Genomic DNA, 144,179 nt, shown 5'->3' on the forward strand with positions numbered 1-144,179 from the left:
TGTCAGCAGTCAACGTCATTATCAGAGAAATGTTTGGGCTTTCAACATCATGAAACAACTGGAATGGCTTTTAAAAGGTTGAATTTGTTGCCTGAGGATTTGGTTTTAGGAAAAAAAAGAATTTTTAGACAGAAATGTACATTATATAATATTTTTGGCTACTTTTTAGTCAACAAACAACAACAAAACATTTGAGTCTGGTTGTCATCAGATATATATATATTTTTTTGGAGGGAAATTTGCATTTATTTAACATATTGAAACATGTAGAGAAAGAATGGAATGACATACAACAAATGTCACCTCTCCGGGAATCAAACCGTCGACTTTGTTGTCTGCATCTTGACCGTTGACTGTCATGCATTAGTAGTTTTATGTCTGCTAAGCACTTTGAGGCCACAGCTGGCGCCATGAATGTTGTAAAGCTGCACCATTAATCTAAATTTTATGGAAATTGCCGTCACACGTGGAGGATACTGTTTTATTAAACATGTGTTATTCTGCAAATGCATGCAGGTCGCTGAATAAGACTTAGTTTTGAAACAGTAATACGTTTATTTGTCAATTCATGCGTCTTTCAAGTTTTGCCTCTTTCTTTGTTTTCGTCGTGAAAAATCGGTACTTAATGAACATATTTTGTCATTTTTTTGTTGATGAAATTGACACTGCACAACACTGCAAACTGTATTTTTGGAATTTGAATTTAGTAATAAACTGAACATAAAAAAATAAGGCCACATGCGCAGTTTTCCATAAATACCATGTGTAAAATATGGATTTAAGTATCTCTGTAATGATTGAAGAAGGTTAAACCTTCGTAGACATTTTTGAGAGGAGATCATAACAAATCTCGTTAAAGCTTCCACATTTTGTTTCACTGGATAATATTCTATTCTGGGATTGCGTCAGACTTCCTCATTTACCCATCTGTCAGAAGCCTGTTGGATTAAGCTGCCTGCTGACGGATCAGTCCATCTGCCAAACTGAATGACTGAGAGACGCACAACGAAATCTAGCTGGGATTAATGTGGGATTGGCTGACTTCTTAAATAACTAACTTTCCATTTCGCTAATTTACTTACCGACTGACTTGATGGATTCTCGTGTGAGCGGTTGCTCGGTTTCATTCAAGGACATCCAGCTGATACAAAACACACATTCCCCGTGCATATAACCGACTCACTGGCAAACTGGATGAATAACTACATTACTGACTGGCTGCCTGACTGGTTAATTAACTTACTGTCTGTCTGTCTGTTTGTAGCGCACCCAAGGACATCCATCCAGCTTGTACACAAACTATTTCACATGCACACACATCTCCCCTCTCTGGAGTGACGGGGAGAATATTTCCCTGTTTACTCAAGTGCCACTTCATGATTAAAAACTAATCAGGCTTCAGCCAGCCTGGGATCCCCCTACACACTGACACTGAATGAACTGTAATTATCTATACAGAGGAGTGAGGAGAGAGAGGCAGAGAGACACATACACACAGAGAGAGAGAGAGAGAGAAGAGGGAGGGAAGGAAGGTGAGGAGTCAGGTGGAAAATGGAAAATAAACAGAGATAAAGCAGGAGAGGTGTCAGATCCAGAGAGGACATAAAATGAGATAGAGGGAGGTAGAGATGGAGGAAATAGTCTGCTGTTAAAAGCCTGTTGGCCTTGGAGATTGTGTCGCAGTAATATAACATTAGCACAGGTGAGATGGCAGCTTTCTGTTTGGTTAAGCTTCAAATTGTGACTCATCATATACACCAAACAAGTTTCCGCGTTACTTTTTCCCTGCTGAAGTTAAATCTGCTCCTGCAGGAGAGAAAGTTTACAAGTACAAAGTGCATGGAAGTAAAAGTACCACTTCAAATGACTTTCCTCCACTCTGTATTCTCTCAAAGCTGCTGAGTCATGCTCTCTCTCTCTCTCTCTCTCTCTCTCTCTCTTGTTCCCCCACAATGCTCAGGGTGAACAAAGGCTGCTGCATGAAAATAAAAAAAGGAACAACAAAACACAATTATTCCTCCCAGGGGAAGTGATTTGTCATATAGACGCTGTATTATGTTTTCATTACGCTAAGAATTGACAATTAAGCCAGAGCAAGTTATTTTTTTTGTGTGACAGTATTGTCAGATTGTCTAGGAACACAAGGGAGAGAGAGAACACCTAGTAAACATATTAATATCTTAATATACATTGATTTATTATTCAGAATGAAAAAACTGACTCCAATGGGACATTTTTTATTTTATAGTCAATACGTTTGAGGATTCTTTATATATGAACTGTCAGTCAAACATTGATGTTAACTAAATCAACGTATCCTCATTCAACGGTTTGTATGATATCTTATAAAACAGTTTCCCCTAATTTTTTGGTGAGTTTTCCTACAAAAGTCTGGCAATATGAGTCTATTTCAAAATAAACTTTCCTCTTCACAGGAAGCAACTTAGTTAAATAGTTAAGTTTAGGAAAAGATCCTGAAATACTTGGTTAGGTTGATTTCTTTGTCAGGTAAATTGCATAAAATAGTTACGGCACTTCTGTGCTTATTTTTAACCCAAACGACAATCTTTTCCTAAACCTAAGGAAGTAGATTTGTTGCCTGGACCTAACAAATTTCTCTTCTGTAAAGACAAGATTATTTTGAAATACCGTAGGCATGTAATGAGCAGAAGTTGAAAGGTGTTGCTGGACTTTTCATGGGAAAACACACGAAAAATGTGGAGTAACTTTTCACAAGATATCATACCAACCTTTGTATGAGGAGACATAACTTAAAATAGAAATAAGAACATTTAGAAAACTAGTATGAAAATAATATATCTACAAATCAGTTATATTATGTCTGTTTTTCAAGTGTACAGTTATGTAGGGATGTATAATGAGTCCCGGTCAGTGGGGGGTCCCGGCCTTGTTGATTAGGCCGACTGCAGTCCGACATTTTTTTAGTTAATACCCCACATTCAAGGATTATTAATCATACTCACTTCTGCTGTATTTTGGCATTTAGTATTGATGGCTCTACTGAAAACACTCAATGGAAAGCTTCCATCGTGGCCGTTTAAACCACGCTATACTTGAAATGACACATGCATTAGCTGCCTGCTGATCTCCTGATGACTGTTTAAACTGCAACAAGCTCTGATTACACGCTCTAATTACATCACATTTGGCCCATTAGCTATTGAAATATTTTGAACCAGCCAAACTTTATTGTCCTTGTCTTTGCATCCGCCTCTCTCTCTCTCTCGCCCTCCCTCTCTCCCAGCTGGAGATGCTAAGTTTGCATAAACAGGTGCAAAAGTTCACCTCCCCTCTTCTTCCTCCTTGCTGTGTCCTCTGCTCCTTTCTAATCCTCGCCTCCTCTCTCATTCATTCTTTCACTTCCCCCTCCCTTTCCCTCCCCTCTCTCACCTTTCTCTGGCACACACAACACTTGTCCTCCCCCCCCTTTTTTTTCTGATTGATTCTCCTTCGATTTCCTCCTGTCTCTCTCCCAGTGGGACGTAGAGAGAAAAGTTCAGTCAGGTGCAGGAGTTCACCTCTCCTCCACCCCTTCCTCCCTCCACCTCCCTCATTCCCAGTGGGGTCACAGTTAGTATGAGGCTCACATATTCACTCCTTCTTCCACCTTTCCTCTTTTATTCACACTCCCAATCTTTTTCATTTTTCATATTTCGATAATTCATAAGCAGTAGTATTTATCTGTGTTCTTCCCTTCTACTCCTCAGTTTGTTTAATGTGTAACTACGCTTTTGCTTTGGGAAAGTTAAGCTCCTTATGCCTCTAATTTTCTCTTTTCTCCCACACAAATGGATCTGTAACTCTATGACTAAAATGTGATTTATAAATACAAACTTTGGCGTCCCAAATTAACATACATTTCACTTTGCCTTCTCCAGTTCTGTGTCAGAAACAAGTTATTTCTATGTGTGGATGTTACATACACGGAAGATTATTTAAATATTTGCAGTTTCGGCTGAAGAACGCCACACAGCTGAAACATGTAGTTGATCAATAAAGAAATGTAAGTAAAAAAAAAATCAAATCATTTGCCATTTTCTCAGGTTGTAGCTTCTTTGCTGTCAACACTTTAATATAAAATGTAAAATCAACTTTTTTACACATTTTTAATTGAGAAAAGAATCTGCAGATTAATTGATCATGAAAATATTTGTTAGTTAAATCACTTTATTTAATGTTTCATTTTCTTTATTTAATGTTATATTATTGTTATATTATCTTTATTTAATGTTTCGTTTGTCACAGTAGCGGTGCAGTGACGTTACGTCATGATGTTTTCACGGATGTTTATCTGGACGGCTCATTCTCCTGTATACCGGTGTGCCGGATTACCGGTGTTTTTCACGGTACCGGTACCAGTGGTGCATTGATGCCGGCCGGCTCAACCTCCTATAGCTAGCATAGCTAGAGGAGGTTGAGCCGCCTGGGAGCTAGAGGAGGCGTCCCGGTAGAATCCCGGTGACCGGGAAATAGGTTCCGGCGATCACCGCGCATTGCATGCCGGGTAGTTTTTTTTTTTTTTTTTTTTTTTTTTTTATTTATTATTTTTTTTTTTTTTTTAAATTCAATAACTTTATTGAGACATTTGTTCATACATATAAAACACAATATATTTATATATATATATATATGTATGTTTCGCTTATTTTTTGTCACAGTAGCGGTGCAGTGACGTCATGTCATGATGTTTAAATGGTGGACCGAACGGCTCATCCTCCTGTATACCGGTGTGCCGGATTACCGGTGTTTTTCACGGTACCGGTACCGGTGGATTAATGCCGGCTCAACCTCCTATAGCTAGCATAGCTAGAGGAGGTTGAGCCGCCTGGGAGTTAGAGGAGGCGTCCCGGTAGAATCCCGGTGACCGGGAAATAGGTTCAATAACTTTGTTAGACATTTGGCGATCACCGCATTGCATGCCGGGTATCACGGCTCATCCTCCTGTTTTTTTTTTTTTTTTTTTATTTTATTTTTTTTTTAAATTCAATAACTTTATTGAGACATTTGTTCATACATATAAAACACAATATATTTTATATATATATATATGTATGTTTCGCGTTTGTCACAGTAGCGGTGCAGTGACGTCATGTCATGATGTTTAAATGGTGGACCGAACGGCTCATCCTCCTGTATACCGGTGTGCCGGATTACCGGTGTTTTTCACGGTACCGGTACCGGTGGACGGCCGGCTCAACCTCCTCTAGCTAGCATAGCTAGAGGAGGTTGAGCCGCCTGGGAGCTAGAGGAGGCGTCCCGGTAGAATCCCGGTGACCGGGAAATAGGTTCCGGCGATCACCGCGCATTGCATGCCGGGTAGTTTCAATAACTTTATTGAGACATTTTTCATTAAAAACAATATATTTATATTATTATTTTTTTTAAATTCAATAACTTTTTTGAGACATTTGTTCATACATATAAAACACTATTATCTTTATTTAATGTTTTATTCTATTTATTTAATGTTTCATTATCTTTATTAAATCTTATATTCTCTTTATTTAATGTTTCATTCTCTTTATTTAATGTTTTATTATCTTTATTTAATGTTTCGCGTTTGTCACAGTAGCGGTGCAGTGATTTGTCATGATGTTTAAATGGTGGACCGAACGGCTCATCCTCCTGTATACCGGTGTGCCGGATTAATGTGTTTTTGCCGGATTACCGGTGTTTTTCACGGTACCGGTACCGGTGGATGGCTCAACCTCCTCTAGCTAGCATAGCTAGAGGAGGTTGAGCCGCCTGGGAGCTAGAGGAGGCGTCCCGGTAGAATCCCGGTGACCGGGAAATAGGTTCCGGCGATCACCGCGCATTGCATGCCGGGTAGATTTTTTTTTTTTTTTTTTTTTTTTTTTTTTTTTTTTTTAAATTCAATAACTTTATTGAGACATTTGTTCATACATATAAAACACAATATATTTATATATATATATATGTATATATTTACATTTTCAAGTTCTTATTTTTAAGATCTTAAGTTGATGCCACGAAGGCTGAAACATCATCTATTATCTTTATTTAATGTTTTATTCTATTTATTTAATGTTTCATTATCTTTATTAAATGTTATATTCTCTTTATTTAATGTTTCATTCTCTTTATCAGATGTAGTTGATCAATAAAGAAATGTAAGTAAAAAAAAAAATCAAATCATTTGCCATTTTCTCAGGTTGTAGCTTCTTTGCTGTCAACACTTTAATATAAAATGTAAAATCAACTTTTTTACACATTTTTAATTGAGAAAAGAATCTGCAGATTAATTGATCATGAAAATATTTGTTAGTTGCAGCCAAAATTCATTGCATGTTTAAGGATCTGCCTTTAATTCCACACAATACTGCAATTCAAGCTAGGTCAGACAGATCAGATCATAAATGTATACAAGCACTTTTAAATAATAGAACCTTACTAATATAACTGCAAAATGGTTTTAGGTGCAACTTTTCTGCACCAGTCTCACTTCCTACCCACTTCGTTTCATTTCCCTTCGTTCCTTTCACTTCCTCCTTTGTCTTCTCGCCATCTCTCTTTTCTATATCACCTCTTTGTTGTGCATCTAAAGTGCAGCCTGACCTTTCTCAGTGTTGCTCCCCTCGGAGTGACTGAATGCAATCGGTTTGTGTGTGTGAATGCATCTGTTTGTATACTTTGTATTCATGCATTTGCACATGACATTTCTTTATGATGGGGAAGTGAATGGAAACGACAACGTCTTTCCAAAGGTGTATTTTGAGGAATCGTTTATGGCTTATTAAGCCATATTAAAGTGATTCCAGAAGAACTGTTTTCTGAATATTTTGCACTGGTATCTCTTGCTCTCACAAAGGCAAAATAGAAGTAGACTGCAAAACTTGAAAAGACAGTGTGTGACCTTGCAAGGTGAGGTAAAGAAAAAAACAGTTTGTAACCTGAGCTTCTCAAGGGGTTTCATTGGCTTCATGATGGCATTCTAATTTTTTTAACTTTAGTTTATGACCAAATACCTAAAAAGCAAATGTCACTCCCATCAGCTGCTCATTGTGTTTAGACCATTGACTGTATGTCTTGGATTACGGCCATCGCCATGTTGTTTTTTTCGCAACCAATGAACAAAAGTTACCATATTTGTAATGCGGAGAAGTGACGTAGAGGCCTTCTTTGGAAGCGTCAGAGACCTGTCAATCACAGTAAGCCCGCCCTAAAGCATACCCTGCTTTATGGTCTGTGTGACTCTAAATGGAGCATAATTTACTAAATGAACATCATGCTGTATTGAAGAAGACTTGAAACTAGAGATTGAGACCATAAACTCATGTTTACAATGTTTACTGAGGGAATAAATCAAGAGAGAAGTAGAGTCATTTTCTCATAGACTTCTATACAACCAGAGGAGTCGCCCCCTGCTGGACAGCAGAGAGAATGCAGCTTTAAGACACTTCCACATGGGCCTCACTCGGCTGAACTGTAGGTTGCTGCCTGGTCTGATCACGTTCCTCCCTTGACCTTTGTTCTCTACTATCTACATACTCTCTAATCACTGCATTAGCTTGCTGTATAAAGTTCTTCCATTCCATTTGTTCTGGATCAACTCACCGGTTCAGGTCCGCTCCGTATCTGTAAGTACATTCAGCTGACACAAAGTTTACCCCCACACATAATTCAATATCATTTTATAAAAAGAGCATTTATTTCAAAGTTTTTTGTTTTTTTTTCGCTTCGGAGATTGAAGCACATAGTAAAGCAACATTACAATGTTCAGAAAATATAAGTGTGATGCTGTAACATTTCTTTTAATCTCATCTTCTTAACATGTTTTTGTTGTAATACTGTAATATTCTGCATGTATACTAAAATAAGAACTTTTAAAATTGTACAAATCGGTACCATAAAACTTGACAGAGAATAAAAACGAGGCGTTCTCTCGCTGCAACAAACGGATTGCTAGTTTTCCTCTTGAACAGGGAGAAGGAACGAAAAAACGCCAAATAATGAAAAAAAAACAAAAAAAAGAACTGAAACCAAACCAAAGGAAATGAGAGAGGTTGTATTCACACAGGCATAAACCAAAGCTGATGTTTAACTTTTGGCTGTAGATTTCTTATAGCTGTCCAGAAAAGAAAATCAAATACTTTGTTTTACCTCCATGTTTAGACGACCGTAAGAACATCAAATTTGCCAAAAAGTTAAACATGAATTTGTTCCTGTGTAGCTGCAGCCAAAAAAAAGAACAATTACTGTCATAATAATGCTGATAATAATAATAATAATAATCATAATAAAAAAACAACAATAATAATCATAATAATATAATAACATTAAAAAAGAGATTGAACAAGAACCCACACGGTTAAAAAAGGATGTTCTGGTTTCTCTGTAAATGTGGTTTAGAAAACACGCCTTGTGTTATTCTCCAGCGTGCACGTTTTTATGTTCGAATAGCAACACGTGTTGATGCAACAGGTGTTGCTGCCGACATAGCCGGTGTCGAGGAGGAAAAAATACACAACGCAAGTTTTCCCCCGGTTCCACATGTAGCGGTCAGAAACTGCACATCCTGTTTCAAGAGTGCGGGAGGCGCAAGTTGGATCCTCAAAGTGAAACATCACACGTCTGCACGCTGCTCTGTACATACCTAACATGGAGAATAGTTTGCTTTCTGAATATACTTTTTCGAGTTACAAAAAGAAACGAAAGGAGAAAAGCAACAAAAAAAAAAAGAGAGAATGCACTGCGTTGCAAGAGTGTCCGTTAGGTTTAAGGCGATTTTTAGAGCTCACAGGTTTCATACTCATTGTGATTGATCATCATTGGTGGACTCTGGATGAGGAAGTGATCATTCGTCGGTGGACGCGGCGTGGGAAGTGATTGTTTATCGGGGAGGGGATGTGGGCGGGGGGGGAGGACACAGGGGCGTGGAGACGGGCAGCTTTTTTCTTTTCACGTCATTCTCCTCCGTGAAGAACGAAGACGAAGATTCATCCACAGTTTTTATTCCGTTGAATCCACGTTCAGTCCGTCTCGTTTCGGGAGCAGTAAAAAAAACAAAAAACCGAACGGTATTTGTGTGACGTGTTCACAGATATTCAGTCCTGTCTGTGTGTCGCTACTGAAGCCAGCGGTCTCTATCCTCACCTTTTTGTAATGTTCGCCCCCTGGAGTTGTTGTTTATTTATTATAAGGCCACCATACTGTGAAGATGCTGCGAGCGTCTTCAAAGTATCAACAACCCAGAGTCTGTCGCGCTATTTAAACCACAGTACCTGCTGAATTCTGCACACACAACAACGACATTTGATAAAAGCATTTACTTTCAACTGTTCGACCCCAACCGACACGTCTTCTTTACCATTTTGATTTCTCTTTCACAACATCAGGCCGTTGCTGGATCCCATACTAACCTTTTCTTTTCATTAGCTTGTATCTCCTTCTTCCTCTCTTTCTGTGTGTGTTTTACATACACAACAAAGAGAGCAGCTAAGGGGAAATATACCCCCGACTCAGGAACCTGTTCAGGGAATAAAATCTCTCCCAGGAGCCATTGAGGAAGTACGTGAATCCAGTCCACAAAAGTATATAGAACCTCAAAGAAACTAAACAGTTAGCTATAAGCAAGTCATTTTTGATCACACAGCAAACATTTTGTTCCCAACAATTTACTTTCAAACTGGCGACAAAAACGGATCTACCAGCCCTGCAATGCTTAAGTCCGTAGAAAGAGAAAGGGAAAGACATACTGTAGGCGGGAAAGCAGAGATTTGGGGGGAAAAACTGGAAGTCCAAGAGTTCGTTATGTGTTCATTAACAAATCGTCTTGGTAGGCGCCGCGGAAGGGAGAGCTGTTAACGTCCGTCGACACGTCGGCGTGAACGGATCAGTTGGTAACGATTGGGTACTGGGGAGTGTTAACCCTCAGTTAACAAATCCTCATGGAATCAATTCATCAGAAATCGGGGGTTTGGGGGGGCGTCCACTCTGGAAGACCACTGTTAAGAGTCTTCGCCATCGTCGCCATCGTTCATGAAGCAGTCTTTGGTCCCGTACAAATCGGCCAGCTTCTTAAACCTCGGCCCCCAGCTCTGCAGATAGTCATAATCCAAGTCGGACTCTGTCGTGACGGACTCGAGGGAACTCAGCGACCCGGCCAGCGATCCTCTGCCCTCGTATCCGTAGATCTGAATGGAGTCGTAAGGGGGCGCCGTCGGGTCGCTGTCGGCATCCGCGATTCGAGTCTTGATGAAGTCGTCGACGTCGACGCTGTTGGCGGCCGGGTGGCCAGCGCCGGGCCTGAGGGGAAACTGCAGCTCTGGTTTGATGTCCTTTCTCGGCAGGAAGCCGTTGGCGCCGTCTGGGTTCTGAACAATCGGAGAGGGAGAGAGAACCAGTCAGGTAAAGGATGCAAAGAGACTTTCAGAAGTTGTAGAGAATGAGCAAGCTGTTGGTGCGTCATGTTCAAATATCTGTAAATAACAAAGCTATTATTGTCTTCAACAAAAACAAACAAACAGAAGAAACGCTAGGATTCCACCTCGCTCCTCTTCGTACCTGTAGTGTGGCGATGTCGAAGGCCTCCGTGTCCTCCTCGCCACCTCCCTCGTCATCGTACGTGATGATGTTCTCCCTGATGTCCTCCTCCTCAAACACTATCAGGGGCTCCTTCTTCTGACGCCTCAGCGCAACAAACAACACCACTATTGCTGCCAGAGAGAAAAAAACACACAAATCAAATAAAATGTCTTGGTGTTACATAACAATCCTCACACGATCTCTGTGAGGAAAGAGGAGAAAAAGTGAGCATTGGGTAATTAGTATGCACTGTGGGAGATAGTGTAATTAGACCTTGGACAGTTTAATTAATATCATTACTGTATTGTGCTATACACACACACACGCGCCATTTTAATTGCAGTTGGTTATCAACATGTCAGATTTCTAAAGGGATCCCAGCTGTGTAGTACGATGGGTAGAATGGGAAACAATGTGGGAGTACGTTACAGTAAAAAAAAAAATGGATAACGGCTAATATGTGGGCCGAGGAAGAAAACTAAGGTTGGAGACACAATTGAAGACTTTTGCTGTTTTTGAAAGCACATTTTCACAAAATACCAAATATAAAAAACTAAAAGAAAGAGACCCCGAAGATTGGGTATGAGAGAAGAGTAGAAGTGACTCTAGTTCCCCACGTTTCACCTCTGTTTGAAGTAAATACCCAGCATGTTTGGTTTATCTAGGACATCAAATAAACAGACTCGGACCTTCTGAACCCTAAACAACCTGCCGGCAGGATTGAAAAGCTTGTTTTGTTTTTTTAACAATCGCCAAAACTACACCGTTTATCATGGGTAGAAGCTGTAAAAAACTGTCATTATCGTCAGTTTTTCATCTTTCAAATGGCCCTCGAACACCTCATGTGGTAGAACAGTTATTTCAGAAAAAGCAACCAAAACAAAGCTTAAAATTGTGATATTTCCTCAAGAAAATATCAAAATTTTATCAGAAAAGTACAATCAGTCTGCTTTAACCAAATGCTGTAAAAAATATTAAATTTGGTGCTCTTCAGTGCAACTAGGAAACAATGAATGATTCACCTGAGACCAACAGTCTACTGTATGTTGAGGTTGTAAAAATGTAAATAGTTCAATGTACATAGCACGTCAAGCCTTTTTTTACCAACATTGGCAACACTTGTGGGTTCTTGGAAAATGTCGGGTGTATATAGATTCCATTGTTTTCCAATTTTTGTCAAATAAATTATCAAAGAAATTCAACTTTATATGATTCATGGCATCGTAAAGAAAACATCCTTTCCAGTCCCGCCGGCAGGTTTTTGGGGGTTTCAGAAGATTAAAAGACTCATTCTGTAAACAAATCTCCAATGATCCGTTTTCGCTCCTCACCCAGCAGAATGACGATACAGGCCAGGATCGCTATCAGCGCCCCGGTGCTGAGGCCGGCGGGCAGCACGTAGGGCTCCACGTTACAGGACAGGATGGTGTCTCTGCTGTCACAGGAACACACTCTGATGGTCAGGGTGTTGGTGCTGGTCATCGAGGGGAAGCCGTTGTCGTTTATCTCGATGGGGAGGTAGTAGACGTCCTGGGTCAGACGGCTGAATCCTTTACGGAGCACATAGACGCCGGCCGTGCTGTCTGCGGGGAGAGATGTCGGTAAATAGACGTTTAAAAAAATATATTTTAAACTACCAAAGAACAGTAATGACTTTTATTATAGCTTGGATTCATCTCTGGAAGATATGATGTTCCTTCAGGAGCTTCATTACCAAGCAAAGAGTCTCTTATCATTTACATTAAAAGTACATTACCAAGCAATATAAGGGAAACGTATAAAAGCCACTGGACTGCACTGAATGAAAGTATTATATTAAATCTACCCAGAGTTACTGTTGGACAAACTTTGGAGACTCAAACTCACTGGTGTTACTGTACTTGTGAGGACCCCCGACTGGCTGCATTTATTTCTTTACCTCCAATCTTAACCTTTACTGAAGCCTCGTCCTTAAAACCTTAAAGCTGTTATCACTTATTCACAGCAGCAGCATGGTGCCACATGTTATCTCCTCCACCCCCTGCTTTCTATTGAACCAAAGATTTGGGGGTTTCTGGTGAAACTTTCTCACTTTTCCTCTCTTTTTCATTTACCCGTATTCTTGGCGTACAGGCCAGTACCAGCTGAATGGTTTTCTATTGAGGTCTATCACGATTTGACCTCCCTACCACACTTCTTTAATACAACAATCTCTCAGCCTGACTCTGTACAGTTTACTCTAAAATAGATACTAAAATGATTTTTATTAATAGTGAAATGCTTGAACAATACAAAGACTGTATCGCTCTGGTAAAATAAAGCACAGGTAAAAAAAAACAAAAAAAAAGGAAAGAAGGATGCGACACATACTAGTTGCAATAGGAAATTGAAACCTTTGTGATTTTAACAAAGTTGTACAACATTAACTTTGTGAGCACGGACTAAACTACAGCTCCCAGGAGACTTATGGTGCTTGCCTCTTTGTTGTTAGGTTTCATCCAAATCCATAAAACTCACTAAAGCTTCAAGTCCTTTCTTATAACTTTCTATTTGTAATCTCTGCTGTCTTAACACTTTTACAGCGTTCGCTCCTCTCTGACCTGCTGTTACTGGAAAACGTCTCTCAGAGAGCTACGATGTTTAACCTGTGAACATCTATGGCTTATGGGAAATGGTGTTTGTTAAAGGCTGCAAATATCGAATAAACCACAATATTGGATCTTTTCTTAAAAAGCTACCATCCTTATCTAGACGAATGAAGTGAGCCATGTGACATTCTGTTGAGGAAAAACTCTGCTCCAAAGCGAATTTTCTTGTTTTTTTTTATGCTCACAAGGTCCCTCAAACCCTCCCTGTTCATCATAATAAACCCACATTTCTACTTTTCTGTCGTTCTCTTCAGTCTATAGTCCACAGTCTTCTTCTCTCTCAGTCTCTGACTTTCTTTTCTTTGCGTCACGAAAACTTAATTCAATCAGCTGGCCCCCTAAGATATTTGTACAGACGGACAGAGACCCCACCGCAATTAATACTGCCCGCACAACATGTGTGCGTTCGCATGAGTGTGTGCGCGAGTGAGATTCAGAGCACCTGCTGCTCGCTACAAGGTAGTGTAAGCCTCCATCTGGTTATGCTTTGATCTAATCTGAGTGGAAGAGGGGAGGGAGGGAGGGAGGGAGAGAGAGAGAGAGACGGCAGATGAAGGAACTGTGCGATCGGCTGCTAGAAAAGGGTCAGAAGCAGAGAGAAAGGAATGAAAAGAAACGAGATAAAATAACATGACAAAGGTCTCCTACCTCTGTTGTCTTTGAGGGAGAAGTTGTGGTTGTGGGTGACTTCCGGAGCGAGGCTGAAGGTGAAGTGTTGTCTGTGAGCCATCTCGTCTTTGTCCACTGCACTCACTATTTCAATAACCTGACACACACACACACACACACACAGAGAAACACACAAATCAGAACAGAAAACACATCAGTGTAGAACGCTGTTGGTAGGTAAACACACACACTCAAACACACACACAACACACACACACACACACACACACACACACACACACACACACACACACACACACACACAGAAACACACACACACACACACAGACAGACAGACAGACAGACAGACAGACAGACAGACAGAAACACACACACACACACAGAAACACACACACACACAGAAATATAGACATAGACCTAGAACGCTGTTGGTAGGTAAACACACACACACGCACGCACACACACACACACACACACACACACACACACACACACACACACACACACACACACAGAAATATAGACATAGACCTACCCTCCCTGGCGCGACAGTTTCACACATGAGGACCTCGTTGTTGTTGGCAAACTCTGGAGAGTTGTCATTCACATCTTTCACTTTGATGTTAACACGCACTTTGGTGTCTTGATGGTGGCCTCCTGTACAAACACACACACACACACACACACACACACACACACACACACACACACACACACACACACACACACACATAGTATTAGTCATCAGTATTCTGCTGCATGCAACAATTCAAAGCAGTGTCAAAGTCATTAAAAGCAGACTGCCATTTGTGTGAGTGCTGGTGTGTCTGCATTGTAATCCATGTTTGGCATTGGTCGAACACAAAGCTAACAATCAATCTATGAATATTTTTCCAGCAAAGATTGCCCGTCAGCCACTCAGCCGGACATTTGTTGTTTTTGATTTGCAAAAATTAGAGGCACGAGATTGCGAGACATCAAAATATCCACTCAGTTATTATCCTGCTCTCACTTTCTCAGACTCCTGATTCGTGCTGGTTATTGGCTAAAAAACAATGTATTTTTCTATCTGTTCATCTTTAAAACAGATAAAAAACCAACCATCCGTTTCGACACTGTACTGCCTCGCATATTTGTAATTCTAGTCAGTATGATTTTCTCCTCTACCCTGTCATTACCAGGCATTTATTTAGCTTTCCATGGCCTGTTAGCGGTTTGCAAGGGTCCTAGTTTTGTGGGCGGCGAGCCCGTTTCCATCTGGCCGTCTGGCGTCTAGCACGCCACAGGGAAACCACGCGGCGCTCTGGTAGTTCGAGCCCGCGACCACAGAATACCAGGGTGGGGCCACTGTGGCCTGCTGGATGGAGAGGTTTGTTTTTATGTGGGGGTCGAAGCCTGGGAGAGAAAAGCGCCCGAGGGCCTGTGAGTCGACTGGCATTCCCCTCTTTTCAACCCCTCGCTCTCTCTGGATAGTTGATTTTTGTGGTGGGGATGGATACTTGAAAGTTTCAGTGGTGCCTGAACTTTAGTTTTTTTACTTTTCTTTCGCTGCGTCACAGTTTAGATAACAGCTTTCGTAAGCATCAACCTTTTTTGGTTGTCACCACCTCATTCACTCAGCAAAAAGTACAGGGAAAACAGCTGCACTATATATGCCTTCAGACTTTCTTTAATCGTCAGATTTTTGGCTTCTGTGTCTCTCGTGTATCCAAATCACAAAACTGTCAGAAGAAGTTTAAATCCAAATTACTATCCACATGTGGGACAACTTTCACATCTCTTAATATCCAACTAAACGCAGTAGATCCGTGTTTTTTCTTACTTCTGACTGAACTACATAAAAACAACATTCGATGCCATGCAGACAAACTGCCCACAATGCAACAGTTACATACACCGACCCGTGGCCACACTACCTGGGGTAACAGCTGGTAAAACTCAACAAAAATAATACCACCGAGGATCTGCATACAGCTAATCCCTCCTGGTTGTATCTGAATATATAATTAGCTCACCAAGGTTTTTAAGCAGTTCTTCACTGACATCCACACCAAAAAAAAAGAAGAAAAAAGCTAACTTTAGTCCCAGCCAGAGGGGGGGAAAAAATAAATAAAAAAATAAAGTCAGCAGCTTGAATCCACTTAAATTTTGTACATAAGATGTCATGCAGTGTACCAAGCACCTGCAGAATGACAGGTTGGGCTGAGGATGCCAGCAAATGTACAGCCTGGTGACTGTCTGGGATTCTTTTTCCATCTGTTTGTCCTTCTTTAACTTTGTCTTTACATCCTATACCAGTATATATACATATATATATATAATGTTTAGCATTTCAGTAGCACGGATCAGCCAAGATCTAACACATGCAGACTGTTTCTATTTCACTAACTGTTCTTCTGAAATGACTGAACATATCAGTAAATTAGCACCGACATTGTGTCACTTCACATTCAGACATAACAGGCAAACAGACAAAGCTAATACATACTTCAGATGTTTCTAGATGTGGATGTGTGTCTGTGCACACGTACCTATCTCTGTGGCCGACACAGATATGTTGTGCCAGGCCTGAGCTTCTCTGTCCAGCGGCCTCGTGGTCGTGATCATGCCGTCTTCTGAGTTCACGTTGAAGAACTGCTCTATATCTGTGTACAGAGGGATCATGTACCTGTACGGGGGATTAACACACAGACATAATAGTGTTAGGATGGAGGGATTTATTCTAGCTTGCATGTTAAGACACAGATACACTCAAATTCTTTGTGAAAACTGAAGTGATATTCATAAAAAAACAGAGAGCAGCTGTAAGATGCAGCAATCCTTGAAGAGGGGAACATTGAGTTTTCAGTTGGATTATGGTGGAGATAATTGGGTTACAAAAACTAAACAATTTTGCGAGCAGCTATTTGTATAGGTAATGTAAAATTACTGTTTATAGGAAGTAATAAAGAAAAAAAGTGAGGCATGCATATTGTTTTATAGCAACTAACTCAGTGTTTTCAGTTGATTTATATCAAATATGGCAGGCTGTGCTTTTGTAATCCTGTTTTGCGTCCCTATTCTGTTGTAAAATTCTTTATCTGCATAAAAATATTAGTGCCAGGCCAGATTTCTCAGAGTCATATTGTTTGTTCACCGAAGCTGAAGGAATTCTATTTAAATGGGTTTGGTTGTTCCAATTTACACTGGTTTGAAAATTGAAATTCTCACACCGCTGCTGCGAGCGTGACTCGGTGGATGTGTTTTGTGTGTGTTTGCACACACTGAGCGTGCCTCCTTGTTACCTGACGGGATTGTTGGCAACATCAGTGTCCTTGGCGTGGACGCGTCCCACCTGGGTGCCTTCGGGCGCGTTCTCCTCCACCTCAAAGGTGTAACTGGGAGCTACAAACACAGGAGGCTCATCTGCATCCTCCACTGATATCTGCAGACAAACAAACACACAGTAAAAAAAAAAGGCTCCACACGCACACACTCTCCTGCATGCAAACTGACAAATGCACTCATAAAAAAACAAACCTTTATCGTGGCTTCGTCCTTGTAAGGCCCCCAAGCGAGGTACTGGGGGTCAACGTGCGGGTTGGATCCCTCCACCTTCAAAGTGTACGACCTTTTAGTCTCAAAGTCCACTTGCTGAGAGAGAGGAAGAGAGACGGAGAGCAGACCGGTCACTTAATCAGTTCATCCCAAAAAGCAAAATGCATACATCTTTTATCAAAAATCATCTGTAAACACATTCGAACGGTATAGCATCTTTGTGCAGTGTAATGACGTCTGATTCAGCTCTGATCTATCCGAACTCCATTCAGAAAACAAGCATTTTAAAAGTTGTTTGTTTGTCGTCTCGCCTGCAGACCTGACAAAGCAATAAGTCAGACTTTTTACAAATCGGCATCATGATGTGGTTATTTCGGCATCATTTTTGCAAACGCAGACACTGGCTCTTTGAAATCCAGTGAGTGGTTGGTGCAGTACCACTGTTCTCTGCTAGGGGGAGCTGTTGCTGCATGAATGAAAACAAGTCATATTATCACATTATCACAATAACCATCTCAAGTATTACCACTACTGTTACAGCCCAACAAAACCCAGTGACCTGAATGCACAGTGGTTTGATATCGTTTTAATGTGATTAAAATATTTGGTTGTTTCTGTTAATGAAAACAATATAAGTCTGTTCTTTTAATGAGGCAGGATGAGGTTTGGGATTCTGGGAAATCACATGATTAAAAGTGAGTAGTAAGCGTCTGTGGTGGGGGATGAAATTCAAGTCCCAGGCCACAAGAACAACAGTTATTTGGCTTTTTTAACAAATTGTTTTTCATTTATTAAACCATTTGTAATCAAGGCAGGTCAATTATGAATATGTGAGCATTTAAAATCCCTGGCATGTTTTTTTCAATATCACAGGTATGCCAACGTAAAAAAAAACCTGAGATTCAATTCACTCATATTGAACTGAGCTCCAATTCACTTACTCTATAGTGGGAGAAAAACCCATTGACTTATAATGGCCTTGGTATTAAATTGACTCTGAGTGTGCGCTTTGACGTATGCAGCTCGATTGCCCGAAAAGAAAACATCACACATTTGCCTCGCGTCACCTTTCTCATTCAGTCAGAAAGAAATGATTAAAAAAAAGGTAGCGCAGCAATTACAACACGGTGACCCTCAGCCAAATGGTCGCGCGTCTATGAATCTTCCTCTTTCTCCTCACTTCTATTCTCAAGTGCCGAGTTCTTTCTGGGGGAAAAGTCAACAAATGTATAGGCCGTCATTGTATAAAAGCTATAATACCAAAAGGGACGCTCTCCGCCATGATTATGAGGACGTGTGCATTGCCAGCAGCACTTGGCTTGCGACTCGCCTTAATCACACACTCTTATGGGTATCATCGCCGTATTATGAACCCAGATAATAACTGCTTTGGTCCCCACCACCAGCCAGTATGACTGATGTTGAACTGGCAAAGTCCCAGGAGTGAGCTTGATCTTTTCATCTCCTGGCTACCATCACTTAATGAAATCCCAGTGGGAGGAGAGCGGGCTCATAAGCCCTGTGTGAAGTGTTGTGAAAGCAGAGTGACGCTGCTCTAGAGTTATGAGTTTAACACAGGCGACAACCTCCGGTTCACTGAGTGAAGACGATGCTGAAGTGTCTTAAACTTTCATTATTTTCTACTGTCCATCAGGGGGCGACTCCTCTGGTTGTATAGAAGTCTATGAGAAAATGACTCTACTTCTCTCTTGATTTATTCCCTCAGTAAACATTGTAAACATGAGTTTATGGTCTCAATCTCTAGTTTCAAGTCTTCTTCAATACAGCATGATGTTCATTTAGTAAATGATGCTCCATTTAGAGTCAAACAGACCATAAAGCAGGGTATGCTTTAGGGCGGGGCTTCGGTGATTGACAGGCTGCTACGAGAGACATATACAGTCTCTGTAGGTCATTTGTTCAAATTTGAAATATGATCACTTCCGTTCACCGGTTGCCAAAATCCAATATGGCGACGGCCAAAACGCCGAACTTGAGGCTTCAAAACGTCCACAAACAAATAGGGGACTTCACGACGACTATGTAAACTTCCTATATACAGTCTATAGTTTAAACACAAGTTTACTGGGTGGTACCAGTGATTAGGATGGTAACCAAGACAACCGATACCAAATATTATGGATGGAAGCTTCCAATTGCTAAGTTTTCACATTAAAAAATGTCTAATCTGTATATTGAGGCAACCCTGCTTCTAAGTGATACAAAGTCATGAGCCTAATCAAGCAGAGAGAAATAATTACCACCAAAAATATGATATCATTATTTCCCTTTGTGGTCCGTGATCAAACATGGTGGCCACAACAGCTTGCAGTAGCTCTTTAATGTGATCAGTCTCGGAGCCTGTTTTCATGTGACGTCGCTGCCAAACGCCTCGCCGCTGTGAGGGCCGTCTCCTCTCCATACATCGCTTCAACGCTCACTCAGTCGCAGCGGCGCCTTGACTCCGTGGCGTCGGCGTTTAGCGTGTTGATGACAGGTACAATGCTAGTAGGATAGATGTGACCCAGTTCTTTCATTTTCCCTTTTTTCCGTCACGCTCCCTTCTGTCTCATCTGCCCTCTCTCTCTCTCTCTCTCTCACTCTCCATCTCCCAGTCTATAGAGTCACTCTCTCTTCATTCTCTCTCACTCTTTTTGTAATCAGTGTGAGATAATAATATTCACAATAAGGCCTCCCCCCCTCCCTCTCCTCCCTCTCTCTCGACAACACACACACACACACACTCGGCTCCTTAATATTCTGTGGACTGCTTTCGTCAGGACACAGTTGAAAGAGAATAGCTGATTAAAGCTCATCCCCGTGTGTGTGGTGCGTGTGTGTGTGTGTGTGAGAGAGAATAGAGATTAGTAAAGGCTACTCCCGACACTGATTTGAAAGTGTGTGAGTCCGTACATGTGTTTTCGTGTGTGTGTGTGTGTGTGTGTGTGTGTGTGTAGCGTGTGAGTGAGTGTGCCTTTTCATCCCGTATGGTACTCTACCTTCAGGGGGCAAAAGGTGTTGATTTCCCCCGAGAGACATCATGACTCAATAAACAAACAAACACACACACACACACACACACACACACACACACACACACACACACACACACACACACACACACACACACACACACACACACACACACACACACAATTTCAAATCAGCATCAGCCTATTAAGCAATTGTTCCAAGAGACACGGCGATCCATGTGGGATTGTTGTGTGATAGCTTCTGCCGTCAGTCACGTAGACGTGAACAATGTTTCATCAACCACGGTCGAAATAACTAGCAATGCTTTGGACGTGATGTGGAAGTCCCCTGTCATGACATCATCACTCTGTGAATTCAACCGAGCTGTATTCAGTTGGATCATTTACTACAGCGGTGTGAACCCAAAACAGACAGATTTCGCTTTGATTTAATTGCAATAAACGCATCAAAATGATGCCAAAATAATAACATATCAAAATGTGGAATTGTAAAAAGTCTGACTCCGTGCTTTGTCAGGTTCGTCCGCAAGACAACAAGGAAAACAACTTTTAAAATGCTTGATTTCTGAATGGAGTTTGGATCAATCAGTGCTAACATCTTATAGCTGCTCCATCAACGACCAAAACAACGTCACCTAGCAACAACGTATTTGTAGACAGTCCATGGTTTACACACACACATTTATACACATAGTTCTGTCTAGTTTTTGTACAAATATGAAGTGTTTTCTCAAAGCGACTGTATTTTTCTCCCCTGCATTTCTGATTAAACTACGTCAGGACGATAGGAGGAGAATCTCAACACTGCTTTCCAGACAGACAGAAGTTGAGCTAAATGTCTGCATGTGTGTGTGTGTGTGTGTGTGTGTGTGTGTGTGTGTGTGTGTGTGTGTGTGTGTGTGTGTGTGTGTGTGTGTGTGTGTGTGTGTGTGTGTGTGTTAGTTTCACCAGACTGTTTTTTACATCACGGTCCTGTCTCGTTTTAGTTATACTGCGTTGAGCGTAAGATGTTTCCACAGGCATTTGATTCGAAGTTTTTTCCGCCTCTGGCTGGTTTACAGTCGACCACATGCACGCACACACATGGTGCCCCACTTCAGCCTAATCAGCTGCTCTCATTTCTTTGATTGGGCTGTCCTGCTTTGCTCATCAGTGCAGTTAGTCAGTGAGCTTCTTAAAGGAATCTTCCTTTTAAAAACTTCACATTTGAACGGTTCCTATACGCTTTTTCTTCCTACATTTTTATCTATATTCCAGTTCTTACTCAAATCCGGTCAAACTTACAAATTCCCACCACAACCTCATAGTTTGTACCCGGGTTAATGCCTTGCTCCAGGGCACAAACTTTGTAGTTGTTGAGAGAGGCCAGGGAGCGTTACTCATTATTATCGGTCCTGATGACACCGGTGGGATGAGATCCCCCCCGCCCCCTGTAAACCCCTGGCGGTCTTAATGCCACGCTCCGGCTCTGAGCTCCAGAAGGAATCGCCCATGCAGACGGTTGTTGAGAGAAAAAAGGCATGAAACAGACTTCTATCGATTGATTCCGGCAGAGATTTTCCCACAGCGTCGGTGGAAACGAGCTGCGGGGTTCAGGCCGCCTGCTCTTTTTTGAGCGACGTCATCGCTGTCTGGACAGGAAACGCAGCGTGCAATCAATGGACGCAATCGCGCTTTAATGCACATTCTGTAATTATATATTTTCATGCGAAGCCTTTTCTGTGTCTGGCAAACCTAAAATTGTCTTTTTAGGATAACAATTTAGCCTTTTTGGAGTCTGGTTTTGACGTATTTTCCTTCTCATGTTCTACACATTGATATGTTGACTATAAATGCTTTTATTTTGTAACTGAGCGGTCAAACGATAAAAGCAGATTGCCATAGCTCAGTGGATGATTCAGCTCACTGAACCTACACGTACGACTGTGTGTGTGTGTGTGTGTGTGTGTGTGTGTGTGTGTGTGTGTGTGTGTGTGTGTGTGTGTGTGTGTGTTTATAAGAGAGGGAGTTTCTGTGTATTTGACAGCACTGTATGTGTTTGAGAGAATAAGAGTCAGAAAAAGTAATTGTGTGTGCTGAGCTGGACCACTGACAGTGTTTGTGTTTTTGTGTGTGTGTTTGTGCGAGTGTGGGTTACATTCACAGAGCAGAAGATGAGAATCTCTGGCCGAGGGAAGCATGAAAGTTAGTGCACACTCAGTCGCACAAACAACAGTGGAAGTCAGTGTTCATATCAAAGACGATAGGAAACAATGAGGGTCATCAGAGAAGGAAAGGAAACCCTTTGCTTCCACCCATGTGTCTTTCCTGCTCCATATATAGATCTTTTTTAAACGCATTAATTAACTCACAAATAATGACTCAAACGAGGGCTTTGCAAATCACACACTGAACTGCTTTGTCTACAGAAAAAGTGCTGTGTCAAGTACATTTCAGTGCTGGCAAATTGAAAAAGTGGACGATGAAGTCTCTTTCAGCTAATAGTGCTTTTGTTTGACCTCTTCCTTAACAGAAGCGGCAGCAGCCACAGAATCCTAAAACCTTATCTTTCTTTAACATTAGATCTTTATGTTACATTTTTAACTTAACTTTGACTCTGACTATTCCGCCCTCTCAAGCTTTTTTTCATCTCTCCTTAAAATTGCTATTATCAATATTTGCTATGATAATAACAAGACATCACATTTGAAAACAATGCTTCAGTGATGAACCTACAGAGGATGCTCACCTGTATCTGCTGAACCTCAGGTTTACAGAGTTTTATAGTGAGTTTCAGTTCATCGTTTAGTTATCGTCAGGTGGCAACATGACTGTTTCGGTTCACTCACCGCTCTCATAGCGTCTTTTTCAGCGGACAGACACATTTATCGACTAGGTGGTGAACATTTAGCAGCTAAAGAAACAGATATTTCCCTCAAGGGTTGGTAGAGACCAAAAACAGAGCTAAAAGAGTGCTAATGTTGGACGTAAATTCACCAAATAGGCCGAAAGACGACCCCAAATTAATGATAATGTTGCAACGTAACTGCACAATATTTGCTGACAAGCTTGTCTCGTCAAGTTAAAAGTTGTGCTCACAAGAAACAGAATGATTTATAGCAGGTCGTACGTCTTGTTCACTCTTTCCTTACCTTCTTCAGTTTGATTACAGCCTCTCTGGTCTCTGAGTCGGTGCTCAGCTCAAACATGCCCAGTCCGTCTCCGTCTACCAAGCGGTAGCTCACCATCCCGTTGTCTCCCAGGTCGGGGTCTTTGGCCTTAAGACGGCCCACCTCCTCCCCGGGCACTTTATCCTCCATCACAGACATGGAATACACGCCTGAGAGGAACAAAATGGAAAAAAGCAGAAAATATACTTAGCTTTGGTCGGCCAGTTGGTGCCAATGTCTGGTTCCCGGCTTGTTTTTAGCATTCAGCACTCTTTAGAGTCTTTTGATAATTTCTTGGCCGGCTGCCACTGTGTTTACTATCTGAGGCTGGGGTCAGTTTTTGGAGGGCAGAGAGGCATTAACATGAACTATGCCATCTGTCTCGTGTTGCCCAGAGGATATTAAAACCCCCTCCAGTGTCAGGTGAGTGTGTGTCTGAGGGAGCAGACACCTGGCTTGCAGAATGAGAGCAGGAGGACCATATGTCTCCTCTTCCTTTATCCTTTTACCTGTCTCTCTCTCTCTCTCTCTCGTTTCTCTTGTATTCTTTCCCCCAAACCACCGTTCCTCTTTCTCATTGTATCTCTCGCCCTCCATCCATACCAATATTTCCCCTCCGTCTCCTCCTTCTCTATGATTCAGACAATCGAGCCCAGCGTGGACTCATCACTTTACACCATTAGCATGTTTCACCTGCTCGCCCAGGTGTCGCAACCCCGTGAATCATCAGATTAATTTTGGTCATGTGGCTTACGAAAGCGAATGCCAAAATGGGAGAAGAGCGGAGACTCACAGGACTCCCATTCTCCTTCAACCCTCTGCCCAAATCCGTTCCTCTCCATCTTTCTTTTTCGTCTTTAAACTCCTCTCCACACTGTTGGACTCTCTCTTGGTGACATCCTTCCCTCCCTCTCCATCCCTCACTTGCCTCTCCCTTTTTTTCCACACGTCACCCTTCCCAAATCCCTCCATTCATCCTCACCTCTCCTCCCCCTCTCCACCCTGTTTCTCTCATGTCTGTCCCATCCACCTCCTCCTCTTCCTCCTCCTCCTCTGCCTGCCTCTTCTGGCTAAAAGCTCATTTTCATCCCTGCCCTCCCTTCAGCCTTTTTTCCTCCCTCTCTCCTCCTGTCGTTCCATTCTTGCTTTTCCTAAGTAGCTTAACTTCAATGGCTCCTGGCAGCTGAGTTAAACGCTGGATGACAGGACACACAGGCCGGCGAAACCTGGCTGAGGGATAACACGAGGCACATCTCAGACAGGAAACGCACATTTACATTCAAGAGCTGGTACTTGTTTTCTTCTGTAAAACCAATGTTATTTTTCACCAGTTTCAGGAAGTAGATACGTAAACGATTGCTCTTACTTGTCTTCTAAACAGATGTACAATCTTGGAAGAAGAAGCTCCTAAAACCAGAAAAGTTTAGATACAAACACCAATAAAGAGCCTCGTAAATGTAACTGATGGATCACAATGCTCTAGGTCAGTCATTTTAATGTGATTACCAACGATAATGTCTTATATTACAGATTGATAATGTTGGAGATGCATTTTATATTAGTAATTTCAACTTGGCAGGCAGACTGGATAACAAAGCATTAAGAAGAACATCCATAAGTAGAGTTTAGGAAAACATATTGCCTCTGTCCCATAATCTTTTTTTCTTCTGAACCAACATTACAGCTATTTATGTAAATTTTTTAACTAACTATTTAACAATTAATGACTAGAGAGGAGTTTATTGATGCATATAAAGCGCTAATGTGTCTTCGTGGTGTGTTGTAATTACTCATGTGGGTGTGGACTTGCATTTAGCTCAGAGTAATAATAAACTAATTCTTATTTTTTTATCTTTGGACAGCATATATTTATCGAAGGTTGAAACGGTTTGTATAACATACTCCATATTGAGGATTTAAACACGACTCAAGGGTTTCTATATGCTTTAATATCCTTATTTATGATATGATGGTAGCCATGTATCACACTCAACATAGTGTTCTTTACGCTTAAAGGGCAAACAGCGTTTCTGTCAAGGAATGTTCTCATACGTGAAAGTCTCTTTAACCCAAAACGTAGCCTTGATAAAGTGCTAATCTTAACACATTTTTTCCTCTTACTCAAAGGACTCAAGGATATCACTCTTAAAGAGAACAAAAAAGTCACTCCTTGTTTTGAATGCATTTTCATACAAAAGTCCAGCAACACGTGTCCTTTACTGCTGGTTACATGAATATCGTCTTCATAGGGAACAACTTATTTAGGTTTAGGCAACAAAACTACTTGGTTAGGTTTAGAAAAAGATCGTGGTTTAGACTAAAATAACTACGGAAGTGGCGTAACTTAAGTACAAAAGTTACCTGACAAATAAATCAAAGGTGACATGATACGAACGGCAGTCTCCTGGGTGAAATGACAGTTTTTGTTTGACCCATCCTTCTCAGTTTTAACATATTTCACATATGATATTGTTTCCATTTCTGGCCAAACTTTTATTAGACGTTCCTCCCCCAGTTTAGAAGATGGATTTCCTGCAGGGCGACCTCATGGAATGGAAATCAATCCTCTCAACCATGTCAGCGTTTAATTTTTTATTTGATGGACTTTTGTTTGTTCTTTTGGTGATGAGAATAGACGGTTCTGTAAAATCAATCCTAAAACACACTGGAGGTAAATGATATGTGCAAACACACTCCTGCAGATGTATGAACCAAAAGATTATCTTTCCCAGCTTCTGATGTCTGTCACCGTCTGCTTTGTTCTGCTCATGTTTAAACAAGAATGAGAGAGAGAGAGAGAGAGAGAGAGAGAGAGAGAGAGAGAGAGAGAGAGAGAGAGAGAGAGAGAGAGAGAGAGAGAACGACGACATTCAACAAAACCATCCCTGTCATGTCGGCCTAATAAAGACTGAAGTCAGAGAGAGTTGAAGAACAATCGCTTGTTATTTGCCTTGGTTCCTCTGCTCCTCCTTCTGTCTGTGCTGTGATGGATTTTTTTCCCCCCCAATAATGAGGTGAAAGGGAGAGAATTACAAGGACAGAAAGTCTGTGAGAGACGGAGAGATCGAGCCTCGGAGGGAAAGGAAAAAAAAAACGGCTTGAATGGAAAGTGAAGAGCTGAGAGGGAGTCAAACTGTGCTGTACCTCTTTTTCTGCCTGTTTCTTTAATCTCTTCCGTTGTGTTTTTACACCTCTTGCTTTCCCTGATTTTTTTTTGTCTTGACTTGCTTATCTGATTTCCCTTTTTCTCTCTCTCTCTCTCTTTCTCGGCTCTCTCTCTCTCTCTCTCTGCCCATCTACTAAATAAGTAATCACTGTCCTCATTCACACCATCTGGGAGGCTTTTCTTGCAGGTGTTTGTACTTTTTTTATATAGCAAGGCTACTGACAACCACAACATATTACTATTTGATGTGTTGTCTTGTATCACAGATGTAAACTGCCAGCGATGCACAGCTGATATTTAGAAGTAATGCAAAGAGGCACTTTGTAAGTGCCTCTTTTGTTTGACTGTGAATCCTGCATTTTGTCCTTTTTGGCTTATTTTCTAAATGTTTTATGTCCACTTTGGATGTGGGGGAACATCAGGATGGCCTTAGAACCCATCGTTACCGCCTCCTCACAACACGCATGGTTCTCTCCGTCGTTCTATAAGCGTTTCTTTATTATTATACTGACTGTGAGGCTTCACTGCCATCTTCCAAAGCTTTGCCTCGCTGCTCCGCTGGGAGCCAAAACCGATGATGCCATTCTGGAGGCCCAGGCCGTATAGCTGGGCCCGCCAGAGGGAAGGAAGGAACGCCAAAACCAGAACCAGAACCAGTACTGACTGACTGAAAAATGTCTGTCGGACACTGTTGCCCTAAAATTAGAGGTTTTCTAAAGGGAATCTGGTGCCTCAGAAACAGTACCGCTTCTGTCCACAGGGACCGCCAAAATCAACACAAAACGAGAGCTCCATGTAGTAGCTTTAAATGTAAATATTTGATTAGAAAATTCCCATACTCTCTCTACTGACTCGTTACTTTAGGCCTCAGTTAACTTGGCTTTAACAACATTTCTGTGGCCAATTAACACCTGTCAAATCTAATGCAATCCAATCTCTACCTCTATCTAAATGTGGTACGTTTGACTTTGCAGAATCCGATTTTTAGCTTTGCGTCGTATGACTCTAGTTCACAGTCAGCTCCTTGGAAATACACGAGAACCTGAGTGATGGTTATGTCAGGTTCTTTCTTTCTCTCTTGTGTCTTTTCCCTCCCTCACTGCGTCTGCTCGTGTCTCTCTCTGTCCTCTCCTATTCAGCTTCTCCACAGGCTAAATCCTGAGCCCTCGTCTCTCCGTCTCCCCCCCCCTCCCCCAGCCTGCCCTTCGCTCCATCCATTTTTGCAGCTACTCTGTTGAACCTCTTCCAGGAGTTGTTCTGCTCAGAGCCACAGGAGGGGAGAAAAAAAAACAAAAAACTCCACAACAACAGAGGGAAACTCTAAGACGGGATGAAGGAGAAGATGGACGATAGAAAGAGGCAGCTGGACATAAAAGTAGTCCGTAGACTAGTTGTTAAAAAATACACTAAATATACTATGTACCATCCAAACTTACTGCATTTGTGAACTTTGGTAATACCAACGTACGAGAAGATGATTCATATTTGTTTTTATAGTCATAACATAAGTAAGAAAACCTTGGAGTAACACCTGCAGAAACAACATATTTGAAAACTATAAAAGTTCAGGATTCATATACAAATTCCCCAAAATATGAATTCAAAATGTTATGTTTCTTTTTTATTTTCTTTAAACATCATATTTGCAGCTCTTGACAAACCCAGGCCAAATATTTCACTCCTTTTTATTGCTCGGAAAATCAGTAATTCACAAATGTCCCGGGGAGAGGTTTACACACACACACACACACACACACACACACACACACACACACACACACACACACACACACACACACACACACACACACACACACACACACACACACACGCCTGAGGACATTGCAGGGGGCCAGTAGAGAACCTTTAATAATTGATTTCTTAAGTTATCTTGTGTGCCCCCCCCACAGAGTCTTCCCTCGCTCCTAGCTACCTAGCTATAGCGACATGTTTTCTGGGTTACACACATACACACGGAATGATTTACACTCACACACATACACGTTGGACTGATATAACCCACATTCACAGATGTGCAGCACTGAAAGGGATTAAAGGAGCAGCGGGATGGAAGTACAGGCGGACTGTAATGTGGCTGATGTGACAGTTTCACACCTCCTAAAGGAAAAGTCACAGCAGAGGAAGGCTACAGTTCAGGTTCTGGAGGGATAGGAGGCGTTGTACTCACTCTGGGGGAACTTTGGAGGGTTGTCGTTGACGTCTGTGAGGGTGATTTTGACCTGCGTGGTCCCCGACAGCCCACCCATGTGACCGCCCATGTCCTTGGCCTGGATGACGACATCGTACTCCTGGCGCGCCTCCCGGTCCATGTTTGGCAAGGCAGTACGGATTATACCTGGATGGACAGATTTCAAAACATCAACTTGATGATGTACCATAATATGAGTTTTCCTTGACTTTATTCAACATACTATACTCAGTTTTTGTTAATGTTTTTGTTCTACTATACTATGGCTGAAATAATACTTTTTTTCCATACTATACTTTGTATTTTTTAAGGAATTATTCGACAACCTAAACTGTGGCTTTTTTAAGACTTTTTGACATACTTTAGTATTTTTCATTACTTTCTGCGACGTTCTATACAAAGTCTTTTTCATTACTTGTTTCCACATACTATACTCCTTTAACGCCTTTTTCTACTTACTATATAATTACTTTTTCATGACTCTTTAAAATAAAATAATATATTAATTTATTATGAATACATAAAGACAGAATATATGTTTTTTTAAAACATTATTATGACATACTATGTTATGACTTATATATGAATATATCATCTAAATTATGTAATTCAAACATTTTTATTTTAATATTTCCAAAAAATCAAAACAGAAGAAATTAATTTACAGTGTGATTTACTTTCAAAAGATGTTTGAATTTTGCTCATCATTCAAACAAATGAGAACTCTAATTTTTTTTCATCTCATTTCCAAGTAATCTTTGCTTTCTGTTTAATTCATCAGCGACTGTTCACTTTCCATCTCTCTCTCTGTCTCTCTCTCTCTCTCTCTCTTTTTCTCTCCCGACATGCTTCGCTGCAGTGTCTGGGAGTTGAGGCTTTCTACTGTCATATTATGCCAAGTGTGTGTGTGTGTGTGTGAGACAGCATGCAAAGCTGATAATCTCCAAACCAATTAGAAATGTGAGCTATGGATTTGAGCCAGTCAAATACCCAACACTGGTTTGATTAGCCAGATTTACTCTGCCCAAATCTCTCTCTTCCTCTCTCTGCCTCAACCACTCTCTTTCCATGAACTCACTTTCTCCAAACCAATTTTCTCTCTATATCTCTACGCTAACCTCTCTCTCTTTTCTGTTCTTCTTCACCCACACCGTACTATTACAGCTCCATGTCTGCCCCAAACCTCTCTCCTTGCATCCAATTTCTTCTTTGAATGCAATATTGGGCCTGTGCTCTGCAGAGACCAGGCTGCATGTCCTCTGGGGAGCTTTCTTTACAGCAGATTCCAGTGGAGAGGACGAGCTGTTATGTGATCCCTGCAGCGGCTAGTTCTTAGCTTTTTATATTGAGAGTGGTGGATGTAAATGTTGCATGAAGGAAAATGTTAACTTTTTGGTTTTTGCCACATGCAGTTTCCACAAGGTGCCTCATAGATAGAGTTAAGGGGATACACACACTTTACAGCTTTGAAAACGCATGTGTTCCCTGTTAAATTTTAGCTGACAAATGATTAATAGCTGAATTTGCATTGCCTGGTTGAGTAACTAAATGTAGGTGAAGAAAAAATCCCCAAAAAGGTGCTTGCTTTCACCCGTAGAACTGGAGGTAGTCGTTGTGACGTCACTCATTATATAATGGACGAATAAGGCGAATTTTGAAGCTTTGAGTTTGGCATTTTGGCCGTTGCCAACTTGGGTTTTAGCTGTTGCCATCTTGTTTTTTGGAACCAATGAACAGATTTGGAGGGGTGACGTAATGGTAGGGACGCCGTATACGTCTCTGGTAGAGACCTGTCAATCACTGTGTAGCCCCGCCCTAAAGCATCCCCTGCTTTATGGTCTGTTTGACTCTAAATGGAGCATCATTTACTAAATGAACATCATGCTGTATTGAAGAAGACTTGAAACTAGAGATTGAGACCATAAACTCATGTTTACAATGTTTACTGAGGGAATAAATCAAGAGAGAAGTAGAGTCATTTTCTCATAGACTTCTATACAACCAGAGGAGTCGCCCCCTGAAGGACAGGAGAGAGAATGAAAGATCAGCATTTTGTAAACCTTTCTGTGTGTCGTCTCTCTCTTTGCATGATGCTATATTTGGTGGTTTGTCTGTTGACCCAGATCAGGGTTCTGTCGTCATCCTCACCTGTCTGAGGCTCCACAGAGAAATACGGCTGTCCTTGCAGGATGCTGTACACCAGCCTGGCACTGTTTCCGTAGGTGGGGTCGTCAGCATCTGTAGCTGTCACCTGCATCACCGACGTACCTACGGGACGGAGAAAACGGACATGACAGAACAGTCAGGAGATGACTCTATCTCAGTGATCTGTGTGTTTTGGAATCACCTGGATGAGGAGAGGGAATGGGAAACACTCTCCATCTCTCTCAGACATTGCAGCTGAACTGCTCCCGCGAGGGTGGACTCCACTCTTATTTCTCCATATTTCATCAGCTGGCGGAAACATCCACTCTCCAATTTTGGTGATTTTCATGATTTAAATAAAACATTAAACTCCCTCCGCACGTCAACGGAGTTCTACAACTGCTTGATTTATGAAACTCTTTTTTTAAAAACCCACTGGATAATCTGTGAAAAAAATGCATTGTTGTCAAGCTCCAAAACAAGGTGACGACAATTTACTTCATGTAAAGCTCTGTTTACTGACCTTTTGACACATTAAGCCTTTCTTTCAAATGTGGCGGAACTCATGAAAACTGACTAAAAATAAAGATAAAGGCAAAGGATGTAATGGCAGTTTGTAATTTGCGCCACCTGCAGAGCGAGCGTTACGTTTTTGTATCTGCATACGTTTTTGTGTACTATTATGAGGTTTCAAATGTTATTCTATACCAACATTTAATTAATAATAACAGAACACCATAGCAGATTTTGTAAATTCATTCATTCCTTAACTTTCTTTCTGAACACATATGACTAAGACTAATTTTCAAGCGATGAGTATACTACCATTCATATCCACACAACAAATGTGTTCATGAATAAATTGTTTGCTAAAGCACCCACTTATCTACAAGAACACCATTCTTTCTTCCTAGATCTAGCCCCATGTACAAGATTGATGCATTTATTCTTTAAATGTTTTCTTTGTAAATGCATGATGTTTCCAAGTAGTCGTGTTCAAAGACTCGATCTCAATATTGACCTAAATAATTGTCATAATGATATCTGCTATGATATCACACAGTGTGATGTCTCCAGTTGCAGCTATGTGAAAATCCGTTGGGCATATAAGTGTAATCAAGTTTGACTCTGGCCTCATTGGGCTACCTTAAGTGTCCAGGGTAAATTACCCAGAATGAGACTGCCTTCTCAATCTGTTCTAGTTCTGACAGCCATGAGGGAACACGGACCTAGTTAGTCAAATTACAGCTTTTCTTTTCTGTTCTACTTCCTCGGTTGAGGATGACAGCAACCAGCGGCCCCCCTCCCTAACCAGACTTTTGTATTCATGGTTCAGCTCAACAGAACTCATTGACAAGTTCCTTTCTTTGGATGTCCAGTCCATTCAGAGAAGGGATTTCTCTGCCTTTCAGAGAGAGTGCAGCACCACTGCCAGTGCGGTTCATTCCAGGTCAGCCCCGAGGGGGTTTGAAGGCTCTCCAAGACCACATAATCTTTGGAAGGAAAATCTATCAAGATCAGAAGCTCTCAGTAAGGAGACTCTAAGGAGATGGCCCATGCCAACCTAGTGCTAAATATTTCCTCGCTCCTGGTTGAGGCTATTCTTTTTTTGACAATGTAAGAAAAGAAAAGGTAAAAAAATGAACGGTCATTTGGGGTCTGAATGTGTCGGCTTACGGTACTGTCGTTTTTCACTCCTTTGTCACACTTCCTGTGGTCAGGTTTCACTGATGATTAATAATGTATGAAAAAAGCTCTTTAGCAGACAAACAACAGAAGATGAACTCCATTGGTGACTTCATTAAGAAACGCCACTCAACAAGCAATGGAGAGCTTTTCTATAGTACTGATTATCTGTTTTGAATTGCGTTTGTATTTAAGATTTTCCAAGGAAAATAATTCTGCTGGTCAGTTTCACAGATATATATACTTAAACTCAAATGCTGAATTTAAGAAGCATTTAATGTTCATTTTAAAAGACTTTCCTTAAATACTATGAGTTCTCAATTTAGATGTAAGCACAATGTACGCTAACAACTTGCTTGGCTAACACACAGATACCTTCCACACCATAGTATTTCATCTTTAAATATAAACTTAAACCTACCCCAGCACCAATCTTAACCTCCCCCCCTGTTCCTTCACCTTTTCCTTTTTACTACTCACCAACATTGGACATCTCAGGCACCCTGGCGTAGTACGGCCCGTGTAGAAACTCTGGAGGATTATCGTTGATGTCTTGAACTTTCACGATGAACTCCGACGGAGGCTCCAGAGGCTTGTTAGTGTCTCTGTCCACGGCCTGGGCTGTTAAAGTGTACTGGGCCTGCTCCTCGCGGTCCAGCGTCTTCGTGGCGTGGATGTTGCCCGTCTTGTCGTCAATAACAAAGATGGTCCCCGCACCTTCACCGGACAGGATGTACTTGATGTTGCCAACGCCTGAGTCGACGTCTGAGTGGAGCTGAAATGGGGGAGGGTGAGATACAAGAAGAATGTGAGACAAACCAGGAAAGAAGACATAGAAAGAGACATATGCAAAGGCAGTATGTGTGTGGCCCTGACAACATCTGGATTTCAGATGGCGTGGAACTTTAAAAGAGGAAGAGAGACAGGACTGCTGATTACAGAGCGAGACAGGTAGTCTGGTCGCCAGGCGAGGCTGGAGTACATATTGTGGCTCAGCTCCTTGGCAGATGTGAAATGAGGCGTCTCTTTCTCAAGCCTACGAATTAAAGGAGCGGAACGACTGAGACAGACAGGCTAGTGGATGTGCTGTGTGAGGCAGGCACTGATAAGTTAGACATTTAAAACGTTGTCACCCCCCTCCAAAAAATTGAGGAATCACACAGCATTCAATTAAAGTCTTGTTCTTCCTTTACAACCCTTTGACTATGAAATATGGCGCACTGTAAACACAATTTGTTGTTTGTTATGAAAGCCGCTGCTCGGTTTGAGTGATGCTGTTGTTGTGGAGGAGAACCACCAATCATCTTCACCTTGAATGTCTTTCTCCCCCCTGACGAATGGGAGAAGCACATTTAAATCCTATTGGACTTCGTGATTTGTTGTGGCCCCAACGTGATTGTATATGGAGGGCAGTTCGGCTATAAGTTAAACAGTAGTAGCTATTAATCCTGTTTGATTCAAGAGAAGAGAGGCTGATCCAAGGACGCTTTCTACATTTTTGCTTTATAATACTCACCCTGCCCACCAGAACTGGGTCAGGCCCAGTGTACTCCTCAATGACGAAGAACTGATTCCAGACCCATCCTCGTTTGGACCTGTGGAGTACCTGCCCCTCTTTCCCAGCCCTCTGTTTGTGTCTGTGCAGCGACAAGTGACCTACAAGAACCAAACACAACACCTTTCTGTAAACAAATGCTATATATTCCTGTCAACCAATTCAAGTCAACAACACATTTTCCTGAGGATATATTCAGTTGATTGAATCAAGAGTGGGAAGGAAGCCGCAAGCTCATGAATGCCCTCTTTTTTAGCTATGGGTCACCAGATCTGAAGAAATATGGGTGGATGGTGTGACATGCGCTTCAACAGGTAGTTTTTAGGTGTCTCTGAGCAAGGCACTAAACCTGTTTGTTGCAATGCAGCTGCTCGACGGTTTTACTGAGCAGCTGCCACGGGCGAACATCTGTAACTGACGAGTACCTCGATGGAACAAATGAATCGCTAAGTAAGTCTTTACTATGTAAGTGAAGATAAAACAAAATGAGATTCAAATTGTAAATAGCACACAAATGCAAACACACTCAAGATGCAGCGAAGACGTGATTATCCAAACCGCCTTGGGAGATGTTTAGAGTACGGGATGACAGGAAGATGTGAATGCAGTGCTTTTCCAGTTTGTTAATGTAAAGGGTAAGATGCATATGAATTCACTAGGGTAAATATTTACTTCACAGCTTGGATGGTAACATCTCTGTACATTAATTGTCACTCTGAAGTACGAAGAGACTCGTGGTCATGAGGGACGGATCATTGTCAGTCAAAAAGAAGTGGTGTTTGTGTGACCATCTGTGCATCACAGTTACAGTATCAGGCTGTGATGGCGATGCAGCCAATGTAGAACAGTTTCTATAGTGTGAGAGATGCGCATTAAAGCCAAATAATCAGGAGCCCTGGTTTTGTTCGTCCTACCTGGATGTCTGTGTCTGTGGCCCCTCTGATCCAAAGATTCGTTTCCTTTCCGGGTTCCCAATGCCACGCTACAGAGCGCAGAAATTCCCACCAGCACCAGGAAGACCCTCAGCGACCCAAGGCCTTGCCGCTTCATCGTCGGCATCGCCATCTGACCCGAGCAACCTCGCACTTCACTCCGCCCCCCCTACTTTCTGCTTCCTCTCAGTGGAGCGCCGCTCCCACTGAGGTGATATCCTGTTTCTGCTACCGAAATGTTGTTGATGAACTTCCTAGTTCATTAGCTGAGAAGGGGCCTGCTGGTGCGGATACTCATCACCAACTTTTCCCCTTATTGCCTTTCCTTCTCCTCACTTTTCTTCTTCTCCTCTCGCAGTTGGTTGGCTCCCTCTCTCCTCTGATCACAAGGCCTGAAAGAGAGAAAAAAGTACTGCTTAAAAACTGATTGAGCAAATGTACATTCAGTTTAATAAAACATTCCCCTTGCAAACACAATTAATCTTTATAAAAGTGATGAATTCAACACCGACAGCGAAAAACAACAAGCAGTTCAGCGATCATTCCCGTCTGTTACAGAGGCTAATGTTAATTGGCTGCAGTTGGAGATCTGACTTCTTAAATAGTTGTCGTGTTGATTAGGACATTGTGCTAATTAAGCAGACAATGCTGTCTGTAAACTCATTAGCTTTAATTCAATTAGACACAGACTGATTCGGTGTGGGAGGTAGAGCTCATGAGCAACACCAAGTCGCTGTTTTGCTCTATTTTACGGCGCTTTCAGATTAAGAAGAAATAACATAAAGCAAAGAGGAATGTATTAAAGTCAGCAAAGGCAGATTTTAGGATCCTGACTCGATCTGTTAGACAGCACAACTCCTGACCCCTGAAGATTAATGTCAGGGAAACACCTTTGACTAAATGTCTTGGTGTGTAAGCAGGTTTTAAAATAAATGTATAATTTAATTAATACATTAATTAATGACATGATCCGAAGATCCGCTGAATAGATAACTACATGTGATTGGGCGTATTTCTAGACCAAGGTATGCTTAGTTCCTTCTGTTCGGATCAGACCCTTTGTACCTTCATGGGTATGGTTAGGTTTGGGTGTTCAGATGACTAACACTACGTGGTTGAGAGGATTGAAAGTGTTGGATCTTGGTAGAAAAAGAAGCCAATGTTAGTTGTTGGTATAAGACGGGACATGAGCCCCAAAGTCAGACATTTGTGTGCCCAACAACCTCTCTCTAAAACTTTACGCAGCAGTATATCAATGTCACGCAGCTTTCACATTCGCCATCAACAACACATTCTGTCATTTTCCGGCTTAATAGTAGTCAATGTCTGAAAATATTGGGAATACTAATCCAGACATTCCTATTGGCTGTTTTGACTCATGTCAAGATAAAACTGATAATACAAGGTTAGATAAAAGACAATAAAGGCTATTATGGTATGCTGATACAATTATAGAAACAAGCGTACATAATTACACCTCATTGAGGCAATAAAGTCACCTAATTGACCCACACGTATCCGTCAGATATCTCATTTCCTGGCCCAGTGGTTCAAGTATATTGATCATCATTTTGCACACAGTTGCGTCTCCAATGAACCTCCGTTATGACACCCGATGTGGTTGACGGGAGATTTAGTAACCAGCTGCAAAACCTGCATGTTACATTCCACATGGACCCATAGACAGGCGTCTGAACAATGCCAATACAGCCAAAGTAGACTTCAAAACAATTGCACCAAAAACTGACAGGATTCCAAAACCATTGAACACATGCATGACGCAGACGCTGGCAGTAAGAGGTTGTGTGCACAAATTTCTAGCTGTAGCTGTGAGAATCTCTGAGCTTCCTCTTTTCCTCTTTCTGTACCCTGAATCTTTGCTGTTCTCTCTTTCTCACATAAATAAAGGTTGTGTGCGCAAATGGATGCGTTTTTTAATATTCAATAGCTCAGTAGATGAGAAAATTCCCTCAGGGCTCATTGGCTCCTGTTGGCCACATGAGCAGCCAACCAGGAAGTGTTGACAGTTAATCCAGCACAAGCTCAACATCTGGCTAATTATCCTTGAGTGCTGTGATTGATGTGCGTTTTTGTTTGTGTATCTGTACGTGTGTTTGTGCGTGTCTAATACACATGTCTGTATAAGTCTAAAAGCTGTTTTGTCTTTGCCATATTGAGGAAGCAATTTGGGACAAAATGCTGCAGGATTGAAGAGAAATGATAGACAAATACCAATGTTTTTTTTACTGTGTCAAATTTGAGTTGAGAAATTTAGAGTTCATTGGTAACAACAAAACAAAAGCAACACATCCGTCATATCTATTACTGGTAATTGTCACATGAGCAAAAGACAATCCTAAACCCCGGTGTGCACTGACACCTGCTACGCTGAATCTATTAACACTCAAAACTGTCATTCATGAGTCGGAATTAAGTGTCGGTTTTATTTAACAAGTAAAAAACAAATGCGAGTCCAAAATAAATTGCTTTCACCAATATCCTGAAACCCTGTCAGCAGTCATCAGTTATTCATCTAAAAAAACTGTCAAGTCAAACACATTAAAATAACAATAATGAAACAGATTGGTGGCAGAGTGACAGCTCAGGAATACTGAATATGATATTGTGTGACTTGTTTGATTAGAATGGAGTGACCCTGCTTGGAAATTACAACAAAGAAAACCTGTTAGAAACTTTTAACAAAAGTACTTTAATATCCCAACAATCCTGTGCCTTTTTATTAAACTCAAAGTAGGTTATTGCTAAAAACATCGCCAATATTTAAGGGATTACTGGAGAATCCTGCACATCATTTCTGCATCTAATATTCTTTTGTTGTTTTTCTGTTCTTTTCTGACATCCTTTAAGGCTGAGAGAGCTCCACACACACACACACACACACACACACAGAGAGAGAGAATATGCGACCCAGAAACAGACAGCGATAATGACTCCCCAGGGCGAGCATGCCTTTTGGCCAGACCACTTCCTCTGTCTGAACACATGACTCAAGAGTCACATTTAGAATAGTGAACAGCGTACGCGATGTCTGTGTGCGCTCCATTCCCCCTGGGCTCTTAGCGTATAGCTGCGAATACATGAGTCAAGTGTTGGACTGGACTACTGTGATTTATTGGCTAACATTAGAGGGAAGCTAGACCCACGATGCGTGTGTGCGTGTGTGTGTGTGTGACAAAGGTCAGAGCGGTAGTGTTGAAAAAACGCAGCGCAACAAGGCCCTCAGGCTGAAATATTCTCAATATTTCATTTCTTAATGAATAAATATGACATTTGAGAGCCTCCCACTGTGTGTATTACTTACATATGTGGTGTGTAAATGGAGTGTTACTACTAAACAAACACATGTAAATCACCACTTCTTCTACTCCCGTATTGAGTAAGGTGACAGGAAAGACGATTTGAAAGTTAAATAGCTTTATATATAGATTTTGTCCTCCGAATCGGTCATTTTCCGACATAGTTACGAAGTGGAATCAGCCCTATAATCTCCTCCATCCTTCTTATACTCCTTTACGTCGCACCAGAAAAGCATTAGGGACAAACACAATGGTTGGCAAACAGTCAGTCACATCGCGTTTAAACAGGGAATGTGTGTGTCTGCAGTGAAGGAGTGTTGGAGTGGGTGAATGCATTTCTTTTTTCTCCGGCTCTGCCTCACGCTGAGCCTCTTCAGTCGGAGTAGCTGTAATAGCGGCCCATCTGCAATCACAGTGATTATCTCCAGAACCGAAAACAAAGCACAGAGCGCCAGCACATAGGACTATCCCTCCAACTGTGAATGAATGGAGACATTTATTTCTCAAGTTTCTCTAGTTTGTTCTCTCATGGTGCCTTTTCCCATTTCATTTTTTTTATTTTAGATTATACCAGTCTGTTCCCTTCGGCTTCATTTGCACAATCGAGATGTGTTTGATCAAATGTTTAGATTTTTAACTTCCTCAGTTAAAGCTTAGATCTGAAACTTGAACACGTTGTCGGCAGTAAATTGGACTTTGATGCATTATAGTGGTTATTTTTATTGGTCAGGACATGTGTGATGCAGCCAGCTAATGAGCTTTTCTCAATGGCGTTGTCTCAAACCAAGACGACATGTGCTGTTTTTTGTGTGTTTAAAATCTTCATACTTATTGATATACAGTGATAGCGATTAACAATGCAGATACAAATGTAATGTTTGGTGCTAAACAAACATGGCTGTGGTGTCGTTGGATTCCAATGACTCTGCAACATTCATTTTTTGTTCACTTTTAGACACTGTTTTGACAATTTCACAAATAATTTCAAGGTCGAAAGGACACTTAAAACCTAGTGTTTTAATAAACATGATTTAGCATTGTTTTACCCACAATGATTTTGGACGATCCTTTCAACCACTTTGACGCCTCTCACTCATTCATAGACTCTATCTTAAGCTGTTTGCCTTCATGAAAACCAGACAATGTCCAGAAAATTGGGTTTGGACGTTGTTCGGAGTTGCCCTTATACTTCGTAGCAGATGCATTCTCACCTACTGGACATACTGTATCTGGTTCTGGAGAGGGTTGGCGCCTGGGTATAGCATGCAGGAAGCAGGGCGCGTTCCTAATTCGGTCATTAACAACCAAGTCTCTTGTCAGTTTCAGCGTTGGCCCTTACAGACCCCTTGGATGTTTGTATTTTTCCATTTTTTTGGGGCCAGCTGCATAACAGAAATGTCATCAACACAAGCCATTTGCTTGTCGTGAATTCTCCAGACAATGTTCAGCTCTATCCACTCATGGGCTAAACCGGACATTACACAGACTTTGTTATGGGGGGGGCTGGCAGGGTAAAGCCACTGGTTCAACTGATTCAGATGTTTGACTTCGCACATACAGCTCCTCAGGGAAATGTCTGGAATGATTTCAGGGTGGCAGTGCATGTGTTTGGTAGACTTTTGAAGCGTTACACAGCAATGAAAACTCTCACTTTCTATAATTTCCTCACCTCTTAGCCCTTTCTCTGTCGGTGTCTCCGTCTGGCCTTCACCTCACTCTCATTTCTCTCTCCTTTTGTGAACCAAACCTTCCAGCATCTGCGTTAAAATACCTGCAGGAAATGCCTCGAAACTATAGAAGGTAAACTTGACCCTACTTTTATTTCCCTCTGCCCTCCAACTTTGTCTTTCTCCTTCTCTCTCCAGGGGTAAGCGGTAATAAAGGTGATTCATTCGTGTACGGATGTGATCTATATCCCCGGTCCACCTTCACACTGTGTTTTACTGTGTATGTAGCTCACTATGTGCATCTTTTCATACTTCTTCTCCCCCCGGTCTCCACATATTGCCTGTGAAAGGGATGAGTAGTCAAACAAATGATCTTACTGTACCTTGTTTGGTCAATGTGTACAAAAGGAGGACAAATACATATGAGAGCGAACGGAGAAACAAGGACAGCAACGGTATATTTGTTGTGAATTTCCCTCGTGCAGCCTCTTTCCTTTTCATATAGGACAAGGTCTCACACACCTGGAGGCTGTCTGAAAATCATCCATGCATTAACTTAAAAGAAAGAACCTTTGAGTTTATATTATTTGATCAATGTTTGGACAGATTTGTATCCATAAAGCTGGTATGTTTCAAAGGCAGATTTTCAGGACCATCTGTTTTAAGATAATAGATGTGGATGTGGGAAAACATCATGGCTCCTATAACGTCCTTTTTTATGTTTTGAATTGACCACCATGAAAGGGTCGTCTCATCAAGCATTCAAATTATTACATACGAAAAATAATGCACTTTTTTGTAATTTTATTGATATCCCACAAATTTTTATCGTATATTATCAACATAAACTTGAGCAAGGAAGTATAAAGACCGCTAAATCTCACATTGACTGGTGGGAGATGGGTTGGAAGGCTCCAACAAACAGCGATCTTTCAGCCAGGACACGGAAGACACAAGAAGTCAATGATAATGTTTTTGTAACTAACTTGTGTACTTCCTTAGTGGTTTTGTTGCCTAAACCTAACTAATCATTTCACAATCTTTTCCTAAACCTAACCAAACAGTTTTATTGTGAAGACGGAAGTTTATTTTGAAAAGACTGTATGAATGCAACGGGCTGAAATTGACACGTGTTGCTGGCTTTTATAAGAAAACGCACAAAAAAGTGAGGAGTAACTTTTTGTAGGTTATCATAGGAACCGTTTCATGAGGAACATCGGCTCTTTCCAAGCCAGGAAACTAAAGTATTCTGTCTGAGTTTGACAAAGCGGCTGACATGAACAGGAATTGGACGTAGAACGTGTTGTTTGTTCCCACGGGGCGACATTTATCCCCCTCTGTGTTCTCACAGTGGCCGTATCATCGTTCGTTCCTGCAACTTTGGTGTCATCCAGCATGGTGGCCAGTCTGCTCTGACCCGAACAAAGATGGCGGCACAGCAGAGAATTGTGGTCTTGAAAGTTTTTCGAGGCAACCTAGAAGCAAATCTGTTTATTTTAGAATAAAGTGGATAAAAGCGTCTGCTAAATGACTGTAATGTAATGTAATGTAATGTAAGTGAAGTGTAGTTTTTACAGGTTTTACATTTGCAGTTCGGTATGATGGGTATGACAGACATTGTGACATTACCCTGCTTTAACACCAGGAGGTTAAAAGGTTATTTCGGTCCTGCTCCACTAAGCGAGAGCTGTTTACTGTAAACTGGCCAGTGTGGGTTTGAAATCTTTCCCTGAGGAGATGCAGTGAAGGACACCTCACAAACACACCATTGATTGGGCTGTTTTGCCAGGAATAAAGCTGTAACCATTCACTCGCTCAAGAGCTCCTCCAGCCACCGGACCCTTCCGTAACCCTAAACACTATTTGAACCAGATGTGTTCTGCCGGGATGAGAGAAGGGGGTCATGTGAGGTTTAAAGTGAGTTTTTTTTGTTGCTGTAGAAATCCACTCCTACTCTCCACAACAAATCCCACAGATACGCCGCTGTAGATGCTAAAGCTGTGAACCGGGAGGTCTTTTTTTTGTTAATAAGGAAAGATTTAAAAAGATAAAGGATGGATGAAATGAACCAACCAGAGAGCAAGATAAGAGAAGGACAACCAACAAAAATAATGACTAAGAGTGATCGTGTTTCTTTCCAGCAGATGTCAAGATAATTTTACACCAACCTTTGAAATGTTGGGAAGTTTAACCTCATTGTTTCCATTTGCTGGGTTGAAGCAAATACTTTAGATTCTTGAAAATTAGGAGGAGAAAAGTCTGGATAAGTAAATATCATGAGGTTACATTTCGTCTTTGGGATCATTCTTTGTGTGAAAACCAAGGACGGCAGAGTGCACACACACTGACAAGACAGAGAGTGACACAGCAAACGAAAAAAAAAAAAAAAAAAAAGAAGAAGACAGAGAGTGGGAGTATTAAAGCTCACTGTGGGTGTCTCGTTTCGGGCGGCTGGCTCTCTTGCGGTCTGTTAAAAGCTTAAAAACAGAGCGGTGCTGAAAACAGACACCCAGCGTTTAGCTCACACCGCGAAACCTGAGGCTTAATTGCCTTTCAATTAGAGGAACTAATAGGCCTCTGTGAGTGTGTGTGTGTGTGTGTGTGTGTGTGTGTGTGTGTGTGTGTGTGTGTGTGTGTGTGTGTGTGTGTGGGGTGAAGTGATTACAAAGAAAGAGCTACAAAGCTTTCTCAGCATTCATGGAAATAGGTATTAATGAGAGGCTAGCTACTCCGACACACACAAATACACGGAAACACACTTACTGCAATGTTGGTCTTCTTAGTGTATGTGTGCATGTATGTGTGTTATTAATTTGTTAGTGTGTGTGTGTGTGTGTGTCTGTCTGTGTGTGAGGTTGCTGATTCCTGTTCAGCCATTAGTGAAATCCAAGTGCTAATTACCACCAACAAGACCCCACGTCTGCTGTTTTCACAAACACACACACACACACACACACACACACACACACACACACACACACACACACACACACACACACACACACACACACACACACACACACACACACACACACACACACACACACACACACAAACTCTCTCATGCAGTTTCTTCATGTTCATATTATCTCTAATCAACTTCACTTTAACATCATTAGTATCTTTTTACATGGACGGGGAACAGAGGACTGAATTTTCCAGTGCTGTTTTCATGTCCAGAACATGTAAAGTTAAATGGTCTGGAATTGTATTATTATGTAATCTAATCAGTGCAGTGCAGTTTATGATTATGCCATTTATTGTCTCTTTTTTCATCATTACTTTATCATACAGTTGGCAAAAATGATCGTCCAGAGAGTGGAACACATAAATGAAGGGTCGGCAATTTGGATTTGATCTTTTGCTTTTCTTTTTTCATTGGCATGCAGGACCAAACCCAGTCAAAGGCAAATGGCATGCTGCACACACACCGGCTGTGTTCCAAATAGCACACTAACATACATTCTACATACTCAATCGTCATGGACTGCATACTGTCTACTAAATGAAAGATAAACTACGACACCTCCAGCGGCTCCGGGTTAGGGTTTAAGATTTAAACATTGGTAAAAGCACTGCAGCAAATTTCCAAACACAGGTTTTTCGGATGAACTGACCACGTATTGGTAATTTAAAGAAAAGAATAAGCACACTACGTACTCGATTTTGCATCATTCTTAGTATGAATAGTATGTTAGTATGCAATGCTGACTGATGATATAACAGTGTAGTACCGTTAAAAATCATTAACTGCCGTTTGTCACAACAAAACCTTTCCTCTGTTCTCCAGCTCTCTGAAGGTAACGTTCTTTGTGTCAAAGACCTTTCTGATCGATTTTTTTTTGACGGAGTCTGAAGAGGATTTTTTCCTCAGTGAGGCAAATCTGTTTCCTCTTTGGAAACACAAAAGCATCAACTGATGTGCTGGTGTTCAAGCAGCAGAATCCTTGAGAGCTGACACGGACTCACTTATCCTGGAAAGAGGAAACACTTTTGGTAAATAACGTCTCTGAACGGTGAGGAAACAGGCCGATGATTTCAGGAAAAGACCCGAATACAAGCTGTGCTTTCTTTGTTATAGCCTACGTTTTTCACAGGTCACTTCATTTTTTCTGTCCATCTGTGTACTTTGTGTTTTAATATACATCCATTTGTGGGATTCAAAAATAATAGGTAGCACAATTACTTATATCTGAGTAATAATTACAGTAACGCCATCACAACTCCGAGAAAGTAATCAGTAACAGGTAACTTCTCCAACATTGCTACAACAAAAGCATCCGTGCCATGTTGCGTTAATGTGAAGAATGCTAAATACACAAAGTCCATAATGAAGAGACACAAACAATATGCTGACAGCACACACAAACTTTCATTTGTTGCATTCAGATACGCCTAATTAACTCTGCCATTGTTGTGTTGGGGAAGTCTAATTCTGTTTAAAATACTTTATTTCATAAAAAAATAAACTCTGTTTACATGTGTGTTTTCCAGAACATTTTTTGTTTTGCTCATTATGATTAGCATCCTCAATTACTGAGAATCACACTAATTAGTGTGGAAATAATACTTGTATAATTGTGGGGAATTATGTGCAATCAGAACAATTCTTTCTGCTAATGAGGCAGAGATGTTTTAGTTGTTTTTTTTAAATAATTTGGCAAATATGTGTTGTGACTATTTAATATCGTTGGACCAGTATTTCTTTACTGTTTTATTTACTTTGACCAGAGTTCATCTATAAAGACGGCTGCCTCATAACTTCATATCATGCATTTTAACAGACTAGTTGCAACATAAAACTAGTATTTGAAGAAATGGCTTTTGTCTTTGCATGGTTCAACTATTTTAAAGTATACTTCATGTACACAGCTCTTTTTCACAGAACTTAAATATTGAAATTAATGTTTTTGGCAGCTGTACTCTGATAGAAAGTAGGGCTGCACAGTTAATGAATAATAAACGGATCCTGATTTGGGCTTCCAACAATTAAAGGAACAGGACCGACTGCAATATTGACGGTTTCAGAAAACTCGGCAACAAATCATATCAAGCGCTTCCTAAACTCACAGAAAAATTCTGTGAAAAACTTTTACTGAAGTATTCGTGGGATCTCAATATTGATCAAAATAATAGTACTTAAAGTTTTGCCCACAATCACGCAGCCTTTACAGAAAGACTTATTCTATTATTACCCCCAAAAAATGTAACTGTTGCTCCACGTTGTATATTAAATGGGAAATGTTGTTTTCATTGCAGTGAAACTTAATGGAAACATAAACAATGCCGTTAATGGGGGCGCATGTTTGTCCTCATTTGGCCTTTTAATTCAGAAGGAAATCCTCTGAGCTGAAAACAAGTTGATGACCAAACCAATCAGCTCTCTCCGTGTTCTTCATAACGAGCGGCCGAAGTAGACGGTAAAAACAACGGGCGGGCTGATGAGACGCCGTTAAGCTCCAGGCGAAAAACAATGAAGCTCCAATGAGACCGCGGACCACTGTTCATTGGCTACTGGCTCGTACGGGAATGCCATCTCCCTTGACTTCAACTCTGCGACTGTTGGGACCTTTCTTTCTCCCCTGATAATTGGAAAGACCAACTCGTTCGTTTTTTAATTATGACGAGCAATCTCCAAAAAATGGCCAACGCTAGAATTAAACGTGTGGAAATTGAAAAAAAGAAAAAAAAGAGGCAATGTTTTGTAAAAGCCTTGTGCTAACGACTTTGTTAGAATTCACTGGCTATTGACCTGAATGAGATCCTTAATAATGTGAAGGGTGTCCTTAATTAACTGGCTCTTTAATTATCCCTCCGTCCTTCCCTTCGTCCCTCTCTGTTATTTACATTGTCGGTTTTTCTCCCCCTCTTTTTCCATCTTCACTTCACAGTCCAGAAGGATCCATCCGAGCAATTATAGCTTTGCATTACAGCGTTGGAGTGACACTGTAATTACCGGCACAGACGTTTAGAATATACTTAGGAATGGAAAATAAATATGGATGTGGTTTATCTTTCCATTCTTGTTTATCCCACTGAGGAAAACCGCTCATGACCCTCTGAAGCTGCCAGACTTTATCTTTCGCCGCTTTGAAACACGTCCAGAGTCATTCATCACGGTTTTCCCCCCTACATGTGAGTACACATCCGCAACATGGGTAATGAATGAAGTACTTCAAAAACCAAACTCATGGGGGGGGGGGGACATCTGCCGGGGTTCAGAGTTCACAGTCGTTCTCGCCCTCTCCATCACCGGGGATTCACGACACTGCCACCGCACCTTTTTAATCTGAGAGGGAGGGAGATAAAAAGACGGATGGCGGCGACGACGGGACGGACGCTCGGAGAGAAACGCTCGGAGAGAAACGGTTGAAATCGTCGGGGGAAAGACGCCGCTCAATCAATCATAAGATTCCCGGAATAGAAAGGGGGGGGGGAGTTTGGAAAAGAAAGCAAAACCTGAGACTCTCTTTGCTGCTCACTCTGTCTTTTTCACTCAGTTTCTTTCTGTGTGTGTTTGAGTGTGGTTTTGGTCTATAGCCCCTAAGGGAGGGCGAGAAAGCGAGAGAGAAGTGGGGGGTGTTGGGGGGGGGGGGCAGGAAACGGTGGCGTCTGGAATTGATTTGAGGCTAAAGGAAAAATAAAATACTTTAGATTCTTAAAGGCTCGGGGACGGACGACCACAAAGAAATGAAGAAAAGGTAGGAGAGAGAGAGAGAGAAAGAGAGGCCACATAACCACAAAAAGAAAAATGTAAAGACGGATTTATGCTCCTGCAATAAAGTCTGTGAGGTCGCCATGAGCACACTGTGGCCGGATCTTATGTGCAAAGTACCTCTTAAAAAAAAAAAAGGTTATACAGGCTACGTGGACATGGCAAGAATTGTGATTCTTCTGCTCGGGCTGATCTGTATTCCTTGTTTCCGGTGATAAAGTGTAGATTGTTGTAGATTGAGAGAAAGCAACATTTAAACGACTTTACATACAAGTCATAAGAATCTCCAAAATATCAGCCCCGCCACCAATTTTTGCAATAAAATGAAGCCATATATGCAGGAATAAAGTATAACAAGAAGAAAAAAAAAATGACCACAAAATCACAAAGAGGAGGGATGAGAAAACAGATAAGAAGAAAGAGGAAACGGGAGAAAGTAGAGCAGCTGCTGTGGAGAACTGGAGTGAAGGGAAGACGAGGCAAAAAGGGGAGAGGAGAGTCGCTGCTGCAGTGAGATTCTCTTTAAAACCTGTTTCACGCCACAGCTGTGGAACTGTTTATTCTCTACGCAACTTCAACAGCAGCGTGGAAGCATACAAACTCTGCACTGTGATCCCCACGCATGTAGGAACAAAACCAAGCTGAACCACTGATGCTTCCAGGAAAAGCACATCTAGTTATGGCCATACTAAAACATCACTTTCTTTCTATCAGGTACTGAAAAGTCTTCTTAAAGGGCCAGCGTGCAGGATCTATAAGCAGAGATGGAATATAACTTTCCAAACTATGTTTTCATTGATGTAATATCACCTGAAACTAAAAATCGTTGTGTTTTTGTTAGCTTACAATAAGCCTTTCATATCTACATACAGAGCAGGTACTCTTCACGTAGTCAACCATGTTGCACCACCGCGTTTCTACGGTAGCCCAGAATGGACAAACCAAACACTGGCTCTAGAATGAGACTTTCGCTATTTTTTAGTTTACCTGAAGGCCACCGTAGTTCTCTACACGCATTTTGACACCGAGGTAACGTGAGCTGCAGAGTGTAAAACCGTGGTGCCTCCAGCCGCTGTGTGACTTCCGTTCCTCCTAAAGAAGAGTTATGATGGTGGCGATGACCTCTGAGCGAGGTGAGCGGCGTTACCACGACTTTACACTCGGAGCTCACGTTACCACGGTCTTAGAAAAAAGAAGTAGTGAGTGGAGGGATGTTCAGTTGGTTGCAATCTCACCTTTTAGATGCTAGCAAATCCTACCCACTGTCCCTTTAAAGTCTCTATCAGAAGCTAAAGTGGTAGATTTTAATTTGAATAACTTTATTGTAAAGAACGTTTCTGAACCATGGTTACAAGGTGATTAAAACATAATCAAACTATGCCAATAAGGAGGAGCTGCAGAGCGAGCACCTTCTAACTTTTTACAGTTAGAGGTCAGAGGTTAAAGAATGAATACAGCCAATGAAACGACCTTTAAAAACTAGTAAAAAGCGAATGTGTGTCTGAGGGTGATTTCATGGAAACACTTAATCATCTGCTGAATGTGTCTTCGTTGCTTTTCCACTATATTTCTTCTATAAAACCACTCAAATTTCATGACATTAGTAATTACATCCTCCAGTCCGGCGCTTTTTTCCACGTGCAAACTGTGAAAAACTGTGAATCTCCACACTGCTGAGGACCAGCGAATGCGCCATTAACCGATCAGCGGGGAAGCCCGTTCATCGTATTAGCAAAGCTCATTAAACCGACCACAACAATGATGAGCGCCGTTGTGTGTTTATTGGCCCCCCCGTGCAACAGTCGCACTGCTGCCAAAACCGACGCAGACGGAGAAGAAAGAGGCAGGTAAAAAAAAAAAAAAAAAAAAAAAAAAAAAGGGAATTCATGCAGCCTCTTTAAAAGTCCACCGCAAACAAGCTGAATTACGAGGAGACAAAGAACGGACGGCGTTGACTGTTGAAATGAAGAGATCAACGGGAAATTGCAAAGCAGCATGGGAGCCAGAGGAAGAAAGGGAGCAACAGAGAGGGATTTGTGTCCGGCTAGGTTAACCATGTGTGTTCATGCTTTAGCGAGCTCAGCGAGTCTGTTCCAACATGATGAATGGAGACTAAAGATATTAGAATATGGAAAAGAGAGAGAGAGAGAGAGAGATATCAAAGAGGGGCTGAGAGGATAGGAGGTGGAAATCCTCTTTTCTTTTTTTCCTCTCCCCCATTCTTTCCCTATAGAGAAATGAGAGAGTTAATCCTCCGGGGCTTACATTTGTTTCTTCTCCCTCTATCTCTCTGTATTTCACTATCACTGCTTTCTGACATTCTCTCACTGCTCCCTCCTGATCTTGGCTTTTTTCCTCCTTTTTTGCATGCTGTTTAACCCTCATCCATTTTTTCCCCCTTCTCTTCTTTCCATGTCCTCCTCTTGTTGAATTCCTTCTTTTTCCCCGTCTCTTCCCCCCTCCATCCCTCTGATTCCTCGCAGGCTTCATGGGTTTATGATGCATGGTAATCTCACTGCAAACACATTTATCTGCCCATTCTTTCTCCTCCATTCCCCTCTCTCTCTCTCTTTTTCTTCTTCTTCTTCTTGTTGCTCGGCAGGGCTGTGAGCTGTGTGATGATGCTTATAGGAAATTAACATCTGGTTAGTGCACACGGAGCAGAGCTAAATGTAAAGACAGAAGAGGGAAGGACGCCGCAAAACGGAGCATCGGAATGGAGAAGAGAGGAAGAAGAGTAAGAGCAGAGTCGAACGAGGCGGAGTAGAGAATATGAATTCAGAGCACAGCGTCTCGGATAAAGGCCAACGCAGAGTAGAGCAGAATTAAAATGAAATCCATCTAAGGTCGACACGCAGGAATAAGGGGGGGAAAAAAGTCTCATCTGATCTTTAAAAGTCTGTGAGAAAAAAGGAAAAGATCGATCCATCCATTACAGCTGCTCCATTTTGAAAAGAATATATCTAGTTGTGATTATTTTGGGAGATATTGCAACTGCGGTTTATTCTCATTTTGATTAAAAAAAACATATAAAGATCGCTATGGAGTGATTCTTGCAGGGATCTGTAGCAAGACAAGTATGTTTTGTTTGGTCTGCAGCAGAACAATATTTCATTTAAATAGTATTTTGGCAAACTTTTCAGCTCAGCGCCTCCTGCCAATAGAACATAGCAGGCCATACTGTGATTTCAATACCATTTAAATTACTTTTACAGACCCATCATCCATCCATCCATCCTGTTTGATCCATGTATAATTGTCTATGTTTTAAAAAGCAATTAAACAGAAGTGGGTCACAAACGTTTTGTGTCTCTGGTTCCAGTATAAATCCAGTGCAGGTGGCTCGGTGGCGGCCAAACCTGTAATCTCATCTTGGAGGATAACTCCTGCTGCGTCCCAAAAAAAAAAAAAGAAGCAATTTCCCTCCGTTCTGAAATGCCATTTCCTCCCGATAGTCGATCCCTTTAAGCTTTCAAATTAAACACAGTCACCTGATCTCATCACTCCGCGTTTCCTGAAGCTCTGCTGATAGGATCATCACCTGTGTTCCTGTTGTACGAGTTAACATCCAGGACGTTTTTTTTTTTTTTTTTACACAAAATCAGGCTGCAACATGGAAGAACTTCCCCAGGCCCCCCTTAAATACGACGTTGTATTTGCCAAAATAAACTCTGGAGTCTCTGGTATCTTCATTTCTCTGACCACAGGAAGTGAGAAAGTTTGAGGCAGCAGCTCATCACTCCTTCCAGGGGAAGCTGGATTTGCACATCAGGTGTTTTTTGCCTTTCTCTCCTTTTTTTTTTAATGACTTTAAAACCCCACAGGGTTGATAAACCGAAGTGTTTACTGGCATGACATTTCAACATTCCCGGGTATTGAAGTTTTCATTTTTTTAGCTGCCATTTGAATTCGCCAATCTCTGAAGATGCCCAGGGCACGAAAACAGCAACAAAAAACATAATCTGTCAGTGACATTCAATTGTAAGTTTTAATTTAATACTGGTGGTAGCTCTGTCAGAGGGAGGATTTTAAAAATTGCTAGATATTTAATGAAATGAGACTGCAATTATTCAATTTTTTCTACTGCGTCAATCCACACAATAGTTTCATTATTGCTCATACGGAGTACCGCGCCGTCCAGAAGAAAGAAGAAGAGAATACACTTATTGTGTGTGCAGTTGAACGTGCTCTAAAGCTGAAATAGTCTGCGTCTCAAACTTCTGCTTTAATGTCCTTCACTCCTCTTCTTTTTTTTACACTTTAAGCTGATGCTCTTATTCAGGACGGCGAAAAAGGCTGAGTGCAAGAGTAGTGTAAGCTTAAACCAGGACATTGCAAATATTACAAAAGACATGCAGAAAAGCATCAAAGCCACATTGTCCGGACGACATTTGTAGTTGTGTGTGTGTGTGTGTGTGTGTGTTTGTAGTGTGTGTGTGTGTGTGTGTGTGTGTGTGTGTGTGTGTGTGTGTGTGTGTGTTATCCTAGAAAAGTGATGGCGGCAGAAAGGCTCCATCAAAGGACCGATGTTTCAGAGATGCCTGATATGAAGCCTCTTGACATTTTTCATACCGTCTTTCTGGTGATTCATCTACCCGTCTACCATCCTGACCAACAGTTTAAAACCAGCACCCCTTTTTTTGTCATTCTTAAGTGGCCACACAATCGACAGGTAATAATGAAACACTGATTAATCACACTCCACCACTGCAGCCTCACAACCTCTACGCAATCGATAGCACGCGAACACAAAGTCCAGCCTCCGATATCCCAGAAAGACAGTGTCAGATGATGGATGGGGATGGGTGCAGCTAGGATATGGGAAAACAAGCTAAATCTGCAATTGAGTTATGAAGAGAGCAATCATAACAAAGTAAATGTTGGTTTTTTTCAAATGTTTTCATTTTTGTACTCCTGACATGAACATTTATTAACTTCCAGCTTCCAAGAGAAACAACCTTGAATCTACAAGCTCAGGAGGGTTTTTCGGGGGGGGGGGGTTACTACAGACTACTTCCTGGATATCCAAACCGTCTTTGGCCGTGGTAACACTTGTCTTTTCAATGTTTTTGGATCTCAGCTGTGTCCACGTATGTGTGCTCTTCAATGCAACATGCCTGACCTGATATTGCTGGGACATATTTTGTGGTCAAAGGAGCGTCTGTAAAACAGTTTATAAACACAATTTATATCCTATAATTCTTTAACAATAAAAGTCCCATGTTTTTTTGCTGATAACTCTTCTTCCCTGCAGTATTAGTAGACTAGTAGACTAGTTAACAGCAGCTAACAAAGCTCCGCCAATTTGCGGTTAAACACTTTTTCCCTGTAATTCTTCACAATAAACGTTCCCTGTTATTTTGTTGTTTAAATGCTTTTATTTTGAAGCAGCAAAATCAGGAACTGTTTGGTTTCCATCATCAGTACCAGTTTTCCTCCTCTCTACTCTTTGCTCTCCTCAGCTTCTCGGGAAGATGATGGAGATCTACGTTTGATTAATTGATCGGATTGTGTCCACATGCCGTCCTCACCTCCCTGACATCCAAACTTAAAGTGAACCCAGGCCACCTCGGCATGTGGCCGATCAGACCCCAATGCGATCAAGATCCGAATGTAGATTTGTCAGGTAATGCGTCCTGGCATGATCGGATGAAATAAGTTGCACTGCAAAGACAGATGTAACCACGACCAATGCTGCAGCTCAGTGGACCTCTGTGTTGGTGTTAGTAGGAAGTGGCCGTGTCTTTAAAAGTCTCTGCAGGTTCTCCACAGTATTTTATTGATGTGTTTCCTTTTTTTTTAATATATATCTAGCTCTCAATCAGTCAGACTGCTGGCTAATCAATACTGGTAGAGGGCATTAAAACTCACTCTGTGTGTGTGTTTGTGTAAATCTCTGGAAAAGGAATCTTCTCCTTCCTAATTCCTGCTCCTTATCTGTCCTCCCAGACACCCATCAGTGTCACATGTTTGAAGATATATGAGCCTGATAGTTAACGACTTTTAACGCCGTTCTCCGACTTGACGCTCTTGAGCAAGGCTTATCTAAAGGCTGTGCTGCACTCTCCACTGAGTTTTATGGGGTAATTCTCACTGCTGCACTTCACATTTTCTGCTTTTCCAAAATGTTCATGTTTTGCAAATGTCTGACATTTTTATGTGGGTTTAGGACATAATGTGCGACATTAAATGGAGCTTGGACTTTTAACTAGTTTATAAAGAGACAATATGTAAAGGCCTTTCATCCAAAGACAGCTGATATCCAGCTCCTTGATGATGGATCCATTCATCTGCCATCACAGCTCTGCGTGTTGAAATCACGTTTTTCCGACTCATTCTTCAGCTGCCACGCGATCAATGCATAATTATAAATTAATACCTTTTAATCACATCCGCTGCCAGATTCCAGTGTGCTCCAAACTTGGAACAAGCATCCCCCAAATCCACAAGCGATGTGTGTGTGTGTGTGTGTGAGCGTCTCACACACACACACACACACACACACACACACACACACACACACACACACACACACACATAGTAGATCAGATCATTAGCAGATCAGTAAACAGCATTTTTTTGATTCTATTTGATGTTTGTCGGTACAAACCTTTGGCAGAAGCACGCTGCAGTTTCAGGGGACTTCTCCCTTCCAAATCTCATTTTGGAATCGTTTCACTGCAGCTAAACTTAATCCGCAACGATGCTGATGTAAGCATTAACACTTGCTGTGTAGTTAATGCAGAACACAAGATGCATAAAATGTGCTGGATGCACGATCTGCATGCAAACAAAGCCAAAGCACGTAGCAGCGACGGGAATGGGAACTAATTCTTGACATTTTGACACAACTAGTGTGAAAACTGAACACTGAGCCCTGGAGTCGGTGTGTGGAGGATTGTGCAGCTAAAGTTTGCAGCTCTGCCGCCAGATAAGATTAATTAATAAACACAACGAGCAAAGGGAAAGAATGGATGCATGGTATATAAACAACTAAGAAATGCATGCACATACAGCCACATAAACACACAACAATGGATCTGTTGCTTTCTTTCTGCAGCAACGTGTGACGATCAGAAGCCACTAATCTGAGACTGATGAGCACTTTTGTTCCGTCTCTCCCTATCTCTTTTTATACAAATCAAAGAAACACACACACACACACACACACACACACACAGGAGCTGTCAGTTTGCATGCCGCCGAGTTGTCGCGCCGACAGAAGAGGTCATCTGAATGAATGCCTCCTATTATAGGATATGCTCTAAGATTGCCCATTCGGAGGTCAAAAAGGTTAAACATCCAATCAGCACGCCGCGTAGCCAACCCCCCTTTGAAACCAAGATTCACGGCAAGTTACAGGCGTAATCGATGGAAGTCAACGAGGACACATTTCAAAGAATAATCCTGGCATAAAAAAAACAGATGGAGCGGGAGCTTAAATCCTCGTTCATGTCCGACTGATGAGTTTTTAAAGGACAACATTTAAGCCTCTGATAACGTATACTTAATATCTTTAAGTGACTTTTATCGTCACTTAGTGCAGATGATTCTCTCAAAACAAATACATCGCTCTGGTAGACAGACATGGAATATACTGTATATGTATATATACATTTTTTTATTTTTTTATTATACCTTTACTGTGTTATTTTTCCTTGTTTTGATTTTTTTTTTTTGTACTTAAGTCTCTTGTTTGTTTGTACTATCCACTGTATTGCTGTAATCCTGCAAATCTCCCAGCTGTGGGACTAATACAGGATTATCTTATTTTATCTTATACATGCTGCTTTTGCAACTCACATTACAGTATGTTTGCATACACAGAATCAAGAGTCTTGCTATGATCCTTGGTATTTTAAATTGTTAATACAAATATACTAAATAATACTTTTCATTTTTACTTTTTCGTGCCTGAATTTATCCGTGTAATCTACTCTTCTGTTGTCTTCCACACCCGACACTTCTTTCAAATTTAGAATTTTCAAAGATTATCATTTTTTTCCTGTAGTTTCCTGTCTGACTTCCTGTCTCTGAGTCTCTCTACCTATTTGTCTTTCTCCAGTCTCTGCAGCTCGCAGTCGAAGGATTAGAATACGCTGTTCTGGAATCGGCTCGTCAGCCTGGCAGCCACCGATAAGCACACTCAGGATCGATTAGATCTGCCCTTAATCTATCCAACTTTTTCCAGGCGAATGAAAGAAAAAAGAAAAAAAAGAAAAATGCTTAGTATGGGAGATGTGAGGTGCGCGATACGGTGACTTTGGGAACACGCGCCCAGAGGGCAAATGCATTGTAAGCCGCATTTTCAGGCACGAGATCATATTAAATATGCATTTTTACAAGTCCTCTTTAACACGCTGCTGTAGGCAAATACAAGCTAAACAATTTTTCTATTAACCATGAAGGACGGAGATTGTTACTGAGAGAGAGAGAGAGAGAGAGAGAGAGAGAGAGAGGGGCAACAAAAGGGGAATAAAGAAAAGCGGATAAACAACACAGACAGAAATAATTATGTAATGAAAGAAAAGAAGGAATGAAAGAATTGGAGATAAAGCTCTCTGTGTGCTTTCACCCATCACTCTCAGTCACTCTCTGAAAGAGTTGAGCTGTTCAAACTGAATGCTAAACAGGAAACAGGGGCCTGATGTGTCAATGCCAATTCACAGGCCTTTTGTGGAAGATCGGCGGTTCGATCCCCGGCTCCTCCAGTCGGCAAGACACCGAACCTCAAATTGCACCTAAAGGCTGTGCCATCGGCGTGGATTTTAAGATCAGAAAACACACAAATCATAGGAAATATAAATGTCAGAACGCACCTTTAGCTCATTACTGGTGTCGGGTACGTTGAGGTTTTCTCCTCTGCAGGGCGACACAGGTCTGCAAAAGAGAGAGAGGAGGAATTTAGATTAATCACATGTAATAACGATCTATTAAAGAGCAAAGAGTTCAAAGACATTGTGATGATGATGTGATTAGATGTGTTAATTAAATGTACTGTGTATCTCATTATGTTGTGTGTGTAACGATGCAGGGGAGAGATTACGAGGAGGCTTGTTTGTGTCGGGATATTTATCAGAAAGGACACAAGTGAAAGAAAATAGAAATTGTTTGGCTTGTAAAAAGAGCATAAATACATATTGTATGCAAATTTAAACATTAGCAACTTAAACGAACCTCTTTTAACCTCTAAATGCATGTGAAGATATCAGATATTCTTTCTAATAAACTCTCCACAACGAGCTTCCAACTTTCCAAACCGTTAAATAACCACATCAACAGAACAGCAGCAGGCTCACAGCGTTCCAGCACAAATACCGAACAGATTTTTTTGGCATTTTCAAACAATATTCTTGTTGCCCACCCCAAATTTATTGCATCCCACTCTCTCATAACTGCACTGTAGTAAACCATGACTGGAGCGAGTAAAATATAAATACAAAATATATATAATTCATGTGTTGACTTCGCCAGTACTGCTCTAAATTCAGCGAGACGCTTCCTGGATGTACAGTACAGCCGCCCGCAGCTAGTTTGTGCTTGTTAAGACTTTCACCATGCAGCCATGATGTATGAGCAGCGAGTGGACGGACTGCAGTCTCAATGATACGTGCACAAGAAACAAGTCCCGATTCATTACGGTTTACATCACATCCCATCACAACAACAGCAAACCTCGAGAGGAGATGTTATGTCTGGAATAGAGGTGTCCAACCTCATTGGTTTTGACAAATCCGATGCACACGGCATGAATATAACATGTCACCATGAGGTATTGCTTTCAATATTAAACTAAATCAACACAAAAGTGATATTTATATTAAATAGGATTCATGCCTCTGTTCAGCCGTACTGCATTATTGTCCAGAAATGATTACAAACACAGAAAAAAAGTGTTGCATTGCCTGACATCATTTAATTGAGATAAACAGCCAGTGTTTTTTAGGTATTATTTTATGTACTTTATGGCAAGAATGATGTTACTGGTAAACTTTAGGGGCTCCAAGCAAACTTTCTTTTCTTTTATTGAGTGTACAACCACAATATTGCAGACCAAGAAACGTTGGACACAGCGAAAGGAAACCCCAAGACACAAATCAGAGTGGCATTTGTTCCTTGCTTTCACTTTGTCGATTGTTTTCATATATCTGGACATCTGACGTGATACTGCTGACATGGCAAGTGTGTTAAGCTGAGACCCTTTGTGTATTGGACTGTGTCTCTAACGGTTACGACCACCTGCAGAATCACAGCTTTGATTGAAGCGGTTACTGTAACATCGTGTTCGCTCCACCGCTACAATAACAACACGTTCTAGCTCCCAAATCGTCAAATACCTCAGCTTGGTCAGTTAACTATGATGGTCTGGATACCTCTCTAGCTTCAGTTTCCTACTCAGGGCTTATGTAGTGTATTTTCAAAATAAACTTCCATACTCACAGGAAAGTACAGTTTCCACTTGTCACATGCATACAGTCTCTTTTCAAAATAAACTTCCAACATAGGTTAACTTTCTTAGGATTACCTACACAAATAAAGTACTTGGTTAGGCTTAGGGAAACATTGTGGTTTGGATTTAAAGAAGTATTTAGTAGTAAGTAGTTATATAGAAATACTATGGTAAAATAAGCTACCTTTTGATATTCTGCCATATGGGACATTAACAGCGGTCTCCTGTGTGAAAGTCCTGTGTTTGTTTGTGCTGTTTATCCTCCACTCCCACAAGCATGGACTTCTTTGCTATTTAAACTACTTCACTTTCTCATGGCTATGATGGCGTAAAAATCCAATACATTTTTGTACCAAAATGTCACAAATGTGTGCAGCAGAACATCTCCGTGTTTAAGACTTCCGTTAAGTGTCTGCAGCAGCATCGATCGAAAGACGGAGAGTTATAGTTGGTCACTAATGGTTTTTGAGGACATTGGTAATGGGAGCCACTGCCTTTATGTTTCCACTGAATTCCCAGTTCACCTGAGGTGTTGTCTGGGCAGGGAAATGAACAGGACATGCTCCATCAGTAAATACCAGTGAGAAGCCCGAGAGCGAGCTACTTAACCCGGGCCCGTCCCAGTGGAGCGGCTCAGGGCCTGTGGTGGCGCTGAGTGGTTGTACAGAGCAGCTCCCCTGTGTCACTGTGAAGCAGGGCGCCACTGGAAATGAACATTTGTGATTTGTACGAGCATTCAACGGGTGAAGGGTGAAAGAGAAAACTGAAGAAAGCAGTCTGACATCATAGGATATAGCCTAAATATACAATTTTTACACTTTAACAACTAGAAATTCAAATATTGGATACCTTTTATACTGGAGACATCTATACATTACGTCAGTAATGCTGCTTTCAACTCCAACATAGCTCTATTATATTACTATCCACATGATGAATTGAAAACATATGTTGTGTTTAGTTTCACATTTTTCTTAGAAAGCAGAGGCACTTCACTCTTTTCTATGAAAACAAGTCGTCAAAAGACTAGAACAATGCTCAATATGTTGCTCAAAAAATCAAGAAGACTTTTTAAAAATGCAACAAAGCCTGTCTGTAAATCAAGAAGGATTTTGAGAACACAGAGTTTTCTCAGTTTCTTTCCCCCTAAAAAAAAAAAATCTAATTAACATGAAGGATGGATTAACTTGTTTGCAAAACAAGAAAAGTGTTCGCAGCAGTGCAATCAAATTTACAGCAGCATCAACATCATCTGCATAACTCTGAGTGCCTCAAACACCTTCATCATCTGCAAAACATTAAACCAAATCATTAATATTCATTCTTTGTGGTATCCCCTCCTGTATAACACCAGTCATCATCATCATCATCATCATGCTATCATTATTACCACACAGCTGATCGGCCTGCTCTGTATGCAGAGAGCACTAACTCATTTTCTCTTGTTAAAGAAGAAGAAATGGATTTTTTTTCCAAGTAGTTGCAGCAACAACGGAAACAACGTGTTGCTCCGTCCGTAGCCACGCTTCCGACGTCGTAACCTCACGCTAATCATTGTTGTGTGATAAAAGCAGTGGCGCTGTGGAATCGTACTCATCGCCAATTGTGCTATCGTTATTATCATTCTGCAGCCAACTCCTCCTGCTTAGTACGCGGAGATGATTGAGCTCGCTCCAACCAGAAAATGACAGCTCGAAATGGATTCCGCTGTGTTGCGGTGTTGCAAGGGGGACCCTGAGACAATACCGTCAATACCATAAAGCGCCGTCTGAATTGGCTCTGGTGTGAAATGTGCAGGGCATGAATAAAGGCCTATTGATCGGCGGACAAACAACTCTGTTGCGCACATGTTTCGCCGCATGCACGCAGGCTTCCAGAAGGTGATAACATTGCGTATTGATTTCAGTTTTGTGATGAATTGCATTCATATCTGAGGAGTGATGTTTTTTCCACACGGCGAGAAACCGACAGATCTGGTTCTCTGTTTTTGGAGATAAATGAGAATCAACATTTGAAAGCTGTTGATGATGTTTGACTACGCTGTGCAGATTGAAGTTGTGCGTGAGTCTGTTATCATGTGGCTCTCAGCACTGCTATCTTCTTCTCTTGCTCTATACAACAAGCAATATTTTACTCTATGCTGCTGTAAGCCTGCAAATTTCCCCGCTGCGGGACTAATAAAGGATTATCTTATCTTATCTATCTTATCTTATCTTATCTTATAGCTGTAAAACACCAGCACCTCTTAGCATAGCATTGCATTTCAGAAAATAATCAGAAATGTACCTTTTTTTTCATTTTTCAACCAGTCTGTAAATGTCAATCTCTCATACACACACACACATGCAATATTTGCACACACATCTCATGCAAAACAGACAGCTTGAAACGCAGCCATTACTTTTGCGTCTGTCATTAGCTAAAAGGCCCGAAGCTGGAGGGAGACCAGAATAATTATTCTGATTATAGTCCTCTAGCTGAGCTCTATCCAAACACATTACACTCCTCTCGGATTAAAAATCTGGTGTTTCATCTAGTTTCTAAATCAAGATGCTGGGATTTATTCCATGATAGCAGCCAATTGGAATCTGGGCATGGCAACTAAAGCTGGAGAGAAGCCTCGTTCTATGCTCGCCTGTAGAGGCAGACAGCAAATGCTACAAGTTTGTCCAGTTATGGCTGGAAGGGATTTGTCTCGTATAAACTTCTCGTGAGAGTTTTGTTTTCACTTGTCTATGTCAATCATTCAGCAATCCTGTATCTCTACCCTCTACACCTGTAAGAAGATTGCATTTGCAGTTCTTACATTTGAAAGCAGTGTGCAATTTGCTCTAGATTATGGTTTGGTTATGTAACAAAGTCCTGAATCATGTTCAAGTTTTTTTTGTTAAATTAACTTAAAATTCCAACAAGTTGAGCTTTGGCGGTCCCTGTGGACAGAATCGGTAGTGTCTCCGAGCACAAGAGTCCCTTCAGAAAACCTTCAATTTTACTGCAGCAGGGTCTAACAGTCTGCCCCTAGCGGTTCCAGTTCTGGTTCTGGTTCTCCCGTGCCTCCCTTCCCTCCAGCGGGTCCAGCAATACGGCCCGGAGTTGAGCTGAAGGCGTTTTCTGGTGAACCTGCATGATTTCATCTGATTTCACCAGAATCCGACACAGTGGCACCGGATAGTCAATCTTCTTGCTGATGGTCTAGACATTAAAAATAATCACCATACAACATTAATAGTAACTCACAAAGGGCCTCCCACCAACCTTTCCAGGTTTTTCTTTTTTCCTGAGATGCTCCGATTACAACAAGAATGTGACGTCATTTTTACAACAAGACGCATTCTTTCAAGCCAAAACCAGTTGTCTGTCGTAGAGATAAAGTTTGAAGCCTTTTTTACTCATCTCACAGCTACTTGTCACTGTCTTTATGGGGCTGTGTGACAGTCGACCTTTTCATGGGGGAAACTTGGCTGCATCCGAGGGCCCTGAAGTCAGTCTTGACCCACAGTCTAAAGAACTATTTTGACCTCTGCAGACATTCTTGAGAATAATGGATGGTTATTTGGAGACGCTTGTCATTCAGGGCTGTCCTCAAAAGTCCCTCTGCAGCACTAACTGACCACAGCGGTTTAAACATTCACCATTTGATTCAACATGACAAAACCTTTGGCGTTCTGTAGCTACTTTTAACAGAAGGGGCGACTGCAACTCGCCTAAAAAAAACATGCACTCCAGAAACTCAAATGTTTAATAGCAAACAGCTTAAAACACCCATGATATGTGATCATTATATCTGTGAATGGGTGTAAGAAAGTGATTATGCGCATGAATGTGAGAGTGAATATGGGTTTGTTACAGTGAGCATGTGTTCATGGGTTTGATGCTCTCAGTGCGACTGCGGTGAAATGATGCAAGCAGAATATGATAGCGGCTTTGAGGATCAGCACAGTGGGTGCAGCTGGCAGCCGCGCACACACACACACACACACACACACACACACACACACACACACACACACACACACACACACACACACACACACACACACACACATACATGTATTGGCTGGGGGGGGACTGGTGGATCCCAGCTGTGTCAGTATTATTCATGCGCCAGTATGCATTCACAGGTGCACAGGCACATGGACACACACACACACACACACACACACACACACACACACACACACACACACACACACACACACACACACACACACACACACACACACACAGGTACATTTTGTTGTGTGCTTGCTGAAATGCTATCATGTTACCGGTCCATGCCGTTGTGCACCTGCACTCAAACTTCCCTGCATGATGTCACATCGGCGAGCATCGTTGGAAAAAAATAATAAAGTAAAGTGGCGACTTCAGCAGGAGCAGAGCGACGGGTCAGCAATTTACAAGACCTGTCTAAATATGGCAGCAGTGTATTTACCGATGTGACTCTACTTTATCTCATTTTTACTTTACTTTATCTTATTTCTGGTGCACAGTTCCTTTCATATATTTTATCTTGAGGCAGTCATCCTCCCCCTCCTCCTCTTCCTCCTCCTCCTCCTCCTCTCACCTCCTTTCTGACTCATTGCTGAGTCTAAAATAAAATGCTGCACAGGAGATGCAGGTGCAAGTGGCGGGCAGTTATTTTACAGAGGATTGGCTGGTAACTATAGAACTATTCTTTACTTTTTTTATTTTCTTTATCTTTGAGCTCAGACTTCCTGCTCCCATAATAGTGCTACTCCTACAACACTTGCTCTAGACAGCTGAGTATGTTTCCACTTCCTCATCTGAAAATACAAGCCAAGCTTCTGTCGGAGGCTCTGAAATAGCTCTATGTGGTTAGATAATGCTGAAAGATGGAAGTAAAATTGATTTGTTTTCTCCATCTCATGCTGCTAGCAATAACTTCAGTCTTCAGTGTCTTTATTTAATATTGAAATATGTCTTCTTCAAGTGCATAAAGACAAATAACTTGAGATACACCTTAACGACGTGACTTTGAGCTTTTGGATGTATTCCAGTATTGTGCAAGCAGCTTTGTTTGATTGTTTTGGGCTGATTGTGCCCTTTACTCCACTTCCTTTTGTCTGACCAAATCAAAATTAGCCTTGAAAATGCTTCTTTTGACCGATCAACAATCTCATATGTGCAGAAATTCAATTTACAATGTCATAGGAATGGAGAAGGTGTGATACATGTCGTGTCTATTCCTTGATTTTCTGAATCTTCTGTCGACTAATCAACTAATCAATCCATAGACAAACATATTCAATTATATTTCCATAGAACACAAAAGCATTAGACCCCATAAGGTTAAATAGTTTAATTCAAATGCACTTTAAAGCTGCAGTCTCTTGAAAGCACTCAGAAGCACTAAATCTTCAGAATATGTGAACAGCAGACGTGGGTGTAAGGTCACCGGCAGACATGTTGCTACCTTTTTAAAGCAGAGTTTTGATCTGAAAGAGTTTCATTCTTCTATTACTCTTCAATACCGCCTAAAAGGCTGGACCAGGTATCAGCGAGTCCACGCATCGATCTGATATCACGTTATCGCCTCATTCATCAGCTCATTACCGCTGCACAGGAACCAGAATGTGCTACACGACACCTACGTCCTGCCCCATCGCTACTGTCGCTACACACCTGTGGTTAAACATTGTCATTCATCTATTTTTCCCCCCGATAATGCCACATTGTGAACATTAAATCTCTGTAATAATCAGCAGTAGGAGAGCTAGTTAACGTTAGCCTTCTAGGCTAAATAACGGAGCTAATGGCTAACGCTAACGGACGCATTGAGTTACATTACGATGCGTTCACAATCTGTTCTGTTGGACGAATGTTGGGCGAAGGTAGATTATAACGTTATGATCTGTTCATGGAGCACATTGATTTATGTTTTGTAGTGTTTCTTCAGTTCAAAGATGATGCACTTAAGTGTAAAAACAGTGTAATTTGTATTTCTGAATAGAGTATTACTGCACACTTCTATAATACTGATTCAAAAATGCATTTGTGTCCAAGATGAAATGCTTAATAGCAATCATAACAAATAGTAAAACGCCTTTTTATTATTTTTGAATGGTAAAAAATCTGTCTGTCTGGTAAATTTTCTCATCAAAAAAGTACATTTTGGACCCTGTCTAGCTTTCAACCTCTAATGTGACAAACAAGGAACTATTTTATTGCAACGTATTGTATAAAAGCATTTCAGCTCAAATCTGTGAGCCCTCAGTATTGTCCTTAGGTGAGGCCATTATATTTCCCACATTGATTTCTTCTTAGGTTGGTTCTATCCCGAGGGGAAGAAACCAAAAAAAAAGAAAAAGCTGCCCATGTTTTAAAAATCACTGAGGTAATATAAAACTCTCAGCGTTCTCACAGCCACAGACCTCTTCATTGCTTTAAGGTGGGAAGCTTTTATTTTAGCCCCTTGAGGTTCCAACAAACTGGTCATTTGTGTATTTATTTATTCATCAGTAATTTCTCTTTTTACTGTGCAAACTCAAAATCAACCTCCTCATTTTAGGATTAAAAAAAACCAAAAAACTAATAAGATTGATGGACCTCTGACTTTTGTTCACACTGCTGTATGTTAATGAAACCTGGTGTACGAGTATTAAAACAAGGAAATACAAGAGTGATATCTGGAGCTCTGAGGCAGTCACTTTACTACGCAGCCTTCTACACACAAACTGCAAACGTAATAAGAACCCACTATGCACACAAACTCATCATAAACCCAACATGGAAAAAAAACAAAACGCCACGCACAGAACTCATCGCATCGAGCGCTCACACAAACGGATAATGACGGAGTGCGTTACTCGACGACGTGACCGAGGGAACAGATACATTCTAGTTGACATGTTGACTCAGAGAGACGGAGAAAAACGAGCAGGAGTCATTTAAGTGACAGGGAGGGGGAGGGATAAAGAGCGAAGGGGGGGAGAGATGGATGATGGGTAGAGAGGAGGAGACGGGAGGAGAGAGGATAAAATATGCTTTTTACATATTCAGTTCTGCATGGCTGCTCCGCATATATATATATATATATATATATATATGTATATATGTACGCACACACTCCGTTATGACTCGCCTCACTTGTCGATGATTTTCATTTAGATAGCTTGTGATTATATGACACGCTCTCTTACTCATAAAGCAGTTCAGACGCACAGCCACATGAATAAATGATTAACTCCCACTACTGTATCTTGACACAAGCTCTGCGGCGTGATTTACTCTTTAAAGTCTGTTTAGAGCATCAAAACAAGAGCCAGCCGACCTCCAGGCTGAGCTGTGAATAAAACCCCTCAATCAGATCAGGATGTTTCTCCTATACTGACATCATGTCACGTAGAGATAAAGAGATAATGGCCTTTCATTACATATTTAGGGGGAAATACCACCATCTCTGGAATGTATTACCCTAGAAATGTTCTTTTATGTTCTCCCGTTACAAAGTCCTTCAGCTGGAGGACACGCTGGAGATCCGAACTCTGAAAACATCCTTCAGAAAGTCACTAAACATGGCTCAACACTTGCCAAAACTTAAAGTATGTTTGCCATTTTTAGTCACCTTGTATCGTGAGAGACGCTATATGTCATCTTAATAATGAAAATATGATAAACAAAGCTTTATTACAGTAACCAAACACAAATCTTCTTATACTTTACAGAATCTGACTCTTAAGTGTTAACAGTTATCTCAATTCCCGATAAACAAAATCATCTGTAAATCTCTGAAACAGATGCCATGTGCACACGCAAGTTAACGCATGGTTCCGGTTCTGACTCTAACAGATATTTGACATCATTAAAGCAACATATATTCAACATTTACGTACTCAGGGATGCTTGTTATGTTATTCTTGCTTTGTCTATTTGTTAAGTGTCAAAAGTGGCAACCAAAAGGCAAAGAAAAACAAAATAACGGTCTTTCACCCAGGAGATTTTCACACATAGTTCATTCTACGTTTGAAAACAGGAAGTCAACGTTGATTGGTCATCTTCCATACTTTAGTAACAACATTTCAACTCATCCCACGATCTATTCCTAAACCTAACTAAGTATGTCACAGGCTTTTCCTACACCTAAGTCGTTTTGTTACCTGAACCTAACTAAGTTGTTTCCTGTGAAGACGGAAGTTTATTTTGAAAAGACTGTATCGATTTTGCTCGACTTTAGAAGGAAAACGCACGCAAAATGAGTCACATCTGTTAATCTTTACCTTAAAACTTCCTCCCAAAGAATTCACGTGAGAATGTAAAGTTGTTTCCCTTCTGATGATCACTGATTGGAGATCTGTATTTACCCCCTCATCCTGCACTTCCCTGTAAACAAAGCCTATCACTGTCCTGCCTGCTAATTAATGAGTCCAGTCAGAGCGCTGGACGCTCTCTGCCTCCTCCTCGCAGGAACCGCTGGCAGTCCTATGAATCACCGCATTCAAGCGCTCTCGTTGGTAAAAGAGCAAAAAATGATTGAAAACCGCCAAAAAAAAAGAGGAGAAATTCATGAGGCTGGATGAGCGATGATACATGTATTAGCACCAGATGACATTTCCATCGCCACCTCATCGATCAGCTCGGGGACATTTCAAATGTTGGACCGTGTCTTTGTGTGTGTGTGTGTGTGTGTGTGTGTGTGTGTGTGTGTGTGTGTGTGTGTGTGTGTGTGTGTGTGTGTGTGTGTGTGTGTAATGTGCAGAATCATACAGAGGGAAACAGCTCCCCAACACACGCAAGAACAAAGAAAAAAAGTTAGGGTCACTTTAAACACTGAGATGTTGCGCACGCACACACACACACACACACACACACACACACACACACACACACACACACACACACACACACACACACACACACACACACACACTAAACTAAACTAAGACTATGAAGTTGCACTTTTTCATTTCTTAGTTTATTAAACAGTGAACTCTCCATCCTTTCTTCTAATATGAAATCTTAAGATATTGCATTGTGTATTATTGCTTTTCTATTTTCTTCCGATGGCACTGTTTTTTTTAATGATTTGGTTGTTGTTTTTTCAACTCATTGACAGTGCAGCTTCTTTGCATACTTGCTTGCAGTGCACCCACCACTGAACCATCGTTGAATCCAGCTGAAAGCAGTCTCCCTTCTCACATGTCCTCCTGATCCTAACCTCGCATGCTCAAAGAGGAGACGTGAAAGACGGTGATAAATAACAAGAACCTCTCCAGCCGCAGAGTCCGGAGTCTGAAAGAAGGTTTGCAAATGGCTCAGTGAATCTGGCCTCCACTCACTGCCCCCCCCCCCCCCTCTCTCTCTCTCTCTCTTTCGGTCCGTCTCTCTTGGTATTCAGCTGCTGCTCTCTCGCAGCTCAGACTCTCTTATCTAAATCTCCATTCAGACGGAGAAAGAGACAGAGAGAGAGAGAGAGAGAGAGTCAGAGATAATACAGGTCACTCTCCAATGACAACTCTAAAAGGCATCTGGGGAGAGGAGGGAAAAAAAAGAGAGCTGCTGCTAAACAGTGTATGGATTTCTGCTATAAGCTGAGAGAACATACAGACTTAATGAGACGCTTGATAAGTTCCAGTACATCTGGAGATTCTGAGCTTGCGGCTCCTCAGCCGTTTATTTTAAGATCCGCAAAAAAAAAGCCAGTGGCGAAGATGAATCAGCAAAAAAAATACCCACCATATGCCTGAGTCATGGAAAGCTAAGCTGAGAGCCGTCAACTCTAACTCATTATCAATTTCGAGACACAATCTGTACCTTTTGCACCACTTTTTGTCATTTTGATGCCAAATAAAAAGTATTCTTTTGTGTTTTTTCATCCTCAGGCTGCAGAATAAAAAACCTTTTAAGGCTTTTAATGTTTGATTCTACCATGACGTTTGTTTGAAAGATTAAAGCAAACACTTTGATCCTTACTGAGAATAAAAAAAAGCTCCCTGATGTCAGCTGACCATCCACCTAAGGATAAAGAGAATCAAACTGTCTCAAATGGATGATTGTCACTCTGTAAACGTCCATAGATAGAAACATTATGTAGCATGAAAGGAGGAGAAATGGTGGGTGGGTGACTGGATTCGTGCCAATTTCAAACCAGTTCCTGCTGGAAATATGAGTGGAAACAAAAAAGGCATTAATGGTGATTATGAGATTATGAGAAATGTTTGTAAATCAAACGTACACAAATCATGCTGCACTGTTTTCTAAACGTATAACAAACTGGCTTGCATTATGCTATAACACACACACACACACACACACACACACACACACACACACACATAAATGGAATAGATTCTATGCAAAGCAGTTTAATATTCAGAGTTTGTAACACTCGCTGCCACCGCCCACTTTAATCTCCTCTCTTCTGATTTTCTACTTGAAGGCAGGCTGATATAGATTGGGACTGATACCCAAAGCTACACACACATACACACACACACACACACACACACACACACACACACACACACACACACACACACACACACACACACACACACACACACACACACACACACACTGCTATTTTTGAGTTATGTTCAGCCCTAATCTGGTGCAGGAGTAGAAACGAGAGCCCATTAAACATGCGGATGTTTGTTTTATCATCCAGCCCGGCTGAGTCGGTGGAGAGATGTTCATTTATCTCCCTTGATTACTCTCAATCGCCTCTCTACCTTCACCTGTCTCCCTCTTCCCTCTCTCCCCCCCTCCAGACAGTAAACTGTACGACTTAATTGAATTTGGCACGTTCTCAAACTGCTGTCGAAAAACGCACAGCGCTGCGAGCGGCGTTCCCGTCGTGATTGAGCCAAAAAACAACCAACTGCAGAAGATATGAAGACGGTAAAAGCATCTGTTTTCGCAAAAAGCCGAAAAACAAGACAGTTTACTGGTTTCCAATACTATAAATCTGGAAACAAATGTACCTCGTCGGACCAGTTACTGTTTACTTTTATTGGCACTATGAGTGTGTGTTGAATTGATCCACACCCCCAACACAACTCTCTGTTTTCAGGGTCTCTGAACCTGTTTTATATTTAGCCGTTTCTCCCTCTTCAGCCATACTTTTTCATGCATTCTCTCTCTCTGTCTCTCTGCCCACCTCCACCTCTCTCTCAACCCTCCTCTCAGCACTCTCTTTCCCCTCCCGTTGGTGGTGTAAACTCAGCCTCCATCCATCTCCCTTGCCTCTCTCTGGCTCTCCCGCTACGTACGTGCTATCAGATAGTTGCTATAGCTTCAGTCAGCCCTGCTGTCCGGGGCTAAATGAATGTTAAAAGCCTATTGAGTTTCTTTGCCCAGGCTTGCTATAGCTCATATAGGTAATACAATGTGGTGCGTGTGTGTGTGTGTGCGTGTGTAATGTGATGCAGTCTTTTAATTTGGGAAAGGAGACACAGTCAGCAGGTAGAGGTTACGACCTCTGCTTGAGGACACGCTGTAACCGAACATGAAATTGATTTCAAGGTAAAGTAGCAGAACATGTGAGGCCGCCCGGCTGGTGGAGTTTGTGGCTGCTGGCGCTGCTGTTGTACGTTTGTATATTGTAAGAAAGTGGGAAACAAAAATAGTTTTCCATTATAGTATGGCAGACAAAAGCTATCTCAGAAAATCAATGTTATTCAGCTTCTGGGGCGCTATATTTTTGACCTTTTTTTTTAATTGGTTCTTCAGGTCAAAGTCTCTCAAAAATAGGAACAAAATGTCGTCAATCTATTAATACCAAGAGCTATGAAAACAAATATATATTTTGTTGTGAAATAGGGTCAAAATCAACAGTCGGTTAACTGTTAAACTGGTTAAATTGCCACTTTAAATCCACACATTGAGACCAGCCACAGGTCTTATAACCTGATTGACTCGTTCTTTGAATTTACCGAGGAGCTGACTGACTGTCGTTTAAGTCGTGTTTTTTGGAGGCCGCAGACAGAAGTGGTCCTCCTCTTGGCAGTAATGACTGAGAATCACTCGGAGAGAGCTGAGCAGCGGCAGCAGTAACTGGATCAATGGAGAGTCTGCAGTTAGAAAATAAGGGTCGCCGTAATCAATTCGACTCCTAACTGCTGCTGGAATGGTAAAACAACCACACAGTCACTTTCCTACCTGGTTTCTGATTCTGTTTTTCTTGTTTTTTTCTGGCATACATTCTACCACTGGCCACTTTCTTTCCCTTTTTTTTGTATCTATTCCGCACATCTGTTTTGCCTTCACAAGTTTAACTTTGAATTATTCCAATTTTAAAGTGTACTTTTATTGCTCAATTACCCAAACTGACATGTTTTTGTGTCGTTAAAATGTAAACAGCAGCAAGCGGATTCAAAGTTTAAACGTTTCAACGCCCAAGGGTGTGACAGATTGAGGCTTTGCGAGCAGAGTTGAATCCATTTCCCTTCAAACTGTTTGTGCCCCGCTTCTTTGTTTTCTCTTACTTGCCATCATCACACAGATACAAGCGGGGTCTAAACACGCTGTAAGTGTCCGATATTTTAATTGGCTGCATATTATGTCGCCTCTACACATAGCAACTCATCCTAACTTTTCTTTGTCTCAGCTTCCTCTCCTGCCTGGATGCTTAACTACCTGTCAAACAATGCGTAACGTTCGACAGAAACCCGACGCCGTCCACATGTGGCGACCCAGCAGGATTCCGACCCCCTCTATGTGTAAATCAGTGGGCACGTTTTAAATTTAAAGCTGCATGTCTTGTCGCAGATTCAGCTCATTAGCTGCTTGAGTGTGCAAAATGCACAGTGGTTGTTTTTGTCATTAAGTGTTGTCACTGATGGGTAATGCTGTTTTCCCCTTTTCTTTTCTTTTTTTACATTAATTGAGGATTTAATGCAAAACTTGCACAAGGGACTCTTTAACTGAACAGAGCAAAAGTGGAAATAGGAAGTAACAATTTCCCCTCCTTTTTCCTCTCTTCCTTTATTTTTCTCATCATTGTATGTGCCAAACTAGCCTGGACCGAGTAGAATGTCAACACACACACAAACACACACACATGAGCCTGCACACAAACACTATAAATGGTTTATGTCACAATCTTCGTCAAGCACTCCCACCACCCATCGCTGTATCACACACACACACACACACACACACACACACACACACACACACACACACACAAACAAACAAACTCACACAAACGCACACACTCCCTCAAGCATCAGCCACGGAATTGAAAAGCCACTTCAGAAATAAAATAATAATAATGGAGCTGTGGCAGCCCTGCAGCATGTATGTGCATGTGTGTGTTTGTGTACGTGTAGGGGAGTGTATGTGTGTGTGTGTGTGTATTTCTAAAAGTGTTTTTGTATGTGTGTGTGTGTTAGAGAAAGCGTGCATTGCTGTAGTTTTCGAGGCGGGAATGCGTAAATTGAGTCTCTGAATGGTTGTAGTCGAAGGGATTTGACCTATTTGCAAAGACGTGTGTGTGTGTGTGTGTGTGTGTGTGTGTGTGTGTGTGTGTGTGTGTGTGTGTGTGTGTGTGGTGTGTGTGCATGGTGGTGTGTGTGTGATACAGCGATGGGTGGTGGGAGTGCTTGACAAAGATTGTGACATAAACCATTTATAGTGTGTGTGTGTGTGTGTGTGTGTTGAACAGAGGGTGTGCACTGAGATTTGCATCTTCACACGAGCAAACCGTGAGACCATAATTGGTTTTAATGTCTTCCCATATGGATTTCACATATGGACTAATTAATTAACTTTTTTTTAATTTTTTTATTAACATCCAAGTAAAAGTGTTATTCACATTGACTCGTAATGAGAACAACAGCAGACAAGGTGTTTAATTCATTGATCGTCAACCATTCAAGCAACACTCCGTGGCCAAAGCTGCTGTTGTGCACTCGCCGACGATAAACCTGTGAGAGCAGGAAGTCACCAAAGACGGAGGATGACAAAAAGCTTGAGCTTACGGGTGAAGTAGCTTAGGATTTTCTTTTATCTGCCATTATTCAGATGCATCATTTAGCCCAGATTTAAAGATAAATAGGAGAGAGGGAGAGAGAGAGAGAGAGGGTGTGTGGCCGTGTGATGAATAACCCATCTGCTTGTCATTACTACTACAGCTACCACAGCTACACCCACACACACACACACACACACACACACACACACACACACACACACAGCCGACTCTGTCACAGATCCCCTCTAAACGGCCTCAGGGGGATCCGGGGTGAGATTAAGAGAGGAGAGGGAGCCGAGACGCTGGGTGAGTCCCGGGCTGAAGACGAGCATAGCGAGGACAAAATCCTCTGGGAGCATAAACACCTGTTCCCTCAACCCCTCCACCCCTCCACCCCCACCCCACTAGCACATTAATGGGGAAAACCTATTTTAAGTGTGCCGTTAAACTGGACCTCAAAGGCTCTTCTGTGCTTTTTGATAGTTGCGACATAAGACGGCTACAGTCAGAAAATTCTGAAGGAAAAATGAAAGCCAGCAGGGTTTAAGAGATAGCGACGGCCTTCTCCATCTCCTGATGGCTTAAATGAAGCCCTTCCAGAGATCGATTGAGTGTAAAGTGTTGGAGGTTGATTAGAAACACGACCAGAGGTCAAACCAATCTAACGGGAGGGCTCAGAGCTCGTTGGCCGTAATACGTGTTCAGGAATTTTATCAAGGTGTACAGCGAGATTAAAGCTTTGATTTATCTGTGTCAGTCTTGCTAATTCGTATCTGTTAGGCAGTGGGGACTTTAAGATGCTCGACAAGCAACTTCTACATTAATGGTCAAAGAATCTAATGCTTAAAAAATGACTTTTATCTGATGATCTGATATGTTGAAACCTCGTAGGCATTATGGATCCAAAACAAAACATAATTAAAACATTATGAAGCTCCTTCAATCCCAAACTGTAATTGTGAAGATAAGGCAACTACATCATTTAGTTTGGGTAAGTTTAAGCTTCCTGTCGGCAAGTCTTTTTTCATTTAGAGTCAGCATAATGTTTGGTCATGGTTTAATAAGCCAAACCCAGAGAAATGCCTGAAAAACTCTGTAAATCCCGATGAGATAAATGTTGGTCTGAGGGGATGAAATAGTTTCAGCACTCAACACAATGTATGTGAGCGGGTAGAGGGAGATTTGATTCACTGGGACTTGCAGTATTTCTCGAGGAGACGAGTTTTCAGTTATTATTGAGCGCTCCATCTTCTACCGATCCCACACACTATTTCCCTGGGAAACCAAACCATTGTTTTTTGTTGTTTTTCTTTTTTATCCCCCCCAAACTATTTCAGTGTTAGTAGCAACTTGCAGTAATTTAGATTCCTCAAGCTGTTCTTTTGCTTTTTACTCTGAAAACCAGAGCCGAGGGGCAGTTCTGTTCCGGTTTAATCAATCTGCCAAGTGGACGGCTTGTGGGCTGTATAATGGCGAACAACTGGAGGTCATGTGTTTTACGGATAGACAGGGAGGCAGAGTGAGGCAAATAAACAGGTGAAATGAGTTTTAAAAAGTCAATTTATCAACCTCACAGAAACGAGTTTACTTTAGTTTTAGTTTTCTTGGTGACCTACGTTTATTAAGGGGGAACTACTTTTTCTGTTTTAGTTCCAACTTCAGTTTTTGGCCCCATAATTAAAAATATCTGGACTTCATATAGTGAGTTAAGAGCAGGTTTCCCACAGCTTTTCCAAGGACAAAGTAATGGCAGACTTTAACTTCTCAATGTGACTTGAATCTCCAACTTTCTATCTGTGCCACCCATACACCCACACACACCCGCTGCTTTCCCCAATCCCTTTGTGGTTGGGTGTGTACCGGCGCTGTTTGATTCGCTTTGTGTGTGTGTGTGTGTGTGTGTGTGTGTGTGTGTGTGTGTGTGTGTGTAGAACAAGGCTACTTTGTCTGCCTCTGCCGTACTTTCCTGACACACACAGACAGAGATGAAGGCAGAGGCATCATTACCTGTGAGCACAAGAGGGGTATGATGACATCCATATGCAATAGAAGACATTCACAATCCTGTCAGTGATCTCTAAATCCACACACAATGATATTTTATATATTTATGTGAAACTCTCTTTTGGAAGACAAAGCTTTGGCAACTGCAAAACCAAGTGGTTTCTGCAAGTATCAATAATGAAATAGTCTCCAACTGAAGTTATGAATTGATAATGCAACGAGGTGATTAGTCGTTTGAGTTTAGATGGAGCTACGCAAGAACATAAACTGTACAACCCTGACTCCTAAAATATTACATCCCTATACGACTAAACTACACTCTCAATTACATTTTAAGGGGAACGTATATTCACCTGTATTAAGGTCGCAGTTTTAAACGGTTTGACATTAACGTTGTAAATTCGAACAGAACAAGACAAAAACACAATTAAGTACTTGGTAAGGGTTAGGCAATAAAAGTAGTAAGTTAGGTTTAGGCAAAGAAAACCCACAAAGTTAGGTTTCGGGAAACAAAGTACTTAGGTTAAGGTAACAAAAGTATTTAGTTAAGTTTCGGAAAGAAAAGTACTTAGGTGTAGGCAAACGAAGTACTGAGTTAGGTTTAGGAAACAAAAGTACTTAGGTTAAGGTACAGAAGTACTTAGGTTAAGTACTTAGGTTAAGGTACAGAAGTACTTAGGTTAAGGTACAGAAGTACTTAGGTTTGGGTAACAGAAGTACATAGTCAGGTTTAGGTGACAAAGTACTTAGGTCTATGCAACACAAAACTTAATTAGGTTTAAGCAACAAAACTACTTAAGGGAGGCAAACAAAGTACTAAGTTCAGTTTGGCAACAAAAGTACTTGGTTAGGTTAAGTAAAACACATCATGGTTTGGCTTTAAATGATGACAACATTAAAACAAAACCAAAATGTCTCTTCCTTACTTGGACTTCCGGGAACTCATCTGAAACTCATTTCTGATGCATCAAAAGCAAACGCAATCCTTCAGAATGTAATTCCCAATGCAGTTTCACTGTATAAAAGCATCATTTTTAGAAGTCAGGTCTGCCTGTTTAAGTTAATATAGTGAGTCATCCACTCTCTAGCATTTTACAGATATGGAAATATATATCAGAACAAGTCTTTCTTGTTGAATTCATTATCTCGTCTCCTGTAGGGTAGATTGTCTTTTCCTGTATCTATAAACACAGACTGAGTGGAATAAGCCCTCCGCCTCCAGCGTCTCTGCGTATTGTGATGCACCAGGAAGTGTCCTCTCCTGGCCAGGTAAACAAACACAGAATTTAAATAGACAGAAAGGACCCTATGTGTTTGGACACACATTCCCGTGCATCAGGAAAAAAAGCAGCCTGTCTGGCTTCCTCTCCGACATCTGGGAGGTTAAAGTTCAGGGTGAAAAGGTTGAGCCGTGTTCAACAGGAACAAACAACAGATAAATAAAAAAAAGACCATAAAACCATTTACATCACACTCAACTCGTTTGTCAGCCGTTTACTCTGTGTGTGTGTGTGTGTGTGTGTGTGTGTGTGTGTGTGGTGTATTCTCCGACCTCCTACTGGGTCTCCCTGTGGGTCCAACACACACACACCAATACAAAAAAAGTCTCCCTTTTACTGCCGTTGACTGTAGTGTTATGTAAATGAGTGGCGTTACAGGGCCTCTCTCTCTCTTCCTCTCTGTCTTTCTCACACAGAAAACTACTTCCCATTGTCTCCACCCGCCTCCAATTAAACTGTAATAGTTAGAAGTTATTACCAACCACTGTTTACAGGACCACCCACACTCATCTGTCACTGACTGATTAGTGGAATTTGATCTTAACTGTTACATGATGAACACATAGATACAAAAACACCTGTCCCCACAGCCCGGTCTCATTCCCAGTGCAACCCTGTCTCCTACAAAATAAAGTTCCCGTACAATTAAACAGCCTTCTCAATTACGTTCTGACGGAAACATATTGTCTCCTGTGGTTGCAGCTCCAAACCATTTGAAACAGCCGGTTAACATATTGCAAACTGACACAAAACCAAACAAAAAAGCATACATTTAAGCTACAAAAGTACTCGGTTCACAGAGGACACACACAGCAATATGTTTCCCTCGAGACGAAATTTCACAGCGCAGGAATGTTATATTTTAGGAGACACACAAAGCAACTTTTTTACATTTTTGTGAGACGCATCGGGCTTTTAAGTAACCGCAACGTAAAGAAACATCTGCGGCATTGTTAGACACTCAGAGAAAATGCTCCGGGAGTGTGGTGATATATATATAGACTTAAAAAACAATGGGACAATCAAACACAGGACTTTCACCCAGGAAACCACTGTTCTTTACAAACATAGTCTTTTTTTTTTTTTTTTTTTAACCCTAACCACTATCTCTTCCCAAACCTAACTAAGTGGTTTTGTTGCCTAAATCTGTATTTTTTGTTGACAATGTTAACTACGTGTTAACTGCAACTGTAGTGGAGCGCCATAGTTTGATGTTAAAAAATGACGCCAAGGGGTCCTCATCATGTAAAACACTTGAGACAAGCATTCAGTTTGCTGAACTTTAAGAGTATCCAAAGTCAGTTCTACTAAATTAAAGTTTCATCAAATCACATCGACACTCCGTGGACTATTATAAGAAGTGAACCGAGTGGGGTTACATTCTAAATGAATGCATGGATGATGAACTTAATGGTCAACTAACTTTCCAATGAGTTACATTGAGGAAGTTGATTCTCTCATGAAGTTCACCACAAGGTCATCCACTCATAAAGTTCCTGTGTTACTTTCTGACCTGTTGGAGAAGCAAATGTCCTGCTGAGGTTAGAAATCTAATTTGAACCCATTAGTTCAGATGAAATCAGCGTTGGCCTCGATAGCAACCAGACATTTCTACATTAGCTCGCCTACGCATTTGGAAAAGCTCCGGTAAATTCCTGCACTGTTACTCTGCATCGGGGTCAACCTCTGTTTTGCTCTAAATCTGAAATATATGTAAACTGTGCTCTGACTGCTGTAGTACACGTGGTTCTTTGTGACCTTTACACTGATAATGCAATGGAAATGAGGACAGTGCTAAAGAGGGGTTTAGCACTGTTTGATAAACAGGTGAGCACTTGAGATGGGAAGGTGAATGCAAATGTCACACTGTCAACATGACTGAGTACATGCAGTACAAATGAGGAAAAAGTGCTCTTAATCCATGAAAGTTGTAATGATTTTTATAATCTATAATTTCTAATTAAGAGCCATGGTTTCTTCTTCTTTGTAAATTCAGTTATTCCACTATGTTAAACTTCTTGTTTTGTGCAAGCTTTAACCGAGGTCCTCAGATTTATTTTGTCATTTAAAAGCACATCAATCAGTTAACAAAAATGTCGCACCAATTCCTTTTTCACACACGCTGCTTTTTGCAAGTGTACAGGCGGTTTAGTAAGACGTGAAGAAAGAGAAAAGGAGTGGAGGGAGAGAGAGTGGAAGGATAGAAGCATGGAAAGAAAAAAATAAAAGCAAGGGAATAAGTGTAATTCTAGAAACAGTGGGGGAATCAAACCCAGACTCTGCTTAACATGTCCAACCAATCAAGGACGCCAGAAATAGCTCCGCTTTTTTTGCCAAACCCACACACACGGAGGAACTTGGGGCCACGGCCATGAAAAAAAAAAAGTTAGGAGTCTGAGAAAGGCCAAACAACATGTCTGCAGAGAAAGAAAGAAAGAAAGAAAGAAGTGGAAATGGCTTCCCTCGCCCCAAAGAAGCAGGTAGTGTGTGATTACTGTCAGACGGGGTTTGTCAAACAGAAATATTCACAGCTGGGAAACTGACATCACACACACACACACACACACACACACACACACACACACACACACACACACACACACACACACAAACACAAACACAAAGATGCCTGCACCGCTAGAATTTCCATTCCTTGTTCTCCTTTTTGCCTCATTTCTTCTTTCTATTCTTCGTCTTCCTCATCTGCCATTTTTGTACCTTTCCTTCCTCATTCGTCTCCATTTTTTTTTTCTCTCCTCCTCCTCTTCCTTTTTTTTTTTTTTTTTTTTACCATATCCAGTGAACTAAAAAGCCTGCACAATGCTGACTACTATTAAACAAGAAGCTCTGACCAAAGCTACAATATCCCTTTACATTGTTTTATAATCTCAGGTGGAAACAGCCTTCCCAATCACAATTCCAGTCTTCACTTGTTCTCGTCCTATCAAGAACTAATAAAACCTTTCAGGTACGTACCCCCCCCCCCCCACACACACACACACACACACACCTCCCCCTCAGCGCCTGTCTTTCCCGACCACTACTCGCCCTAATATGCTCTTATCTTGCAGCTAAAAAGCTTTTCTACTTCACTGCTTTGCTCTCATTTCTCTCCCGCGGCTCCGACTCTCACACTTCTTCCCACCGCGCACTGCTGATGTTTGTAATTTAGGAATTTCAACCGTATTCTGCTATTGCTGTGACAGTGTCAGTGGTAAGCACACACACACACACACACACACACACACACACACACACAAACACACGGTTTTGGACAAGATATCGTTTTCAGAGCACTCAGGAGGACGGAGAGTCCGTGTGTGTGTGTGTGTGTGTGTGTGTGTGTGTGTGTGTGTGTGTGTGTGTGTGTGTGAGGCCACGCCAGTGACCCGAATTAAACAGCTCTGTCTGTCTGCGTCGGTTTCTGTCTGTCTGCTTATCTTCCTGCCGTCGGTCCGTTTGTGCCTCCAGGCCTCCATCTTTTATTGTTCTGGGCAGATAAAGAGATTGGGTCGCATAGAAAAGAGGCCTACAAAATCACTCACACACACACACACACACACACACACACACACACACACACACACACACACACACACACACACACACACACGGAGGCATGAACGACCACGCACACACACACAATCAGATGGTTCTTCGGATGAAAGGGTCATTGTGGTGGCACAGCTACAAATCCTGGCAGCACTCAGCACTCGACGGATAAAACACACACACACACACACACACACACACACACACACACACACACAACCCAAAATTCTTGTCAGACAAAACGGTCCTTGTCTTAAAACCTGAGAGTCTGACCCGTCTAAACACACACACACACACACACACACACACACACACACACACACACACACACACACACACACACACACACACACAAGCACTGGGACTCATAAAGGTGGATTACCCTCATTTACAAATGTATGGCTTTGTGACTGAACCATTAGCAAAACTAGTGGGAGCACAACCCGATGAATTATTCAGGGCCTCCTTAAGGGTTAAAACAGGCGGAAAATATGCTTGTTAGGATCTCAAAGAGCAGACGGAAAACACTCTTTAAGAGGAAATAAAAAAGCGACTAAATGCAAAGAGAAAAAGAGGAGAGAAAGTTGATAGAAGTTTCAATTATTCAAGTATTAAACATTAAAGAATTCTTCATCAATCAAAGTTTAAAGTATTCATTTAAAAAATAAGCGGCGGTAGATGCACACATTTTGAATTTCAAAGAGAAAGCGACAAAAGAAGATTATTTGTTTCCTCAAAGTTTGAACAATCTGTTACTGACTGAACGCCATGAATAATTCAGAGCCTCCTGAAGAGTGGAAACAGGCGGAAAATACACTTAAGAGTTTTTACAATAATAATAAAAGGACAAAACACTTTTTTTGTTTTGGAGATTCAGAAAGCAAAAAAAAAAAAATCCCTTATTCTCAGAGGTTATGAAAAATAGAAAAAAACACCCCAACACATTTAAAAAAAGAAAACAATAAATAAGCCAGCGCCTCATTGAGCGACTATTTACATGTCGGAGAGGGAGAAAATATACTTCATGCTCCGTCGCCTCCGACTGCGCTGAAGGAAAACGCCACATGTCCTCCATAAAGAGAGCAGATCAAAAAATCCTCACCGTGATTACATGACTGGCTGGCCTTGGACAGCGAGGTAAATCAATCTCTCCCCCCAACCCCTCCCCCTCCATCTGTCCTCCTCCTCCTGCCTCTTTTCATCCACCTCTCCCCATTTAGCTTCTCCTTTCTTTTTATATATTTATATATATATATATATATAATCTCCATCCCTTCTCTTCTTCAAACCTTCGATCTTTTCTTTCTGGACCCACCCAGCCGTGTATAAGTGAGTGTGGCAGGCCTGGGTTGGTGTGTCTTTGTGCATCACTGCTTTAGACTAACAAACCCCCACCCAGTACACTCCTTTCACACACACACACACACACACACACACACACACTTAAACCCACAAATTGGAAAGGCCAAATAACTTTTTTGAGAGTCATGCCAGATGTTCCGAGTGTTACATTCATGCGACAACATCCTCTCGTCATTTTCCTTCCCTGTCTTCTTTCTTGTCCCGCTTCCTCCTTTTCCTCACTCATCTGGCCTTTTATTCATTTTCCATTGGTTCTTGAAAAACCTCATTATTTACTCCCTTTCCATTCGGTCTCCATTGTGACACTTGCATCCTTCCCCTTTTCTCCCCCACGTCCTTAATTTGTTTGGATGTCTTTACACCATCTTCTCTTCCTCTCCTTTCCCTTCTCTCCTCAGTTTCCTCTCCTCTCTTTCTCCCTTTCTCCCCGTCCCTTTTACTGTCAATGCTCTTCTATATTCACTGTCAGCTCATTACAGTAGCTTTTTTTTTTTTTTGCCATTGAAGGCATATTCACATTCAATTATTTGCTAATAGTTCTTGATATGACAGATGTTTCAATGTTTCTTTAAGATCTTCATCCTTCCTGTTCCACTTCTCCCTGTTAATACTATTCTATAAATCCGTCATTCATCCTCATTCTTTGCCTCTTTCTGGATCTAAATGACTTGACACATCTTTCTTACATCATTTCTTTCTTTGCTTGAATTTGATGTGTTTCTTTATTAACCATCTGCATCCCTATTCCCCTCCTTTTTTATCTCATTTCCTTTCCTTCTTTTGCGTCGTTTCTTGCTTTCCTTTCCTTCACAAGTACCCCCACATCCTCCTCCTCCTCCACCTCCTCCCTCCCTCCCTCCCTCCCTGTCATTCTCTCTAGGAGTCCTATTGATTCTCCGCTGGGGCCTCTCTGAGCTGTCAGGAGGAGATGGGATCCTCAGATGTCCCCCAACCACGATAAACAACTTATACGTCTCACACAAAACTCTTTGTGATACAGAGCACATGCACACAGATATTTTAATGGAAAACAGATGTGAAACGGAGAGAGATGATCAGGAAAGAGAGATGGAGGGAGAGAGGAGGGGGGCTGATTTGCACATCTATTCATTTTGAACGTCTCTTGGGATTGCAAGCTGAGGCCATACGCTTACTATACGCTTTATAATGGCATCAGTCTCTCTTTAGATATCCTTCTTTCTCCTTTTTTTTTGTCTTTTCCTGCAAATAATATCTACATTTTTTATACTACTCAAATAATGTACAGTACTTTAACACAGTTTTCAGAAGAAGAAATATCTTACATCGTCTCTCAGCATCTCTTATTTATTCGTTTGCTTTAACGCATCAGTTCAAGCTGCAAAAGAAAAAAGTCAGCAGTAGTTTTGGCGTCGTTATATTTCCCTTTTTGTCCATCCGTCCGCCTCAAAAACTCATCTGAGCTCTACTCGCTTGTGTTTCCTTCTTTTTTCAATCCAACCATCACTCCAATCTCCAATGTCTGCATCCACCACACTTCCTTTCTCCATCCTTTCATCCCTCCATCCAGCCAAACTTGCTCCCAGTTCCCTGCCAGCCTCCAAAGTATCGATCTAGCTGTCCATGATATGCCACGGTGATTGACAGCTACTAATTGGCTTAATCCCACCCCGGGGGCTTGTGGCTCCCTGGCTGATCTGGATACAGCTGTCCTATTGTCCAACAGCTGACACCGTGACCCTCGGGGAGACGGTGAGGGGAGACGGGAAGAAGAGATAGTGAGATGGAGAGAGAAGGATGCATTCATTTACGAGACATATACTTTATTATCATTGGAATAATATGTCCCCCAATCTGATGGTCACATAAGGTAGACAATTATCAAGTTAAGTTGACGGAAAAGCACAGATTGTTTGTTTTTCTTCACCGTTAGCGCTCCATGCTAACACTTGAGTTCATGATTCAGCATCAAGCGCTGGAGAAAATGTTTTTTTTCAACATGTTTCGCCGGCTGTGGCGCAGTGGAGAGCAGGGTTGTTCTCCATTCAGAGGATCGGCGGTTCAATACCCGGCCTCGGCAGTCGATGTGTCCTTGAGCAAGACACTTAACCCCAAGTTGCTCCTGAAGGCTTGCCATCGGTGTGGACTGGATGTTGCATGAATGTTAGTTAGAGTCTGCATGGTAGCCTGTCATCAGTGTGTGAATGATATGTAATATAAGCTTTGAGCTACTGATTGTAAGTGGCTTTGGATAAAAGCGTCTGCTAAATGACTGTAATGTAATGTTTCTCTCCTGTACTGTATTTAAAATCATTTACTGTTAAGTAGAATGGAATCAAAGCACGGTCTGTGTTTTCCTCACACGTGGCATCCAGCTGCACAGAGAGGCAGACATATGTCAGAGTCAAGCAGGCCGAGCTTGACGGAGACCTCTCCACCACTGGCGGTGGGTTTTCATCAAGTGCTTTGACGGACGCATCTGGCTCAAAGGTCAGCGCTTCTTTTTCTCCACGATATATATATATATATATATATATATATATATATATATATATATATATATGTGTGTGTGTGCATCAGCAACCGGGGCGTCCAGTCAAAGTGTCCTTGAGCGAGACAGCGAGTCGCTTAGGTCGAGATAAAAAAAAAAAAAAAGGGGAGGACAAGAGAGACGGGTGGGGGAGAGAGACGGGAGACAGGAGACGGTCACCCTAGAGACGACAGAAGCAGCCCTAAGCAGACCCGGATTAGCTTTGCTCTATTGAGGAGGCAAGGGGCAGAACACAAGGTCTTAGTGGACGCCGCTAAGCCTTTAAAGGCCCCCCTTCAGTTCAGCCTGGGATGTACACCACCCCTCCACCCCCACACACCCCATCCCATTTATCCAGTAAGTGACACACACCGTTTACATGCACATTAGCCCAGGGAGACCTTACTGGCCGAACATTAAGGCAGGCCATGATCTGTTCACCTAGAAGTCATTAGCGGCTTTACAGCTTCAGGTTTTATTTATTTTATTATTCATAACGATAAAGTGCAATGATGGGTTTGATTTCAAGGCAGCATGTGCATCATCAAACGCTTCATTCCTTTCCTAAGTTAAGACCACAGGACAGCTCATAAATATTGAATAGTTCTTCTCTCATGGCCGCTGTTCAGTGTTGGACATCTTAACGAGGATTAAATATACAATTAGGAAATGAATACACTGGTTAACTATAAAGACAAATGCTTTGTGTGTGTGTGTGTGTGGTTGCACAATGAGCGAGGATATGTTTGTGCAGTGTGGTTGGATTCTGGATTGATTTGACCTTTGATCCAATACACCAACACACAACACTAGTTAATGCTTGAAGGGCTTCATTGCAGCGCGGTATTGATCTGTATGTGCCACTTGCCGGGGTTTTGATTGAAAATATATTGACAATTTTAAGCAAATGTTGTCCCAAACTTTTGACTCAAACAATGAATCGTATTGAGCTGCATCACAAACCGCTCTCTTCTTGCTTTTTTTTTTTTTTTGGTCAAACGGTTAATTACTTATTTTTGGAACAAACTGATGAACGAGTCGTGGGGGAGTCGACGGGAACAGTGGGGGAGGAATTGATCAGCAATGTTGCGGATCATTACACCTACCATGCATGTGTAATGATCCTAGTTATCGCTCAACCCCCCCCTCAACAAGAACCATTTGACTCAATGACAAGCTGGAGGACACTGGGGTCATTGTGCCAAAAACATCCTCCCCTGTGAAACGATACCCCCCCCACCCCAGACTCTCTCCATCCATTCTCCATTTTCCCTCCCCGCTGTCGGCTCGCTCCAAACCAATGCACTGACGAGCTGGATACTTGATAATAACCACCACCCCCCTGCTCTCTGTCAGCCCCACATGGTTGATGAAGCCAGACCCCCCCCCCCTCCCTCCTCCCTCCCTTCTTCCTCCAGGTTGACAGAGAGCCCTTTGTTGTCCTGAGCAGCAATCACATACCTCAATAAGCCCGCACTGTTGCTTCCCAAACTTCCCTCCAACCAAAGACCTGCATATGAATCCCATTTCTCAACTTAGGTCCCCACACACTGATGCATGTTTGTCCACAGTCATGCACCTAGAAAACATATGTGTTCCCTTTTTTTAGACTATTTGATATATCATCCAGAGAAATATTTGTTTTTAATGAAATTTGGAGGTCCAAAAACCTATTTTTGAAAACCTGCAACACCAAAAATAACGGCATTCAATCTAAGTTTCCGGTTGAGGTTTAATATATCTGAACCTGGCCCTCCACACTTAGCAAGTGAACCCGTTCCTCCCCATTGCGAGTCGCTCTGCATAAGTGCAGCAGATAAATACTGTATCTGAAGGATGGATGGCGGAAAATGGAAATCCTCACAAATGAGAGTTTTTTTCTCGCCTCCAAATGTCACCGCAATATTTCTTTGATATATATATTCTTTTCATCTGGAGAGTGAAACCTGATGACACGCAGCTCTTATTGCTATAATCTGCTCTTAAAGATTAGTGCATTGCCTTGTTGAATACAATATCAGCACGCTCCGTGAATAAAACATGGGGACTATTTTCTTGTGTAGAAGTGATCTAACCCTCATCTAACTAATAAGCAACTAAAACATTGTCTCCTCTTTGGAAGGAAATTCCAGCTCTTTCTCCGGTTGTGGAGACACCTGGCTCACATAAAGATAAGAGCACAAGGTGATACGCATGTTTAAACTTACACACACACTCAGACTTGCATACCTACACAAACACACACACACACACACACACAAACACACACAAACACACACACACACACATGCAGAGGTGACAGTGATACATGCAGAAAGACCAACTGAAATGACTTTATCCGTTGCTCTGGTGATTCTCATGCTCAGGTCATGTGCACACAGACAAACACACACACACACACACACACACACACACACACACACACACACATACACAAACTACACATTGACCTTGCATGGTCAGCTTTAGCACCAGCATCTGAAAACACATGCACGGGCACATTGGAGTGACACAACACACACACACACACACACACACACACACACACACACACACACACACACACACACACACACACACACACAGTGGCCTTGTTTGTTCAACCTTGTCAGTTGAATATAAACAGTGTTGGTGACGCTGGCTTCCATAACATCACAATAAAAATCTGTATCACTCCACATAAACACTGAAAACACATATGGTGTATGAAAATGGCCCAAAGCAGCTGCTTCTTCACTGTGTCTAAAAATAACTAACAAGTGTCACCAGAAATACTAGTTTGTTAATCATATTATTTTAATATTGTCTGGTTCTCTCCTGATCAGCTGGATTGGCCAGCAGCACAAAGCAGGCTAACAACAGCTAACTCAGTGAAACAAACGTGCACGTTAAGATACTAACGGTATTAGCAACGCAAAACCATGACTCTTCTTACCACAGTCCCATCGGAGTGGACACTGGGGACATATATGTAATACACCCAATCATTTTTTGGGACAATGTGTAAACTTGGAGATTAAATTGCGACGGTTCTTTGCATGTTTTCTTACTCTTAGACCAGTCGACCTGTCTAAGTTTAAACTTCTGTTTAAAGCATGAGTGATATTAGTCATTTGGAAAATATATAAATATATATATATACAACAGCTCACTCTCAAAACCAGGGTTTAAAGGGCCCAATCAACTGTTTCTCGCAATTATTTCCTTTTGAATTTCAGGCCTCAGTGTCAACATCTGTCTCGTGTCGTCCCCCTCACCTCTCGCTATAGATAGCTAAGGTCTTCTATAGCACAAAAACAATTAGCCGATCCTTGGAGGAGGCTATATCTGTCGCTCACTGCTTCTCCTTTCACTTCAAAGGTCAACGCTGTCACCGCTGCAACCGAAACCAAAAGAGACGGTGGAAGCCGGAGATAAAGTCAGACAGAGAAGGAGAAACTGAGACTGTTTAGAAGAAGAGAGAAAGAGAGAGAGAGAGAGAGAGCAGAAATACCAACGAAACCTGACAGGATGGATGACAAAAATCAAAAGAGAAAAGAGACAGAGGTTGCTTTATGAGCACGCCGCTCTTTAAGTGTGTCATGGCCAAGGATTAACGCGTAGAGCCTTCAAAGAGATGTACTGGAGTGGAGCCGTTCACATGGCAAATATGTAAAATTAATAGTTTTCAATGAAGAAGCAGCAGTCACATTCAATCATACTACAACCATTAGAAGTGTCACAGTGAATGAAGCATGGCTAGAGAGAGGCGGAAAAAAAGGGAGGAAAGATGCTAAGAGGGAGTGTGGGAGTCAGCGAGAGAGAGAGAGAGAGAGAGAGAGAGACGGAGGGAGGCAGAAGTTATAACGGTAAAGAGGTCAACCTCGCAGTAATGCTCGGTCTTGTAGAAAAGGAAAACATGCTGTCTGTGTGTGTGTGTGTGTCGGAGTGCATTGTTATCTCCAATTTCTCGCCTTCCGTGTGTGCGCATGACTCATCATCTGCCACTTACACCATCGCATAATAAAAGTGTGCGCGCTCGTCTGTGCGTTGAGGTTGAAGACGGCGGTTACGTAACATGGAGTGTGTGTGAAGGTACGGAGAGAGTGGCTCATTAGCTATGTGGTAGGCCGCCTGCCTGATGCTTAATTTAGAAAGCATTATATTCTAAGTGGCAACAGCAGAAAAAGTGTCATTTAAATGAAATAAAGTCCTTTATGGATCTGTCGCACTCGGGTGTATTTTTGGAAATCTTTCAGGTGAGTAACGGCGCTCCGTCTGTCTGCTGTACAGCACAGCCGGGATGAATACAGGAGAGAGTGGGGGGAGGAAGGGAGATGAGTAAAGAGGATATAGGAGGAAGGAGAGAGGAGTCCTGGTTTGATCAAAGCGTCTCCTTGACATCACGAGGAGGCGAGAGAACGTTAATGCTCGTCCAGACTGTGAAACATGTGTGACAAAGAAGCCTCGTCTCATCTCATGTCCGGCCTGGTTCGGCCTCTTATAGCCGCCCTGACACGGACTACATTCTGTCTTGTTCGTGACTTCCATTTGCTTTAAACACATAGGAATCATGGGTAAAAAAAAACAAAAAAACAATCCCATTATCTAACTCCTACAACACCGCAAACACACAAAAAAAGAATGAGCCTCTGCTTCTCTCTCACTCAGACTGTCATAACAAGCTCTACACCAGCAGACGGGACAAACAAACCCTTCTCCCCCCTTGCTTGAAAAATTGCTTCCCCATTACTCCATTTTTGTGACATTTTTCTCAAAATAACACATGATTTTTGGCGGATAATCGGCGCAGAATGGTACCGCCTTAACTCATTCTGGCTCCTTGGAAAACACTTAAGGCTTCTCTTAGCAGGAAAAATGAGAGAATGCGTCCCTCACAATGGGAAGCTAAAGATGTTGAATAAATAATGCGGTTAGGAAAAGAAAGCGGGGACGGTAAACACGGAGATTAGGCCGTTCTTTTTCCACCTCCCCCTCCCCCCCTCCTCTCACCATTCACAACACTTTGCCGTGCATTCAGGCCCTCGGGCTGCGTGTTTAGAGATGTTCATTACGCAGCTATTTCTGTCCTCCGTGTGCTCGCCGTCACTCAATGTCATTTTCTCACTCTCTTGTTAGTCTAAGCCGAGGCAAAACAAAATAAAAAAAATAAAAAAATGTGCATGTGTGGAGGGACGCATGACAAATGTTCCCCCCGAGCAGACGGAGGTCACAGTCGCATGTTTATTTTGGACCGGTGAGCCACCAGGACGCCATTTCTTTTTTTCTCCAGTTAAACGATCCCTCGGTATATCTGCTTGTCTGGTCATCCGACCCTTTTACGATGCAGAGTCCTCTGTCCAACCCTGCTGTTAATCAGATAAGCACCAAGCAGCATTTTCTGACCGTGTGTGTGTGTGTGTGTGTGTGTGTGTGTGTGTGTGTGTGTGTGTGTGTGTTTGTTTCTTTTTGGCCTTGTGGCAGATTGTTCAGCTTCAGCTTGTTTCATAAAATATTAAATTTATTCAGTTTACAGGTGAGACACACCTGTTTGGAGCCACTCTGGCAGCCGCTTACATGGACAGAACACACACACACACACACACACACACACACACACACACACACACACACACACACACACACACACACACACACACACACACACACACTGTATCTTGAGGCCATGCCCGTCTGTCTAAACGAGTTCACCTTTACAAATGTGTTCCATCAGCAGAATTAACTCGCTGCAATTACCTTAACAGTGTTAAATATGGTAATCCACAACACACCGTCTGTGTTTGTGTGTGTGTGTGTGTGTGTGTGTGTGTGTGTGTGTGTGCGTGTGTTTGGCAACCTTAGCTGAGCCCAATGATGGAGGGAGGGAGACAGAAGGATGAAGGTGACGGAGTGAGAGAAAGAAATGGATGAAAGAGTTGAGTTGATGGAAAATAATTGGTGAAAGAGCAGTTTGAGGACATCACTTTGGGCTCTCTGAGGTTGTGATGGACGTGTTTTGTAGTTTTTCATTAATTTAATAAACAACTGAGTGATTGAACGGAACAAACGATGAATCAATGATCAAATAATCTGCAGAAAGAGGGATGATGATGAGAAGAAAGAGTCGAAAGAGAGAGAGAGAGCTATGAATGACCACTTCACTGGTGGCTCTCTCACACACACACACACACACACACTGTTAATTATTATCCTGAATAATGAGAAGCAAACGACTCATTAAATCTCTCCTTGACCCGTGTGCAGTAGCTGGCCTCTCTTCCCTCCTTTCCTTTCCTTCCTCACTGACTCGACTGTACGTCGCACGTAAATCTGTCAAACCAGAAGCCTCTCGACCGTGAATTATTAATTGTCATTAAAACAAAACCCCCCCCTAAAATCCACTGACCCCAATTTGGAGTATAGATATCCATTCTTTACTAAACTGAAGGAGAGGAAACCTTCCTGACTTTCATACGCGAGATGAACTTTGTCGTTGACCTTCATCTCATCTCCCTTCTCCCTTTCTCTCCCCTCAGTGTCTCTCCCTGATGAATACTGTCTACTGAAGCAAAAAAACAAGTTCCAATTGGGAGTAAAGAAATTGAGAAAAACAACCTTGCTTTTCTTTCTCTAATGTGACCGCTGTCATGAGACCACGAACCACCTGACTGCACCTAACGACTGTCACAGAAAACAAATTACACCGGATCACACACAGATACTCACTCTCTCTCTCTCACACACACAGAAATCTACACAACATACACACTTGCAAACTCTCCTTCTTGTCTACCGTACACACACACACACACACACACACACACAAGCTGGAGGTGCTCTGATCAATATCGCTCTCTATCTGGTCTAATCAATTCTCATTCTAATCCGATCAATGCCACCGCGTCAACGCCGTGTTCTGATCAATAGTGGAGTCGATGAAATCGCTCGTTAATCCTGAATTGACATCGATCCAGGCTCCAGCGTTCTCTCTCTTTCTCTCTCTCTCTCTCTCAAGCCAACTCATCTCTGCAGTCCGCTTCAGGCATTATGTTCTCAGGATGAGAGGCGATTTAAAAGTAAATCATTTTTTTGAAGAAGGCGACATTTAATTGATGCTGGAGTGTTCCCGCGCCGCCATGTGTTTTTTTTGTGTTTGTGTGTTAAATGCTGTAAGTGTATTCTCTCTGTTTCCTGTCTCTGAGTCGTTGTGTTCATCCATCCAGCTCAGTCTCGCGCTACTTTAACGACTTCAATGTGACTTTTCCTCATCACATAATGAGAGCGCGGGACTTTTTCACGAGTCACGCCTTCACTGGTTTGTTTCTGTGCCCAAGAAATGAAAAGCATTTCAATTTACATTCAATTTATTTGTCGTTTTTGGGGGAATATAGGGGTTTGATTAAATCCCAGCATGCAGTAGGTTGAAGGGGAAACACCTACAGAAGATCAGAATCAATCAATCACATCAGTAAAAACGATGTGTTAACGTATTTTAACTCTAGTTTGGATCTAAACATTAAGTTTTGAGTCGGTTTAAACATATGCAATCAAGAAACAGGAGGTTTTCACAAACTTTAAAGACTAAAACACAGTTCTTGAGGCAAAATGTTGGACTAAAACATGTCGGGGAATAACAGCAACAATGAGCCGACTGCATCCATTTATTAAAACCTTGTTGAAATGTGTTTATCTCAGCTTCTCCGCTTCATGTATTCGTGTCACGGGAATGTATGAACGCTGGTGGACTAAGTGGAACCACATGAGAAAAAAGAAACAAAGTCCACGCTTAAAGGCCCGGAGAAACCAAAGCCAGGACATTATGCTGCCAGGAGACCGTGTCAACAACAGCAGTGAACCACCTGCACCGCCTCCGTCCTCCGTCCTCCGTCCTCCTCACACGCTCCACTACCCAGGAACCATCCCCACCCACCGGACCCCCGCCTTAAACCCAAATCAACCACTGTCTTTTTTCTCTTTTTCTTCCCCCCTCTCGAGGGCAAGTAAAGAGATTAAAGGTCAAAAACACTAATTACCGACTCCGTCATTTAATCCGGTTGAGGCCGGAGATTAGAGATTTAATCCCATCAGACTGCCATGGGAAACGATAAATCAGTGTAACATCTACCTGGCTCACCGGGCATGATGTCTGGAATAGAGAGGGAGAGGAGGAGGAGGAGGAGGAGGGAGGAAGGGGAACAAAGATGGAGAGCTGAGGGAGAACTCTGTGCAGGAAGGGGTTGAGAAAGATTTGATTTTAACTCGACAGCTGAGGTTTGACCCGAACCGTTCTTATCCCGAGTCGTCACATACTGGCACTCGGTCAGGATGCTTTGGCGTCACTTTTTTAACACACTGGTTGGGTCAAACTATAATGCTACACCGCGGTCGTAGCACAAACACGCGGTTATCGTGACAAATTCAACAAAAACACTTAGAGAAGTTTAGGAAAAACATCCTGCATGGGCTTAAAATACGAACGTGAACTCGGTAAAATGTAAACAACATAACATAAGAACGGAAAACAAGTCGCAACATCACTATTGTAGCTTCAAAATAACATTTTAGGACACAAATATCCGTCTCTAAATGAAAGAACAATCCATTTAATTGGACTATACTACAAACTACGCTGACGGGTTTACAACTCTGGCGCGTCCCGTACGGACTCTAAAGGACGCCTCTGGTGTAAAGAAAACGAGGCTGTTTGCTAAACTGACTTTGCTTTCTGTTGAACCCGTGGACCCAGGGACCGGGAGAAAGCACAACACAACAGTGGAGAGGCAAAGGGGGAAAAAAATAAACCAACTCCCCACCCGGAGGTAACAGAAGCCAGTCACAGTGGACATGCTTATCCAGACGGACAAGGTGTGTGTGTGTGTGTGTGTGTGTGTGTGTGTGTGTGTGTGTGTGTGTGTGTGTGTGTGTGTGTGTGTGTGTGTGTGTGGGGTGTGCAGATTGAATCCTGCTTCCCTGGAGAGCCTAACTACCTCTCCATCTCCCTGACTGGCCCTCTCAGAGAAAGAGAGGGAGAGAGAAAACAGAGAGAGAGAGAAAACAGAGAGAGAGAGAGAGAGGGAGAAAGAGATTTGGAAAGAATTAGAAAGAAAGAGCAGACGGACGACGAGAAAAGAAGGAGCAGAGGAGTTTCTGCTGCAGCGAAGCCCAACAGCTCCCTCTGTCGTCACCCAGTGAAGGTCTGGAGCTGCTCTCCTTCATGCTCTCCTCCTCACTTATCGTTCTATCGTTCTATCTCTGAATCCTTCAACATCTCCCCCCCCTTTTTCTCCCTCTTTAACCCTTCAAGAAACAAGCCCACACAATGCCACGGATTATAAGAACGGAGCAGCTGCAGGCTAATTAAATATAAATATAACGATTACAGAATAATAATTGAATCCTCTGTCTCGCTGACTCCCCGCTGAGATCCGTCAGCTGCTTTTCAACTCCGTCCACTTGGCCGTAGCTTTTTTTATTTTATTCTTTTGTTTGACTTTTTTTTTTTCTCTTTTCTTCAAAATTCCACATTTCAAGAATGTAGCAACACAAAACATGAAATCTTTTAAAAGTTGCTCTCAGACATTCAGAGTGAAACCACGACATGAGCATGAATGTTTTATCCTCACATGCGTGTGTTGTTTGATTTGTCTGCAAAAATCAATCAATGTAAAGAAACTCATTCAAATTTCAAGCGTTTGAAAGATGAAACTCATCTTCCTGTTTCTCCCCACAAACACAATGTAATCTATAAGCTTGAACACGTCGTTCGCCGGCCTCGTTGTGTCTGGCTGAAGGAACCGTTCACGTATTTAATTATATCTCCACAAACTATAATAGACACAGATTCCGTCGCCAGCTCCTGAGACCGCTTAAGACGAATCCGACAAATCTCACGACGGTTCTTTTGCCATTTTCTTGGCCGAACATCAGTGAAAAATATCTGATACCTCAACTCCACCCCCCCTCCTCCTACTTCCATCTGTCATCCAAGCCATGCAGGTTTTCCGTATACCGCTCACCCCCTAAATAGCACAATGATGTATCGTCACAAGGGGGGTTCTGTGTTTCCGTCCTGCTTTTAAAGAACACAATCAGAAGGGAGCGAGCCGAAGTGAAGACGAGGAGGGGCTGCAGGTCTGGTTTCAGCTCCGACGGCGGGGCTAGATAGGAGCCACGCTGCCCCCTCCTCCTCCTCCTCCTCCTCCTCCTCCTCCTCCTCCTCCTCATATGCTGATAGGAGTCATGCTTTTTTTTTTTTTTGTCTCGTCTCTGCTGCCCCGTTTCGTTCTCCCCTCTCCCCTTAATTTCCTCTTCCTCACCTCTTCATTCTCTCCTCTTTCCAAACTGATTGACAGACATACTGTAGCTCGAATAATTAATTAGCAAATTAAGCAAGTTGGGTGAAACTGTGGTGCTATTTCACCCAAAAAAAAAGAGGCCTTTTTCAGTGAGAAGGCTGTTATGTTAAAGCCTCGTCGTACAGGAGCAGCAATTCAACCCTGGAAAGAATGTGTGGCCAGTCTTTTCTTGTGATGTGTCTTCTGAGTGGCCACCGAACCACAAAGTAAACTCAGAGAAACAGAAGAGAAGAAGAAGAAGAAGAAGAAGAAGAAGAAGAAAGGGGGAATTCTGTGTTTCTTCTCCACAATGTTGACTGGTCTGTAGGCTAATTAGCAAATCACAGGGGGGGGGACGGAGGGAAATAAGCAGCGAAGCGCCGTCAGAGAAGTAACCACATGAAAAGGAAACTGTGGAGGAAAAAACCACAACAACCCTGTAGCAACACTGGAAAAACTGCAGCTTTTCACCTGTGAGATTGTAACACTAGAAGTTAAAAAGCCTTTTATTTCTATTTCACAAACCGGAGCTGGAACCTCTGAGGGGGTTTGCATATGTATCGCTATCTGGTTTCTTTTGGAACCAGCACTGCATAGCATCCAAACCCCGGCTCGGTAAGAACAAACCCTGTCCACATACAATGCAAACAACGGCAAATCATTTTCTCAATGGCTCCCACAAGACTGAGAGAGGGGAGAGAGAGTAGGGAGGGTGAGGAGACATGGGAGAAGGAGAGGAAGGAGTGTGGGAGAGAGATGAAATGCAAAAGTGGAAGAGAGGTGTAGAGGAAGTGTAGGGGGGGGGAGACATTTCAGAGCAACAGTGTGGGAGACAGAGGAGGGAGAGAGAGAGAGAGAGAGGGGAGATATTATTGCCTGCTTGAGAGCAGCAATCTTGACTTGTGCCATGAATACCAAAAGACTTCACATGCAGCCTCCAGTCAACGCCTATCTCTCTCTCTCTCTCTCTCTCTCTCTCTCTCATTGAAAACGCAGTGGAATTGCAGCTGCTCAGATTATACACCGATACATCTCACTTACTCCCCGTTAAGAAAAAATAAAACGACTCAGCGGCCGCTCAATAATCCATACATGCGTGATTATTCATATCATACCTGCACACACACACACACACACACACACACACACACACACACACACACACACACACAATTACAATCACTAAGAGGAGGAGGATGATGATGATGATGATGATGATGATGATGATGATGTGGCCCTGAAGGGACGATGAGATCAGTGGATTGCAGTTTATCTCCAAAGGACGCAGCTCTGGGTTGATGTGTTGGAGTCTCTTGTGGGGGTTCACATTCCCAAGATCTTAATTCCACCAAAGAGATGATGAGTGACGTAAGAGAATAAAGTAAAATCTATATTTAGTCTGAACAGGAGATGGCACATGCAGAATGAATGCAAAAATATATCTGTCACTCCAGAAAAGTAAGGACTCATCCTTTTCTTTTGAAGCATCGCAGTGATTAAGTGATTTTTTTTATTTTTTTTATGAATGATGCGAACTGACCCACACACACACACACACACACACAGGAACACACACACACACACACACACACACACACACACACACACACACACACACACACGGTGATCCAAAGAAAAGTTGTGCGTCGCCTTTACGCGGAGGCGCCGGGAGGCACCGAGGCGGAGGAGGAGAGAGAGAGAGAGAGAGAGAGAGAGAGAGAGAGAGAGACTACATCCAGATGAGCCCTTATACGTGGCCAGACACACGCACACACGAATGCACACACACACACACACACACACACCAAACGAGCGCATGAATATATATATGCATGTGGCAGGACACGCAGATAGACACTGAGGAGGGAGAGAACCGCACAAATCCAACAGACACCAGGTCCAGTCTGCACACACACACACACACACACACACACACACACACACACACACACACACACACACACACACACACAGTGTCCCCGTCGCCAATGCGCAAAGGCGCAAAGGGTTCTCCTGTCTGGTTCTGTATTTGCGCAAACATTAAGGGGGTCCGACACCCTCCCACAGTGTGTGTGTGTGTGTGTGTGTGTGTGTGTGTGTGTGTGTGTGTGTGTGTGTGTGTGTGTGTGTGTGGATGAATCAGGAGTCGAACCACAACCTCCCCAGCATCCCGGGGACCGAAACATTTCACTCAGGTCTCTCTCTCTACATCTGTTTAACGCTCATTAAAAAGCCTCTGCAGTGTGTGTGTGTGTGTGTGTGTGTGTGTGTGTGTGTGTGTGTGTGTGTGTGTGTGTGTGTGTGTGTGTGTTACCTTGGAGGTGAGGGTCTCCGTGCTCAGTCCGCCTCTCCAAGGAAATTCCCCCAAATACATACAAGCCAGCCGCAAAACGCTGACTTCTCTCCACAAAGTGCTGCTTCTTTCCTCCAGATGTCCAACACATCCACTGACTGAAAACCCAGTTTATTTTTGAGTTTTTTCTCTGTTTGTGTGCGCTTGGAGAAGAAGAAGAAAGGGTTTACAAAAAACAAACAAACCCAAAATGTTCTTTCTCGAGCGCAGAGGCACAAAAAAAAAAAAAAAAATATATATATATATATATATACCCAAAGATGGATAATAATAATAATAATCAAAAAAGGAGATGACAGACAGCTTGTAGTGCGTTTTGATTCCGAGATTGAAGTGATGAAGAGGAGTGGAGATGATGGTGGGAGAGAAAAGAAGGGAAATCACCGGAGCATCCCTCCCTCCTCCGGGTATCAAAAATCCGTTACCGTCGGTGCAGTTTATCCGTCCTCTCTCCAAGAGCTTCGGAAGCGGTGTGAGGGGAAACTGAACAAGCGCAGCAGAGAGGAGAGAGAGAGAGAGAGAGAGAGAGAGAGAGAGAGAGAGAGAGAGAGAGAGAGAGAGAGAGAGAGAGAGAGAGAGAGAGAGATGTTGCTGCCGATGGAGGGCGTTGGAAACTAGAGTAATCCTCCTCTCACTTTCTCTTCTCTCTGCATAGTCCGGCTTATTACAGAAGGCTAATCATATCATATTTTGTCATATGGATAATATTTAAATAAATGTGGCATAACAGAAGATGAACAAAAGTGTATGAAAAAATACATTTTTTTAATACATTTTTTCTTGATAGTGTTTTAAAAAAAAAAATAAAAAAATCACAGCAATTTTGCTGAGTGAGATGATTTGTATTTAATAGAGAGGTGTTGTTATTAGTATTATTGTGAGGCTGCAGCACATCGAGCCCTGCAGGAGGAGGAGGAGGGGGAGGAGGAGGGGGGGGGGTGTAAGTGAATGCAACAGTTGCTCCTTCCTCATTGGCTGAGAGCAGAGTCCAACCGATGCCAGAGCAGGTTTGGAATTTCAGAGGCAGGCCAATGAGAGGAGAGGACGGGGAGTGGGGTGGGAGGGGCTTCTGTGGAAGACCCTCCGTTCTGAGAGACGATTGGCTGAATAAAAAGTCCCCGTTTAAATATCTCCTGGCCAATGAGGAAAGAGGAGGAATAAACTCTTGGTGAAAGAAAATCCCATCATCACCTCAGTCAGGTGAAACAGATGGTTTATGACTCCCTTCATCTATGTCTAGTAGAGTATTAAGTAAAGCCACACTTATTTATGTTTTTATTAAAGTGTTTGCACCATAAACTCTTTTCGGTCATAATCTGACTCTTTTACTACCTGAATTTATCTTTGCAGATCTGTGTCAGAGAATTACAAAACCTTTGATGTGGATATATATTCCGTGTTAAAATGGTTGTGTTTGCTGCTGCAGGAGGACAGTATTCACCACTGGTAACCGTAAACAAAGCATAACTCATAAAAACGCCTCTGGTGATATGAAATAAAAAGGCTAACGGAGCAAAGAAGAAGATGAGTTGCTGGTTTTGTACTCGAGTCTGTTGGAGTAGTTAGGTGTCAGGTTTTGTAAAGATGGAGGCTCAACAGTCTCCAACATCCCGTTGCCGGGTTAAACTGAAATCTCATTTCATTCCTCTTATTTTCTAGCAACAGGAAATCAGACATTGATGAGCAGGATCCCTCGCTTTCTTCCTCTCTTTCAAATGTATCCTCATACAACGGATCGTATGATATCTTGCAACAAAGTTATTTCTCAATTTTAATGAGTTTTCTAAGAAAGCCAGCAACACCTGTCAATTTCCACTAATTACATGCATACAGTTTTTTCAAAATAGACTTCCATCTAGACAGGAAACAACTTACGGTTAGGCAACAAAACTGCATAAATAGGTTTATGAAAACATTGTGAAATACCTAGTTAGGTCTGGGAACAGATCGGAAAATACTTAGTAAGGTTGAGGTAAAGATCTTTAAATACTTAGTTACTTAGTTAGATTTAGGTAAAGATCGTGAAATACTTAGTTAGATTTAGGTAAAGATCGTGAAATACTTTGTTAGGTTTAGGAAAAAGATCGTGAAATACTTAGTTAGATTTAGGTAAAGATCGTGAAATACTTAGTTAGATTTAGGTAAAGATCGTGAAATACTTAGTTAGATTTAGATAAAGATTTGTGGACCTTAGTTAGATTTAGGAAATACTTAATTAGATTTAGATAAAGATCGTGAAATACTTGGTTAGGTTTAGGAAAAAGATCGTGAAATACGGCGATAAAAATCTTAGTTATGAATGGTGAAATACTTAGTTAGATTTAGGTAAAGATCGTGAAATACTTAGTTAGATTTAGGTAAAGATCGTGAAATACTTAGTTAGATTTAGGTAAAGATGTGAAATCGTTAGATTTAGGAAAAGATCTGATAGATTTTAAAGTCAGGTTTAGGAAAAAGATCGTGAAATACTTAGTTCGGTTTAGGTAAAAAGGTAAAGATTGTGAAATACTTAGTTAGTTTTAGGAAAAAGATCGTAAAATACTTATATAGGTTGACGAAAAGATCGTGAAACACTTGTAGAGAGAGGTTGAGCTATTTCTTTAAAATGAGCGTCTGGGCTCAGTTTTGATTTGAACCAGTGATCAAAAACTGATCACTGTGGCTCAAACTGCAGCTCACTTGTGGACCACGTTGGGAAAATTTAGAAGAAAAAGAAAACGGCGATGTCTGACACAGTTATGAATGGCTCAAAGCTCAAAGCTCAAAGCAATCCTATTTTGTAAATGTCTGTATTTTGATAATGGCGGACTTTAGAAAAGCTCTGATACAGAGCTCATCAGCAGGAGAGGCAGCGGGGGCTTCCATTCAGAGGGTAACGCCAGATGATGATATGCATTTCCATTCTGGCATTCAGCAGGCTTTTATTACTTTGGACGCAAAATGATATTATTAGATTAAGATAAAGGGCAGGTTGTCAACGTAATTAGAGGGTTATATTCGGCCGTAATGAATGAACATGTAAACAACTGCAGACCCCTTTCTGCCCTGTCATTTCAGGGTGTCTGGTATGCATATAGATTCAAATTAATTTAAATAAATTAGTGCTAGTATTTAAAATTCTCAATGCACGTCTAGTCCACAACCCAAACTCCTTATATATCTTTTACTTTCTGTTATTTTCCGTGCCGAAGCGAGGGGCGATGCTAAGAACCAAAACAGGTATTGATTTTTTTTGATTTTTTTTAAAAATCTTTTTCCTCTTCAAACACAGAAGACTTTCATGCCTTTTTTAAAAGCTTGTATGCACTCTCACCTTTACCTGCTGGTGATGAGAGAGGATAAAACCGTTCCACAAAAATTTCACCCCAGAAAACGTCTGGACCAGAAAACATTAGGTCTTCAATGTTTCAAAATGTTTATTTAAAAGTAATGTGTTAGACACTGGCTGTACTAATATGTAGGATATTTGCTATACTTTGGTCGCTTACAGTACTTTGCAGCAAAGCCAAGAACTCCATTCTGTGTGTTATCACACACTGCAAATGTCAATGGCACATTTCCACTGGAGCACTTTTTGAAGTTGGACTCATTGGTAAAGAAAATAATCTGATTGACATAATAGTCAGTTTTGTACCAACCCCCCATTTTAAGAGCTTGGTACAACCCAGTTTTAGAGTATTAGCTGAGCCCAAAACCCCTCAACATTTCTTTGAGGGAAAGTTGCCTGTCAAGCACATAAAATCAAGTGTAAGTTAATTCACAGATTCATTCATTGTGACATTATAATAATTTATAAACTGTCCAAACTTTTTAGATTTTGATCAAAATCATCTAATGCATACATTTTTCAAGACACGTCGTCACCCTGTCACGACTCATGTTGGTTAAATCTGACGTGAAGTCTTTTGAACGCTGCCTTCTGCTTCTGACATGTGCTAGTTTACAAATCGTTGCTGACTGGCTAGCTGTCAACATGCACTCCAGAGAAAATGTAAAGTGAGGGCTGTCAGGTTGTTGGTGAACTGAACTTCTTAGAGTATCATTATCTTTAAAATGATATGCTTTGGGGCTGATTTTCTTGAGCATCCATTTCCCCTTTATAGAATCACGTAACCATAACTAGCTCTGTGTAAAATAACTCGATGGGTAGCAATGATATGATCTTAGTCAGCGTATTTTTAACCCTTGGGTAACAGGAGAAGAAAACAAAGTAATGATTTAAAGGAGGAAATGTTACCCAAATTCCGTTGCCACGGCGTTTACATTAACGTACATTTCCTTCTGAAACGTTACACATCATGGAGTGTGGTTGGCCACAGGGAGAGCCTGCAGTCTCATGTTGTAAACACTCAGCTGGGTCAGCAGATTCGGAGTCCAAAGACGGTTCTGTTGTTGAACACGCTGACCCACAAACCCCAAAACGGAGAGGGGACATAACACGTAAGCCAGGCCACCCACATAACGCACACACATAACCGTTTACGGACACTAGCACATAATCAAAACGACAGAAGCACGAACTGAAAATCAATTTAAACTGAAAGAAAGATTGCAAGAGCAAACGAAATACAGAATGAGAGAGATGCTTTTCCTGCGTCGCTTCATCTTGACGACGTCACTGCTCAGTTATAAAGTATTAACACTTCTAAATGCAGGCACACAGGAGGGGCTGCACTATTTTCGACAACAGTCAGTGTGTGTGTGTGTGTGTGTGTGTGTGTGTGTGGGAGGCTGATTCAGTCATGACTAAGGGTATTTAAGCCTTGTTTGGCTGTTACCATCTTACGGGTGATTGGATACGAGAGAGAGAGAGAAACGCACACGGCTCACTTACAAATATATGCTGACTGTGCAATAAAGATCTGAGTGTTATTGGTATTCTGATGCCCTTTATTTAAAAAAATAGTTGGACACCGATTGGCATCCTATATTGATTAGCTTTATGTTCAAACTGTGGATTTATATTTCTATCTGCCAATTAACTTGATAGCTGAAAAGCCAATTTTAAGTATCTTTCCTCATCACTGCACATGAATGAAACAAAATACCATTGACTCACTTTGTTCCCTCTCTTTTTTAGTTCTGGGTAGAAATGCATTTTAATTGCGAAAAGATCAGTATGCAAAGCAACATCATATTAAGTCGCTCGTGAAGAATCCCTACAATTTGGAGTTTCACCGAAAATGTCCGATTCCGTCTTACAATTGAAACATCTGTCGATGGCATGATGCTGGTACAAAACGGGTTGTTATTGTCTACCAAGGGCATTTTGAAGAACTTTAGAAAGCACGGAGGCTTTCTTTTGGAAAATGACTGAATGATCTTTTGTGATGAGACATTTGGATGAAAGCTTCCAGTTGTAGTTTTATTCGATTCTATTCATAAAAAAAAGAACATGACGATTCTACAAAAGACCGACAAGGATCTTGTACCAATTTGTTGCTTCTCTGTCGATAAAGTTCTCAACCGCAACTTTTATTGCCGTCAAGCTCTTCCGCCTTGCTCACCACTCGCTCGCCTACACATATGTCTGTATATATACATATACGTATATATATAAATATACAATATGCTTTCAGCCTTTGATGTGGAATCCAGCCAATTCCCTTTAAATAAAACACACACGTATATATCTGGGTCTTGGTTCTAATGTTTAGGTTCTGTGTGAGGAGGCTGCCTGAGTGATTACACAGGGATTATGGGCTGGGCTTTTAAGGGCACGCTTGTTTGTTTTAGCTCGAGCCTGAAGGATGCCGGGGGCTTTAAGGGGATCCAAAGATTGGGTCGCGTGTTTTGTTTTATTCCTTTTAACCTCCGTCTTAAGTTCTTTCCTCATATATTTAACATTCCCCCACTCTTTCTGTTCCTACGTATTAATACTCTGGTGTCTTCTTCTTCCCTCTCCCAGCGTCCTTGTCTTCCGTCGCGCTCACTTAAACGGAGGGCTGCGGTGACCAATCGGTGGCCTGGGATTATCACACTCACTCTGCAATAATTGAATTTGGGGGCTGTCGGCACGGTAACCGAGCTGGGGGAAATTGAGGGAGCCGGGACCGTCTTAAGAGGGACAGAGAATTGGGAAGGGACGGAGTTTCATTTTGGAGATAAACACAGAAATGTACGAGGATGGAGAAAATAGAGAAGGCTGCAAAAAATGGAGACATGAACGAGGAAAGAGAGAAGGAGAGAAAGAGAGCCATCCATCCAGATTCTATTCCTGTTCATTCATATTTAAGTTCAAAGCGAGGCTCAAGAAATGGTCTGAGCAGACACGCATACTTTAGGCAAAGTGACTCAGAGCGAAGGAGAGATTTTCTGAGGCAAAGATAGAGAATTAAAGTCTGGAGATGGAGAGCCATGGAGAGAGAGAGAGAGAGAGAGAGAGAGAGAGAACAGAGAGAGAGAGAGAACAGAGGGCAGCCTTGTGTATGAGTTAGCGGCGAGGAGCAGAGCTGCATAGCAATCACTTGTTTGCTCCTTTAATCAGCCAGACAATGCTAAACATTAGCTCGCCTCCTACATTCTGGACTCATTTAATCAGAGTCCTGACTCTGTGCATTAGCCTCCTCTTTATGCTTCAGCGTGTGCAGCGGCGCAAGGCCAGCGGGAAGCTTTCACCGGATACATTTGGAGAATGTGAAGGATGGAGACGGAGAGAAGCGGCTGACTTGTGTTCATTAAAACATGTCCAACGACAGAAAGTAAAGGGTTTCCCCCCCCATGTTTACTGCAGTAGAGATGCAGGGGGTGGCAGGGGTGGAGGGATAGGAATGACACAATTAAAAGAGGGAGGATGTTGCAGTAGTGGCCAAACCTAATTCACACAATAGTGAATCAATTGCTGGTTATGAAATTAGGTAAAGAGATAGAGGTGTCCCACAAAAGAATATAGTAGAGAAGCTAAAAAGTGCTAAAACAGAAATTAAGGCAGACATTAGAGGTGACAATATTTTTTTCTAATTTCAAATAACACTGCATTTTTTAATATAAATGGAGGCTGAGGAGGAGGAGGGAGTTTTTTTTTCATTTTTTCAGAAATCTACCTGCCCCAAGTTACTTGCCCCTGAATTCTTTTTGTAATCCATTGACGGTTATCAGATGGCGTTTTACTTGTTTTGGAAAATCATTACTGTTGGGCCCTGAACCTAGACTCTATATAAGACGTGGCGTCATCCACTGGTTTGTGGACTGCCGATATGAAGCCTTGAGTTCAACGAGGTAGCCCCGCCCTAAAGCATCCCCTGCTTTATGGTCTGTTTGACTCTAAATGGAGCATCATTTACTAAATGAACATCATGCTGTATTGAAGAAGACTTGAAACTAGAGATTGAGACCATAAACTCATGTTTACAATGTTTACTGAGGGAATAAATCAAGAGAGAAGTAGAGTCATTTTCTCATAGACTTCTATACAACCAGAGGAGTCGCCCCCTGATGGACAGCAGAGAGAATGCAAGTTTTAAGACACTTCCACATTGGCTAAATGCATCAGAACTGGAGATTGCCGTCTGGCCCTGAACAAAGTTGCAGAGCTCAGTGTTGTTGGATGCCAGCAAATAGGGAATGTATGGAACATGTGACTATAAAACACTGTGTTGTTAGAATCATACTAAGGTCCTGTCACAAGTGATCAAAATGTTTTACTGAACCAAAGCCTTTATTAATATGAATCAAAGCCCAACCAAAGAGTAGAGAGGAGTAGAAAGCGTGCAATCAAAACCTGGTTCCCATCAGACCGGGTCCTTGCTTCTGCCCCCCCGTTTGTTTAGTGTCACCCTTTCCATTCCAATCTCTCTCCTATCTGTTTCTCTCCCCCCCCCCCTTTTTCTCTTATCTCTGATCGTACGTTATGGCTGATTACACCGTGATGGGAACAAGGCCAACGCTTTCTGATTCAAACAGCCCTGCAATTTACATACGTACCCTAACGCGGGCCGATCAAAGTGTCATGAGACCGTATCACTTCCGACGTTTACCACAAAGAGCACTCTGACCGACCAATTATTCCAAACCACGCAGTGTGTCGTGCGTGTGGAATAACATTTCTCGCCAAACTGTTTCACAAGATGTTCCTGATCAGCGCCGGCTTTCTTCCAGCCGACATCTGAGAGGAAGAGGAGAGGCACGTTCTAAACACACAAACACACAGCGCCTCATGCAAAACGCCAGACATCAGAGATTAGGCTCTCTGACAAAATATTGACGATTGGATTTCACAGAATAAGTATTATTCTCTTTCTCTCCTCGTCTCAGTCCATCCGTCAACAGCTTTTTGGCTTTTTTCTCCCCCATGTCACATATACAGACACAGCACGTCCTTTACCACTTTCTACCTCATTCATTCTAATTACAAAGTATTGACACAGGCTCGCTGCTTCACACTGCAGTTAAAGAAAGTGTTTTTTATTTTTTAAAGTGCCTTCAAAAGATCCCTAAAACCACACTTTTACTCAAGACATCCAAAATGTTTTCATGCTGTTGCACTTGAGAAACTCTCTAAACAGCATGCAAACTGTTTAACTTTACACTCTTCAGTTTCTCTTCGATTTTTCCGTTACTTTAACAATGTTTAACCTACTTAAAAAGGAGACCGGCTTTGAGCGGGAGACTGACATTTTCTTGTTTCAAGTGCCAGTCAATGGGGAGCCCAAAACATTTCAGCAAACGAGATGTAAATGTTTTCCAAAATCGATCGAATCACAGTTGCCAACTCCTAATTCACGCTGAAGTGATAATTCCTGCTGATGTCCTTGGGAACAAACTGTTTGCCAACAATTGCTTTGTATTTATTCAACATAACTAAACGGAATAATTCATGCGTTTATAAAACAAACAAACTGAAAAACACCTATATTGCAAGAAAAATAAAGTTTTCATGAATGAGTTGGAAAAGATCGCAAACAAAAAAAGAATGTGGCAAAAGCAAACTGTTTATTTTTCATAGACCTTCATGTCGTGCTACCTGTCTCTTTTTCCTCCAGTTCGGACCAAAACATTCATGTCATGCTGCCACTAATCGCTACAGGCCTCCACTGCACCAGAAAGCCTGATTCAATTCCAAACAAGGGGGGTTTAGTTGCATGTCACCCCGGCTCCTCTATATCACCATGGCGATGGATAAAAACACCACAGAGTATGCGGTTCACGGATAGACAAATTCATTTTAATAAAAACCCACAAATGCAATGAGGTGCCGTGATGTATCAGAGTAACTGCTGCTGCACCGATTCACACCTTATTTTGCTGACATTTCTGAAATGTACTAAAGATAAGTGCAACAGCCTCAATGGAAACATAACGTCTGGTTCTGCACAGTGCTGCGTCACTCTGGTGTTAACACAGCTTTCAGGGCATCAAGTGCAGCTTGTGGTTCGATGCCAAAAACAATGCTATGCTTACTAAGAATGTGCTCTACTGCAGCTTATGGTAAGCAAATGTGCTTTTCAGGCATTCGGCTGACACCGTGATTCCCTCCGGATAAGTGCAAGTCAGGATTTATGAATCCCGCCATCACCAACAGCCCGAAGACAAAAAGACCTGGAGACACTTTGTGTTTCGCCTTCATCAATAAATAACGAGACGCATCCGATAACTTTACAGCCATTACCGACGCTCGTTTGAAGTCCAGCAGACCTTCCTTCCCAGCTGTCCCCCCCCACAGGCCTCCTATCAGGCTGTCGGGCAATCAATTAAAGGGTGAAAGGTGTGTTTTGGTTCTCTGTGGGGGGGGGTTAAAAAGATCCCTTTTAAAAACAGCACAGTTAATTAAAAGATTAAAACCATTTCACACCAACACATCCACACACAAACTCTATTTTTTCGGGGGGGGGATTTAAACCCACTTAAATTGTGTTGTTGCAAAGATAAATTAGAGCAACGACCCAATATTGTTTCAAGTTATTGGGTGTGATTTAAAAAAAGATTTATCTTGAAGTTAATATTGGCAGTGCTCTTTTTTTCTCCTTTTTTCTGGCTAAATATTGGTCAGGTTACAAGGCTACTAGGCTGGTTAACGTGTGAAAACTCCAGTGTTTTGTGTGTGTGTGTGTGTGTGTGTGTGTGTGTGTGTGTGTGTGTGTGTGTGTGTGTGTGTGTGTGTGTGTGTGTGTGTGTGTGTGGTGTGTGTGTGTGTGGTTGTGTGTGTGGTTGTGTTGTTGGTTGCCTGCTAATGTGTGAAAACCACTTCTGTTTTCTTTAGCTGTAACCCCCTGCTGAGCCCAGGGCCAGATAGGACACACAAACACACAAACACAACACACACACACACACACACACACACACACACACACACACACACACACACACACACACACACACACACACACACACACTCCAGCACTTTTTCCTGCATCTCCTCTCTCAGCAGGACTCCTCTCTTTATCCATCTCCTGTCATTATCTTATCCCTCACTCATGACTGATGCCTGCATAGGTGGTGTGTGTGTGTGTGTGTGTGTGTGTGTGTGTGTGTGTGTGTGTGTGTGTGTGTGTGTGTGTGTGTGTGTGTGTGTGTGTGTGTGTGTGTGTGAGAGTCAGTGATAGAGAAAATGAAAGAGTAAACACAGACGCTGTGATCCCTCCTCCCCGTTGATGTCCATCAGAACGGCTTTTCTCTTGCTTCATCAACACTTGGTTTAAAGTGTATTTACGGCACTGGGTTAATTCTCCGTCCGCTGGGCTTCCCAGTGCGACCAGTACTTCTCCTGCTGGCCGCTGAGCCACTGCACTGGAGCATTGCCTTGCTCAAAGGTACTTACATGGTAATTGTTCAGCTTCCCCACACACATTTTCCCAGGAATGTAACACTAATGGCCAAACAGACTAAACTTTACTTACGCTTAAAGTCAAAGATAAGAACTGTAATGCCACAAAGAAGATGAATTACATTCAACCATGTGACCACAAAGTGCTCCGACACCAAACTTCTCTCTCTGATATAACTTCATGCATCATTTGATAGTGATGTTATAGTTCGTTTATTTTAATCTTTGTCTCCCAAAGAGGAAATATAAACAGAAGTACACATAAACAATTAACACAAACCAGTTCATAGATTGCAAACAATGTTCAACACCACAAAGACACATTTTAAGGTAAACTGATCATTTATTGGACTATGGCAGTTTAAGGCTGTTTTGTGCAACCAATTTTTAAGTTTTAAGGACAACTTAACTTGGACTTTCAGGCAAATCATAATGAAAAAGTTTTTTTTCCACAGACCACAGATATCTTTAAATATGCATGAATAAACATGCAACATTGATGTTAAAAGTCATCTTTAAGTATTATTTAATAAGATGTTAACACTCCAAAACTTTGATTTGTTCAGATTAAATTGACAGCAACAAAAAAAAAATCCACCAACTGCAATCAGAATGTTGCTAAATCCATCATAAATCCAGATATATTTCACCTTAAACAACCCACGCTGGTCCAACTTTGGCAGAAAAGTATCCCTGTAGGATCCCATCACTTATAGGAAGAAGCTGATTGAGCAAATAACTTCTCAGGGCCTTTTGAAACCTCTCAGCTTTGTTCTGAACTGTGTGATCTCATGCATTTTGATTGCTGTCTTGCAGCGGGGGATAACCGCTGCCTGTTATCGGTTCCTCCCTCAATAAATCCATGTTTGGTTTTTTTCGCAACACGAGCGAGGTCACGCAGGCAACTACAACTTATTTTCACTGCTGCTCCCACGGCGTGAGCCCCCGATTATGATTGCTCACAGCGTGGCTCAGTTAGGGCATCAAAAACCCTGACAGGAAGCGTGAATCGGAAGAGAAAGGAAGTTGGATCGGATGTTCTCAGAGTAGTAGTTCATCACCAGCAGGGAATAATTGCACTGTGGATAGATTTATTATTATTTATTTATTTTTAAATGTAGCTTTAGCAATCAACATAGCTTTGTACGGAGATGAAGAGTAGTGTATCTACGACATACAGGGACATTCTGGATCCAACCCTGTGGCTTTTGTTTATTCTTTAATTAGTAGAATTGCACATTTATCAAGAATGGCTTCTGCGTGGGATGCCATAGCAACGAATAATTAATGAGGTGATGAATCAGACGGACGCTCTGAGGTTCACAACTAGAGCAACTAACAGCAAGACGCCACCAAATTGTACTCAGTCACTCACACACACACACACACACACACACACACACACACACACACACACACACACACACACACACGCATGCATGCAGATTCACACACTTGCATGCAGATTCACACACTTATTAAGAACAACAAACAGCAAGACATCTCAGGGTCAAAATCAACATTAACTCTCTGAAGGGCCTGAGAGAGAGAGAGAGAGAGAGAGAGAGAGTGAGGGGGAGAAAGAGACTGAGGCAGGAATGTTTGAAATAACAATCAAGAAGAGAAAAAACAATGCTTAAAATGTTCTTTTTTGTTTAAAGGATCAGAATATCATGGATGTTACTCTGTATTTTTGCATTTGATGTGTCTGGGTGTATGTGTTTTAATGGAATATGTGTTGTAAGTTTAATAAGTGTATAATTAAAGTATAATTCAGTGGAAGAGGGTTGTTGTTATAGCTCATGACTATAATCAATCACAGATGCATCCAGAGGAGAGATTGGAGGATTATATATTAAAAGAAAACATCTGTAAAATAAGCAAAGAGACAAAGAAAAGGTGGGCTGATGTCTCATTTCAAAGATTATGTTCCCTCACGGATCTGAGCCCATGTTATCTGTCGGTCCGATCGTTGACAGCTAACCAAACGTTGGAAATTATGAACAGGTGATTTATCTCAAATAATCTGAAACCAAAAAGATATACAGGACGTCGACTGTGAACAAAACACATACAGAGAAGCAGATGTTGCCAGTGGAATTCTTAGCTCTCAAGCTCACCTCTCATCAAGGCTCATTAAATATATCAAAAGAGAAAAACAAGAAAGTAATAAATCAGAATCTACGATCTGAACACTGGATTTTAAAAGTGGTTGCCAGGCCGACAGCCAGGCATCAGCTTTTGGTTGCCGCAAGTGAAACGTGGTCACCTTATAATTGGTGTAATTCAGATACTACGCAGTTATACGCCCGCTTAATAAAGAAAATGTGTATGTGTATGTTGTTCCCTACATGCTTTGCAGTATAATTTTCCATCCAGCTCAAAGATATTTCGCCCTTTCAAGACTTCACAAAATTTCCTTTTTGGTTTTTGATCGGTTTCATGTGTTTTTTTTGTCAGTTGAAACAATTTGCACATTTGTTTGTGACGTTGACGGGTTAATCAGAACTTTTCAAAGTCTTTGGCTTCACCATTGTCTCTAAAAAAAGATGCCCATACGAAGCCGAGTAAGTGCGCCAATGTGCATGCAGCGTTGGCCGGTTCTTTTCTGTCTTTTACCAAGAATATCGAATGCATCAAATATAAAAAATGTCACCAATTTTACATGTTAAGGCCAAAAAATGGTAGTCAACTTCTCATAATGGTTCCCAATGGCAGCCCTGACCATTGAGTCCTGTAAATAATACACATATGGAGACATAAACAGGTCGTAAACAGTAGTAAAAGTACATAAAGGACAGATAGTATTAAGGCAAGGAAGATGTGCAGATGTATTCATGCACCCGGCTCATTGAGGGTTGTGTTAAGGACAAGATTCTTCTGTTTGCACAGAGTATTTAAGTCAACTGCTCCGAGTCCCAATAAGGCGACTCCCAGTGGGACGCAGTTAATTGCCACTTTAGACGACTCAAATGAGAGTGCAAATTAGATGAAACTGCGCAAATGACCTCGGCTTCAATTCATTTTTTTGAGGGCCGGTACATCGGAGTTGACGCCATTATGTTAACAGCTTTGAAGATCCTATTAGATCCCTCGTGCATTACCGGTTTACGATTTGTCTTCAGGTGATCAGCAATCTATTATGGATTTGCTTTTAATAACAGAGTTTCAGCCGTGTGTGTGTGTGCGTGTGCGTGTGTGTGTGTGTGTGTGTGTGTGTGTGTGTGTTGTTTCCAGTCACTTTAGTGGATACGTGCGTTCCCTCTGGGTGACAATTAGCTCACAACAAGGCTCTTGTATTTCGGGCTCAAGGGACAATTAGTGAGCAGTGATTTAGCGATTTGTCATGTTTGTAACACAATAGCACAACACAACCACCCACTGTGGAATTGGTTGAGTTATGAGGCTGCCATGTAGATTCTCTCTCTCTCTGTCTGTCTCTCTCTCTCTCCTTCTCTTTTATTTTCTGACACACACAAATAAAAAACAAGTATATCTAAAAAAACACAAATCTAAGTTAGGAACACAAACCGGCTACAGGCCACTGATCAGATGACAAGCCAATTCAGAATCATTACAGCACTCCTACAGACCCTTTAGCATGCTATACATATATGTGTATATATACATATATATGTATATATACACACAAAAACAGTGGTGGCAAAGGTTGTCCTCAAAATATTTATTACATTTCCGACAGTGTTTGTGTTGGTATTTTCTGTAAAACCCAGAATATTCCGGTTCACTGTGGAGACGTTTGGCATTCATCGCCCTCGTTGCAGCCGGTGACTGTGAGAAAATGTCAGACAGCCACAGTTAAAGGTAAAATGCCAGAATTGCATGGGTGTTGATCGGAAAATCGAATCCAGAGTTGATATTGTTTTCAAGTCCCATGAGGTGTGAGGGAGGTGGTGAAAACATGTCGGTGTTTATCTGATGGGCTTTTTGCTTATCTTCAGAAAGCAAAGTTTTTCTTACACAGGTTGTCTGACTCACAAGTACAGTGTGTTTATGGTGATGAGCCACGGTAATATTTACACTGCAAAAGTCCCAGTCGTTTAAATACATCAGCAGTATTCAGTTTAACTTTAGGAGTATTTTATTTGTTCAATTCTATTAGTAACCATAAATCATGTCAAATATTGTTCAAATTAACAAAATGGTTCTCACTCCCATGTTGCTAAACATGAAACAAACCCAGGACTTTCACCAAGGAGGCTGACGTTAGTGTCCCGTATGAAACCAGGTCAACATTGAAATATTATTAACTTCAACAAATGTAGTTATTTTATGTTTTCCCGAACCTAATCAAGTCATTTTGTTGGGTAAGTAAGCCTACGTTGGAAGTTTATTTTGAAAAGAGACTTTTTGCTTGTAATTTGTAATACGTTTCTTGCAACACAGAAGTTTATTTTGAAAAGACACAATGCATGTAACCAGCGCAAAGTGACACGCCGACGCCACAGGGGAACATACAGCATCATAGTTTGAGCCCCTGAAAGGATTAGGGTTAGTGTGAGAGAGTGTAGAATAACTGTTTGTTTGCAGTAAAAAAAAAAGTTAAAACACCTCAACGGGACGACAAAAAGTAAAGTATGGCAGAGAAAAAACAATTTCACAGCAGCTTACACATTTTAAATGAATGCAAATGTGGAGTTTTGCAGATTCTACCAGTGAATATATCACTCTGCCTCCTGCATGTTAACTGTCTTATTGTTTGCTTGACTGAAGCCGAGCAAAAATACAGTTATGTGTTGGTATCTTGTCTTTTAAGTTCACCACAATGAGGAGTTAAATACCTTGATTTTAAAGGAGCAAATGTATTAATTATTTGACCTAAAGTACAAAAAACCTGCCAAACGTAACAAAAAACTGACTTTTTTACAAATGCAAAATCTTATTCATACTAAAAATCAACATTTTGTACAGGTTTCACTTGGATATATCTTTGAGAAGGCACATTCAGAGAGGTGAAAACTGGCTTTTTAACTGTATATTGGAGAGGGGAGGTGTGACATGTTGCATTTTGATTGACTTTCAGAAACTTTCCATGACTTCTCTGCCTGGTTTACCAGCTGACTGTGTGATTCTATCCTCCTCGAGAATGCAAAAAGACTAAAGCAAAGAGACATATAATCACTTGTTTTAACCCTAAATGCTGTTGAGCTCCCAGTCGCACATTCAGAGAATGTGGTTCTCCTGTTGTCTGTCTCTGTCTCGCTCTCGGTTTTGTGCTTCGTTGCCGCAGTTTCTGCTGTAACGGAGATCTTGCACACGAGAAAAACCGCAGCTGAAGTTTGTCATCTGCAAGAATGCTTGATCTATACATAGAAAAGACAAAGAGAACACGCTGTCCCTGTTTCTGGCTCGTTTACATCGTCCCTGTTTGGTTTTCTGCAGACACCAGCTGGAACATGAGAGACGTCTCACCTCCTGGCTTAGGGAGGATGCTCCATGTTGACTGCTTTATTATGAAACAAACATTCTTGATGCTCAGTTACAAACAGTGGTATTAGTTAGAAATGCACATCCTAAAAATGAAGACGGCTGGAGTAAACAAACTGTTTTCTGTTTGTCTGTCTCACTCTCCTCTTTTACTGCCTTTCTCATTGTGTCCCTCTCCCCTGCCTCCCACTACCTCCCCCCTGTACTGTCTCCAACTGTCCAACCATTTAGTAGCCCCTCTTCTCTCTCTCTCTCTCTCTCTCTCTCTCTCTCTCTCTCTCTCTCTCTCTCTCTCTGTGTGTCTGTGTTTGGCTTTATCTCCATCGTTCTCTGTCTGGTGATGGATGGCTCAGGGTGAGGGCCAGAGACTTTAGCTGGACAGAAAACAACTGGTTTCACTCTCTCTCTCTCACACACACACACATGCTGACAGATTAGCCCTTGGGTGGTCCTGTGTGTGTGTGTGTGTGTGTGTGTGTGTGTGTGTGTGTGTGTGTGTGTGTGTGTGTGTGTGTGTGTGTGTGTGTGTGTGTGTGTGTGTGTGTGTGTGTGTGTGTGTGTGTGTGTGTGTTGTAGGGCTAGTTATCTGAGTGATTGACAGAGCATCTAGCCTTAGATCTAAACCATACACAGACTGAGACTTACCTCCTCACCTACTGGCACAGCCAACCTTGATAAGCATCTATGTGAATATCATTAACGTTGGGGACATTAAATGCTTCATTCCTCTGGAAATTTGAGAGAAGTTGAAATTAAAACGTTTATTTAGATGAGATAAGACCCATTTACTGTAATGTTTTCCAAAAATAATATCATGGTTCCAATGTTCCTGCAAAACCTGGAAAAACAATTGACCAATTTTCTAGTCATGGAAAACACCTGGACAATGAGAGGAAAAAATCCATTGTCCTGAAAAATTGTCTCAACTTTCTTCTATTTTCCAATGAACTATTTATGATATCAATCAGAGCTCCCAAAAACAGACACTTTTCCATATGAAAGGTCTACGTTATGTTCAGGGTCATATAAATGTTCAAATGGTCGACTCGACTCTATGTTGTGAAAACGCTGTAAACACACCTTCAAGTCACTAAACATGGATGCACATGCATGTTTAGTGCCATTAAAACTTCAGTGGCAGAAACTCTGAATAATGTAAGTTGTGTTTTCCCTCTAATGTAAATCTTTGGCTGGTAACTGTGGTCTATTTGTCATAATTTCACAGCATTAAGAGATGATTTCATTGATCATTTATAACCATTCACTGAAGGTCTTGTAAGTCAGCTTGTCTTTTCTTTGTCAGAAAAGTCCTGAAAAAAAAAACAATCCAGAGTTTCAAAGAGTTGGAACCCTGATTATGACTGAGTCCTTCACCTGGTGTGTGTGTGTGTGTGTGTGTGTGTGTGTGTGTGTGTGTGTGTGTGTGGCCTTGTTTCTGACAGTCGTGTGTGTGTGTGTGTGTGTGTGTGTGTGTGTGTGTGTGTGTGTGTGTGTGTGTGTGTGTGTCATGTGATTGCATGCAATCAATGCATTCTGTATATTCTGTATGTCCATAGTCGTCATTATGCTGAGTATGTAACCAGGCCATAGCAAGTTCAAGATTAAATACACACACACACACACACACACACACACACACACACACACACACACACACACACACACACACACACACACACACACACACACACACACACACACACATATGCACACCTGCTGCCGATACAGTCTATGGAATCAGTTTGGTCTGACTGCCATTTCTTATAACACATCACAGCTTTGAGCCGATTGAATCTTCAGCAGAACTCTGATCAGATATTCTTTGAATTCTATTCACATTCATGTTTTTTCCCGCTGCACTGATGACTTATGATATATTAGAAAAGACATTATAAATCCACAGATTTCTGCACAAAGTTCATGTTTTCATTTCTGTATACCAATATTGTGTTTGTATTGGCAAAGAAAACCAATATTGTTTTATAAAAAAAAAAGTTATAGCGTCTTGATAAAATCTTAATCTTTTTCAGGTCAAAAGCCAATTTTGGAAGACAACAACATGACGTGCCATTTAAATACAACTGCACATGCTCAAAGAAAAATGTCATTCTTTTAGATATTGCACATCAATAATCTCATGAAATCCTTGTATCAAAATATTTCAAGAATTGCATTTTTTTTATATGAAATATGTTGTCAGTCACATATTTGTAACTTTCATTTTGTGTCGATTTTGGCGGTCCCTGTGGACATAAGCACTTCTGTTTCCGAGCACCAGACTCCATTTAGAAAACCTCTTGTTTTACTGCAGCAGTCTGCTCAGGTCAGTCCTGGTTCTGGTTCTCCCGTGCCTCCCTTCCCTCCAGCGGGCCCAGAAATATAGTCTGGGTCTCCAGCAGCGTGGTTTAAGTGTTAGAAGCACATGTGAACATAAAGTTAATATGTGTCAGGTGTACACTGTGACCTATAAATGACACACGAGTTGCTGCAGAATCTGCATTATGAACATAATTCCTACAGGGACTCTGGGCTTGAAGGCATCACTGTCCACAAATGACCTTCATGTCATTGCTCATAATTTTTCCCACTACTACAGTATCATAGTCTCTATGTAAAGCCAGAGTCGTTTGTTCAAGGTGATTTTTTATTTTTTTTTTACCTCTGAGAGAAAAGTTGTCCTGCCGTGTTTCAGGAGGGATTTAGAGCCGAGGAGAAGTTGAGTCTATTCAGTGGTAGCGCTGGATTTACACACACACCACTGCGCTGGGAGTAAGGGTATGTGTGTGTGTTGAGGGGTGAGGAGGAGGGGGAGAGAGGGGTGTAGGTTTTCAAATGTCAAGTCCGCGGAGATTAACAAGCTAGTGAAGGGAGGACCGAGCTGGATACGACTCAACTCTCCTCCCCTCTGCCTCCTCCACTCCAACATCCTCTCTTAACGGGGGACGCACTGTCTGCCTCCCTCCTTCTTCTCCTTCTTTTTCTTCTTCTTCTTCTTCTTTTTCACGCTCTAACATCCTTCCTGTCTCTTTGCACACACTCATGAGCATGCACACATTCCTGTGTCATTCCCCTCTTTTTTCTCTCTCCCTCGTTGGCATATTTTAATACCCATACAGTGTGGGGGGATTTGGTGAACGAGAAGGAGAAAGAAGAAAAAAAAAGAAATGTCTGAATAAATTTTCAGAAAGGGGTTAGTGGTGGGAAGAGAAACATGGTCTCTCATTGTAATGCATGAAAAGCCTGACCGTGGAAGGGGGGGGCAGACGGGAAGAGAGAGGGAAAGCCAGTAGCTGTGTTTTTTTTATGCAAACTTGTAATCGATTGAGAGGAATAATCAAGCAGGTGTGAAGAAACCAGGAAACACAGCAGCACCAACAGGAAACTGCAGCGATGAACAAGAGGTTGGGTTAAAGGATGGTTTGTTGTCCCAAGCATTGCTGGGGGATACATCCATAAAGTACAGAGCAGGAGGTAAAGTAATAAAGAAGCTGGATTAAATGATTTAATGGAGCAACAGTGATAGGCTCCCATCACCCTAAACTTCAGTTAGTGCCTCGACGGAGGCTTAATGGGAGGACTGCCGGGAAATAAAATCATTCAGTGTGTGTAGTGTTTAATGATTCTAATCTTCTGAGCCAGTCATTGCTTATCACTGTCATTATGATTATCTTGAACATGTTTAATTTTTACAACTGGAATGTGCAAAGTGTGAAAAAAAACAAACTGTGAGCAAATGAAGAAAGTGTGATTTGTGGTTGTAGTTTTTATAGTTTAGTTCATCGAATGCAGAGGTACAGTTCAGCTAAAGATGAAAGTAATCATCTCCATCTGCCCTCTCTTCACAGTTTACCATGGTTGTGTTCAGTGGCTCTTTTTTCATTTCATTCAAATGTTAAGGGATGTCAAAGTACCATAAATGTAGTACTAATGAAATTCCAAGATTCTCAATGCCTTCGAAAAAAACAAAACAAAACAATATAACCCATGTACCTCAAACTACACTAATGAAATTCCAAGATTCTCAATGCCTTCGAAAAAAACAAAACAAAACAATATTCTTTATTAATCAAGTTTCTTGCCAAAAACTCAATTTAAAGTTTAAAGTTTAAATGACCCAATTCTCATTGTTACTGAATAGAGCTTGAACGCATCAATGGAAACTCAATGCGACCTCCATACGTTAGCTGTTAGCTCCATCATTTAGCCAAACAGGACTCTGCTGCCCAGTGGCCGCTAAACGCTAACTTAAGCTAGCTCTCCTGCCGATTTCAACATGGATTTGTTTGTTCACAATGTAGCATTATAAGGGAAATGTTCTACAGGGACGACGTACCTGGAGAAGAAATGAGCATGGGCGTTTTCTGACAGTTCTCGTGACATAACTACAAATCTGGCTTTTTTGTCTTCACCATTTCTGTGCATATTGAAGCCTGGATTAGTAAGATTACATTTTTGGGTTGGATACCCATTTCTGTTTCCATTCACAAGAATTTGCGTTTTTTACAAGACCTGAATAAACCTATAAAAACTAAATTGTTCTTATCATGAAGTTGCCTTTATGGTATTTTAACCCTTCGTTTAGGATTCAGTAATCTTCAGTTTACTGGTACTTTGTTACAATCCTTACATTTGTTGCATCAAATTGGTTTCACTCAAAAGACAAGAGAGCCAGAAGAGATTATTATAGACCATACGTGATTAGGTGGTCAACATGAGGCTAGCAAACTGTATATACAAGCCTCAAACCTCAGCAAAAACTCCTCATTAACAGCCAGACATAATGCCTGCTCGGGCATTATGACTAACATTTGGCAGTCTGCGTGCTTTAAGTTCTCTCTGCCGCTGGAAGAGGCAGCAAATGAGGCTTTAGAAAAGTAGAAGCTCAGATACGCTGAGCGAGCAGCCAAGACGCGATCAGCGAGTCTGAAGGACCGTCACTCCCCTCACTCACGTCTCTTCACTGTGTTTCAGCTCATCCAAACAAGAATACAAGTAAGAGATGAAAAGAATGGAGGAGTTGAATTCACCCACCTGGATACTGTCTGGTTATTATTAGACCAACAATAACTGTGACTGTACAGAGTTAAGACACACGAGCCATTAAGAAGAAGACAGAGCGTGCAAGAGCGTTGTTATGATTCATGCATGATTCGGTTTAAATGTACATCTAATAATGTTTATTTTATGAATGAATGTGAATAGAGTAAGTGCTGTGGTTGGTGCTATTGTTCCTGTAAAGTTCCCACAGCAGCTTTTTGCTGTCTAATCAGATCAGGTGTGTTGCCATCTGATCAAAGCGTCCATGTAGAGACAGAGTTATTAAATCCCTCTGGTCTGAAAAAGAATTCTGGTTGTATAGAAGTCTATGAGAAAGTAAACATTGTAAACATGTGACATTGTAAACATGAGTTTATGGTCTCAATCTCTAGTTTCAAGTCTTCTTCAATACAGCATGATGTTCATTTAGTAAATGATGCTCCATTTAGAGTCAAACAGACCATAAAGCAGGGTATGCTTTAGGGCGGGGCTAGCTTTTGATTGACAGTATGGCGTCTCTATGTCACTCCTTGGCATTACCAATATGGTAACTTCTGTTCATTGCATGCAAATAATGGATAGTGCAAATAATATATGTAGCACGAAAAAATATATATAATTCTTGCTACTCAACAGAAACAATTTAGAATTTTTTCCCCTGGAATATGAAAACATCAATATTTAACTTTTGGGGCAATGACTTGCTTTATTTAATGATAATATAATAAAAACATGATAAGTAAATAAAATGTTTTATATTACTATTATTAATTCATTTTAATAAAAGAACATTGATTGAATGGCTCGAGCTCATGCAGATTTATGCTACGTTCACACTACGAGTGACAAAAGCAATAATGAGGCAGAGATGGAACAGGAATTGTGGGGAAGAGAGGGGGCCATATGATTGGTTGACACTTGAAAAAAGTTGAGGCCACCTCAACTTTGATTTATCAGACATCAGTTTGTTGCCTCATGTCACCATCTTCCATTGAAAATGACTTGCAGCCTGTTGCTGTGTCCCTTGTTGTGTGAACGTTATGCACCATTAAAATGATGTTCTGTTGTATTTTCGTCTCTGTGGAATGCCACTCTCTCTTTTTTTCTCCATCTAATGCATACAACCATTACTCTCTACCCTAAAACTGTGCCTTTGTTGACATGAAAGCATCTGATGGAGCAGTGTGAAGATTGATATTACTGAATTGGGAAGCTACAAAGGGAGCGTGAGCTCATTATTGAATTTCAAGACCGCTTTGAAGCAGCAACATTAGCCAGACAATAAGCCCGACACATGGTGCATCGCATACCACTCATATAACCAGGACAATTAGTTAATAATTCATACCACGACAACGACTGTATGAGAGAGAGAGAGAGAGAGAGAGAGAGAGAGAGAGAGGCTCACCCAAGCCCTGAGGCCAAGAGCTAGAAAGAAAACAGGAAGTCTAAAAGAGAGAGAAAATGAAGCGGCACCCTCATCTTCTTTTGTTATATCCTCTCATATTTCATCTTTTTTTCTGGCTTCATCCTTCTTTTTATGTTACTTTATACTTCTACCACACTGGATTTTTTTATTGCACCTGACAGCAGCTTATAGTTATCAGATTGTTAAGTTGATTCATATTTATATTATTTAAAATAACAAACTAATACGTTATTACGGATTAAGGTACCACGCAGAACTACAGTAGTAAAAAAGACTCCTCCTTTACCAGCTGCAGTATCAAAGTAATGATCACATTCATGCATTATACTCCAATGATATGATATATATCATTCTGAAATGGGCCATTCTGTATTATGAGTATAAATACTTCTATTTGCATCAATTTATTCGTATATGTTAATCATGTATATATGTATTAATCATATATATTATTTGTAAAGTTTGGAATACATGACTTTTAACTAATCAAACATCTGAGATCTCTCACAAATCTCAATATTGTGACCACATAAATGAATGTCCTATATTTAGCAGTGAGTGTTTCCTCATCCGTCTGTTGACAGGTTTCACTTTGGAAGGATGCTCAAAATAATCTCACACACACACACACACACACACACACACACACACACACACACACACACACACACACACACACACACGCACACGCAAACCATCCGCACACACACCTGTTTTCCTTGGAATGACTAATCATTCTTGCTGTACAGTGTGTGTGTGTGTGTGTGTGTGTGTGTGTGTGTGTGTGTGTGTGTGTGTGTGTGTGTGTGTGTATGCTTGAATTGTGGTTTCAGCAGTCCTGCAACATCTGCAGCTGTCTTGCACCGACTCTCGCTCTATCTCCGTCACAACACACCACACACACACACACACACACACACATGCACTAATTCATTCGTTCAATATGCATGCACACGCATAAAAGCGCATGAATATAAACACACACACACAGCTGGAGAGTTCACCAGAGCTGTGAGTGGCGGCTTTTAGAGGCACAAGAGATGCAACACAGATGGGGACATGTAAGACGGCATGTGTCTCTGTGTGTGTCTGTCTCTCGGTGTGTGTGTGTGTGTGTGTGTGTGGCTTTGAAGTGAACAGTCATTAACTGGAAAATCAAGCTGCTTTGAAGACCTCAAACACACACACACTCAAAACACACACACACACACACACACACACAGAGAGACTTTGATAATACTGGCAATACAAACAGTTGAATGTAAATTGCCTCAAGATGTTTACATCGTCCCGTCCACACACATCTCGACATCCTCTCTGAGTATTTTCTAGTTTTCTCTCACACACACACACACACACACACACACACACACACACACACACACACACACACACACACACACACACACACACACACACACACACACACACACACACACACATCTATTTCCAGATTTTAAGGCACCCACATACATGTTTGACCTTTCCTCCTTTGTGGCCTGCTGTCATGTTAAATAGCGACAGCAGGTATGTTTGCCAGCAGGCTGCCTGTTCACATTGGAAACACAGAAATCTGACTCAAAGGGATGTGGAGGAGGAGGAGGAGGAGGAAGAGGAGGACGGACTGAAGCTGACAGCCCTCCCTTTCTCTGTGTGTGGGTGTGTGTGTGGGTGTGTGTGTGTGGGGTGTGTGTGTGTGTGTGTGAGAGAGCGAGACAGTCTCTGCGTATTAGTCATCTGGCTAACTAGAATATAATCACATGCAGACTTTAATTGTAGCTTATAAAACTAACAGTGCTATAAATATTGGAGTACTCTTTTGTTTCTCTTTCACAACACTTTCTTTAATGGAGTGCCTACAGGTGTAATCGGTGTAAATACATGTTCTGCAGTCCAAAAGTGCTTTTAACACATTTTGTTTGATTGCCTGACATTGTCAGGCCACCTACTCAAAGTTCACATAAACTAAATTCACCTGCATACAGAGCAAAGAAGACCAGAGGAGAGTCACACTAATGCCTGAAAACAACCAACACGTCTTAGACCCTGTACACTACCGTATAGTTAATAGTACAGTTTAAATTAATGAAAACAACTTGCCTGAAATCTCAAGTTCAGCACTAATTTGCCTCAGGGCCTGCTGGTTTCTGTTCAGATCATGTTAACTACAGTTATAACAATAACTATTGATATAGCACTTTTAAAAACAGAGTTTACAAAGACAAAGCAGCAAAAGCAACACAAACGAAGATTAGAGTTAAACCCTGATTAAATAGGACATTAGATGAAACATAAAACCAATCGATAGGATAAATAAAATAAATAAAATAAATAAAATAAATAAAATAAATAAAATAAATAAAAAAATAAATAAATAAAATAATTTAGTTGAATAAAATAATTTAGTTGAATAAAATATTAATGTCAATTATAAAATAGAGCAGTAAAGCGACGACATCACATGAAAGCCAGTCTGTAAAAATGGGAATTAATAAGTGATTTAAAAAAACATTTTAAAGACTTCAAAGTTGGTAAAGTCATGTAGCTCCGGGAGTCCTGCTAAAGTCACAACAATGAGAGAAAACTCTAATGACGTTGGGCGCTTTGCCGCTCTGAATAATTATGTTTTTAACCAGAGGCGTTCAGGATTCTCCTGCAAAAACACGAGGCTCACAGAAGAAAAAGCAACACGAAAACTGCTTCACTTTCAATGAAAACAACTAGAAAATAACAACGCGCTCTGTCTGATCAGAGCCTTTAGACTGTACTTATTCATTCATGCATCTCTAAACTGATTATCTTGTTACGCCTCAGTTCTGCCGACAGCTGTGGCCAGAGGCATTGCTTTTTTAGTTGTCTTGTCCATTCTCGTGAATGTGATAACTAAAGAATGCCTGGAAGGAAATTATTCAGATTAGGCACAAACATCCACTTCAACTCAAGGATGAGCTGATTAGAATATGTTGGTCACTGTGACTTCTCAAAAAACACCTGGCTGGCCATAACTGAAGAACAAATGTGCTAATTATGTCAATTTCAGTGATGACATCTTGGACAGACATGGATGGATACTACAACTTGACTGGTTGGTGGAGGTTCACATCTGCGAAGTGGTAATTCTGGTTCACGGTTATGATCATATCCCAGCATGCATGGTGCAATAGGCTGTGTGTTACCTGAACAAGATACCAGATCATAATGGGAACAAAAGTTATTTAAAAATGGATATTTTACTGCTATTTTCCACTCCTAGCTTTTTTGTAGATCTTTTTAAAGCTTATTCAAGACATGAGTGACAATTATGATCCTTAATACTTAAAACATTCCAACTTTCTTGAATAAACTAGCTCAAGTAGCTCAACTCCGATCCATTTCATATTGACTTGCATTTTAAATACAGCACCTATTCTCCCACCAACTCCATCTGATATCAGTGATTTGTTTGGAAAAGAGAGATGGGAAGATTTAAACTGTAGCCTTCAGCTTTTGTTCTTTATTGATATTAAATTGACCATCTTGTGTGAAGCTATGAGATATTTCACCACTTTATTGCAAAGATGTTCAGCTCTAATCAGCCATTAATATATTATTATTCTGACTTTTTCCTTTCCATTCAGCCCAGCAGAATGTGTGATATTACCCAAAGTTATCAACAAAAGTGCTTTTCAAATGAAAACCAGACTGTGTTGTGGGCTGAAATAATTTTTAAGTTTTCTACCATTTATCTATAAATAAAGTCCAGTATTCATTTAAGGATTCCACTACTTGGCCCAAATCTGAGGTCCAGTGAGTCATGAGGTTTTACTCTAAGAGCTACAGTGGTGAACTGAAGTGGTGTGGTGAATTGTTTCACAAGAGCATTCTGGTCTTTCAACAGCCATTTCAGTGCCTAAGTTAAGATAAATTGAAGTTTACAATGTGAAAGGGTGTGGGGTAAGAGCTGAAGTTAGGTTCAAATGGAAAAATAAGATTAGACAAAGTGGTAAAGAGAGGGGGGGAGGGAAGGTGACAAGTGGAGGGGACAAGTGGCAGAGAAAGCAAGAGAAGAGGTGAGGAGACTCATTGACTCTGCTGAAGATGGATACATGCTACTGTATTTGTACTGTGGACAAAGTGCCTGAAATTGTATTGTCCTCATGAGAATCAGAGCCAACAAAACATTGCAGTCAACAGGACAGTGGTCCTTTATGAAATTGGCCAAATTTGTCTACGTTATTGTTGGAGTAACAATGGCTGATTACATCAAAATAAAATAAATAAAGCAGAACAGCAGCAGAGGAGGATCCAAGCTGTGTTATAAATACCCATTATAATCTCTGCAGGGCTGGAAAAGCTTAAGATGTAAACTCTGATCATTCAAAAAAGGTGAAAGATATCAAAACGCTGAAAAGAAATTCAATAATTCAAATTAAGTCCATAGCTTACAGTATGAGGAATGTTAGGATGCCAGAAATGTTGTGTTCATACTGATACAAGTGAAGTTCCATGATTCTTGATACCCAAATTTAATACCATGAAAAAAAACAATAAATCCTGCGTACTTCATTATACATTTCTATATTAGTGTTTGTATACTGTTGTTCGTGAATTTATTATTAATCCCTGAGAAGCCACCTTAGTTTCTTGCTAAAAACTAAATTTAACAAGATACCTTTACTCATAAATACTGATATGAGCTTGAACGCATCATAATGTAGCTCAATGCAACCTCTGTGTGTTAGCTGTTACCTCCGTTATTTACACAAGCATGACTGAGCCACGTTAAACTTCAAGAGCTCTACTGCCGATTTCAACAGAGATTTGCAGTTCACAATGTTGCATTATCAGCCTACAAAACCTGCGGTAGGCTACTGAATTTTACCATTGACTTGGTACCAAAGTATTGGTTCAACTTTTCCAGTTACAATTATACTGACGGACAAATATTGTCCACACAGCAGTTTTAAAGGAGAGTGAATGGGATTAAGAGAGCCAAATGTTAAATCAAGATTACAACACAGCTACCAATGTGTAGAATATTAAAGTTCAATAAATTGACATCCCCAGAAAGTTACTTTTCAAAGTGGAGTTGTTTAAAGAGGATGTGAAGATGTTTACCATCTCAGCAAAAAAAGCCTAATATTTTAAAAAGGAGAAAAGGTAGCAAAAATAATACAAGCATAAATGTAATGTTAACATTAACATTAACGTTAACATTGTTTCTGTAGCGAATGCTAAAAGAGCAGGCAAACTTATAAGTGTGAATGCTGCTCAATCAGCATTCACACTGATTAGTATGCCCGTGTGCTTTGCTCAGTAGGTTCACCAGATAAACCGATTATAAAAGAATGCAATTAATATCTCACCATGCCACAGAGGCAGGGGTTCAATTTACTTTCACATCAGGACTGTTTTCAGGAAAAGGCAACACTTGACAGTTCACACATTGAAAACCTTCCCTTTAAAAAGACATATGGGGGGTATTGTTCCCTCATGAAAAAATGCTGTGCTCTTGTGCCGTTTTCTGAAGGAGGATCGTTGTAGAATAACATTTGCAATTGCATGATCTGGGCATTGAAACGCAAGTCAACCCTCCAGAGAGACTAGGTTGAGTTTCCACTGTTCCACAACGTTCTGAAATGAGAAGCGGCATGAACTCACGGAGCACATCTGATATCTGAACGTCTCTGACTGCTTACATCTGTGCCCAGAAAACAAAAAATAAACACCAGTTCACTCTGTTCCTCTCAAAGCTGCCTGCTTATCTAATTACCTGTCCAACTGCGAGGGCTTTGCTAAACAGCCTGTAGAAACTTTTTAATGCTGTGCGGCGATTAGCTACTGACACTGAATGTCAAGACTTCTTAATGGAAATATCGCGTAAAGTTTCTCTGACAACATGAAATATAAAACTGTAAAGCAACGTGGCAGAGACTAAATTAAATAGATTTTTTAAAAGGTCATACAGAAACTCTAGAAACCTCTAGTGACAGTGTTGTGATGTCTGTTTTCCTGGATGCAGTGAGGAGATAATCTATTCCAAGGATGGGTGGACTGTTTGTTTTTTGTATTATGGCTATATAACGTCTACAGTATATTAACAACACTGCATCTGAAAAAGTCATCATATACCCTGTTGTTCCATTTCTGGCTTTTTAACTTCATATTTTATAAAAGTGTAGATTGTGTTTTTCTCTTTGTGTCACTGGTTGACATTTTCAAAGAGGCTCATCACTAGCTAACTGCTGATTCAAGACGTGAAAACAACCATGAATCATCAGATAATTATATATCACATAACAACACAAAAGCCCTCATTCATGCCCCATCACAAAAGCATCTTTATAACGTTTGTGTCATACTATAAAATATGAGTTTAGCTTTGCTATATCCCTGATTCAATTCAATTCAGTTTATTTTGTATAGCCCAGAATCACAAATTACAGATTTGCCTCAGAGGGCTTTACAATCTGTACACATGCGACATCCTCTGTCCTTCCCTCACATCGGCACAGGAAAAACTCCCCTAAAAAACCCCTTTAACAGGGAGAAAAAAGGAAGAAACCTCTGGGAGAACGACAGAGGAGGGATCCTTCTCCCAGGATGGACAGAATGCAATAGATGTCATGTGTACAGAATGAACAGCATAACAGAGATACAACACATTCAATGTATATGACATAAATTATTCATATAATAAGACTACTTATAATAACAGCAGCAATTATTACAGTAGAATTATAGTTATGAAAATAGGGATAGTAATGTGATTAATAATAATAATGGAAGTAGCAGTGGGTGTCAGTCGGCTCACAGCAGGAGGCACGACTACGGTCCAGGTACCACAACGATTCATGGAAACCTGCAGAGCGAGAAAGCAAAAGGGCTTCAGGGTGGAAGTAAAGCTAAAATGCTTAATGGTACAGGTAATAGTAATAGTAATGTGACTAGTAATAATAATGGTGGTAGCAGTCGGTGTCAGCAGGGCCGTAGCAGGATGCACGATCCACGGTCCAGGTACAGCCACGATTTATAGAAGCCTGCAAAGCGAGAAAGCACAAAGACTCCAGGGTAGAAGCAAGTCAATAAGCGTAATAGTACAGGCAATAATAATAGTAATGTGACTAATAATGATAGTGGTAGTAGTAGTGGGTGTCAGCAGGGCCTCAGCAGGTGGCACGATGACAGTCCAAATATAACCCCGATTCCTGGGAACCTGCGAGGCGAGAAAGCACAAGAACTCCGGGGAAGAAGCAAAATCAGTAATGTGCATAAATAGGAGATTAATACATAAAGAGGGAGTGAGAGAAGAGGAGAGAGGAGCTCAGCGTATCCTAGGTAGTCCCCCGGCTGTCTAGGCATATAGCAGCATATCTAGGGGCTGGACCAAGGCGAACCTGAACCAGCCCTAACTATAAGCGCTATCAAAAAGGAAGGTCTTAAGCCTGCTCTTAAAAGTGGTGAGTGTGTCTGCCCCCCGGACTGAAACTGGAACCTGGTTCCACAGAAGAGGAGCCTGATAACTGAAGGCTCTGGCTCCCATCCTACTTTTATATACTCTAGGAACCACAAGTAACCCTGCATTGATTAAGCGCAGCTTTCTAGTTGGGTAATATGGAACTATAAGTCTTGAGGTTGATCTGTTTACATTTATGTTTAAATGACACATGCCTCCCATTGGAGTAAAGGTGGTTACTTGTACACCATTAACAAGTCTAACTCTAAGAAAATAAATCTATAACTATACTTTTATATATCTATAGGACCAAATAAATTCCACTTTAGTGTTTTTTTTAAGCGCAGTAAGGAATAAATGCAAATGCATGCCGGCCCACAGGACCACCACCGACAGGGAAACAATAGGAAACATTTTATAGCTTCCCGTTGAGGGAGAGATGGTTATTCTACTGCTGCTGCTGCTGAAACATAAAATGATGAAATAAGAAGTGAATAGTGAAATATGCTGAGCTGGCTGGGGCACAGACATCATATTCCATCATCAGCAGAACCTCGTATTGGATCAAGTCACGCTAGCTGCAGCCATCCCATGAGTCAATCACTTTCATTCATAATCAATTCAGAATGCAAACAGGAACCTTAGTTAAGTGTCATTTATCATTTTGCAGTTGCTCTTTAACAGTCAGCGTTTCCTCATACAACAGTTCATATGATATCTTACCAAAAGGTTACTACTAATTTTTCGGGCGTTTTCCTCCGAAAGTCAAGCATCAAATGTAAATTTCCGCTCATTACATGGATACAGTCTTTTCAAAATAAACTTCCATCTTTACAGAACACAGCTGAGTTAGGTTTAGGCAACAAAACTTCATGTTTAGCTTTAGGAATGGATTGTGAAAATGCTTAGTTGGGTTTAGGCAACAAAACTATGTTCTTAGTTTAAGGAAACAATTGTGGTTTGGGTTAAGGTACCAACATGAGTGGCATTTCTTAGGTGCAGAAGTTGCGTGACAAATAAATCAACTTGCGTTTCTCTCACACGGGACATGAACAACGGTCTCCTGGGTGACAGACCGGTTTTTGTTTGACCCACCTGCCCTGTGTTGATTTTTGCGGCCTTTATACTTTCTGGTTCATGATTATGCTGACTACGCACAAATTGATTTCATGCAATATTTACTTATTACATTGCAGTTATATTTGTAAGTACAGCTACGAACGCTGTATGAGAACAGCCTGAGTAGGTGAACTTTCAGCACCCTTTTGTCCTGCAGCCTTTCTGCCCTTTTGTCAATCAAATGATTTAATATCGTTCTATTTCTATAGCTCTATTGGCCCTTGTGCTTGCTCCGAATAACCCAAGCAGGACTCCTTCCTAACCAAAACCAGACGCACATGCAAACAAAGCCCTTTCCTAACTGGAAACACAACAGGAACACCGCCATATGCACTGCGTTTGCACCCACAGGGCAAAAGAGCAGAGAGGACAATGAGGAACAGACACAGTTATCATTGGTGTGTGTGTGTGTGCATAAGAGTGATGTGTGTGTGTTGTGCGTGTCTTTTTGTCAACGCACGGCACTTTCAGCCTCCCTGAGGGCAGCGGTGGCAGGGAGGGTAATTTGGCATTCATTAAACCTCCCTCCTGTGACCTCGCGACCTCGTTCAAGCTTCCCTGAAAGCAGTCCATATCCTCCAAATGATGTATGATTACCGTCACCGGTCATAACCTCGGTCAGAATTTAGTTCACCTGTGCAGGAGGGAAATCAGGCCGGGGATGTGCAGCTGTGGCTGTCTCATTTGGCAAGAATTACTAGCTCCTCTCAGTCTGCCCTAAAAGTCAGTGATTTTGTGGAAAAGGCTGTCTCAAAGTCAGGAAAAAAAAAAGAGTGAAGGGATCAAGAAATATAGGCTATATATATAGATTTCTGTTCATAAGCTGTTCTTGTGACACTGATCCCAGTCATCCTAAGCACTATTATTATTATTATTATTATTATTATTATTATGCAGTATATGGAGGTACCAGGCCTTTCTTTGTTCGTCAATAGCAACATGTCATCCGCGTATCGTGTTTTCCGTAAGTGTTTCTGATCTGACAGACGGCATCATTTGTCCGTGACTTTGAAAACAGTTTGAAATCATTGCTGAAAAACATGACACTGTGATTAAAACATTTTGTATATACCGTATTTTCCGCACTATAGGGCGCACTGGATTATAAGGCGCACTGTCAATGAATGGTCTATTTTCGATCTTTTTTCATATATAAGGCGCACCGGACTATAAGGCGCATTAAGCGAAACAAAACAGTCAGTCAGTCAAACTTCCTCCACTTCCGTACCATTGATTCATTAATGTTGAATTCTCTCGCAGCTGCTCTATTCCCATGTTCTACTGCGTGACTGACAGCCTTGAGTTTGAAGTCCGCGTCGTAAGCGTGTCTCTTGACAGGAGCCATGTTGGGTCCTTATACACACACACTGTAATATTATGGTGAAGCACAGTGTGTATTACTCCGCGACGCTCCTGACTACGGTGGCCGTGATGCTGCTGCGGTGCGGCTTTGTAGTTTACCAAAGTCGTACTAAAACATGTTGACAGAGCGCCATGTACCACACAAAACCGCTTCGAGGTCAGTAAGCACAACCAGAATTAATCCATATATAAGGCGCTCCGGATTATAAGGCGCACTGTCGTTTTTTGAGAAAATTAAAGGCTTTTAAGTGCGCCTTATAGTGCGGAAAATACAGTAATTCATTTGTTACTAAACCTAATGGAGCTTAAAGATTTTGAAAGTGTTTTTAAAAGTGTCAGTCTAAAACATGAGAATGTCAAGTTTCGTCAATGATAGGCAACTTGAGTCCAAGGCAGAAACGGGATACGGGCAAAGTGTAGCACATGAAACAGCAGGAGCCTCTTTTTTTGACCATGATTTCAAATAAATGTGAGTCACGATGGTCATTGAAAAAATCTATGCATCAAACTGATCTTTTTTTTATCTTCAATTTTCAAAACTTAAGAGTCTCAAGCGACATTACTTGAGGCAGTTCATCAGATTCCTCACAGCTCCCCATGAAGCCACAAATTACTTTGTACAATTTTTCACCCCCACATCTGCAGTAGTACTCCCCAAGACCTGTAGATATACTTTTGATGGTGGAATTCACCATTAAAATGACTCCATACATGTTCTCTGTGGGATTGTGGCAAGAAAGAGGGTTCTCCAACATTTTTGTATCCCACTTCCATATCCCCACACCTCCTTTTTGTAATGCAAACATATTAACCTTGATAACACTATCAGGGTTAATTTTTCAGACATTGATAAAGCTCCCTAGAGAGCCATGAAAGGTATTATACAGCTGTTATCCTCCTCTCATGGTGCATTAACTGAACATAATGTGTGACATCCGTCCCACTGTACGGGAAATGTCAGAGATACATGTAGCTTTCAACAAAAAGTTCAAGAGCATAACATGATTATTACTTTATAAAATGTTTTTGCTGTGGCATGGAAATGTTGAAAACAACATTCTCCATTCACCGTTTCCCAGTTTTTCTCCTGGCATATTACCGAAGTAGAGTAACATACATGATTTAATGTAATGTAATTTGGGGTGTAATAAAGAATCTAATAACATTCTTCCGACAGTGTTCTCTCCAATTAGGGATCCTTGTTTTTAGGTATTTTGTGTAAGAAACCGAATGCTCAAAGCAAGAGCTGTTAATTAGTTCGTTCACAGTAACATGGACTTTCAAATGCAGGGTATCAAGAGCAATGTAAGCATCTTAAAAGGAATAAGACCATAATCAGAATAAATAGCAAGTCGCTGCCTCACTTTATAAATGCAGTCATAGCGAAGGATCATATGGAAACCAGACTCTGATGCAGCTAAAGTCAGATGCAGAGAACTTCTTAACCTCGCCGACTTTTATCCAAAGTATTTGTACAGTAATGGTGCCTGATTGCGCAGCCCCTCCACTAATTAGACCTGTAACCTTACTGCAGTCATTACAATCAGAAACCCTCCCACAGAGCAGCACACACTCTCTGCAGTCTAGACATCCTCTTTCTCTCAAACGCTCTCTCTCCACTTACCTCCGTTTCCATCAACCACTCTCTTTCTGTTTAACTTCCTCATGCCCTGTGGATCTCTCACTCCTCTGCCTCCCTTTGTCTCTCCATTTCTTCATAGCCATCTGTTGTGAATCAGCATAATGATAATGGAGAAGGTTGTACACTCCTTAACATACTGAACCTATCGACAATGGCTTTCACTGGTCCTCATCCCACTTGAATTGCCGCCCGACCAGGTCTCACTTTCTCCATCACCCCAAAAAAGGACCTTCAGTGCAAAACAATGCCGTTGCTTTCAGTATTTACCCTTTAGCTCAGTGTATTGACTCTCAACACAAAGGCAACTCAAGGGACCATAAAGGGAAGCTGAGAAACATAACACTTTATGTAAATGTACAGTGTAGTAGGAACAACTCACACAAACTGATGAGGAAGCTGTTGTTTGGTTCTTAAACTAGTTACCACACAGTTTTGTTCAGAATACATATAAGTACGTAACACATTGCTAGGAATATAGATGGAGAATTTCCCCTATACATTCAGTATATTATCATCTTGGATAGTGATGTATACTTGTTTGGGTTTGTATACTGGTAAGCTGTGGTCAAGCAATGGTTTCTAGCAAAAAGCTTAATAACATGAGGCAGTTAAGAGGGTTACCTTGGCCCTGGTAACAAATGGTTTATAATACAGCGGTAGGACACCATTGGCACACGGTAGCTTAACCAATGGCACACTAGCAATAACTGTCAAGAAAATGTCCAAGTAACCTCATATTCGCTATCCAAACTACCTCTTTCATAGCCATTGGCAGTTTTGTTTTCTGTTATTTACGGTTGATTGCTTTGTTTTAATTTTTTTCTTTCCATTTGGGAAGACCTGCCATACTCTGCCTCTGATCGGCTAGTACTCATTGCCTTCTTTGCAGAGTTCGTTAAGTTTATTGCTGATGAACAGGACTATTGGAAGTTTGTAAGGCTAAATATTTTAACTCAGGCGTGGATGTTTTCATAAGGATGGTAGCCTTCTTGTAAAATGCTCTTATATATAATTACAATGTTCTGATAATGAGAGAAATTTTTTTGGGGGAAAAATGTTGCGATGCATAAATTGATAAGATTGGATTTTAATTACAGATCAGTTAAGGATCTAAATTTGGATGTGGCGTCATAATTAAACTTAATGTTAACCTTTATGTTGACAGGGCACTCTGATAACAAAAAACATTAAAAAATGGCACTTCATATCAAAAAGGTCACTGACCTTTGATCTATCTAATAGCATTACTTCAAACAGTTAAGGCGTGGTTGAGGATGTAGCCCGTGAAGCTTGTTCCTCTGAAGACCAGCATAGGTAGGATTTGGATGAACAAACTTGAAATTCACAGTATTTCTAAACATTTTTTGAATGCTAAAATTGCATAAAGAGATTCCAAGAATATGAAGTGACTTATATTGCAGACACAGTCCTTCCCGGGACTTTTTAAGCTTTTAAAAACTTTTTAAACTTAAACTTGAAAATGTCCATCACCATGGGAGAAAGGTCTTACATTGGTTTCCAGGGTACATCTAGGAAAGCCACTGTTTAGATGTTCGTATATGGTCGAGCTACATGTGAGGGTCTTTAGATAGATATGGGACCATAATGACTGGGGTTGTTAGGACAAATTATCTTGGAATCCTAGAATCGCAGCAAAACATCTTGCATGTTTATTTATGGGAGGACATGGTTCTAAATAATTATTTAGTAGGTTGAAAAAGGTTGGAAACGGTGTCAAAATCATACAAAATATTGATGTCTCAACCTCGGCATTGTTTCATCAATCCAAAGTGTTTCCCTGAACTTGTTACCTGAGGCATGTGCAGTATATTTTTACGAAACTTTGAATCTTGAAAGATCCATTTGCTTTCATGTTGCCTCTGAAATCTGCAGTATTATAAGAAGGAGATAATGAAACATAAAGCAAAAGGCCCAGATGGCAGCAAATTAGGTTAATCTAATAGGCTTTTACTTTGTAACAATTATCCATGTATTGCCCGAATACTGTTGTTGTTTTCATTAATATTTTAACGTCCCTAAGTTGCTTTAATAAATATTAAACAGCTTGTGTTATTATACTTTACCAACACAAAATCTAATCATGGTGTGAACATAAACTGGTTATTTTAGCTGCCTTTACATATCTGCTTATGTAGCTGACTGTTGGAGGTCTGATGAGGTCTTCATTCAAATACCTGTCAAACAATCCGCACCATCTTTACGCCAATCTAAGGGTTCATAAATGTCAGCATACACAGCAATGAAACTAAATACTCTGATATGATGAAGATTGTGACCCTTGATTATGTGCTAACTCTAAAGTGTTAGGGGATGTTAAGCCAGTATTTGAAATATAGAGCCACATTTTGAGAATAAACACAAGCAGTTAAACACTTTACAACTGCTCGAAATAACATATATGGGACCGTACTCATTGATTAAAGCTTATTCTGACTGAAACTCTTATATTAGGTTTAATTAAAGCTACTTAAAGTAGAACAAAGTGACATTTTTAAGACATTTTAGGACTTTAAAGACTGGTTGATACAAAGATAAACTGCCTCTCAAATCATCTCTTTATGACGTTGATTGACACTGGTTGGTACGCCATCACTCAGCGTGTATATATATATATATATATATACAGTTTTAGCAGGACCAGCTCCAGCATCGGGAGGCTCAGAACAAAAAGTGAACTGACCCCGGCTCAGGTGCATGCGGGTCTATATGTGTCCTCCATAATGATCTATATCTCAAGCCTTATTCCAGTGACTAGACACAGGCGATAAATCCTAGTTAAACTTTGTCCTTCCTCTTTTCACAGAGAGACAGGGCGCATGATGGACTGTGTCTCTCTGCCACATAGTCCTCTATCCTTTCCCTCCCTCATTTACCTCATCTCCCCCGTTCTCTATCCTTCACCCTCGCCTTTTTCCAACCCTTTCGCCATGCATCACTTGCCCGCTCATCTCTCTTCTTTTCCTTCTTTTCTCTCCTAAATCCCTTGTCTCTTCCCCACCCATCTTGCCTTCATTTCCTCCCTCCCTTCCTCCCTTCCCACTTCTTTATCCTTTGGTTGGAAACAGAGAGAGAGAGAGCTGCTGTGGTGACAATTCAAGGCAATGTTCAACAGCCCATCTATAATCTAGATGAGATTATCTACCATTTAACACTCCGGTTTCTCTCCTTTTGAGTTTTGTAACAACACCCAACACTCTTTTGCAAATTCTCTACCTTTATCCCTCCATTTGTTTTACATCTATCCCATTTTAATTCCATTTTCAAAAAAAAAAATATATATATTTATTTATTTATTTATATATATAAATAACCTGAAGTCACACAATGAAACAAATAAGAGCAAGCTGGCTGAACCAAATCTTTCAGGAATGCAGAGAAACTAAACCAATAGCCACAATTATTGTTGGATCCTGCAATGATTTCAAATCCTCACAATATTTATGCAATAAACAATGTCAAACCTGAAAATGTATGCCAATTTTATCATTCACCACCAAGGTTGGGGGTTACATGTTACAAAGTACTATTAGTTTGCAATTCGAGCCATCAGGTATTTGGTTTTCTAAAAAGCAAACCGTTACCAGAACATTACAGTGAAGCCAAATTCGAAGAAGCACCTGCCTACGCACAGCTCAACAACACTGCTTGGTGGAGGAGCGATCGCGAGAAGGATGCTACAGCTCCGAAACAGCAACGTCGAGTGAAAATGAACACGGTCGTAGCTGGTTTCGTGTTTGAGGCGATGCTACCAATTAGTCTCTATCTTTACGTAAGATAATTGAGAACATCCGTATGACGCGTAACATGGAGGTAACAGTATCTGAAAGAAAAAACATTTACTAGTAACATTTAGTGGATATTGAGTACAGACGCTGTCGAAGAGCAATGACAGTAGAGAGTCAAAAAAGTTGGGTACGTGCCATCTGGGCAATATAACCAACATGAGCAAAGTAACGCAAAGAGGTTTGCATTTTTAGTAACACAAACGTTACTAAAAACGAGTCTCTTTTTTTCAGTAGGTAAGTGACTATTTAATGTCAATGACATTCTAATGTGACAAGTTAGTTTTAAAAGTAACGTTCATGCTACACTGGTCAACAAACACAAATATTCCATTTCAGAGCCACTTTTATGAGCCAAAGTCAAGTAAAAAAATATCTTCAATCAACACAAACTGTCCTTTTAACAGCAGAGAACAGGACAAACAATGTACTGCATCAGTCAAACAAAGCAACTCCAATTCACCAAAGTCATCTAAACTGAATCATTTCTTCTGTAATACACTAAATAAAGCATTTATGTTTTGGTTGTTGGTTCCTCATTATAACCTGAAAGGAAGCACAAAGGTTACATTACAAAAAAGTTATAGAATTGGAATGAACTTTCTGCCACACTACTGTAATGTATTACAGGAAAATCCGTAGGTTCTTTAAACATATTTTTATGGCTGACAACTGTTAAATATGACCACAATTTCTCCCAAAATAATACAAACAAGTCAACACTTTAGTGCTATCCTGCTGCAGATTCAGGGCTGCAATAATCACAATAAACTCACAATATCCTGGAGAGACTGCAAAAACATAATTGTATATCTTGCTCTGGGTCTTTATCTCCCTTCTTTCTCTCTCCCACCTCATCTTCCTGGCTGTTTTCTCTTCCCTTGTCTCCTTTTACTATTTAGCTAGCAGACACAACAAAACAAACTCTGGCAATGGTCCAACCGAGCCAGTGAAGGAGAGGAGATGTCTGTGTAACAAATGACAAAGTGTCAACACCAGGAAATGGCTTAGCTGGACGTGTGTGTGTGTGTGTGTGTGTGTGTGTGTGTGTGTGTGTGTGTGTGTGTGTGTGTGTGTGTGTGTGTGTGTGTGTGTGTGTCAGTTTCGGGAAATAGTCTGGCACGCTTGATTAGGCTTCAGCCAGTCAGCCAGCCGCTACAAGTCTGGCAAAGTTCGACCTTTCAGGGCCACCATAGATATAGAGACAGAGAGATGGAGAGTGAGAGGGAGGAAGAGATTGAAGCTGAAGGTGAGTCAAAACGAATAAACACAGATCCGACGCCAGCGCTATCCTCAGTTCACTTGTATCTCCAATTTTGGATTTTTGTCTGACAGCTGGCCTTTACTCTCACCTGGACAAAATGCAATCCCTGACCCCTGAACCGAGTCGACGCACTGAAGAACATTTAGAGAAAAATAGATGTTGGCATCAATCCCCCAAAAACTCCGAGATGAGAAAATACTTGGTTCACAAAGGGCCGAGGTTTCTGCTGAATGCTGAAGGTGATAAAGCTTGAGGATTCTTTTGCCAAAGCCTAATGGCTCAAATGGAATGACCACCATTAGAGATGCATAAATCTGCATTGCTTTTTTCTTGCTACAGCTCTATTAGCGCTGCAGACAATTTCATTTGCCATCCGCCTGATCCACTTTCTATTTTCTGACACCTTTGCCACAAAGTCTGTTGATTTTGTCAGCTTTGTTTTATATTTCCCTGACACATTTCTTGAAATTCATGTAAAGTGCACCCCGCTGTGTCTCTTTTCTTTATATACTCTCTGTTGCATGAGTTTCAGTCTCAGCAGGGTCTTTCTCTGTTTAGCATGAATATCAAATACCACAGCAAGACTGCTGTGGCTGCTTCGAGAAATGTAAAATGCAACCACAAGAAACCCTCGTCCTTGACAAAGAGGGTTAGAGAAGAGCAATAAAGGACGACCGGAGGAGAGACTGATTGAAAACAAGAGAGAGGGGAGATGAATACACAGAGAAATAAAAAATAAAAAACGAGAGAGGGAGAGAGAGAGAGATGGGACCTTAGCCGCCATTAATTGTTTGAATTATTCAACTGACTCTAATGCTGGAAGGACCACTGGAGCACTTCCTTCTCCTCCTCCGTGTGTGTGTGTGTGTGTGTGTAGAAACTACTCACTCTGTATTAATGAGAGAAAACAATCTCACATGCACACACACACACACACACACACACAATGAGACCTCGCTGGACGGCATTGTATTCAGTAACACAAACAGACACACACTGAAATGCTACGTGCGATCTGAGTCTTTATAAGTCATCTCCCATCGATCAGCTGCCTGCTGCGTTTGCCCTTCAACGCCAGACTAACTTCGGTTTACCATCCGTCTCCGTCCGTCCGTCTCTCCACCTCTGGATTTCTTGGACGTTAACACGGTTTCGGTTTCACATCTGTCAGACAAGCTCGCGTGTGCCTCTATTTCCCTACAGGCACCTCTTGCTCAGTCGATATTCACCGACTATAAACACAGATTTTACTGCTACACTCCAAAAAATAGCTCATTAGTTGAATGTATTTTTATCAGGGGGTAAATTTCCACGTAAAATGTTTAGATTAATAGACTCAAACTTGGCTACTTTACACTGAGTCAAATTTAGCTTTATTACATTGACCTTGATACATTGATTCCTAATTGAAATGTAGCTATGTTAATTTGATAGAATCTGATTTCCCTAAAGTTTCAGCATGTTTATATTACACTGAACCAATGTAATTTTCTTTTAACTTAAAACAACAATTACGTAATTTTTCCTCAAGTAAAATATGCCAAAATGACCTTGCAGTGGCCCCAAAACAATTGGACCCATGGGAAAATCTCCATATTAAACAGTAAGCAGTATAGGTGTATGCAATATCAGTTTCATCAGGTGAAAAGATTTGCCTCCACAAAATCGATGACTTGTCCATTTCAGTCTACACGAGCGTTTCACTGCTGTTTTAGAAATGATTCACGTCCATACTAACACGCCTGAAAACGAATATCACATTACCATTCACATACACTGGTCATGCGGCTGCCGGTGTAAACAGGATGTGGATTGGCTGCTTAGTTACAGAGTATTATTGTACTCTTAATTAATAAAAGGTCGTCCTTGATACACGCACTCAAACAGACAAATTAAGTGAAAAGTATTATTTTTCAAACTTAGTTACCAGGCTTAAGGTCTTGCTCAATCTCTCTCTCTCACAAACACATCATATATATATTTAAGGATATAAAAGGAACACTAGTAATATCAGAGTTTAACTAGATTATCGGTTAAGAAAGTTGATAAACACAGGTCTCTCACATGTTTTCTCAGTTTCGTTGTTGTCTGTTCTCCCACTTGTAGCTCTACCGGGCGGCTAGAAGTTCCTGTGATACTGGAGAGCATTTATGCTTTTGTTTGTTTACAGTTTGTATGTGAACCTCCCAATAGTTGTACAGAGCCTGAAAAGTGTTGACGCTAGCCGTATACTAAGCAAAAGATATGCGTTTTAAAAGGAAAACGTTGTAGTGTGGATGATGCCTCAGATTCAGCTGAGGGGTAGAGAGAATCAGACCATAACCTCATGTACACAGTGTGAAGTGACCAGAATGGGAATCGGACCTTTCTGAAGTCTAGGGCCAAGTAGGTACTCTCCTGGAAATGTTGGATTGCCTCCCTTGGGTTCCTCCAAATGAAATCTTGGTTTCTCGGCCTCTTGTTCATGAGTGTGGGTGAGATGGAGGAATCAGTTCACCTTTACCACTGATGGGGTCATTGTAACTGGGTGTTATGGTGAAAATGGAGCTAAAGGCTAATCCCTTTCTTTAGCAGGTGATAGAATCTGCTTTCCAGCCCTCACCTGTGGTCATATGACATCAAGACATCCATGACATCCATGTGGTCATTCTTTGATGTCGGTTTGGTGCGTCTAGGCCTTTAGAGACACGGTGAGAAGCCTGGTCTTTCAGATGGAGGTTAGATAACTGAAACAGTTTGGTTAATGTTTGGGTAAGGTTTTATCGTGTTGAATAAACTCTTAGATAACTAGAGTTTGTGTTTCTGTCTTTAGAGATCATCAGTTTCTCTGAAACACTTCATCAACAGTAAAGAGCCACAGATACAAAAACACAAAACATCACTATCACATATCTCCTGACTTGCAGGATTCTATACATTTCAATTTAGCGGCACGGACATAAATTTAAGGGTAACGTTTTTTAAAGACATCATGAATGCATCCCATTTTTGACATTCAGTGGGCACAAGATGCAGGGGGAAGCTGGTTTGACTGAGATATTACCCATACATTTCAAATTATAGGTTGTGCATGGGACCTTATAAAGGATACAACATAGATTCTAGTGGATTCACATGGCAGTTAGGGTTGGAATTTGATAGCATTTCATCCGATCTGAATCTGATCCCTTGGTGAATCTGTTCACCTCTGGCGATACAACTGAAGTCATAATGAAGACTCAAAAGATTCAGCTGAAGTTTGTAGGGTGAGAGAACAAACAGTTTTGAGTGACAGCCTAATTAATCTTTAAAACCTGAAGCTAGAACTTGAAGACGAGATAAGATACAACACAACTCTTAGGGAGCTTGGTCACTCGCACCGGTGTGCCCGCATATTTTTTATACAATCACACACTGAGCCCTGCTTAAGAGTCTTGTAATGCTAAAACAGGTTTTAATGAGTCGTTTTAAGATCCTTCCAGTACGCTGCTAATGTTTCGATCCAAAGCAGCTCCGATGGGAAATAATGAAGTGTGCTGATAGACAGTTCAGTGCTACGGGCGGGCTTTTATTACTCGCTCATAGACAGACACTCAACCACTTAGCAACGACATAGGTTTCCTTTAGTCGCGGGATCAAAATGTGATTTTTATGTCTCTGTGAGTTCTGATCTTTTTATGGTTGTTAAAAAAGACAATGAGTAAAACCACTGTACTGGCAGTTTGATCACACATCCATGATTACATAAGGACTGTGTATACACCTCATATCAGCAACTATAACATGCTTAACAGTTTGATAACATATGGTGACGTTGTGCGTTTCTGTAGAGATTTTCCGTTACATAATTCTGCTCAGCATGCTCCTCACTCTTTTCTCTGTTTACGACTTGATGTTGTCTTCAAGGTTCAAATGGACCCTTCTCATGAGAATCGGGTTGGCGTAAGCACATGAATAATTTGTATCTAATATCCCTTCTCCTCTCAGCAATATAAACATGCTTCTCCTCAGCGTCTCACCTCTCCTTATCCCTCATTCTTTGCCTCTCGTCTCTCTTCTTCTCTCACTCAATCAGTCTCTCTCTTTTTTTTCTTTCTCCTCACCGTCGCGCCATCCTTCCTTTTCCTCACTGACTTCACTAAACAGGCTTAGAGTGAACATGGAAGTGGTTTATCACTCAGGTCCATTATGTTAGCATTCAGCAGATAGGGCTGAAGGACACCATGATTAATTGAAAAGGCTTTTGTGTGTGTGTTGTGGTATTTATATCATGCATTACTCCTCTAACAGGTTACTGTGTTTGTGTATATATATATATATATATATATATATATATATATATATATATATATATATATATATATATACAGACATGCGTTGGTGCATTACATACATCAGATTTCAGCTCAGCTACAAATAGTCGTGTGCAAAGAAGCATGAGGAGTGAAATATACCACGGGTCAAATTTTCACACCATTGGATGCACATTGGATGTGTCAGAATCCCAAGTCGACTGAGCCGACGCATACTGTTCTCCAGAGATTAGACTGTTTCCATAGCATCCACAAGGAATCAATGTTAAACATGTAGCAGAAAGTCTCAGGTTGATGCAAGGACAGTCAGAATGTGGTTTGAGACAAAGTTAATGAACTAATAATACATCATAAATTAGTGACAATCCAATGCTTGGTTTAAGCTCCTCTGGAGAGCGTCACATTATTGGGTTTGGTCACCTGCATCGCTCAGAGACCAACACATTGTCACTGTTGTGTGTTAAACTCAAGAAAATGGATTCAAAGGGTAAAAATACATCCATAAAGTTTGACATATATCATCCTTTTGATGGACTGAGTTTTTAAAGATCATGGTTTGAGCTAAAATCAAAGAAGTGGACGTAGTTATAGCAACGTTACCCATTGGTTTGTGGACTGCCATTTTGAAGCCTCAAGTTCTGCATTTTGCGTTTGCCATCTAGTTTTTTGCAACAATTCATTACTCAAGAGGCTGGAGCTTAGTACAACCAAATGCTGAATAAGACATTTTTAGACAACCTAAATACAATTATCTTTCATGAGCTGAAAACACACTTTGAAAGGTGTTAAAGTTGTTAGACCAAAACACGGACAACTCGCCGACCGGACAACGCAGTGTTAGCAACCTGTGCATCACAAGGAAGCCCCGCCCTAAAGCATAGACATGGACCATAACTTACTAAATGAACATCATGCTGTATTGAAGAAGACTTGAAACTAGAGATTGAGACCATAAACTCATGTTTACAATGTTTACTGAGGGAATAAATCAAGAGAGAAGTAGAGTCATTTTCTCATAGACTTCTATACAACCAGAGGAGTCGCCCCCTGATGGCCAGTAGAGGAAATTAAAGTTTAAGGTATCTCAGCATCGGCTTCATTTTTTCTGTGTTTATCCAGTCAAAACCAAAAAAGTTTTGCTTTCTTGGTATGAAAAGGAAAAAAACCCTGATGCAGATCCCTGCAGCACAGTTCCTTCAGCAAAGCTCTGAATGTTGACAGCCTGCAGCAGTTTGTCAAATCTTAAAACTCAATTTCTGAACTTTTTCAAAATACAAAACCCATCATTTAAAAAAACCTGACAGCTCATCTCGAAAAACAATTACTGTTATGAAATTAAAAACAATATATTTGAAGTGATAGAAGTCACTTATCTGACAGGCTTCATTGCTGAAAATGTAATCAGCTGTGGGACCCTGAACCTCACAGCGAGACTTCACAATGAATGTGTCACCTCTCTCTCCGCTTGTCTTGTAAACACGTTACAAATTATGTTTCAGTGTCGAGCTTTCAGAACAAGAGCTGACATTTTATTGTTGAAAGCCTCAGGCCGAGGCATCTGTTTGTTCCTTGGTGCATTTTAATTAAGTATTGAAATTCACAAGCACTTTATTGTCATCTTTTTTTTACTGGATGCAACCCCTTTTATTTTGTGGATCGCATGTCATGAGCCTTGAACATTGTATATATTTTTAACACTGCTAGGTGCAACACCTGTCTCAGGTGACCACAGGAAAGTTTGATGGCAGGTCAGAAGAGTTAGAGCTTTGAACTACAGTAGAGTGGAGATAAAGTTGTTTTAAATTTAGACTAGGAATAATTTTATACCTCGTGTATTACTAAAATTGGCTAGAAACTAAAGTCACTGCATACATGTTTCTTTTTTTTTTAAAGCATACACAAAATGTTCAGGAAGCTTCCCCTCTCCGTTGTGGTCATAGGTCCTCCTGCCTTTACTGTAGTCTCCTAACAGCAGTGGGGTGGACGAAGCCAAACACCAGCTGCATTATGGGTCACTCCGCGGACCCAGATGCTTTTAACCTCCCTGTGGGCGGGTTGAGGTCCGTGCGGGCACAGGAACTCTGAAATGCACTTAAGTGAGAAGTCCTCGGATGAGACGGGATCCTACATTTCAGCAGCATATGCACCCTAAAATAAACTCATGCCACCTTAAAACATTGAAAGAGGAGCAACTGTGGGCAACTTTCAGTTTGAGTCAGAGCAAGTACTTTTTGGTTATTTTCTGAAGTCTTGCATTACCTTTCTGTGCACCTTGGTTTTGGTTTTTCCAGTTCAGCAGTGTGTCACCATCCAAACCCTGCAAGACACAAAAAGTGAGGGGGCATCGTAATATGTTAATTAAATGGATGTTCATATAAGGTAGGCATTTTATTGGCATTCCGAGCGGGTTGGCATGCTTTTATTCCAAACACTCACTGTTTCCTTTCACACTTTGTCAGGGGATTTGTCAGTTGTCTCAGTTGTTTTTTTCAGGTGCCTCGGAGGACAGAGAGAGGTGAGAATGAGGAGGGGGGGAGGATGGGCTGATGGATGAAGAGAGTGGGTGTCTGTTGGCGCCGTTCTTGGAGTGATGTATAAGAAAGAGATGCAGTGGCAACATCTGCAATGACTGCAGAGAGTGACGTATTTTTCTTCCATTCTGGTGGAGAGACGAGCTAAAGCTTCAGGGATCTATGCGATGGATGGTGTTGGCGTAAAACTAGAATTCAGACCACAAAGTGGAAAACATACAGCACCATTGTTACGATATCTGACCCTGTGTAGTTCATTTCTTTCCAAAGGGGAGTTTATGTCAGTGTTTCCATCTTCTCCCCCGTAAAAATCATTTGGCTCCTGACACTAGATATGAACCAGTTCAGGTGGACTGGGATCCAGTTCAAGAAACCGTGAACCGTCAGGAGATCTCCAACTGTTTGCCTCGTCTTTTATGCTGTTGGGGATGTAAAAGTACACAATTTCATACTATATACTAACTGTATACTCTTATTTATGACTTTTTCCAAGATCTTTCTCAAACTGCCTCACCACCATGTCTTTATGAACATATTTTTGCAGTTTTTTGTACTTCCTTTCGTAGTTATTTACGGCACTATTGTGGTTATTTTAACCCAGACTACAATCTTTTTACTGACTAAGTAGTTTTGTTGCCTAAACCAGAGTTTTCTGTGAAGACGGAATTTTATTTAAATATTGTGTTCATGTAACTCATAGAACGTGACACTTGTTGCTGGACTTTCGTAGGAAAACGGCCAGAAAAAGGAGGAGTAACCCATTAGAAAGATCATAAAGTTTAATATATGTACTTTCTGTGAGGGTTCTTTAGTTACACACTTACTGTAAAAGCTGCTTTGTATGGAGCTGGGACGAAGCTTTATACTCTGCCAGCTCCGCCTATTTCAAATCTTCTTTTTCTCCTCTTACATCCTCTTCCTCCTCTTCTTCTCCTCCTTCTCCTCCTGCCTCATTTTCTTCTCACTACTCTCGTCTTCAAATTCAGCCCCCCTCAAGAGTGATTCTTAAATAAAATTGTAGCCTGCAGAAAACACTTGGTGGGTTTATTAAATGAAACACTGAATTCAATCTCACCCAACAGCACGGAACTAGCACGGGCATTCCAGTTATTTTGACAACGCTAATGGATACTTAGATGGAAGGAGGAGGGATGGAAATGCTGATTAGGGCACAAAATGGAGATGTGCATAGGATTATGGACGGACGGACGGGTGGATGGAAAGTGAGCACATGTTGTGAAGTGCAGCAGAGAAGGAGAGGGAGGTTGAGACCGAGGTGAGGGGGGGAAAGCTTTTTGCAACCTGCCACCAGAGACATCACAGTTTTTCTGCTCAGAGGGTTTTCACTTGTTAGGAGGAACAGCTTTGTGTGTCTTTGTGTGCGTATGTGTGATTGTGTGTGTGCGCCCAGCTAAGCCTCAACATGTTAGCACCGCCGGGAACGTCTTTCGCTCTCCGGTCCTCTCATGAGCTCCTCTCATGAGCTCCTCCCTGACTTTTATCTTTCTTCTTTTATTGTTGTTGTTGTTGTTTTGGTGTTTTTACCTTTCCGTTCCTTCCCTTCTTCCTTCCTTAATTCCCTTCTCTTTCTTTCAACGTTTTCACGCAGTGTTCCATTCTTCTTTTAAGAAAGTTCTGGGTTGACTGTGTTTATTTATTTTTTTCTTCTCGTACTGATGCCATTAGCTCCATATCCTCTCCCGTTGCACCTGAGTATCTCTGACAGGCCGTGAACACTCACAGAGAAGCTGCACTGTCAATAATGGATTAACCAACATGCAAAAAGGAGTATGCTGTATAAGGGAGAGGATGGAGTAAATAAAAGAACAGAGAGGGTTTTTTGTGTCAGAGAAGAAAGAGAAAAAGTTTGATTTGCATGCAGGGCATTCAAGAGGAGAGGCAAGAGAGAAACAGTTTTGAAGTCCCCCTAAAAGAAACTGATATCAGGTAACCGTCTCCAACAAGCTCCTTGACACTCCACTGAGACTATTTATCAAAACATCAGAAAGGTGTAGAACGGGGGGGGAAGGATAGCTCGGCTCGGAGGGTCGCAGCGCTTCAAGAGACGGGAATGAGATGCGCCCTGACAGGCAGACAGATGGATGGACATGCGGGTAGACATGGCACAAAATTGGTTGGTGGGAGGTAAAATTTACTCAGACGCGGGTCGTGTCAAACGGGGTATTGCAAAGACAGATTGCATTTTTTTTCCCAGACACCTCAGCCAGACTTGGGCAGGTTTAGTGCACCAAGCAGCCTGGTTTTATGAGACCTGCAACTTTATACGACAGATGAATCTCTGCTCTTCTTCCAATGACTTTTCTGCCTTAATGTGTCAGACTACTCCGGTTCAAGCAGGATGGAATCAATAGTGGGAAATGATTGAAGAAATATATTCTTTTAAATAATAAAAAATGATATTTCAATGCCAAAAACATAAATACATGAAATGCTGTATACTGCTGTTACCTTCACAAATGGCTTTTGGGACTATGATGTTCATCCATTAAAGGTGTAAATGTTAACACAGAGGACATTCAAAACTTAGACAAATATTTATTAATGTGATTGCTAAACTAATCCCATATTTACATCTGTGTTGCACAAAAGCATTTTGAATGCTAAATAAAATATTTGATATATATATATATATATATCAAATGTTTTATTTAATTATAATAATAATTAATATATATAATTAATATATATAATTGCTTATATATATATAAGCAATTATAGCACATCGGACCTGTTCGTGTCCGATGCAAAAAACAACGTGAACATTGACATTTCGTCACGGTATTTGTTAGTCCCAGGAGTTGTTACTCACTCAGTAGTATGGAGAATCTGTAGTCAGTCTTTTCTTTAACCTAACTGTGTGGTTTTGTTATCACAGACACGTCCAAAACAGGTGCTAGAGGAGTGCCTAGTTAGAAGTAGCACTGACAAAGCTGTGGTATTTGATGCAATGGTTTGGACAAATATTCTCAAATGATTATGACATTCATATGGAGTAGTACTAAATAAATCTGGCTATCATTTAAAAAAAACACCATTCCAGTGCCCTTTAAGTGAAACTGATACCAACAGAGTTCTTCATTTGATACCCATCATATAAATAGAAGCTGTGTGTGTGTGTGTGTAACTGGCCAGTTAATCTCCACCGCACTGCACAGCTCTTATACAGCGGTTACTGCTGATTACTCAGCCGAAGTGGGACCGTGTTGTCACAGAAACATAATGCCCACCCTTTGGTTCCCCACCAGGTTAAAACTGTTGGCTCCGTTGCAGTTGTTAGCCATGTTCGCGCTGTTAACACCATTAGCTGCTAGCCAACGGCACAGACATCTCCCTGTTCAGAACCGTGTGCAGACAGGAAATCCCTGCTGTACTGGTTGTAAATGG

The 144,179-nt window shown here is 41.3% G+C and overlaps 1 protein-coding gene across 1 annotated transcript; it reads right to left on the bottom strand.

The window, feature by feature from the left end:
- Positions 1 to 7,690: 7,690 nt before the first annotated feature.
- cdh11 (cadherin 11, type 2, OB-cadherin (osteoblast)) lies at positions 7,691 to 94,754 on the bottom strand. The gene is made up of 16 exons (XM_054599976.1): positions 94,612 to 94,754; positions 55,714 to 55,774; positions 35,178 to 35,587; positions 34,225 to 34,364; positions 33,189 to 33,483; positions 31,026 to 31,145; positions 28,857 to 29,024; positions 23,485 to 23,672; positions 17,343 to 17,456; positions 17,108 to 17,247; positions 16,355 to 16,491; positions 14,359 to 14,480; positions 13,842 to 13,959; positions 11,898 to 12,149; positions 10,546 to 10,697; positions 7,691 to 10,355 (listed from the first exon to the last, which is right to left on the bottom strand). Exons 3-16 carry the CDS (start codon positions 35,326 to 35,328, stop codon positions 9,990 to 9,992), a joined length of 2,463 nt encoding a protein of 820 aa, XP_054455951.1. The 5' UTR covers positions 35,329 to 35,587; positions 55,714 to 55,774; positions 94,612 to 94,754; the 3' UTR covers positions 7,691 to 9,989.
- Positions 94,755 to 144,179: the final 49,425 nt, after the last annotated feature.

The sequence above is a fragment of the Anoplopoma fimbria genome, chromosome 6 (genome assembly GCF_027596085.1).
Source record: "Anoplopoma fimbria isolate UVic2021 breed Golden Eagle Sablefish chromosome 6, Afim_UVic_2022, whole genome shotgun sequence".
Lineage (NCBI taxonomy): Eukaryota > Metazoa > Chordata > Actinopteri > Perciformes > Anoplopomatidae > Anoplopoma > Anoplopoma fimbria.

Bases quoted from the DNA above. Each gene is read 5' to 3' on its own strand.
- cdh11 (XM_054599976.1), bottom strand. From the start codon at position 35,328: ATGGCGATGCCGACGATGAAGCGGCAAGGCCTTGGGTCGCTGAGGGTC. The intron at 33,484-34,224 runs GTGAGTATTATA...CCCCCATTTCAG, and splicing joins ACCCAGTTCTGGTGGGCAGG to CTCCACTCAGACGTCGACTC. The intron at 10,356-10,545 runs GTACGAAGAGGA...CCGATTGTTCAG, and splicing joins TCGACATCGCCACACTACAG to AACCCAGACGGCGCCAACGG.